This window comes from Moschus berezovskii, chromosome 10, assembly GCF_049115385.1.
Source record: "Moschus berezovskii isolate FMDL1 chromosome 10, NW_MosBer_1.0, whole genome shotgun sequence".
In the NCBI taxonomy this organism is placed as follows: domain Eukaryota; kingdom Metazoa; phylum Chordata; class Mammalia; order Artiodactyla; family Moschidae; genus Moschus; species Moschus berezovskii.
In genome coordinates, this window is record NC_142469.1 from 28,469,025 (window position 1) to 28,596,328 (window position 127,304).

The following is a 127,304-nucleotide window of genomic DNA, read 5'->3' on the forward strand; positions in this document are numbered from 1 at the left end:
AGGAAAAGCAACTGTGGACAGTTTCAGAGAAAGGGGGAAGTTGGGTGAGAGAGTTAGCAAGGGGGAACTGACGGTATAGAGGGGGTGTGGGTGGTATAGAAGGAAGGGGTTGATGGCATCGGAGCTAGAGTCTGGCCAGGGGGAGATGGGGAAAGAAACAAGCTGGTACTGAAAGATGAACCAAGGGAGCAGAGCATGAGGCTTTGGGAGACATTTTATCTTTTTAAAATTGTTTATCTCAGTTAATCTTAAAATCTTAATTAGTGGAAAGACAATTTAAGACTCTCAATAGTATTGGGAAGCCTTTACATACCAACTGAAGTAAGTGTTTCACTCAGTTCTGAAAAAGATTTTTTTTAATTTACTTGGCTTCATCCAGTCTTAGCTGTGGCACGTGTGAGGGATCTTTCACTGTGGTGCAGGCTTAGTTGCCCTGTGGCATGTAGGACCTTAGTTCCCCAACCGGGGATCAAACCTGAGTACCCTTCACTGCAAGGTAGATTCCAGCCACTGAACCACCAGCGAAGTCCCTGGAAATATTTAGGCAATTGTAGTGCAATTTGGTTTTAAGAAAATTGTTTAGATATTTCAAAAATTCCCCATAATGGTCAATGATATTTTTAATCATCCTTGGTCAGGTTGATCCATTTGGTTATAAATGCGCAAGAGGAGAGTCATTGTTTTTAAATATAAAATTGGCCAGAGTCCTGGGGAGAGGGGACACTCAGGTAACTGTGATACTATTTCTTGGATGTTTTTCTTTAGAGTGAAAGTAAGGTGGGAGGTAGATGGGCCCCAGGCCTGAGCAGCTGGGGTTTGTCAAGTGAAGTAAAGTGGAGTTTAATCTTCCCTAGACAGGCCAAGGACAAAGTTAATGGCAGAAGCTAAGCTCTGCTGGAATAGATAAGATGATCACAACTATTACTCTCGAGGTCAAGAAAACCGCTCTGACTGCACAGGCGCAGGAAGGCTCCTCAAGGGTGAAAAAGGGAAGGGGTGCTTTCCTATGGTAGATGTTGTCAAACCTCCCATTAGCCTCTGCACTGGAATCCATCTTGGCAAAAATATGCACACACATATCAGGTAGGGCCCTAAGTCAGGTCAGATGTAAGAAAGAAGCAATACAATTGGCCAGAGAAGAACAAACACCCAGAGGAACTGCCCCTTTTTAATTGATTTAATCTCCTCTTTACAGAGCTCCTCTTCACTAGGAAAGACACCCACACCCTTTCTCTCCAGGTGAGTATTCCCATTTTTCTTCTGTCTAAATAAACTGTTTCTCTGCTTTCCCACATGTTGTACTATGTATCTAGTAATAAAATTTCTACCTGGTTTTGCCCCCTTGAAACAGTCTTGTGTTCAAACAAGGGCAAGAGCCAGGGCAACTTTGCTCCTAGCCCCTAGTCCCTGGTGGTCTAGGCGTAGGATTCCTGGTTTTCCTCCAGACTACACAGGTTCAATTCCTGGGCAGGGAGTGAAGATCCAACTTCAAGACCACTTACTACTGTCCCGCCAAAATCAAGAGAACAATTTTCAAACAACTTGAATGGCTTGCAACTCAATTCAAGCAGCTTGCAAGTGTAATACCAGTCAATGCTAAACAAACAAGCAAAATAGCTTGGTCTCAGAAAAGCCAGGCCAAAAGCTTCTTCAGACAATTTCCAGAAAACAGTACCCTCCAAAGGAATAAGTCAAAGGCTAAAAAACCCATACAGTTTCAGTGACATGGCCTCTGTTCCCCCCAACCCCAAAATGCATTTTAGCCAGCTTCAGTTGAAACAGTCTAATCCCAGAATCAGACAAGTGCAGACAAGTGCCAAACAAGTGCTTGCATATAGAACAAGGACTTAACCAGAAAGACAAAACTTAAAATAGATCCCAAATAAAGCCAGTGTACAACATTCAGAAAACAAAGATCATGGCATCTGGTCCCATCACTTCATGGGAAATAGATGGAAAAACAGTGGGAACAGTGTCAGACTTTATTTTTTTGGGCTCCAAAATCACTGCGGATGCTGATTGCAGCCATGAAATTAAAAGACACTTACTCCTTGGAAGGAAAGTCATGACCAACCTAGATAGTATATTAAAAAGCAGAGACATTACTTTGCCAACCAAGGTACGTCTAGTTAAGGCTGTGGTTTTTCCCGTGGTCATGTATGGATGTGAGAGTTGGACTGTGAAGAAAGCTGATCGCCGAAGAATTGATGCTTTTGAACTGTGGTGCTGGAGAAGACTCTTGAGAGTCCCTTGGACTGCAAGGAGATCCAACCAGTCCATTCTAAAGGAGATCAATCCTGGGTGTTCATTGGAAGGACTGATGCTAAAGCTGAAACTCCAATACTTTGGCCACCTCATGCGACGAGTTGACTCACTGGAAAAGACTCTGATGCTGGGAAATGTTGGGGGAGGGAGGAGAAGGGCACGACAGAGAATGAGATGGCTGGATGGCATCACCGACTCGATGGACATGAGTTTGAGTGAACTCCGGGAGTTGGTGATGGACAGGGAGGCCTGGCGTGCTGTGATTCATGGGGTCGCAGAGAGTCGGACACGACTGAGCAACTGAACTGAACTGAACTGTGTGTGAGTTAACAGCAGCAGCAACAACAATGTATCTAGTCTATCTACAGCTTTAAATGAGCCTAGTAAATCTGACCCTTGATCCTTTCTCTTTTAGACAAATTAGCTGATTGATCCCACACAAAAGATGGTCTGTGGTCATGAATCTGAGGATCATCTATGTACCTCTGTGGACAGTTGATGGGCTGGTGAGTTTGATGTAACAATCAAACCTCAAATTGATGAACTTTCCTCAAAGAATCAATTCAGTATAGAATGTGAATTGTAGAAACAAATAAAGAAATGAAAACTATTGCTTTTATAAACATAAAAGAAACCCTTTGACCCAAATAGTGTGAATGTTTTGACATGATATTTTAAAAAGGTATTTTTTTAATTAATTTAAAAATTTTGAGTTAACGTATCCAATTTTGAAAATATCAGTTATAGAAAACTAGTAAACTCAACACGACTGAAGTGACTTAGCAACAGCAGCAGCAGCAGTAAACTCAAACCTTGCTTTAAATACATAGAACAGAAGAATTTGTAATACATTATCAAATAAAACTTTGTTAAAAAGAAAAAATCTAGATATATATTAAAATATTTTCAAGATATATCGAATCTTCAAATTTAGAATTCAAACTCATAAAAGTATAGCGTTTTACAAACGTTATGAATTTTTTTCATTTTCACTTATTGTGCTTTAGAATTCAATTAGTATTTTCAAATTCAACAATTGTTATCTATGGTTTAAAATCGTAAATTTACAACATAAATCCATTCTGTCTTATGAGAGGTTTTTAAAAAGAAGCATATTCTAGTTGCATATGAGACCAAGGGAGATTTCTGATTAAGTTTTACCATATTTCTAGACCTGTGAGTTTGCTTATATGTTAACAATAGTAATAATAGCTTTTCACTTATACAAACCTTAATTATTATCTCTCTGCAGCACTGTTCCTTGATGCAGTTGATTCTAGCATAATGGGAATATCATCTTATGATGTCAACTCTCTGCCAACATCCAAGGGTCAGATCAATTTTTGTTACAGTGTTTCTAGCTGTTATTCATCCTTTCCAGAAACAATGAAAAAATGGAATAAATTTTACCGGTTTGGGTTTTTTTTAGTGTTTTAATTAAGACTTTTAAAGAATAGTCAGGTAAATTTTAAATAATATTTAATCTAGTATTTTTATTTTTGCCTTGAACGGTATGTTCCTAAGGAATAAAGTTCTAATATAAAAATCTTTATTGTGATGGCAACAATATTAATATGAGTAAATTATTACATGACATGATATCTCATTAGCACCCACATTAACAATCTGATATTAAGACCATCTTATCCATTCTTTTCACACCAAATAAATTATATACAAAGCCTATAGAAATTATGGCTTCATAGCCTGGTGGGCTTCCATCTATGGGGTCACACAGAGTCGGACACGACTGAAGTGACTTAGCAGCAGCAGCAGCAGTGCATGTTCATCATATTTTCAGGTCAATTGAGCAACAACAATCTTGTAGCTCTGATGACCTCTTGAAGTGCTTACAGGCTGCACATGTCTCATCCTTGAGGGTTGCGTGTGAAAAATTTCACAATAGGTAAGAATGGATATAGAGTTGTTGTTTTTTTTAATCTTACACTATCTTTCCATCTTACATTATGTTTTTCACTGAAATCTTTTTCAATTTACTTATATATCAACCTTGGGAAGTATTATAACAAAGAGAAAACTGATAAGAAAAAATTTACTGGATAAAATTTAAAAGTATTTTATAAGTAGAAAGACTGCTAGATCAGGTGACACAGATAATATAGTTATAAACTTATTCACTATAAATTAAAATTTCTTTCTCAATAAGAAGAGAAAATAGAATGTAAGTTGGTATAACTACTATAGAAAAAAGCATGGAGAGTCCTCAAAAAATTATAAATAAGACTACTATATGATCCAGCAATTCTACTTCTGGGTATTTATCTGAAAAAGATAAAAACACTAATTTGAAAAAATATATACTCCCCCATGTTCATTACAGCATTATTTACAATAACCCATTATGCTAGTATTGGGCAGTAGAAATCCTTTCTAACAATATATCCATCTTTAAAAATATCTGTCTACCTTCATTTGACTGTACTGCCTATTCATTGTGGCATACAGGATCTTCAGTTGTGGCATGAGGGATCTAATTCTCTGACTAGGAATCAAACCCAGGCCCCCTGCATTGGAAGCGCAGAATCTTAGCCATTGGACCACCAGGGAAGTCCCTATCCATTTATTTTTGAACACTTTATTGCTTTCTGAAATTACAGCATATTTTAAATTCATTTTCCTTTTACCTGCTTCAACCCTAGAATTGGCCATTTCTCAAAGACATCCTTCTCCACTTATTGGAAAATGAGGTTTTGGTGTCAGGATCTGAGTGGTTGCTATGTTCATCATTTGGGGGATGTCCAAGCTCACAGACCCTCTTCATATACACATATGCCTACTTTTTCTTCATTTATAGTAGCAATTATTCGCTTCCCAGAAATAAGACTGTCTTACTAGACTGTCTATGGAAAACCTTGTAATCTGGCTCATTTTATATTGCAAAATTTCAAAATTATTGTCAACACCAGCACTGCAAAGCTGGTGTCTTGAGTAGTAACTGAAATGATTCTTTAAATATGTGCTGTTTTCTTACTGGTCTCATAAAATATATAAATGTGTGAATATAAATGCATTTCTTATTTTGATACTTTTTAAAAGATTACATTAAGCAAAAGAAAACTTCCTCGGTCGTTCTATAGAAGAAACCCTCATGTGGACTAAGAATGCTGTCTGCTATGTCAGTAAGCAAAGGATGTAACAGCCATTACTGATGGCAGTCACCCCTGAATGTTAGCCCTGAGGGAACTCAGGATGGAAACAAGGGATGTCTCCCCCCACCCCCACTCTGCCTGCATCTAGAAGTCTTCAGAGTGCAGCCACCTCCAACAGTGTAGCTTGAGGAAGCTCAGGATGAGAAAACACAGGATACTGTCCCAGATAGCTGAGGTGCATATCAGAGGAATGATTTCAGTGAGCCCAGACTCTTGCAGCTTCCCATGCGCTCGAGATATCTGGTTTTCTTTAATTAACTTTAATCTTTTGACATTCCAACTACCTGTCCTTTGTTGTGAGAACACCCATATATCCTGACTTCCCCCTTGCCTCCCCAGAAGTTTTCTCGGCATTATCTGGGTTGCTGTTTCCTAGGCTTGAAGTCCTAAGAATGTATGCCAAATAAAACATTGCTCACAGCTTTCAGGTTATGCATTTTTTTCAGTTGACAATTGCTAGGTGGTACTATGCATGTGTGCATTCTCAGTCACTTCAGTCATGTCCGACTGTGCGACTCCATGGACTGTAGCCTGACAGCCTCCACTGTCCATGGGATTCTCCAGGCAATGATTCTGGAGTGGGTTGCCATACCCTCCTCCAGGGAATCTTCCTGACCCAGGGATCAAACCTGCATCTCCTGCATCTCCTGCATTGCAGGTGGATTCTTTATAGCTGAGCCACCAAGGAAGCCCAGAGGTGGCACTGTACAACCTACTAACAATATATATATTTTTTGTGCTGTTCTCTGTTATCTACCCTCCTCACCCACCTGACAGCTTTTCTTGGTCTGCCTTTGCTTGCTGGGACAAAGTCAAAGCCTGTGTTCCTGGGGCACTAGTATTTGTGGAGTTATCTCTTTTTATTGGGAGCTATTTTGTCTTTTTAGCACTGTCTGTCTTCAGGCAATATTGAGGGTTTGGTTTTGTGTAGACGTTTCATAAATGGATAGTTATTTCACATCATTTGGGGTAGAAGATTTTGGCAGAGTGTTTACTGCACTGCCTCTGTTAGGACATGCTCTGTGTGCTTTTGGATTCAGTCAAAATTAAGTCATGGTTTCAACTCATCAAAGATGTTTTTACTGCTCCAACTATACAGTGCATCTTTGAGCACAGTTATTGCAACAATTGCTAATTTTTGTGGATGCCTAATTAAAAGACGCTTACTCCTTGGAAGGAAAGTTATGACCAACCTAGATAGCATATTAAAAAGCAGAGACATTACTTTGCCAACCAAGGTCCGTCTAGTCAAGGCTATGGTTTTTTCAGTGGTCATGTATGGATGTGAGAGTTGGACTGTGAAGAAAGCTGATCGCCGAAGAATTGATGCTTTTGAACTGTGGTGCTGGAGAAGACTCTTGAGAGTCCCTTGGACTGCAAGGAGATCCAACCAGTCCATTCTAAAGGAGATCAATCCTGGGTGTTCATTGGAAGGACTGATGCTAAAGCTGAAACTCCAATACTCTGGCCACCTCATGCAATGAGTTGACTCACTGGAAAAGACTCTGATGCTGGGAAGGATTGGGGGCGGGAGGAGAAGGGGATGACAGAGAATGAGATGGCTGGATGGCATCACCGACTCGATGGACATGAGTTTGGGTGAACTCCGGGAGTTGGTGATGGACAGGGAGGCCTGGCGTGCTGTGATTCATGGGGTCGCAGAGAGTCGGACACGACTGAGCGACTGAACTGAACTGAACTACACATTGGGAAGAGCCCTAGTCACTTTATGTTTTTACTGACTTCTGAAGATAATTCTGCAAGTAGGTTTTATAGTCTTGTTTTAACAATAACTAAACTGAGGCACGGAGGAAATTAGGAAAATTGCCCAAGTTCACCCTGGAAAACAATAGAGCTGAGATTTAAACTACCTTTTTACTCTGATGCCCATATTATTCAAACCAGTTTATCAAACTTCTTTTTCCAACAGTTAGTGGGTAGATTTAGTCTACAGATGAGTCCTGGTGATAGGGATAGAATAAAGAAACAAAGGGGGCTTCCCAGGTGGCACTAGTGGTAAAGAAACTGCCTGTCAATGCAGGAGACATAAGAGACACAGGTTTGATCTCTGGGTCAAGAAGGTCCCCTGGAGGAGGACATGACAATGCCATTGCAGTATTCTTGCCTGGAGAATCCCATGGACTGACAAGCTTTGGGGGGCTACAGTCCATAGGGTCACAAAGAGTCGGACATGACTGCAGAGACTTAGCACACACACATCCACAAAGGAATGGAATAAGTATTTAAATAGTTAATCACACTAGGGGATTCTAATTTAAGAAAAAGTGTGGGAGACTCCTGTTAAGTTAATGATCACTCGAGACAGCAGGTTTGCTTAGACAGGAAGCCAAGCAGGCTTGCTTAGCAACAAAACCATTCAATAGCTTCATGAGACATGCCCCAAAACATTCAAACAATGGTGGCCTGAGACCCATATCCTGTCCAGTGAGCCCTATAAGTTAATGAATTCTAGGACATGCTCCTTTGTATGCACTAAAAACAAAAATATAAGAAAAAGGTGGCATTTTGCTAAAACCTGAGATGATTTAACATTTTTAGCATATGTTACTGATCTTGGTGGCTTCCGCCTGCAGGGCCTTGATATGGGGCTTCAATTCCCCACCTGAGACTGAGGTCGAGTGATGGCAAGGAGAGTGCTGAATCCTAGCCACTAAATCGATGGTCAGTGACAAGACCCTGGCTCTTCGGCTTTGCAGAAAAATAATTTCCACAAAGATGAAAAGTAGTGAAACAAGTATTTATTCAGTTCAGTTCAGTTCGGTCACTCAGTCGTGTCCCACTCTTTGTGACCCCATAGACTGCAGCACGCCTGGCCTCCCTGTCCATCACCAAGTCCCGGAGCCTACCCAAACTCATGTCCATTGAGTCAGTGATGCCATCCAACCATCTCATCCTCTGTTGTCCCCTTCTCCTCCCTCCTTCAATCTTTCCCAGCATCAGGGTCTTTTCCAATGAGTCAGTTCTTCACATCAGGTGGCCAAAGTATTGGAGTTTCAGCTTCAGCATCAATCTTTCCAAAGAACACTCAGGACTGATCTCCTTTAGGATGGACTGGTTGGATCTTCTTGCAGTACAAGGGACTCTCAAAAGTCTTCTCCAACACTATAGTTCAAAAGCACCAATTCTTCGGCGCTCAGCTTTCTTTGTAATCCAATTCTCACACCCATACATGACTACTGGAAAAACCATAGTCTTGACTAGATGAACCTTTGTTGGCAAAGTAATGTCTCTGCTTTTTAATATGCTGTCTAGGTTGGTCATAACTTTCCTTTCAAGGAGCAAGCGTCTTTTAATTTCATGGCTACAGTCACCATCTGCAGTGATTTTGGAGCCCCTAAAATAAAGGCTGCCAATATTTCCACTATTTCCCCATCTATTTGAAGTGATGGGACCGGATGCCATGATCTTAGTTTTCTGAATGTTGAGCTTTAAGCCAACTTTTTCCACTCTCCTCTTTCACTTTTTTCAAGAGGCTCTTTAGTTCTTCACTTTCTGCCATAACGGTGGTATCATCTGCATATCTGAGGTTATTGATATTTCTCCTGGCAATCTTGATTCCAGCTTGTGCTTCTTCCAGCCCGGCATTCCTCATGATTTACTCATCATATAAGTTAAATAAGTAGGGTGACAATGTACAGCCTTGACACACTCCTTTTCCCATTTGGAACCAATCTGTTGTTCCATGTCCAGTTCTGACTGTTGCTTCCTGACCTACATTCAGATACCTCAAGAGGCAGGTCAGTGGTCTGGTATTCCCATCTTTTTCAGAATTTCCCACAGTTTGTTGTGATCCACACAGGCTTTGACATAGTCAATAAAGCAGAAATAGATGTTTTTCTGGAACTCTCTTGCTTTTTTGATGAGCCAACGGATGTTGGCAATTTGATCTCTGGTTCCTCTGCCTTTTCTAAATCCAGCTTGAACATCTGGAATTTCATAGTTCATGTATTGTTGAAGCCTGGCTTGGAGAATTTTGAGCATGACTTTACTAGGGTGTGAGATGAGTGCAATTGTGCGCTAGTTTGAGCATTCTTTGGCATTGCCTTTCTTTGGATTGGAATGAAAACTGACCTTTTTCCAGTCCTGTGGCCACTGCTGCGCTTTCCAAATTTGCTGGCATATTGAGTGCAGCACTTTCATAGCATCATCTTTTAGGATTTGAAACAGCTCAACTGGAATTCCATCACCTCCACTAGCTTTGTTAGTAGTGATGCTTCCTCAGGCCCACTTGGCTTCACATTCCAGGATGTCTGGCTCTAGGTGAGTGATCACACCTTTGTGATTATCTGCGTCGTGAAGACCTTTTTTGTATAGTTCTTCAGTGTTCTTGCCACCTCTTCCTAATATCTTCTGCTTCTGTTAGGTCCACACCATTTCTGTTCTTTATTGAGCCCATCTTTGCATGAAATTTTTCCTTGGTATCTCTAATTTTCTTAAAGAGAGTATTTATTAGGAGGAAAAAAGAGTACAGTACTCAGACTCAGAGAGTAGTGAATCACTTTCATGGGGCATTTCTTCCAGGTTTCCTTTGATGAATCACCTCGCTTATCTGGTTCTGTCTGTATTTGGTTTATATGAGGATCCTTTAATGGGTGCATGCTCATCTCTTAGCCAAAATGGATTCTAGTGAAGAGACCTATGGGTAGGTTGACATCACTTACTATGAGATAACACCCTTTTCCTTTTTGACCTCCAAGGAAACTTTCTGCTCATGTGTATGTCGGGAAGGTCTCCTTGACTTCAAGAATGAGGAATATGAGGTCTTTTATCTTTTATCTGTGCAAGACCCAGCCTCCTCCATCATCCTACTTTTATGGAGTTTCTGCCATTATGCAGTTTCTGTACACAAGAGAGAAACTCCTCAGCCTGGGGCCCATCTATCTTCTGCCTCATAGCCACCTTTTGCTCATTTCCACTGCACCATGACAGTACTGGCTTGACCACAGAGGGACAAGAAAACTCCCCCATCAGGCGTGGAGAAGGAACTGCTGGTGTTTACTCAAGAAGAAGGTGGTCTTCTCCTCCTCCCCACTTTTGTTTGATTATAAAACTGTAGCCCATTAAGTTCTTGGGGAGCAGCAACCCATTGCCCACATGCTCGCAGGCCTCCCAAGTTTCCTATTCTAATAAACCACTTCTTATCTACAACTTTGCCTCTCGCCAAATTCTTCCGCACTGAGACATAAAGAACCCGAGCTCCTTGGAGCCCCCCCAAACCAACCTACATTGTTTCTTCACTCTATCATTGGAAAACATTTGTTTTTAAATGACATATTCATGATTTTCTTTATTTACTTTTTTAAAGATTTTTGTGTTGACAGACACACACAGTTTTATTTATTTACTTACTTAATTCATGTATTTGTTTTTGGCTGTCCTGGGTCTTCGTTGCTGCCAGTGGGCTTTCTCCAGTCACAATGCATGGGCGTCTCATTGTGGTGGTTTCTCTTGTTGCAGAGCACAGGCTCTAGGTACACAGCTTCAGGAGTTGCAGCTTGCTGGCTCTCGGGCATGTGGGCTTCAGTAGTTGCAGCACAGGGACTCTAGAGAATGTGCTCAGTAGCCGTGGTGCACGGACTCAGTTGCTCCACAGCATGGGAAATCTTCCTGGACTAGGGATCAAACCCGTGTCCCATGTCTTGGCAAGTGGAATCCTATCCACTGGGAATAGGGAAGTCCTGGAAAACTTTGGATGAAAGCTTCATGCTCTAAAAGTCACCCCCACCTAGCCAGTGTTGTCTGTCTCCTCAGAGAGCAATCTTGACAACTTTGATCCTTAAGGATTTATTATCAAGTGTAGACCAAAGGAAGGGAAAATTGCCTAACTGCTGTAAACTTGTCATTAGTGAAAACACACACACAAAACCCTAACAAATTAATTCTATATTCTATTTGTCAGTTCTGTTTTATGAGTTTTAAACTTTGTCAGTATTTCAGTTTAAAATGTTCTGGACTTCAGTTATAAATCAGCAAGACATATTGGTCTAAATTTCATGATATTGGGTTACATAGGATAACAACAGAAGAATCATCCAAGTTCATTGTCTGTTTATTTATTTATCGGTGGTTTATGATAGCTTAATACAATCTTCTTTAGATCTTGAACATTTTAAGTATTAATAAATTCAAAAATCAAGAATTATTAATTGAGCAAAATAATCATAGCATTAATTTGAACTTGAAAATGGGAATGCATGGACAAAGCCCTAACACATGAGCATAAGTCAAAGACACCAGAAACAAGAAAACTGTATGATTGTGAAGTGTTAAATTTTGATATTACTATTGCTCAGCAAGTTAGAATTGTTCATTTTGATTCATTAATCATCCCAGAAATGTTGGATTAAAGATTGCAAGAACTAAGTCAAAAAACTGTAGAAGTAGCGTCTTTGCAGCCTGTGTCTTCATTAAAATTCTCCATATAGTTAAAGATAGTGAACCTGGAAAAGATATAAAATAATTACAAGTAAATTAAAATGTATACTCATTTGCTAAAATGTTTATTTTAAATAAAATTCTATGTATTTTGGATACAAATATATGTGTACATTACATGATAGTTATACACATAAATCTTTAAATTTGAAATTAATTAGATTTTCATAAAAAAATTAATAAGAAACATAACCAATTAAGCAGAAAACTGGAAAAAGAACACATATTCAAAAAGTTGTAAATTCATATAAGAGTGAAGTAGCACTTTCTACATTATACACAAATTTTAGAAATGGCTATATGATAGTAGTCTGGAGACAAAAGGAAACTCAATTCATTTATAACAAAAATGTAAACTCCTGAAAAAATTTTGAACACCATTTAGCAATATATGACCTATCAACTTGAATACATTTCCTTTATACATATTTTTTGGTAAAATAACAAATTATGGCAAGAAATGCATACATAAAGTGCCACTGTTATAGTATTTCCACAAGCTTATAAAAAAATAATGTCCATAGTTATGATGTATTCATTAACACTACATATAATTTAAACTGAATGGGTTAGATCGATCTGTCCTGATATTGCAAAAGCTCCACGTAGATTTTCCAGTAAAAAGTATGTGTAGAGCAGTGAGTATAATTTCATTTGTACTAGCAGCATGGGTTTTATTTATTCAATTATTTGCACTGTTTTAAGTATATTTCAAATTCTATAAATTTGCATCAAGGACTGATTTTTTAAAATTGGGTGGTGGACCAAGCATTCAGTTGAGTATATCTTTCCGTTTTTCCTTGTCTTTCACTTCTCTTCTTCCCTCAGCTATCTCTTCAGTCACCTCAGACAACCACTTTGCCTTCTTGCATTACTTTTTCTTTGGGATGATTTTGGTGACTGCCTCCTATACACGGTTACAAAGCTCAGTCCATAGTTCTTCAGGAACTTTGTCTACCGGATCTAATCCCTTGAATCTATTTGTCACCTCCACTGTATAATCTTAAGGGATGTGATTTAGGTCATACCTGAATGGCCTAGTGGTTTTCCCTATTTTCTCCAATTTAATGCTGAATTTTGCAATAAGGAGCTCATGATCTGAGCCACAGTCAGCTCCAGGTCTTATTTTTGCTGACTGTATAGAGCTTCTCCATCTTTGACTGCAAAGAACATAATCAATCCGATTTTGGTATTGATCATCTGGTGATGTCCTTGAGTAAAGTGATCTCTTGGTTTTTTGGAAAAAGGTGTTTGCTATGATCAGCATTTTCTCTTGACAAAACTCTGTTAACCTTCATTCTGCTTCATTTTGTACTCCAAGGCCAAACTTGCCTGTTACTCCAGTATAACAGATACTCCAGTTATCTCTTGACTTTGTACTTTTGCATTTCCAATCTCCAGTGATGAAAAGGACATCCTATTTTTTGTTTGTTTTTGTTTTAGTCCTAGAAGGTAGGTCTTCATAAAATCAGTAAACTTCAGCTTCTTGGGAATCAGTGATTGGGGCATAGATTTAGATTACTGTGATGGTGATTGATTTGCTTAGGGAATGAACTGAAAGCACTGTCATTTTTGAGGTTGGACCTGAGTACTGCATTTCTAGCAGTATGGTTGACCTCTATGGTTGACCATGAGGGCTATTCCATTTCTTCTAAAGGATTCTTACCCACAGTAGTATATATAATGGTCATCTGAATTAAATTCACCCATTCACATCCAGTTTAGTTCACTGATTCCTAAGACATCAATGTCCAATCTTGCCATCTCCTTTGACCACATACAATTTACCTTAATTCATGGACCTAACATTCCAGGTTCCTATGCAATATTGTTCTTTACAGTATCGTACTTTACTTTCACCACCAGACACATCCACAAATGAGTATCATCTCTGCTTTGACCCAACCACTTCATACTTTCTGGAGCTACTAATAATTGCCCTCTGCTCTTCCCCAGTAGCATATTGGACATCTTCCTACCTGGGGGACTCATCTTCCAGTGTCATATGTTTTTGCTTTTTCATGCTGTTCATAGAGCTCTCGTGGCAACAATATTTGAGTGAGTTGCCATTTCCGCCTCCAGTGGACCATGTTTTATCAGAACTCTTCACTATGACCCATCTTTCTTGGGTAGCCCTGCCTGACATGGCTCATAGCTTCACTGAATTATGCAAGCCCCTTCACCATGGCAAGGCTGTGATCCAAGAAGGGGAAAATATGTATAGGCATGGGTTAAAAGCTGATGCCATTGCAGATGGACAGGTGGTTGAGAATTTTACATAATTAAAAAAATTTTTAAACTATATGACAATTCTTAGAATTGATGACATTCTTCATCAGTGAAATGTTAAAGAGCTAATTGAAATTCTGAAAAGTCTGCTTTTACTTATTTATTCAGTGAATTTAACTCAGATTCCTTGTGAAGAGCATCATAAAGTGTCTCTGGAGACTAAAAGTTACTTAAATGATATTTTGAGAGGATTTTTGTGAATGGAAATATGTGTCTCTATTTAATTAATTTAAATGCTCATTTTTGAATATCACTATTTGTATTTTATGAATGCTTTGCTTTTAACATACCTGTTTTCCCTATTCTCTGCTTATTTGGAGATCCCATGGCCTTTGGTGCTTTTATTGAATTTTGACTGTCAGCGGCAATGTGAAGAGTGATTAGCCATGACAACAGTGGATAAATAATAGTAAATATCTTGTTATGTGATATCGAAACAATTATGCCGTCAAGGTTTGTTTTTTTAATCATTAGTTTTCCATATTTAATCTCCAATTTTTTTCTGGTGAAAGCAACTCAAAACCACATATTATATCCAAAGTTAAATTTTGGCAAAATCAAATCTGGTCAAAATATTGCAGTATAGGCCTTCCCAGCTTTCAAGGACCTTCAATTCTTGACTCAGTTCTTTGTCCTTTAATCTTAGTAGGGAAGAGACAGTTTATATGATCCAGGCCTGGAATAAAATTATGCTATGTGATAATTTGACAGAGATGGCTAGGCAGATCCTAAAACATATGCATCTCCTTTCATGGAGCAGATTTGTCTCACAAAACTGTTCTTAGGCAACAATTTAATTCCTTAGCCCCCTCTTGCATCCAAATATGGGATAATGTGACTAGGTCATACCAGTAGAGTATGAGATGAAGTGAAGGAAGTGTCAAGACTTTCTCCAACACAGTATCTTTCTGTTGGTGAGATGTGAATCATGTAGAGGTTGGGGGTTAGAAGAACTAGAGATGAAAGCATCTTCAGTCAGCATTGTGTGAAGGAAAGCTGCCACTGACTGAGAACATTACCCTGGAACCATTATTGGAGGAAGCAAGAAAAGACTTCAGTTGCAGAAGCCCCTAAAATGTTTGGGTTTGTTTTTCTACCTAATGCAAATGAGATTTCAGAAACATAATTTAATGTTTACTTTGCTTTTATATCCTTTAAATCGTTCAGATTCATTTTTTTGTTGTTGTTTTAAAAATACTAATATTTGGGGACTTGTGTGGCAGTCCAGTGGTTAAGACTTTGCCTTCCAATGAAGGGAGTATGCCTTTGATCCCCAGTCAGGGAGGTAGGATCCCACATGCCTCGTGGCCAAAAACCCAAAACATAAAATAGAAACAATATTATAACACATTCAATAAAGACTTTTAAAATGGTCTGCTCAAAAAAAGAAAAAAAGAAAGAAAAAAAAGCTTTAATTTATTTTTATTTTTAAAAAATACTAATATCTTAATTATGTTTTAAGTTTGGTACACTGCATAAATGCATGTCTGGAAATGTCAGGGATGATGTAGTAATCCAAACTTGCAATTACAGATTTCTTTTTTTCACTCTGCTAAGAAACTCTGCAATTCAGGGGCTGAAGCAGAGGTCTTCTGCCATGACTAGTAAGGCTGGTGGAGGGAACTCATGTCAGTTTGCTAGTTTTCTCATGGTAGGTTTTTCTTTTTTTCTAAATTTAAGAGTGATATTAAGGCTTTAAAAAAATACTGTAACAGCAAGAACAGAAAGAATTTATCTGGTAGATGAAAAAAGTACACGAGATAGTCTGGTAGCTTCATGGGTCAAAAAGGACCTGTATGGTCAGGGCCTGTAAGATGGATGCTCTCTTTCTGTCTGAGCATTGCTTGCCTGCTCCATGCTGCCTTACCCTTGCTTTACATGCATGATTGTCTCCCCTTCCTAAGCAGAAAGTTTAAACAGTAACTACATGTATGATCAGCCCAACCCTCAGTTAATGACTATTGTAGTCCTCGGACCAGAATGGCTCTGGTTTCTTTAAGAGTATGTGTTATGACAACATGTATCTCTGATCATCATTATTTTTTCCTTTCTCTATTCAACGCGATATTGATTAAAGGTATTGTTTATAAGCCTTTACCTGTTTTGCTATCCACTTCATGAAAAAGATTTAGACCAAGCAGGACTATGTTCTGAAGGTCAGTAAAGTCGCTGATGAAGGGAGCTGTGTCCCCATCCACAAGCACTCGTGGTGGCAGGGCCTTCTGGAACTCAGATACTGTACTAAAGATCGTGGGAAAGCCGGCTGCAGCTAGATAGTTCAAAGACACGCACCAATCTTTCCCAAAACCCGCTTCTGGTTTAGAATAATATTCTAACCTAAAAGACAAATGGAAACATGTACTTATCATTTGTCACTCAGAACGGCACCCTTGTCATTTTCTTAAAAAGATCACCTTCTGTCAACAAACTAAGAATGTAATTTTTAGTTTTAGAATGTGATGGCTTGAGTGCCTGCCTTGGATGATATAGGTAACTAATCCCCAAAGATTAAATATAATATTTAATAAGAAGACTGATATTAGGAAATAAAAAGGTATAAATAAGACCAAAAATTATTTGCCATATTAAATAGAGGTAACTTGGGATCCATGCTTACCTGTCTTCAAAAATTTTGTAACCATCTTTCAAGGCTGAGACATGTGCCTCCCACATGTACTTCAGTAAGTCCTCAAAGCTACTAGAAGGTGACTGCAAATGCTACAGTAGAGGGAAGAAATGTATTCATGTTTGTGCAACTAGAACAATTCTTCTCTCTATAATTTCACTTTGTCCATATTTCCAATCTAGCAATAGTCTGCATCACAGGAGAATTTTGTTTCTATGGATTAATTTGCACAAGCCATGAGTGACAAACAATCTGTAAAGACTATAATAATGATTAGGAGTAGATTAGGAACAGATTAGGAGTAATATTGCATGTATCTATAAGAGATTAACTGCACTTTTTCCCCCAAAGTCAGTATCATTTTTACTTTTTTATTGAAGGCCTTACAGAATTTTGTTGTTTTCTGTCAAACCCCAAGAGAACTTTATTTTTTATCAGCTGTTTTTCTGCTGCCATAGTTGAAATTACCACAAAAGTTTAAGAAAAGGTGGAAATTACAAGAATATATAACTTAATCAAATCTTTAAAAATGAACCAATAGTCTATAGAACTAGTAAATATGTCTTTTTGCATTGATTTTGGTCCATGACTGTGCTTAACCAATGTATTTTAGTTTGGTCATTGAATATGTGGTTTTGAGTGCCACATAACAGTTTGCTGCTGCTGCTGCTGCTAAGTCACTTCAGTCATGTCCATGTTTAGTTATACCTATTTGTGACCACTTATCAAATCATTTGAAAGAAGTTAACTAACTATTCTAAAACCAACCCCATAATCATATTTGTCCCAAGTGTTATTGCTCACTTGATCTGAAGGTTCAGTTTACCAGAATAATCTTTTCATTCAGTGTGTGTTCTCACATTTATGTATCGCTTGTTTAGAGTGAGATGAGTGGATAGATTTGCTATTAATGCTGTATTGCTGTTAATGCTGTATTGGGTCAGAGAATGTAAATGACATGTAATGCCTTGATGTCATGGAATGAAAATGAAAGAAAGTGAAAATGGTAGTTGCCCAGTTGTGTCCAACTCTTTGCAACGCCATAGACTGTAGCCTGCCAGGCTCCTCTGTCCATGGAATTCTTCAGGCAAGAATACTGGAGTGGGTAGCCATTCTCTTCTCCGGGGATCTTCCTGACCCAGGGACAGAACCCGTGTCTCTTGCATCGCAGGCAGATTCTTTACTGTGAGCCACAAGGGAAGCCCGTAAAGTAATGATATAAATATAACTTTCATAAAAACTTATATTTTTATACCACATAATACACACAAAAACCTAAACAAAACATTACACATATATGTGGAATCTAGAAAAATGGTACTGATGAACCTATTTACAAGGCAGGAATAGAGGTGCGGGTGTATAGCATGGACTTGTGAACACAGCAGAGGATGGAGAAAGGGGGACAGGTTGAGAGAACAGCACTGACATTATTCACTATCAGCTGTAAAAATGCATAGTGGGAACCGCCGCATAGCGCGAGGAGCTCAGCTCAGAGCTCTGTAATGAACTGGAAGAGTGGAATGGGGTAGGGGAGGCTGCAGAGGAAGAGGATGTATGCACAGCACGTGCGTGTGCATGAGTGCTCAGTCGTGTCCTGCTCTTTGTGACGCCATGGACTGCAGCCCGCCAGGCTGTGATAGAGGCTCCTCTGTCCATTGAATTCCCCAGGCAATAATACTGGAGAGGGTTGCCATTTCCTCCTCCAGGGGATCTTCCCAACCCAGGGATTGAACCCATGTCTCCTGTGTCTCCTGCACTGCAGGTAGATTCTTCACTCTTTGAGCCACCAGGGAAGCCCATGTATGTATATATGTATGTGTGCATATATGTGTGTGTGTGTGTGTGTGTGCATATAGCTGATTCACAATGTTGTACAGCAGAAACTAACAGAACATTATAAAGCAATTATATTCCAGTAAAAAAAGAAATTCTCTTACCACCTCCTGAGAGACTAAATAATAAAACTTGAAAAAGGCACCTTGTAAAAGGTATTCCACTTCCTCATCGTCGAAGGAAAGGAGGACTGACAACTAGAAACGCTAAGACAGAACTTTGTCTGGTCCTTGGGTGGTGGCAAAAGCAGCACTTGATCTGATGGTATCCCCATTAGGCCAGAATCCACCGCAGCAAGGAAGGGCAGTGCACACAGAAAGTAATTCATATCTGTAAAAGAAGATACCCATCATTACCACAAGCGCAAACAAGTATGATAGAGGATATTTTTAAGTAATCTGTAAGCCATTAAGCAAAAAGTCACAGATCCAGAAACATATGAAAAAAGTCACCACAAAAGATTGAAAATCTCCCCAAGGATCACATACATAACTCTATCGCAATTCTGTTCATAACCCTACAATTAGAAATTAATATGGGCTAAAATACTTGAGCGCTGCTGCTGCTGCTGCTCAGTGGTGTCTGACTCGCTGTGACCTTTTGGACTGTAGCCCGCCAGTCTCCTCTGTCCATGGGATTTCCCAGGCAAGAATCCTGGAGTGGGTTGCCATTTCCTTCTCCAGAGGATCTTGCCAACCCAGGGATCAAACCTGTGTCTCCTGTTGTCTCTTGCACTGCAGGCACACTGTTTACCCACTGAGCCATCAGGGAAGCAAACAGCTGTCTACAACATTTTAAAACACAAAAAGTAATTTTAATGAATTTGGTATCATTCATTTTTTCAAAGCATTATGTAAAAATGGAAGAAAGATATCTACTTGTGCATAGAATGATACACTTCTGAGGTTTTACCATGAAATGTGACTTTTTTCTAAATTATCTTAATATGCTTATAGTGTTAATATTTTGTATTTTATGTTTAATGTACAACCATGACATTGTGAAGTGCTTGTCTCACATTAAGTCTCTGAAGCAAAAATGTTGGCTAAGTGTTGGCAACAAATCTTTGGATGGTCCCATCACTTCATGGGAAATAGATGGAAAAACAGTGGAAACAGTGTCAGACTTTGTTTTTTGAGGTTCCAAAATCACTGCAGATGCCGATTGCAGCCATGAAATTAAAAGACGCTTACTCCTTGGAAGGAAAGTTATGACCAACCTTGATAGTATATTAAAAAGCAGAGACATTACTTTGCCAACAAAGGTCCGTCTAGTCAAGGCTATGGTTTTTCCCGTGGTCATGTATGCATGTGAGAGTTGGAGTGTGAAGAAAGCTGATCGCCGAAGAATTGATGCTTTTGAACTGTGGTGTTGGAGAAGACTCTTGAGAGTCCCTTGGACTGCAAGGAGATCCAACCAGTCCATTCTAAAGGAGATCAATCCTGGGTGTTCATTGGAAGGACTGATGCTAAAGCTGAAACTCCAATACTTTGGCCACCTCATGCGACGAGTTGACTCACTGGAAAATAGTCTGATGCTGGGAAAGGTTGGGGGTGGGAGGAGAAGGGGACAACAGAGAATGAGATGGCTGGATGGCATCACCGACTCTGTGGACATGAGTTTGAGTGAACTCCGGGAGTTGGTAATGGACAGGGAGGCCTGGCGTGCTGTGATTCATGGGGTCGCGGAGAGTCGGACACAACTGAGCGACTGAACTGAACTGAACTGAAGATTTTCAAATTGCTCTCTAAATAGAACCTATACCAGCAAATTTAGACATACTGATATAGTTGACTATAAAACTTGTTGTACTGATTACCACCGGTGATGCAGAACACTTTTCATCATAGACATGCATTTTGAATGCAGTCCTCCGCCCCAGGGTCGCAGGCTAATATTCCAAACTATTGGAGTCCATGTGAGAAAAAAGAAGCCTAAATTCTAGATCTGTGGCCATGACAATTTCTGAGTCTTTGAAAAGACTCAATTAGTATCATACAAGAGAAATAAGTAAAGATGTATGTATATGATGCGTGTCACTCTAAGAAAGTGAAATTAACTGTGACCTTGTTTCTAATTAGTGGGAAATATCTCAAAGAAATTGTGTGTAAATTAATTTCACCACTAACACACAAGATAAAATTAAAGAATTAGAAAATACCTTCTGATTATTTGACTATTAAATATCTGACAGAAGCCTTACATTACTAATTGATAGAATGATTTGTGATACATTAATCTCTGACATTTTTACAAGTTTCCTAGTTAAATACATTTGGTCTGAGCAAAATGAAAAAAGAGAAATGTATCATTTTCTTGTTCTCTCCTTTTTCATCCTTCCTGGTCCTGGAGACTTCTCTGATTAGCGGGACCTCCCATCTAACACCAGTGCTGGCCATTCAAAAAGCCATTGTCCTTTGCAGTTCCTTGTTTCAGCCTTGCCATGGTGAAGGGGCTTTCATAATTCAGTGAAGCTATGAGCCATGTCAGGCAGGGCTACCCAAGAAAGATGGGTCATAGTGAAGAGTTCTGATAAAACATGGTCCACTGGAGGCGGAAATTGTGGTCGTTAAATCCTAGAATGTGACATAAAGGCCACGAGATACATGATGAAGTGGATTCATTTTTACGGATCAATAGTGCTGTTTTTGTTTTGTCTCTGTCCCTAAGATTTTAACTTGAATATTTTCTTTGGGGGAAGGTTATTAACCTGTTTCGCTATTAAATGAACATACCAGCCCACCAACTGTCTACCGAGATGCACAAATGATCTCCAGATTCATAGCCACAGTCTGTCGTTCGGGTGGGATCAACCAATCTGCCTAGAAGAGAGAGGATGCACAGATTATTTACTATGCACATTTTGAAACTTGTTATAATCATCCCTTGCCTAATGCATTTTGTTTGCAAAGAAGCACAAACATTTATCTTCTCATGATTTGTGTTTCTCTTCCTATCACTCTTTACCTTCATTTCCCATCTCAGGACCAATTTCTTTTCCTTCATCTAACATCACAACAATATTCCACCTTAGAATTATCTGTTTCAAATATTATTTGCTTTTGTATTTATTCTTTTTTCTAACCTGATTGTTATTAAACAATGATCATTAAAGAACTTGCTAATGCTATTCACCTGCATGAATCTTAGAAGTGTGAATTTTCCTGATTGTTCCTCAGACTACAAAGGCACACACACACACACACTGCACCCAATCACATACACTTGTGCCATGCTATTGTTCTTTACCTTAATTTTCCATACTATTGAAATAAGAGTCGAATTTCTGCTGGTGGACCTAGGCATTGATATTTTTGAAAATTAGGTAGTTGTCTTCAATGTGCAATCACTCTTGAGAACCACTGTTTTTGTTCATATTTTTATTTCCTAGTAGATTTCATTTCTTTTTTCCCCAATGAAATTCTGTTCACATTTCAAATTTCAGTTCAGATCCATTTTTTTCTGATTACTCCATCTGACTCCACTGTGTCCCTTTGTTTTGCACTTTAACTTTTAACCAAGAGTTGTTATTTATTGTTCATTGTTTCATTTCTGATATCTTTTCTATTTTAATTGTGTTGTAAGGTCTTGGATGGCAAGGAAACTGTCTGAAATACTCCTACCCCACAGCTGCTTTTAGAAAATGCTGGAGACATAAGCCCATTATTAGGTAAGTTTAGTCAGGCTTGATCATAATATGTAAATGTAATGAAAGAATAAGAAAAACATTAATCTAGTAGCCCATTCAGCCTCCATCGACTGCTGGCCCCTAGGCCCCTGAGACTGGCATGCCTCCCATAGTGCTAATGATTTCTCCTAGATCTCCATTTTTTTGACTCTGGGAAAAGCCTGATAAAGAGCTGGTTTGAGTCTCAAGACATCACCTGACAAAGGTGGGTGAACAGCCAACTTCAGTAGCTCCTGCATGTGAGTCCTCCTTAGATCTCAGATAAGCTATAATCTTCTCCCTATATATATATTTTTCATCATAACAGAACAAATTTCCTTATTGGTAGTGTTATTGTATGGAGTGAAAGAAACACCACTCTCTTTCATAAGACTTTCTGACAGCCAAACATCTTATAATTTATGACTATTTGGCCCAAACATATCTGCCTATTAAACACTCAAATGTACTTTATTTTTGAAAGGAACTGATCTTTTGCAGAGAAACATCCTCATGAACAAGCTCCCTTTCTTGACTCTCTCCATCTCCATGTATAGGTAATCATAGTTAGAACTTCAAGAAATTCAAAGTAATTTGACATCATCTTCTGTTTTGAATGTACATCTTCTTGACTGTTTTGTTCATCACAGTGCTTAGAATTGAATCTGGCACCTAGTAGGAGCTCAAGTAGAATGTCCAACATGTTGGAAATGAAGTCTTTTTGGGTTTGGCACCTATACTATATGCCCCACTGCAGTCTCAAATCAAAACAGGCAACCCAGAAAGATTTATGGAGGAGAAGAAGTAGAAAACTAATGGTTATGAGGGGAAAAGAGGAAAAAGAAAGAAATCGCTTTTCAAAAATTGGTTTATACAGAGCTCCATTTCCCAATTACCACGTGGTTGGAAAATCATATGAGTAAAAACAAATCATTCTTACCTGTTGTATATTGCCAGCCATGCTGCAAAGGTAATCCCCATAAAAGATTTTGTTTGTTATCTGGTGCGAATTTTTCAAAATAACTGGCTGTCTTGTTCAGGAGGATTTTATACATGCCCATTCTCTTAGGGAATACCCAGGGATCAATAATGTACTTTCCATTCTCCACACTGTAGTCACTGAACTGACCAGGACTCTCATTCCACAGTGGGGGATACCGATCTGAGAGACTGAAAACTTCTGCTGAAGAAACAAAAATGCAACCAACTAGCACACAGGCCCAAGGAGCAAGGAGAGACATCATGCTACAGCTGGGGGTTGAGATTATGACAGGGCTTTTATTGGAAAGTGCAGGAAGAAGTCATGGTATTTGCTCATCAGAGCATATCATCTCTGTTCTTTTCCTTGAGATGGTAGGAAAGTCTTACCAAGGAAAATACGCTGCTTCCTCAGATATACAGAACAAACTAAACTCTTCTGGGGGGGGCGTTAAACTTGCATGAAATAAATAATCAGCAATATTACATAGCACAATTTATAAATACACATGCAAATATGGGCTTCCCCTGTGGCTCAGTGGTAAAGAATCCATTGGAAGTTCAAGAGCCCCAGGAGATGTGGGTTCAATCCCTGGGTTGGGTTAGCCCTCTTGCCTTGCATTCTTCCCCTTTCCCCATGTTTACACAGTTTCTAATCTTACCTTCTCCCAATGTCCTAAGTACAACAGTTTGTTGCCATACTATTCCCATATGCAGAGATTAGGGTTTCTCGTAAAGGAACAGGAAATGCTGTTTCTTAAAGGAACAGGAGAGAAGGGGCCAGAAGGAGTTTTGGCTCCCTCCTCCAGTAGCACTACTGCCCACACCTGCTTGCGTCATGGAAGAAATTTTCTCAAGACTCTCTGCGGTCTTCTCTGTAAGAAACAATATTATTTTTACTGATGTGCATGGCAGGTGAATGGAAAGAAGAACCTGAAAGGTGGCTCCCAGGTATTTGGCTTGGCCTGAGATACATGTGGGTACAGTCCCCAAGTCCACATTCATCCAGTCATGGAGGAAGGTTTAACTCTTTGAGACTCATCCTTGGAATGGCAGCCACCTCCCTCTTTCCTCTTGAACTTAAGTCTTTCTTCAGCTTCAGTGTCTTTTGCCTTGAGATAACTACAATAACTCAGAATTCAATGCAACTCATCTTTGCATAAAAGTGGATTCATACTTTTATTGTCATTATACTGTATATTGTCACACCGCTTATGATGTATGAGTACATCATACAAAATGCCAGGCTGGATGAAACATAAGCTGGAATCAAGGTTGCCGGGAGAAATATCAATAACCTCAGATATGCAGATGATACCACCCTAATGGCAGAAAGTGAAGAAGAACTAAAAAGTCTCTTGATGAATGTGAAAGAGGAGAGTGAAAAAGTTGGCTTAAAGCTCAACATTCAGAAAACTAAGATCATGGCATCCAGTCCCATCACTTCATGGCAAATAGATGGGGAAACAATGGAAACAGTGACAGACAATATATTTTCTTGGGCCCCAAAATCACTACAGATGGTGACTGCAGCCATGAAATTAAAAGATGCTTGCTCCTTGGAAGAAAAGCTATGACCAACCTAGCATATTAAAAAGCAGAGACATGACTTTGCCAACAAAGGTCCGTCTAGTCAAAGCTATGGTTTTTCCAGCAATCATGTATGGATATGAGAGTTGGACTATGAAGAAAACTGAGCACAGAAGAATTGATGCTTTTGAAATGTGATGCTGGAGAAGACTGTTGGACTACAAGGAGATCCAACCAGTCAATGCTAAAGAAAATCAGTCCTGAATATTCATTGGAAGAATTGAATTAATGTTGAAGCTGAAACTCCAATACTTTGGCCACCTGATGCGAAGAACTGACTCATTGGTAAAGTCCCTGATGCTGGGAAAGATTGAAGGCAGGAGAAGGGGACAATAAAGTTTGAGATGGTTGGATGACATCACCGACTCAATGGATATGAGTTTGAGTAAGCTCCAGGAGTTGGTGATGGACAGGGAAGCCTGGTTTGCTGCAGTCCATGGGGTCACAAAGAGTCGGAAATGACTGAGCAACTGAACTGAATACTTTTATTACTCCTTTCTGATACGTTGCCAGTTCTAAGTTGCCAGGTCATTGAATCGACTTATTTGTGTACAATGATTCTTAGACTGTTCTTTCTTTACTATCCAAGCAAAATTTTTTCAACATCCTTTTTTGATCACAATCTGCAGCTAGAGACGTGCAACTCTGTCAGAAAAATGGGGTTTGGAGTCAGGGGGAGGTGGGAATTCTATCAAATATTCTCAAGCACAAATCTTTTCAGTCAAAATACTTAAACCTAGACTCACCTTACTTCTGCTACACTGAATCTTCTTGGAGATTTTTCCATTGTGTCCTCTGATCAATTTTAAATAATCAACAGATATAATCCTCACTCCCTTCACAGACCTTTCCTCTATTTCCATCACTTTATCTTTCCTTGAAGACTTGTTTTCCATGGAGAATATTCCTGGGCATCCTTATTCACTAAGAGGCATACTCACCAAGATGGAAACTATGCCTCTGAACACTCTATTCACACTTTGCTAAAACATCATCATTTCTACTTACTTTCACTTCTTTTTCTCCTTTCTTTTGGTGATTGCTGGATTCTTAACAATAATTCTTCCCTCCGTTTCCATCACTTTATCTTTCCTTGAAGACTTGTTTTCCATGGAGAATATTCCTGGGCATCCTTATTCACTTACAGTTCATAAACTACAAGGCAAACTCACCAAGATGGAAACTATGCCACTGAACAGTCTATTCACACTTTCCTAAAACATCATCATTTCTATTTACTTTCACTTCTATTGGTGATTCTTTTGGTGATTGCTAGATTCTTATCAATAATTCTTCCTTATCTAAATTATCTCTTTAAAACCTTACCCCTGGAAACCATAATTGAAAAGACACATGTACCCCAATGTTCATTGTAGCAATATTCACAATAGTTAGGACATGGAAGCAACCTAAATATCCATCCATAGATGATTGGATAAAGTAGCTGTGGTACATATATACAGTAGAATGTTATTCACCCATAAAACGGAACAGATTTGAGTCAGTTCTAATGAGGTGGACGAAACTCGAGCCTATTTTACAGAATGAAGTAAGTCAGAGTGAGAGAACAAATATTGTATATCAATGCATGTATGTGGAATCTAGAAAGATGGCACTGATGACCTTATTCTCAGGGCAACAATGGGCTTCCCTGGTGGCTCAGACAGTAAAGAATCTGACTGCAATGCAGGAGAGCTGGGTTCGATCCCTGGGTTGGGAAGATCCCCTGGAGAAGGGAATGGCAACCCACTCCAGTATTCTTGCTTTGGAAACCCCATAGACAGAGAATTCTGGCAGACTATAGTTCTGGGGACACAAACAGTCAGAGAAGACTGAGCAACGGAGCATATATTCCCCAGTACCATAGACTCAAGAGGTTCAATCAGAAACATTTCAAGCCCTGTGTTGCTCTAAATCAGTGGTTCACAACTAGTGATTTGCAACTGGGGGACATTTGGCAATGTCTGGAAACACATTAGGTTGTCACACCTGGAAAAGAGCATGCTCCCGACATCTAGTGGGCAGAGTCCATACATGATGCTATGAATCCTAAAATACATAACGCCAGTCCCCTACAGTCAAGAATTACGGGGCTGGAAATGTCAATTAGCACTAAGGTTAGAAACCCTGATCTAGATGAAGGAAAGCCAACAGGTTCACAACTGCAGGCCTTGTTCCCATGCAGGGTAATTGAGAAGAGGTTCATCCTGTGGTTCAAACATGCCAACTGCCATCCCGAATGTCATCTCAGGAAACATGGCCTAGATTGGGCTATCATTTCTTCTAAGGAAAGTTATCATTTGGGATTGGTTAATAAAATTCTCTGGATTCCCTGGTGGCTCAGATGGTAAAGAATCCACCTGCAATGCAGGAGACCCGGATTCTATCCCTGGGTTGGGAAGATCCCTTGGAGAAGGGCACAGAAACCCACTCCAGTATTTTTACCTGGAGAATCCCATGGATAGAAGAGCTTGGTAGGCAATTGTCCATAGGGTTGCAAAGAGTCAGATATGACTGAAGCGACTTAGAGGACATGCATGCATATACAAATGTAGCCTTTATTTTATAATAAATTTAAATGGAGTAAGATCTATAAAAATGTTTAATCCCTGTGTTGTATACCCAAAACTAATATAATGTTGTAAGTCAACTGTACATCAATTTAAAAAAGGAAATGATGGAAAAATATGGTACTTCCCTTGTTTAATAGCATCATCAATCCGTTATTCACATGACAATTCAAAAAAGCTGTTGAAATTTTTAATGTTGAATGAGTAAATACTTCAAACACTTTTAGAAAACTATTTTATTTCCATTGTCTTTTAATGCCTATGAAGTAAAGTACACTCCTACACCTCTGTCTTGAACTTATTCATCGAGAAATATAAAGGTGTGGAAATTTACTTAAGTTGACATAGCAAACCTGAGATTGGTATAACTAGAAAAACCTGCTGGTAAGGTTGGTCTTTGACTGGCACCAATGTGCTTGGCTCTCAATTTGCCAAGTGACAAGGGTGCTTCATTGTGCACAGACTGTGCAAAGCATAAGGTTCGTGTGTGAAACAGCTGCTTCTTTGTAGAGTCTGGACTTTTCCTACATGACCAGCCTCCTATTAAACATTTTGGTCACCACATCTTTAACATGCATTCCTGGGTGGAAGCATCACAGGTATGTTGCTGCACATTTGTTGCTGTGGGGAGAGTGCGCTCTGTGTGATCTCTCATGGGACAGAGGGAACATATCAGGAAACCTACACATGCAATCCTCAAGACTCTGCCGGTGTCTTTTCCCCTAGGGTTCAGTTGCATGTCTTACTGCATCACTGTACAGAATCTTATCCATGAGTATAGCTACATGCTGAGTCCTGTGAGTACTTCTAGAGAATGTATGATCGTACCTCCCTGATAGAAAACCTTCACCAGTTTATCCTACACCAAAGACTAAGAAAAACTTTTCAAACATTTAGTTGGTATGTTTGTTGAATAGGAAAACTCCTAGTTTCCATACTGAATCGTGTATCTCTGGATTCCAGAGGGAAATACAAAGTCTAATAGGTTCTAATTTCACATGTGTAAGTTTCAACTCATATGAAAAAGAAATTCCTCATTATTACAATTTCATGATAAAGGAATGTGTGTGCTGTGTGTTAGTCACTCAGTCATGTCTGTCTGACTTGTTGCACCATAGCCCACCAGGCTCCTCTGTCCAGAGAATTCTCCAGGCAAGAATACTGGAGTGGGTTGCCATTCCCTTTTCTATGGGATCTTCCCAACCCAGGGATGGAACCCAGGTCTCCTGCCTTACAGGCATATTCTTTACCATCTGAGCCACCAGGGAAGCCCTGCCTTATAAGGGCTGGGTTTTCTCCATGCTGAAGCTATTCAACTAGTGTTTGGGGGTAATGTATATGAAAAACACATCACCAATGAGGAGGCTGAAACAAGATGGTGGAGGAATAGGACAGTGAGACCACTTTCTCCCATACAAATTCATCAAAAGAACATTTGAACACTGAGTAAAGTCCATAAAACAACTTCTGAATGCTGGCAGAGGACATCAGGCACCCAGAAAAGCAGCCCATTGTCTTCAAAAGAAGGTAGGAAAAAACATAAACGATAAAAAGAGAGACAAAAGAAGTAGGGACAGAGCTCCATCCTGGGAAGGGAGGCATAAAAAAAGAGAAGTTTCTGAAACCAGGAAACACTCTCACAGGCGAGTCTGTGGCGAGCCTTGGAACCTCAGAGGACAACACAACCGGGAGAAAAAGAAATAATTAAACCTCACAGCTTACTAGTCCAACGGTAACTCCCAGTGGAGAAGCAGAGCAGACGCCTGCATCCGCCATTAACAAGCAGGGCCTGGGCAGGGAGGAGCCAGCTGAACTGCTTAGAGAGAGGGCCGGGCCTGAATGCCGTGAGGGCAGTCTGGGGGAGCTGACTAGAGACAGCAGAGCAGACTGTGGGGTAGCTACCCCGCAAAAAGGCAAAAAGCCCTAACTTAAAACTGCCAGAACAAAAGACTGAGCAGAGCTAGCCAGCTGCAGACGGCCCATCCCCCGCCGAGACAGGCAGGGGAGGGCAGCCAGAGCCAGAAGGGGGCAATCGCGGTCCCAGAGAGGCATCCGATACCAATCTGTAGGCAGGCTTCAGTGTTAACCAAGACTTCTTGGGTTTCTGGCTGGTTAACATCTGCCTGAGAAGGTGTGCCGGTTGTATACACAGAAAACTGGGCAGGAGGGACCGGGGAGGGGATAAGTTGCAGCGACTGCACTCGCCAAACACCTGGTCACTTGAGCTGCTCAGTCCGGGAAAGGCACAAAACGCAGGCCCAAACAAGTCTGCGCCTTTGTGGAGTACCCGAGTACCTGAACCTGAGTGGCTTAGACCTGGGACATGCATGCAACCCAGCGCCGGCCTCAGACAGTTACCGGCAGAGCAACTTAGATCCTGTGAAGTGTAGACTGGGACAGCACACACGCCGTGAACGGGGGCAAACCCAGTGTGGCTGGGACACTGCAAGCACTCCCCACAGACGCCAGAGATATTTCTCTGCAGTGTTCCTCCCTTCCCAAAATAGAACTGAAAAAGTGAGCTCTAAAAAGTGTCCACCACCGCCCCCTAGTGTCAGGGTGGAAATTAGACACTGAAGAGACCAGCAAACAGAAGCTAAAACAGAGGGAACCACCTTGGAAGTGACTATACAGGTTGTCCAAAGTCACTCCAAACCTATTGACATCTCATAACTCGTTACTAGTCACTTCATTGCACTCCAGAGAGAAGAAATCCAGCCCCACCCATCAGAACACTGACACAAGCTTCCCTAACCAGGGAACCTTGACAAGCCACCAGTCCAACCTCACCCATAGCAAGGAAACTCCACAATAAAGAGAAATCCACAAACTGCCAGAAGACAGAAAGTCCACCCCAAACACAGCAATATAAGCAAGATGAAGAGGCAGAGAAATACCCAGGAAATAAAGGAACAGGATAAATGCCCACCAACCCAAACAAAAGAGGAAGAGATATGGAATCTACCTGATAAAGAATTCCAAATGATAGTGAAATTGATCCAAAATCTTGAAAGCAAATTGGAGTTACAGATAAATAATCTGGAGATGAGGATTGAGAAGATGCAAGAAAGGTTTAATAAGGATCTAGAAGAAATAAAAAAGAGTCAATATACAATGAATAATGCAATAGATGAGATCAAAAACACTCTGGAGGGAACCAACAGTAGAATAGCGGAGGCAGAAGATAGAATAAATGAGTTAGAAGATAGAATGGTAGTAATAAATGAAGCAGAGAGGAAAAAAGAAAAACTAATTAAAAGAAATGAGGACAATATCAGAGACCTCTGGGACAATTTTAAACGCCCCAACATCTGAATCATAGGAGTCCCAGAAGAAGAAGACAAGAAGAAAGACCATGAGAAAATACTTGAGGAGATAATAGTTGAAAATTTCCCTAAAATGGGGAAGGAAATAATCACCCAAGTCCAAGAATCCCAGAGAGTCCCAAACAGGATAAACCCAAGGCGAAATACCCCAAGGCACATATTAATCAAATTAACAAAGATCAAACACAAAGAACAAATATTAAAAGCAGCAAGGGAAAAGCAACAAATAACACACAAGGTGATCCCCATAAGGATAACAGCTGACCTTTCAATAGAAACTCTTCAGGCCAGGAGGGAATGGCAGGGCATACTTAAAGTGATGAAAGAAAATAACCTAGAGCCCGGATTACTGTACCCAGCAAGGACCTCATTCAAGTATGAAGGCGAAATCAAAAGCTTTACAGACAGGCAGAAGCTGAGAGAATTCAGCATTACCAAACCAGCTCTCCACAAATGCTAAAGGACCTTCTCTAGACAGGAAACACAGAATGAGCATATAAACTCGAACCCAAAACAATAAAGAAAATGGCAACAGGATCATACTTATCAATAATTACCTTAAATGTAAATGGGTTGAATGCCCCAACCAAAAGACAAAGGCTGGCTGAATGGATACAAAAACAAGACCCCCATATATGTTGTCTACAAGAGACCCACCTCAAATCGAGGGACACATACAGACTGAAAGTGAAGGGCTGGAAAAAGATATTCCACACAAACAGAAACCAAAAGAAACTAGGAGTAGCAATACTCATATCAGATAAAATAGACTTTAAAACAAAGGCTGTGAAAAGAGACAAAGAAGGAAACTACATAATGATCAAAGTATCAATTCAAGAAGAAGATATAACAATTATAAATATTTATGCACCCAACATAGGACCACTGCAATATGTAAGACAATTACTAACAACTATGAAACGGGAAATTAACAACAACACAGTAATAGTGGGAGACTTTAATACCCCACTCAGACCTATGGACAGATCAACTAAGCAGAAAATTAACAAGGAAACACAAACTTTAAATGATACAATAGACCAGTTAGACCTAATAGATATCTATAGGACGTTTCACCCCAAAACAATGAATTTCACCTTTTTCTCAAGCACAAACGGAACATTTTCCAGGATATATCACATCCTGGGCCATAAATCTAGCCTTGGTAAATTCAAAAAAATTGAAATCATTCCAAGCATCTTTTCTGACCACAATGCAGTAAGACTGGATCTCAATTATGGGAGAAAAACCATTAAAAATGTCAACATATGGAGGCTGAACAACACGCTGCTGAATAACGAACAAATCATAGAAGAAATCAAAAAATAAATCAAAATATGCATAGAAATGAATGAAAATGAAAACACAACAACCCAAAACCTGTGGGACACTGTAAAAGCAGTGCTAAGGGGAAGGTTCATAGCAATACAGGCACACCTCAAGAAACAAGAAAAAAGCCCACTAAATAACCTAACTCCACACCTAAAGCAACTAGAAAAGGAAGAAATGAAGAACCCTAGGGTCAGTAGAAGGAAAGAGATTTTAAAAATTAGGGCAGAAATAAATACAAAAGAAACAAAAGAGACCATAGCAAAAATCAACAAAGCCAAAAGCTGGTTCTTTGAGAAGGTAAATAAAATTGACAAACCACTAGCCAGACTCATCAAGAAACAAAGGGAGAAGAACCAAATCAATAAAATTAGAAATGAAAAGGGAGAGATCACAACAGACAACACAGAAATACAAAGGATCATAAGAGACTATTATCAGCAATTATATGCCACTAAAATGGTCAACTTGCAAGAAATAGACAAATTCTTAGATAAGTATAACTTTCCAAAACTGAACCAGGAAGATATAGAAAATCTTAACAGACCCATCACAAGCATGGAAATTGAAACTGTAATCAGAAATCTTCCAGCAAACAAAAGCCCAGGACCAGATGGCTTCACAGCTGAATTCTACCAAAAATTTAGAGAAGAGCTAACACCTATTCTACTCAAACTCTTCCAGAAAATTGCAGAGGAAGGTAAACTTCCTAACTCATTCTATGAGGCCACCATCACCCTAATACCAAAACCTGACAAAGATGCCACAAAAAAAAGAGAACTACAGGCCAATATCACTGATGAACATAGATGCAAAAATCCTTAACAAAATTCTAGCAATCAGAATCCAACACCACATTAAAAAGATCATACATCATGACCAAGTGGGCTTTATCCCAGGAATGCAAGGATTCTTCAATATCCACAAATCAATCAATGTAATACACCACATTAACAAATTGAAAAATAAAAACCATATGATTATTTCAATAGATGCAGAGAAAGCCTTTGACAAAATTCAACATCCATTTATGATCAAAACCCTCCAGAAAGCGGGAATAGAAGAACATTCCTCAATGTAATAAAAGCTATATATGACAAACCCACAGCAAACATTATCCTCAATGGTGAAAAATTGAAAGCATTTCCCCTAAAGTCAGGAACAAGACAAGGGTGCCCACTCTCACCATTACTATTCAACATAGTTTTGGAAGTTTTGGCCACAGCAATCAGAGCAGAAAAAGACATAAAAGGAATTCAAATAGGAAAAGAAGAAGTAAAACTCTCACTGTTTGCAGATGACATGATCCTCTATACAGAAAACCCTAAAGACTCTACCAGAAAATTACTAGGGCTAATCAATGAATACAGTAAAGTTGCAGGATATAAAATCAACACACAGAAATCTCTTGCATTCCTATACACTAATAATGAGAAAACAGAAAGAGAAATTAAGGAAACAATTCCATTCACCATTGCAACGAAAAGAATTAAATACTTAGGAATATATCTACCTAAAGAAACAAAAGACCTATATACAGAAAACTATAAAACATTCGTGAAAGAAATCAGAGAGGACACTAATAGATGGAGAAACATACCATGTTCATGGATTGGAAGGATAAATATTGTGAAAATGAATATATTACCTAAAGTAATTTATAAGTTTAATGCAATCCCTATCAAGCTACCAACGGTGTTTTTCACAGAGCTAGAACAAATAATTTCACAATTTGTATGGAAATACAAAAAGTCTCGCATAGCCAAAGCAATCTTGAGAAAGAAGAATGGAACTGGGGGAATCAACCTGCCGGACTTCAGGCTCTACTACAAAGCCACAGTCATCAAGACAGTATGGTACTGGCATAAAGACAGAAATATAGATCAATGGAACAAAATAGAAAGCCCAGAGATAAATCCATGCACCTATGGACACCTTATCTTTGACAAGGGAGGCAAGAATATTCAATGGAGAAAAGACAATCTCTTTAATAAGTGGTGCTGGGAAAACTGGTCAGCCATTTGTAAAAGGATGAAATTAGAACACTCCCTAACACCATACACAAAAATAAACTCAAAATGAATTAAAGATCTAAATGTAAGACCAGAAACTATAAAACTCCTAGAGGAGAACATAGGCAAAACACTCTCCGACATAAATCACAGCAGGATCCTCCATGACCCACCTCCCAGAATATTGGAAATAAAAGCAAAAATAAACAAATGGGACCTAATTAAAATCAAAAGCTTCTGCACAGGAAAGGAAACTATAAGCAAGGTGAAAAGACAGCCTTCAGAATGGGAGAAAATAATAGCAAATGAAGCAACTGATAAAGGATTAATCTCCAAAATATACAAGCAGCTCCTGCAGCTCAATCCCAGAAAAATAAACGACCCAATCAAAAAATGGGCCAAAGAACTAAACAGACATTTCTCCAAAGAAGACATACAGATGGCTAACAAACACATGAAAAAATGCTCAACATCCCTCATAATCAGAGAAATGCAAATCAAAACCATAATGAGGTACCATTTCACGCCAGTCAGAATGGCTGCTATCCAAAAGTCTACATGCAATAAATGCTGGAGAGGGTGTGGAGAAAAGGGACCCTCTTACACTGTTGGTGGGAATGCAAACTAGTACAGCCACTATGGAGAACAGTGTGGAGATTCCTTAAAAAACTGGAAATAGAACTGCCATATGACCCAGCAATCCCACTCCTGGACATACACACCGAGGAAACCAGAATTGAAAGAGACACATGTACCCCAATGTTCATCGCAGCACTGTTTATAATAGCCAGGACATGGAAGCAACCTAGATGTCCATCCACAGACGAATGGATAAGAAAGCTGTGGTACATTTACACAATGGAGTACTACTCAGCGATGAAAAAGAATACATTTGAATTAGTTCTAATGAGGTGGACGAAACTGGAGCCTATTATACAAAGTGAAGTAAGCCAGAAACAAAAACACCAATACAGTATATTAACACATATATATGGAATATATCAAGAGGATAATGATAACCCTGTATACGAGACAACAGCAGAGACTTGGATGCGTGGAGCAGTCTTTTGGACTCTGTGGAGAGGGCGAGGGTGGGATAATTTGGGAGAATGGATTGAAACATGTATATTATCATATGTGAAACTAATCTGACGTGGTTGGGGGCTCCCCACCTCAACACTCTGTGGATTTATTAGCCTGGGATAGAACCTGCACGCTGAATTTACTAATTAAGAAATGAGAAACCAGAACTATAAAGGTGGCATAGAAATAGAAGAAATTATTCTTAAGTAATCTTTTAAAACTTTGAACAGAGTTACAGATTTTGCCATTTGTTATAAATTGGTATATGTAATTTAACCAGAACCATGAGAAAGTTGGTATTGTGTGATTTCTGAGGCACTTTCGACATGTTGTAGGAGTGATGTGGACTTCCTTGAGTTTTACACATTCATAAGTGAATGGTCTGAATCTCGTGCCTTTGTTGGCTGTCTGTGAGCTGTAGTTTCTGGGAAGTGAGCAGCTCTCATTCCTGTAACTCTTGTAACCCAGTCATTCGTGTGCCCCCTTCATGAGGATTCAGTGCGGCTGTGGTGCTGTTATCCCTCTGATAGGAACTCTAACTCTGTGTAAAGCCCCAAAGAGCTGTTACTTATTTTTATTTTATATTGTACTATATTTTATTTACAGTGTTGTGTTTGTTTCAGGTGTATAGCAAAGTGATACAGTCATATATACATATATATATGAATTAACAAAAGCAGTTCCCGTCTTTTGATGGAGAGCTCATGGTTTATAATATAAATGGCATTATTTTGAGAGAGGGATAACTTAGGTATGGCATTGGGTATTTTTCCTTTTTGCAGCTTGAGGCAGTTGTAAAATAACTTAATGTAGCTTTTTGCAACTGTGTATTCTATAGTATTTTTTTTCATTTGGTGAAATTTTAACTGTTAATGTTTATGGCATTTTATCAAATTAAAAAAAAATACATCACCAATGATATTAGGGTGCTTCCTTCTCAAAAAAAGTTTTGATATACTGCACAGTAAATATGAATGTTGCTATTCTAGGATTTATGATAATGTGTAAAGATGTGCTGAGAGATACATGAATGATCTAGTTAAAAGAAATTTCTGCTACAGAGAGACGCTTGAAGTGTGCCTATGTATCCAATAAGCCAAGCCAGTCTGTTGGCAAAAATTCACAGCTAATTTCCAACTTTCCTTCTTCCTTAGAATTTCATTAGCTGGGAACACGCACATCCAGAACTAAGGCTACGTTTTCAGTGTCACTGACATAATAAGCACGTTATTAAGTGCCAGCCCCTGGAACGTAAATAGAAAGGTGTCCACATGTCCCTTAAAAGAAGAATTCATGCCACATTCTCTTCCCTTCCTCTGTGTTGGAGTTTAGATTCTGAAAGTGATGACTAAAATTCATTCTTGACCCTTCAGGACAATGATACTAACTTGGTAATGGTAGACTGCAAGCTGGAATTTCTGCAAATCCCAGAGAACTATGGAGTTATACTTTCATCCTTCTCCTATTCCCCACCTTTGGTCTAAGAGTAGAAAGATTTTGAGATTTTGTATGCAAGGCTAATGGTTTTATGTTCACACATGAAGAGTCCTAGTTATCCATGAAAAATTTTAAACTGTCCAGAACAGAATACATGGTCAGTGTTTCTAAAATAAGGTATGTAAATTCCAGTAGAAATTAATTTTAAAAATAAATAAATAAAATAATATATCCCTAAATATTTAACTGGTTTATGCTTAAGAGCATGTAAATTATTTTTGAGTTAATATTTTAATTACATATGATATATTTATACAAGTGGAACAGTATAGCAGAGAAGCTATATTTTTCCTGATTAAATATTCCTTAGATATATTTTTGGCCTAAAATTGGCTTTTATTATTTCATAGGTAAAATTGTCTTTGTTCCTGCCACTATGGCATGGAATAAAAAGGGGAAAAAGGCAAAAAACAAAACCAAAGTCAAAACAACACCCAGAATTAACCTTCATTGGAGCAAGGCCATGGATATATTTGAAAATTACACACTAGAAACACACTTAGAACAAAGAGGGACCCTAAACCCCTTGACCTCACTCACAGGTTAAACGTTACATTTTGTAAGATCTAGAGCCAGAAAAGGGGAAAGTCACTGGGCACACAGTTTGAAAGAAGAGATGTGTTGGTGACGGTAGTAGCTCTTTGCAACCCCGTGGACTGTAGCCCATCAGGCTCCTCTGTCCGTGGCATTCTCCAGGCAAGAATTCTGGAGTGGCATTGCCATTCCCTTCTCCAGGGAACCTTCCTGACCCAGGGATTGAACTTGGGTCTCCTGCATTGCAGGCAGATTCTTTCCTGTCTGAGCCACCAGGGGAGCCCCTTGAAAGGAGAGAAGATTAAAATAAATCCTATTGACACATGATTCTGATTATCTAACTCTTACCCTTGATAGGTGTCAATGTCCCTACAATCACCATCAGTTTTCTGTTTTCTACAAGTCTTATTGGTTATCTCTTTAAATTTTCACTTAAAAAAAAAAATCAGTATCCTTACCTGTTATTCCTGATGACTTAATTCTAAGAGGCATCACTCCATTCCTGAAATACTGCACAGTTAGAGTACTGATATCCCAAATTCTTGTTCCTCCTGATCTAATCTATCCTATGCACTGAATCCTGAATAAGATTTCAAGGCACTGTTTGGATCTTGTTATGACATCACTCAGAATATTATTATAAACCATTGCTGTTCACTTAACCAAGTCCAGACTACAATATTTTGATCACTGTCAGCTTTTCAACCATTTCCAACCATCTTCTGTTACAGAGAACTAACTCATCCACTGTCCCTTTGTATAGTCCATTTGCTGTTTTCATACTTTCTGTTTGATTGTAGTTTTCTCCTCATCTCCACTTTGCCCTATTGTACTGAAGAAGGAATTCATAGGGCCTGGACTCCATCTCAGGCCTGTTCACGCTGATCATGCTCAGCCACCTTTCCAATGGACTAAGACCCCCTCCAGACAGGAGAACCTTGAAGATCGTATCTGGGTTGCTCATTGCCTAAGAGAAAACATACACTGATCACCCCTTCCTCCAGACAGGCCATAAATTTTTCTGTATCTATCGGAGTGTAACCTTGGGCTTATTGATTGTTGGCTAACTGTTTGGCTGTTTGAGCATATGAGCACATAGCACGTGAATGATGGGGTTACTGGGGTTGTATTTTCCTTGGTTTATGTAAGTCTCAAGGAATTTGGAGTGGTGGGTTCAGACACGTACACATGGGGTATAAAAGATTTTCACAAATGTTGATCGGGGTCCTTGGCTAAGAGGAGACCCTGCCTTGGGCCCGCCGGTGTAATAAACTGCACTCTACTATCTGCATTGTCCTTCTGAGTGAGTTTGTTTCCCGGAACACGTGGCTACAACAGTACTATTTTTATCTGCTCAAGTTCTACTCTAACAAATCTGTGATTTAGCACATTGCTTTGCATACAATAGATACCCTGTTGGTGAGCTCAATTTCATTTGCTTTTAGCAAATGAGATGTGTCCTGAATGTATTCTGAATAGGCCAGTGTAAAACAGCTCACTCTGAAGAGTTGAGTACGCAGTGTTTCTTTTCTTCCTGGTGATACTTTCAGGAATTTTTGCTTTCACTTTGAATATAATATGCTAATTACTTTAAACATTTTTGTATCCTATTCGGTGTTTTCTGTTGTTGTTGTTGTTTTTTTTTTAGTTTGTATTTTTACTCATGTCATTAATTTTGGAAAATTCTGCATCATTAATCCTTTACATATTTCTTCTGCCCCATTCTTTTTTTCTTTTCTATTTTCCTCTATCTTTTGTTCACTTCAGTTTTGGTAATTTTTATTCACCTATTTTCAAGTTCACCATTTTTTTTGACCTCTACAGAGTATAGTAATGAGTATTTTGATGTGCCTGTCATAGACATTCTTCATCTGTTAGCATTTCCATTTCTAATTTATTATAGTTTCTATACCTTTGCTGAAATTGTATGCTGACTATCTCTTCCATTAGGTTCTTTAACATATTAATCTATGTATTTGAGTATGGTACTAAATTCTTTGCAGCTTGGGAGTACATCCATTTCCTTGACTTCATATGCTTCAAGAAGTGTTTTGAACATGGCAACATACCAAAAGGAAGAATAAATGTTAGTCTATTTTTCTACGAAGACACGCTGTGTTGAATTTGAAGCTCTAGTGTTGTAGCCACGCGTTCTGGGAAACAAACTCACTCAGAAGGACAATGCAGACGGTGGAGTGCAGTTTATTACACCGGTGGGCCCAAGGCAGAGTCTCCTCTTAGCCAAGGACCCCAACCATCATTTGTGAAAATCTTTTATACTCTATACTCTACGTCGAACCCACCACCCCCATTTCCTTGAGACTTACATAAAACAAAGGAAGGGTAAATACAATCACAATAATCCCATCATTCCTGTGTTAGGTGTTCAAGCAGTTAATAATCAATAAGCCTGTGACTAGACAGGGAAAGAGTTTATGACCTGTCTGGAGGCAGGGGTGATTAGAGTATGTTTTCTCTTAGGTGATGAGTAACCTGGATGTGATCTTCAAGATTCCCCTGTCCAGAGGGGGTCTTATTCTTCTATTGTAGTTTCCATAGGCACTAAGCACAAAGTTCAGAGTCCATTGGAGAGGTGGCTGAGCATGATCAGCATGAACAGGCCTAAGATGGAGTCCAGGCCCTATGAATTCCCTCTTCACTAGGAACTTAGGTCATTGTAAGGTTGGACCTCAGTGGCCATTGTTGAACTTCTCCTTCCCCTCTTCCCTCTCCTGCCAGCAGGAAAAAGCCCCGCTAGATTCTGAGTCTTGTGCTCTATTCTCTCATTCCCTCCCCCACTGCTGGAGTGTCCTTGAGGTGTCAGTTCCTGGTAGAGATCAACCCTCTCCTAACCTTCCCCTCCTAACCTCCTGTCCAGAAACAGCATTCTGCCCAGAAACAGCAAGAACTATTCAGCTGCATCAGCACAACCTTGAGCAGACCAGGCAACCAACCCAGTCTTGCCCCCCCTGGCTAATTGACCTATGAGAGACTACCACTCCAAATCTTGCCTCAAGTTATATAAGTTGCCTCTTGCCTTTGTTCGGTGGTGCGGACTTCCCCGCCCTCGCTCTGTTAGGTCCGGAAATCCCGCCTGGGGGCGCCTAGCCATTAAAGCCTGTTCAGTTAAGTTCAGTCGCTCAGTTATGTCCGACTCTTTGCGACCCCATGGATCACAGCACGCCAGGCCTCCCTGTCCATCACCAACTCCCGGAGTTCACTCAAACTCATGTCCATCAAGTCGGTGATGCCATCCAGCCATCTCATTCTCTGTCATCCCCGTCTCCTCCCACCCCCAATCCCTCCCAGCATCAGACTCTTTTCCAGTGAGTCAACTCTTCGCATGAGGTGGCCAAAGTACTGGAGTTTCAGCTTTAGCATCAGTCCTTCCAATGAACACCCAGGACTGATCTCCTTTAGAATGGACTGGTCGGATCTCCTTGCAGTCCAAGGGACTCTCAAGAGTCTTCTCCAGCACCATAGTTCAAAAGCATCAATTCTTCGGCGATCAGCTTTCTTCACAGTCCAACTTTCACATCCATACATGACCACGGGAAAAACCATAGCCTTGACTAGACAGACCTTGGTTGGCAAAGTAATGTCTCTGCTTTTTAATATGCTATCTAGGTTGGTCATAACTTTCCTTCCAAGGAGTAAACGTCTTTTAATTTCCTGGCTGCAGTCAGCATCCGCAGTGATTTTGGAGCCCCAAAAAATAAAGTCTGAAAAGCCTGTTACATTCTCTATTTGGCTTCTGGGTTCTTTTATTTAACATCATTGGGCCATGTCGAGCTTACAGTCATCTCCGTGCAAGAAAACATGGAAGCTGGAAAAAGACAAGTAGTCTTTGAGATGCACAGTTAAGTCATTTTTTGCTTGGACTTGGCAACTCCTTCCTTGTCTTAAAACTTTAGTACTGGGGATTGTGTTCATCTGGTTGAACAGAATGTGATATCTGCTTTATTGCTTTATCACACTCAGTGAACCAGAGATTTTAAGTTCCTCTAACGATATCTTGTGTTTTATATTGGGGGTTAGTTTCCTAGAGATTTAAAAAAATATATATCTGCCCAACTTTAGTTTTAGAGTTTCCCTTTCTGCTCTGCTGTGCTTCTCGGAGGGTCTGTCTCTTAGTTTTCCCAGAGTATTTCACACTGTTCTTTCCTTGATACTTGTTGGTCTGCTGGATGCTAGGGAAGTGGATATCCTTTTCTGATTAAGCCTCCAAGTTAGAAAGGCACCAATCAGGGATGGGCTGGTACCAGCGCCATTTACCCTCCTCTTGTTCTGGTTTTGAGCCTGTGAAATGAAGGTGTCTTCTGCGTATTTATAAACAAGAAATTCCACACCCATCAGTGATTTCTGACGTCCAAATGTGAATGAGGGCTCCCCAAACTGTAATCTAACAGATGCTGCCACCTCCCACGGTGATTGCTGAGGGGGGGGGCGGGGGGGGGACTCAGGAAGCAAGGCGGCAAGGTGAACAAGAAAAGGCGATTGGCCCCAGGTAGCTGAGGTGCATTTGAAAGCAATGAATTCAGTGAGCCCAGAGGCTTTCATCTTCGCAGACAAAGAACGCTAAATTCCTTAACTTGATACCTAACCTTTGATGTTCAGACCAACTGCTACCTTTGTTGCAAACTTGCATAGAGCTTGACTTCCCCTCTAGCCTCCTTGGAGCAGTTTTCTCGGATCTACTGAGATACTGTCTCCTGGGCTCAGAGCGCTCAACATTCCCACCAAAGAGAACTCTCTCCTTGCAGGTTGTGACTGTATTTTTCAGTCCATAGCCCTCTTGCCTTGCATTCTTGCCCTTTCCCATGTTCACAGTTTCTAATTTACCTTCTCCCAGTGTCCTAAGAATATCAGTTTGTTACCATATTATTCCCATATGCAGAGATTAGGCCTTTTCATAAAGGAACAGGCAATGGCACCCCACTCCAGTACTCTTGCTTGGAAAATCCCATGGACGGAGGAGCCTGGTAGGCTGCAGTCCATGGGGTTGCTGTAAGAATGGGTTAGCATAAGAACTGCCATCTTAGAGGCTGGAAAAACCATTTTTACTGAGTACATGACTGGAGGGAAGAAGAACTAGATAAGACCTGGAAGACAAGTTAATCTTAAGTACAAGGAAAACAAGTTAATCTTAAGTACCAAGAATGTGGGTGGCTGTGACACTGAAAATTAGATAAACAGGTCTGATAACTCGACACTGAAAATTAGGTAAACAGGTCTGATAAGCTTATCTCGTTAAGACACCAGGATAGAGATATGCACAGCTGTGTGTGTGTGTGTGTGTGTGTAAAATTACTGTGAGTTAGGTATTTTGAAAATATCATGATTTGAAAATGCTATATAACCCCTTGGCTCTGAGTGCTCGGGGTCCCTGTTGAAACCCGCTGCATTGGGCAGATACTTGGACCCCAGCTAGCTGGAAATAAACCTCGCTGTGTGACTTGCATTATCGCGGGCGTCCTCTGTCAATTTGAGGAGTGGTTGACTCCCGACCCTAACATTTGGGGGCTCGTCCGGGATGTGAAGACCCCTCCTCAGGAAGACAGATGACCTCCGATATCAAGGTTTATACAGAAGCTGCGGCAGGATGTTTGGCCACCTCCAAGAGGTGAGGACTGAAACAGGCCTCTGCCCGGTCCCAATTGAGAATTCTCGTGGAAGGGAAGGAGCGGGTTACGACCCTGGAGGCTCCATTACTGGAAGTCGTGGGAGACGTCCCCGATGAAGGGGTGCCTGAACGACGTCCACAGTCGATGCCGTTTGGAACCCTAGGTAAGGGTCCTGGGTGTTGTGTGAATGAGACGGCGCCTGTGAATGTGGTGTGGCGGACCGGCCGGTGGGTGTTGAAAAGCTCGGTTCAAATTTGTGTGTTCGCTGGCATTGTATCCCTTGTCTTTTTCTGGCTTCTTTTTGTAACAATAATGGGACAGGCTCAGGTAACATCTAAGACCCTGCTCCTGAACCACTTCCCTGAAATCCGCGCCATGGCTCGCAATTATGGCGGTGTGGAAGTGAAAAAAAAGGTAAGTTTGGTACCCTCTGCTTGGCAGAATGGCCTACTTTTAACGTGGGCTGGCCACCCCAGGGGACCTTTTCCCTGGACATTATTAAGAAGGTCCGAGACGTAATCAACTGGCCTGGATTGCAGGGCCACCCAGACCAATATCCCTATATTTTGATATGGCAGACTTTGGCAGAAAATCCTCCCTCCTGGCTGAAACATTGGCAAAATTGGCAATAGAGACTGGCGTGGACTGGGTGATTCTCCTTCCTTATGCCCTTTTATTGTTTATGGGGCCCCTCTGCCAACCCCCTATAGAATAGGTCCAACTGTTTTTATAAACTAGTAAATTTTATATTGTAATATCTAATTCATGACTAAAAACTCACACTGTGTCTGTCTAAAGATGTCTTGGTATGTCTTTGTCTCTGAGTAATATTTTTGAAGTTAATTTGTAAATGAGCTCTACTTAATTGGCTTAAAAAAAAGGTAAGTGCTTACAAATCAAATAATTCTAAATTAAATAATAGATTCCAGAAGAGATTTGAGACTATAAATGAATAATGTTTGATGCCATCCTGAGAGTTTCACTAAATTTTTTTTAAGTTATCACTGGTATTTATGTTCACCAATCTATAGAATGCTAATATAAAGGTCAATTCTTGGTTGCTTAAGGGAAGTAAGATGTGTGTGTTCAGTAAAGAAGGTATGAAGAATTAAGTTACACTTTATGAAGGAAAAAGGTAGTAGGTCTGACTTACAGTTGGCTGTTCCAGGATGGGAGAACAAATGGGTAGAGAAAGTGATAAAAAGGTTTTGTGGAAAATGGACCCCAAGGAAAGAGTTTTGTGTATAAATAAACATTTTCTTGAGATGTTAAACTGCATTTGACAATAGATTTAAGTTTATTTGCCTCTTAAATGGTCTGTTCTATATTTGCCTCTGAAATCCTATATTGTTACTATACTTCAGAGGGCCCCTGAAACATCCCAAAGGGAGATATTACACTAATTGGGTTCAACTTCCATGTTAAATTACATGGGAAGTATTGTCAAGTGAATAATAAGTCCCTGCTATGAAGAAAGCTGATCGCTGAAAAATTGATGCTTTTGAACTGTGGTGCTGGAGAAGACTCTTGAGAGTCCCTTGGACTGCAAAGAGATCCAACCAGTCCATTCTAAAGGAGATCAATCCTGGGTGTTCATTGGAAGGACTGATGCTAAAGCTGAAACTCCAATACTTTGGCCACCTCATGCGACGAGTTGACTCACTGGAAAAGACTCTGATGCTGGGAAAGGTTGGGGGCGGGAGGAGAAGGGGACGACAGAGAATGAGATGGCTGGATGGCATCACCGACTCTGTGGACATGAGTTTGAGTGAACTCCGGGAGTTGGTGATGGACAGGGAGGCCTGGCGTGCTGTGATTCATGGGGTCGCGGAGAGTCGGACACGACTGAGCGACTGAACTGAACTGAACTGAACTGATATTGTATGGTAAATGTTACTAATACAGATATCCTAGAAACAATTTATGTATAAATTCTGATATATTCAGGTAAAATGTTGCCATAATTCTGATTACTATCTTAAAGTGTTGTCACAACACTAACCAAGTTTCTTGTGAAAATGCTTCCTCTTCCAGAAGATTTATAAAAAGGACTTTTGGATAAATACAAGTTTCTGAACTGGGTAAGAAATTAAAAGATTCTAGTGGGAAACCTGATGACTGTACAAAGGTTAACAAAAGGGCCGAATGAACTGGCAAATATGCTTATAACTTTTATGGTTTCTGAAAAATTACTGGTTTGAATCTGTGTTTTCCAGATCTTAGGAAACCTTCCCCTAAAACTAATTATGATTTAACAGTAATTTGGTAAAATGGTATTTAATAAACAAATTGAAGCATTTAACATTTTTATCTGACCCCTTCAGAGACTGGAAACTCTTAGGCTTCCAGTAACTTCATCAGATAAAGTAGAAAGGTTATCTCACCAACAGGTACAAAAATCTCAGTTTTGGAGACCTTAAGAAAGGGAGGATTTCACTTAGATCTGTTAGGCGAAATCTGTGATAAGCCTTTGGGATGACTCCTAGCCCTGAAAGGTTTTATTTTAAAGTTAAGTTTGAGACTCTATAAGTTTCAGCAAAGCAAAGCAAAAAAAAAGAAAAGTCTATGGTTATATAAATGTAATTAGGTCAAGTTTGTTGAGAACAGATCTATTTTGTAAACAAGTCTTAATTTGGTAATATTTGATAAAAATGAGAATAATTTTAGGGAAAAAAGAATGTTTCAATGAGTGTTAAATCCCAGTTTGTTAATGGAAGTCTGTATCTACTAAGACTCATTTCCTGAATGCATCTTTGCTGTTATGTGATATTAATATAGGATTTGGTTGAGTTCTTGAAGAGCACCCTAGGTTTGTTTCTGAAGCTTGTCTCAGTGATCTATCTTTGGATGAAGATCAGATGCCTCATGACCTGCAACCAAGACTAGAAAAAGACATAATTTAAGGGACTATCTCCAACTTGGATGGAAGGACTTTTTTGAGAAGAAACTACACTACACCAGGTTGAGAAGACGACGATATCAGAGGTAGATAGCTTGCCCAAGATGCTGGACTTGATTCGTATGATCATTTATAATGTTTTCTTGACTTCTTAGCCCTCTGCATATAAATCAAATGCTTTTCTGTCATGGGCCTGATCCCACGCTAGTTTTAAAAATTAATCCAATTGTCTGGTTTGTAGACATGTAAAAGCTCATTCTGCTTATACAAAAACTCTGTTAGACTTGTGCCATCCTAATGTCCTTAAACCATGGCAACAGTCTGCTTCTAAATTGGAAAATTAAAAACAATAGCTGGAAATCAGAGTCAGGGCTATGGGAAATCCAAGATGGCTGCTTGGCTTTTCCCAGATCCCTGACAAACCTCATCTTTTATTTGATGGGTTAAAGCCTTCCTGGCTACAGGGTTAATGCCTCCATAATGAAAAATCATGGAAAATTAAGTTTTGTAAATTGTTAAATTAAGTTTCTAGTTTTGTTAATTAAGGTCTAGTGTTTACTAAGACTCACTGCTAAGACAGTTCCTTGTTACGTGATACTACTAAAAGATTTAATTAAGTTATTAAAAAGGACACTCTAGGTTTGTTTCTAAGGCTTATCTCAGTAACCAATCTTCAGATAAAGGTCAGATGCTCCATAATGTACAACCAGGAGATTAACACCAGGCTATAGTCATTTAACAAATGAAGTCAGGTGATTTGGGGTATACCAGGCTTTATCTAATAAATGTTCTTGACTTATAATTCTTACTTTACTAATAACTGCTAGCTATGATCCTGGATGTTCATTGGAGGGACTGATGCTAAAGCTGAAACTGCAATACTTTGGCCACCTCATGCGACGAGTTGACTCACTGGAAAAGACTCTGATGCTGGGAAAGGTTGGGGGCAGGAGGAGAAGGGGACGACGGAGAATGAGATGGCTGGATGGCATCACCGACTCTGTGGACATGAGTTTGAGTGTACTCCGGGAGTTGATGATAGACAGGGAGGCCTGGCGTGCTGTGATTCATGGGGTCGCGGAGAGTCGGACACGACTGAGTGACTGAACTGAACTGAACTGAACTGATGGCTATATTATTTTCTATGTCACTTGTTTCACTGAACCTGTGATATAATGCTGATATGCAGTTCCATATGAGATCAATAATTGTAATAATATGACTCTGGGTATGGGAAAAAGCAACAAGAGGGAATATTTTCCTGGACCAGGAGGCTAGTAAGACAGTGGTCCAGAGACTTTTGCTACTTGCTAGGCCTGGTCCAATTTTAGCACACTGAGTGGCCCATCGCTTCCCTAGACCTGGGAATGAGCCTTCCCAGCACCACAGGACACAATGGCCATAAAATGGTGTCACATGGTCGGATATGTGGCGATGAAGGGACCCTGATGACTGGAAGTTGGTAATTGCCAGCTGCCTCTACAAAGATTACATCATGACCATTGCGAGCTGCTGACCTTCAACACCCCCTGAAAGAAGTTCAGGGTGAAATCAGGAATGAGGCACTCTGTGCTCTGGAAAAAAAAAAAAAACCGGCAGAACAGGCCTTCAGATAGTTAGATCTTTTCAGAAAAATGTTTTATGAGTTCCAATTCTTGCATCTTCTCATACCTAGAAAAACACTGACGTCATTAATGGTGACATCTGCTTTGGCTTAAAAAAAAAAAAAAATTACAATTAAAAGTCAAAATAGAGTAGCTATGGTTCAGACATCCTGGGAAATAACTATTTCCCAGATATCCTGAAAAATGATATTATGGGTGTGATTTCAGATTAGACGCTATAACCTTAATGCTCCTATAATGCATTTTTGCTTCTGTACTTTGCTTGCTGCTTGCTGCTCGTAGAACCAAAGTTACTCCATTTTAGATAAGGTTGTTTTTAAGGAAAGATTCCTAAAATTGTTTTTTAGTAAGGCTGTATAAAGATCCCTGGATCAAACTCTACCCACAGAGGAAGATTGCTCCGTTTGAACAACAGAAAACGGGGGAATGTAAGAATGGGTTAGCATAAGAATGGCCATCTTAGAGGCCAGAAAAACCATTTTTACTGAGTACATGACTTGAGGGAAGAAGAACTAGATAAGACCTGGAAGACAAGTTAATCTTAAGTACCAAGAATGTGGGCGGCTGCAACACTGAAAATTAAGTAAACAGGTCTGATAAGCTTATCTCGTTAAGACACCAGGATAGAGATATGCACAGCTGTGTATGTGTGTGCTGAAAACTACTGTGAGTTAGGTATTTAGAGCAGATGACACCACCCTTATGGCAGAAAGTGAAGAGGAACTCAAAGGCCTCTTGATGAAAGTGAAAGAGGAGAGTGAAAAGTTTGGCTTGAAGCTCAACACTCAGAAAACGAAGATCCTGGCATCTGGTCCCATCACTTCATGGGAAATAGATGGGGAAACAGTGTAAACAGTGTCAAGCTTAAATTTTTTGGGCTCCAAAATCACTGCAGATGCTGACTGCAGCCATGAAATTAAAAGACGCTTACTCCTTGGAAGAAAAATTATGACCAACCGCAGTTCAGTTCAGTTGCTCAGTCGTGTCCGACTCTTTGCGACCCCATGAACCACAGCATGCCAGGCCTCCCTGTCCATCACCAACTCCCAGAGTTCACTCAAACTCATGTCCATCGAGACGGTGATGCCATCCAGCCATCTCATTCTCTGCCGTCCCCGTCTCCTCCCACCCCCAATCCCTCCCAGCATCAGACTCTTTTCCAGTGAGTCAACTCATTGCATGATGTGGCCAAAGTATTGCAGTTTCAGCTTTAGCATAAGTCCTTCCAGTGAACACCCAGGATTGATCTCCTTTAGAATGGACTGGTTGGATCTCCTTGCAATCCAAGGGACTCTCAAGAGTCTTCTCCAGCACCACAGTTCAAAAGCATCAATTCTTTGGTGCTCAGTCCAACTCTCACATCCATACATGACCATGGGAAAAACCATAGCCTTGCCTAGACAGACCTTGGTTGGCAAAGTAATGTCTTTGCTTTTTAATATGCTTTCTAGGCTGGTCATAACTTTCCTTCCAAGGAGTGTCTTTTAATTTCATGGCTGCAATCAGCATCCGAAGTGATTTTGGAGCCCCAAAAAATAAAGTCTGACACTGTTTCCACTGTTTCCCCATCTATTTCCCATGAAGTGATGGGACCAGATGCCATGATCTTCGTTTTCTGAATGTTGAACTTCAAGCCAACCTTTTCACTCTTCTCTTTCACTTTCATCAAGAGGCTTTTGAGTTCCTCTTCACTTTCTGCCATAAGGGTGGTGTCCTCTGCATATCTGAGGTTATTGATATTTCTCCCAGCAGTCTTGATTCCAGCTTGTGCTTCTTCCAGCCCAGCGTTCCTCATGATGTACTCTGCATATAAGTTAAATAAGCAGGGTGACAATATACAGCCTTGACGTACTCCTTTTCCTATTTGGATCCAGTCTGTTGTTCCATGTCCAGTTCTAACTGTTGCTTCGTGACCTGCATACAGGTTTCTCAAGAGGCTGGTCAGGTGGTCTGGGATTCCCATCTCTTTCAGAATGTTTCACAGTTTATTATGATCGACACAGTCAAAGGCTTTGGCATAGTCAATGAAGCAGAAATAGATGTTTTTCTGGAACTCTCTTGCTTTCTCCATGATCCAGCAGATGTTGGCAATTTGATCTCTGGTGCCTCTGCCTTTTCTGAAACCTGCTTGAACATCTGGAAGTTGAGAGGAGCTGTCCCACGTCCAAGAGGTGGTGGCTGCACGGGCACAGGAGGGCTGAGAGGAGCTACTCCACATTCAAGGTCAGGAGGGGCGGCCTTGAGGAGATAGCCCTCGTCCAAGGTAAGGTACAGCGGCTGCACTTGGCTGGAGCAGCTGTGAAGAGATACTCCACGACCAAGGTAAGTGAAACCCAAATAAGACGGTAGGTATTGGGAGGGGGCATTAGAGGGCAGACACACTGAAATCATAATCACAAAAAACCAGTTGATCTGATCATATGGACCACAGCCCTGTCTAACTCAATGAAACTAAGTCATGCCGTGTGGGGCCACCCAAGACGGACGGGTCATGGTGGAGAGGTCTGACGGAATGTGGTCCACTGGAGAAGGGACTGGCAAACCACTTCAGTATACTTGCCTTGAGAACCCCATGAACAGTATCAAAGGCAAAATGATAGGATACTGAATGAGGAATTCCCTAGGTCGGTAGTTGCCCAGTATGCTACTGGAGATCAGTGGAGAAATAACTCCAGAAAGAATGAAGGGATGGAGCCAAAGCAAAACAAATACCCAGCTGTGGATGTGACTGGTGATAGAAGCAAGGTCCGATGCTGTAAAGAGCAATATTGCATAGGAACCTGGAATGTTAGGGCCATGAACCAAGGCAAATTGGAAGTGCTCAAACAGGAGATGGCAAGAGTGAATGTCGACAGTCTAGGAATCAGTGAACTAAAATGGACTGGAATGGGTGAATTTAACTCAGATGACCATTATATCTACTACTGTGGGCAGGAATCCCTTAGAAGAAATGGACTAGCCATCATGGTCAACAAAAGAGTCCTAAATGCAGTACTTGGATGCAATCTTAAAAACGACAGAATGATTTCTGTTTGTTTCCAAGGCAAACCATTCGATATTACAGTAATCCAAGTCTATACCCCAACCAGTAATGCTGAAGAAGCTGAAGTTGAACAGTTCTATGAAGACCTACAAGACCTTTTAGAACTAACACCCAAAAAAGATGTCCTTTTCATCATAGGGGACTGGAATGTAAAAGTAGAAAGTCAAGAAACACCTGGAGTAACAGGCAAATTTGGCCTTGGAGCACGGAATGAAGCAGGGCAAAGGCTAATAGAGTTTTGCCAAGAGAACGCACTGGTCATAGCAAACACCTTCTTCCAACAACACAAGAGAAGACTCTACACATGGACATCACCAGATGGTCATCACCGAAATCAGATTGATTATATTCTTTGCAGCCAAAGATGGAGAAACTCTATACTGTTAGCAAAAACAAGACCAGGAGCTGACTGTGGCTCAGATCATGAACTCCTTATTGCCAAATTCAGACTTAAATTGAAGAAAGTAGGGAAAACCATTAGACCATTCAGATATGACCTAAATCAAATCCCTTATGATTATACAGTGGAAGTAAGAAATAGATTTAAGGGTCTAGCTCTGATAGGTAGAGTGCCTGATGAACTCTGGACGGAGGTTCGTGACATTATACAGGAGACAGGGACCAAGACCATCCCCATGGAAAAGAAATGCAAAAAAGCAAAATGGCTGTCTGAGGAGGCCTTACAAATAGCTGTGAAAAGAAGAGACGTGAAAAGCAAAGGAGGAAAGGAAAGATATAAGCATCTGAATGCAGAGTTCCAAAGAATAGCAAGGAGAGATAAGAAAGCCTTCCTCAGCGATCAATGCAAAGAAATAGAGGAAAACAACAGAATAGGAATAACAAGAGATATTTTCAAGAAAATTAGAGATACCAAGGGAACATTTCATGCAAAGATGGGCTCGATAAAGGACAGAAATGGTATGGACCTAACAGAAGCGGAAGATATTAAGAAGAGGTGACAAGAATACACAGAACTGTACAAAAAAGATCTTCACGACGAAGATAATCACGATGGCGTGATCACTCACCTGGAACCAGACATCTTGGAATGTGAAGTCAAGTGGGCCTTAGAGAGCATCACTATGAACAAAGCTAGTGAAGGTGATGGAATTCCAATTGAGCTATTTCAAATCCTGAAAGATGATGCTGTGAAAGTGCTGGACTCAATATGCCAGCAAATTTGGAAAACTCAGCAATGGCCACAGGACTGGAAAAGGTCAGTCTTCATTCCAATCCCAAAGAAAGGGAATGCCAAAGAATGCTCAAACTACCCCACAATTGCAGTCATCTCACACGCTAGTAAAGTCATGCTCAAAATTCTCCAAGCTAGGCTTCAGCAATATGACCAACCTAGATAGCATATTAAAAAGCAGAGACATTACTTTGCCAACCAAGGTCCGTCTAGTCAAGGCTATGGTTTTTCCCGTGGTCATGTATGGATGTGAGAGTTGGACTGTGAAGAAAGCTGAGCGCCGAAGAATTGATACTTTTGAACTGTGGTGCTGGAGAAGACTCACCATCACTCATCACCGGTGATGCTGGATGGCATCACCATCTCGATGGACATGAGTTTGAGTGAATTCCGGGAGTTGGTGATGGACAGGGAGGCCTGGCATGCTGTGATTCATGGGGTCGCGAAGAGTCGGACAAGACTGAGCAACTGAACTGAACTGAACTGAGGTATTTTGAAAATATCATGATTTGAAAATGCTATATAACCCCTTGGCTCTGAGTGCTCGGGGTCCCTGTTGAAACCCGCTGCATCAGGCAGATACTTGGACCCCAACCAGCTTTAAATAAACCTCGCTGTGTGACTTGCATTATTGTGGGTGTCCTCTGTCAACTTGAGGAGTGGTCGACTCCCGACCCTAACAGTCGTGAAGAATGGGACACGACTGAGCAACTTCACTTTCACTTTTCACTTTCATGCACTGGAGAAGGAAATGGCAACCCACTCCAGTGTTCTTGCCTGGAGAATCCCAGGGACGGGGGAGCCTGGTGGGCCGCTGTCTACGGGGCCGCACAGAGTAGGACACGACTGAAGCGACTCAGAAGCAGCAGCAGCAAAGGAACAGGAGAGAAGGGGCCAGAAAGAGTTTTGGCTCCCTCCTCCAGTAGCACTACTGCCCACACCTGCTTGCATCATGGAAGAAATTTTCTCAAGACTCTCTGCGGTCTTCTCTATAAGAAACAATATTAATATCATGTTTGCTGATGTGCATGGCAAGTGAATGGAAAGAAGAACCTGAAAGGTGGCTCCCAGGTATTTGGCTTGGCCTGAGATACATGTGGGTACAGTCCCCAAGTCCACATTCATCCAGTCATGGAGGAAGGTTTAACTCTTTGAGACTCATCTTTAGAATGGCAGCCACCTCCCCCTTTCCTGTTGAACGTAAGTCTTTTTCCAGCTTCAGTGTCTTTTGCCTTGAGATAACGACAATAACTCAGAATTCAATGCAACTCATCTTTGCATAAAGGTGGATTCATACTTTTATTGTTATTATATGTGTATTGTCACACTGCTTATTTAACTTATATGCAGAACACATCATGAAAAATGCCAGGCTGGATGAAACATAAGCTGGAATCAAGGTTGCCAGGAGAAATATCAATAACCTCAGATATGCAGATGACACCACCCTTATGGCAGAAAGCAAAGAAGAACTAAAGAGCCTCTTGCTGAAAGTGAAAGAGAAGAGTGAAAAAGTTGTCTTAAAACTCAACATTCAGAAAACTAAGATCATGGTATCCAGTCCTGTCAGGCGAGTGTATACTCCTCGGTTCTGTCTCATCACAACCAAGATTTGGAGTGACGGACATTAAAGCCCTCAGCATGTCACTGCTCTCGGGTCTTGGACAGACCATGCTATAGCTCTCAGGTCTCAAACAGACTGTGTTATAGCTCTTAGACAAATCAGTATTACAGCTCCATGTTATAGCTCTATTTTATTTAGAAAATAGCAGGAAAATCCATCTTCAAGGTGTGAGGGCATGCCGACCCAAAGACGTGAAGAGAAGAATGCCCCAGCGTGCAGGAGAGAGAGAGACATCCCAGCCCTTTGGTTCCTCTTTTTGTATGTTTTTTCCTTCCCCCGGGCCTGCCCTATATAAACTTGGCTAGCCAGGAGTGTTGTTTGTTCTACCTGAGGTCCTCCCTATGGTCCTCGGACCTTCCTTTGTTCTATTTTCATGGGCTTTTCTCTTCCTTGTCTTTTAGCCACCACCATTCTGGATTCCTGTTTCCTATTCTAACTACCTAACAGTCCCATTCGTTCATGGAAACAGATGGGGAAACAATGGAAACAGTGATGGACAATATATTTTCTTGGGCTCCAAAATCACTGCAGATGGTGATTGCAGCCATGAAATTAAAAGACGCTTGCTCCTTGGAAGAAAAGCTATGACCAACTTAGACAACATATTGAAGAGCAGAGACATGACTTTGCCAACAAACGTCTGTCTAGTCAAAGCTATGGTTTTTCCAGTAGTCATGTATGGATATAAGAGTTGGACTATGAAGAAAGCTGAGCACTGAAGAATTGATGCCTTTGAACTGTGGTGTTGGAGAAGACTCTTGAGAGTCCCTTGGACTGCATGGAGATCCAACCAGTCACTCCTAAAATAAATCAGTCCTGAATATTCATTTGAAGGACTGATGTTGAAGCTGAAACTCCAATACTTCGGCCACTTGATACGAAGAACTGACTGATTTGAGAAGACCCTGATGCTGGGAAAAAGTGAAGGCTGGAGGAGTAGGGGATGACAGAGGTTGGATGGCATCACTGACTCAATGGGCATGAGATTGGGTAAACTCCGGGAGTTGGCGGTACAGTGGGGCCTGGTGTGCTATAGTCCAAGGGGTCATACAGATTCGGACACGACTGAGTGAATGAACTGAGCTGAACTGACTGAACAAGCTGGAGTAACAGGTCTGTTTTTACCTGAGGGAAGGATAGAATTGTTGTAGTCAGGCGTTCGGGAAACAAGCTCACTCAGAATGACAATGTAGACAGTGGAGTGCAGTTTATTCACATGGGCGGGCCCAAGTCAGAGTCTCCTGTTAGCCAAGGACCCCGACAAGTTTTGTCCAAAGCTTACAGGACTGGAAAAGGTCAGTCTTCATTCCAATCCCAAAGAAAGGCAGTGCCAAAGAATGCTCAAACTACCGCACAATTGCACTCATCTCACACGCTAGTAAAGTCATGCTCAAAATTCTCCAAGCTGGGCTTCAGCAATATGTGAACCATGAACTCCCAGATGTTCAGCAGATTTTAGAAAAGGAAGAGGCACCAGAGATCAAATTGCCAACATCTGCTGGATCATGGAGAAAGCAAGAGAGTTCCAGAAAAACATCTATTTCTGCTTCATTGACTATGCCAAAGCCTTTGACTGTGTGGATCACAATAAACTGTGGAAAATTCTGAAAGAGATGGGAATACCAGACCACCTGACCTGCTTCTTGAGAAACCTGTATGCAGGTCAGGAAGCGACAGTCAGAACTGTACATGGAACAACAGACTGGATTCAAATAGGAAAAGGAGTACGTCAAGGCTGTATATTGTCACCCTGCTTATTTAACTTCTATGCAGAGTACATCATGAGGAACGCTGGGCTGGAAGAAGCACAAGCTGGAATCAAGACTGCTGGGAGAAATATCAATAACCTCAGATATGCAGATGACACTACCCTTATGGCAGAAAGTGAAGAGGAACTCAAAACCCTTTTGATGAAAGTGAAAGAGGAGAGTGAAAAGGTTGGCTTGAAGCTCAACATTCAGAAAACAAAGATCATGGCATCTGGTCCCATCACTTCATGGGAAATAGATGGGGAAACAGTGGAAACAGTGTCAGACTTTATTTTTTGGGGCTCCAAAATCACTTCGGATGCTGATTGCAGCCATGAAATTAAAAGACACTTACTCCTTGGAAGGAAAGTTATGACCAACCTTGACAGCATATTAAAAAGCAGAGACATTACTTTGCCAACCAAGGTCCGTCTAGTCAAGGCTATGGTTTTTCCCGTGGTCATGTATGGATGTGAGAGTTGGACTGTGAAGAAGGCTGATCGCCGAAGAATTGATGCTTTTGAACTGTGGTGCTGGAGAAGACTCTTGAGAGTCCCTTGGACTGAAAGGAGATCCAACCAGTCCATTCTAAAGCAGATCAATCCTGGGTGTTCATTGGAAGGACTGATGCTAAAGGTGAAACTCCAATACTTTGGCCACCTCATGCAAGAGCTGACTCACTGGAAAAGACTCTGATGCTGGGAGGGATTGGGTGGGGAGCGACAGAGAATGAGATGGCTGGATGGCATCACCGACATGATGGACATGAGTTTGAGTGAACTCCGGGAGTTGGTGATGGACAGGGAGGCCTGGTGTGCTGTGATTCATGGGGTCGCAGAGAGTCGGACACGACTGAGCAACTGAACTATATACCCTAAGTGTAGGTGTCCAAACTCACCTCCCCACATTTCCTGAAACTAGTCTGAAAAAAGGAAAAGAAAGATACAATCTAAGTTAACCCGTGATTCATATGCCTTAAGCCTAGGTAGTTCAGTTCAGTTCAGTTGCTCAGTTGTGTCCGACTCTCGCGACCCCATGAATCACAGCACGCCAGACCTCCCTGTCCATCACCAACTCCCGGAGTTCACTCAAACTCATGTCCACAGAGTCGGTGATGCCATCCAGCCATCTCATTCTCTGTCGTCCCCTTCTCCTCCCGCCCCCAACCTTTCACAGCATCAGAGTCTTTTCCAGTGAGTCAACTCATTGTATGAGGTGGCCAAAGTATTGGAGTTTCAGCTTTAGCATCAGTCCTTCCAATGAACACCCAGGATTGATCTCCTTTAGAATGGACTGGTTGGATCTCCTTGCAGTCCAAGGGACTCTCAAGAGTCTTCTCCAACACCACAGTTCAAAAGCATCGGTAGTTAACAGTGGACAATTATCAATAGGCCTGTGGTCATACCCCAAGAAGCATAATAGAATTTATGATTCTATTTGGTTACACAGGTAATTAGGATATTCTTTTAGGTGATGGAGAGTCTAGGTATGAGCCCTGGGTCTCTTCCTTCTGGGAGGGGGTCTGGTTTTCCAGTTGGTATGTCATTTTCGTAGATACTGGGCATATAGCTCAAAGTCCACAGTCTGGCCCAAGATGAAGTCCCGCTTTAAAAATGGAGCCTGTTCTGTCTGCTTCCTCCTTCAGAATATTTCCATATATCATGAAATCTAGTTGCCTGAAGGGAAGAAAATATCATATTCAGGTGAGCTATTTTCTCAGGATTTCTTTTCTTTTCCCCTTGTGCAGTGAACACATACACACTAAAATCTTCTGAAAGGAAAGATGGGTGTCTAATGTTTAACCACCAGGGGGCTATAAATTACAAGGTCTACAGAAGAGAAAAATAAAACATTTTTGGGCTAGGATTTAGTTTTCTAGCAATCTTGAGTTGACAGGTAGGATATCTGCCTTATTTCCCCTCCCAGGACCCAGTGGATCAGGATAGCAATATATAAATAGTGAGGTATAAATATAAATACTTGAGATGGGTGAGTTTTAAACTTTAGAACAGGAAGAAACATGAAAAAATCATATAATCCAAAACACTCATTTTATTGGGCAAAAAAACTGAGGTCCAGTCCAGTGACATTGACTTGTCCCAAATCACACATTGCATCAAGAATAGAAATAGCCCTTTCTGCAGGGGAGGAATGGAGCCCCAGATGTGTGTCACATCTTCATATCAAGATTTGAATGACCTCATCAAGTAACTGGGGGGTCATAAATATTAGCCTGATTCCCGTGTAATAGAGCATGGTATGGTGAATTCTCTAAAGATATGTAAAATTTCTTCTTACACACCTAGTGCTCCAGGGACAAATTTATTGATTACCTGCACCATGAAATATCATTTCTGTAATAGAAGTTTAAGTCTATATTTAAAAAATTATCAAACAATGCTGAATTAAATATAATCTTAAAATAGTCAAGAGGTCAGTATTTTTGTGTAAGTTTTCCCTTTCCTAGAAATTTTACTGTAGTATGTAGAAATAATAAATGTTAGAATCATCCTGTTGTAAGTTTCACGTTTATAAAAGACAGCAGCATGACTGATTGTATCAAAATAGTTGGTGGCACCAGAGTGGTCACAAAGAGTGGACACGATGTGGCCGCTGAACAAGACGATATTCAATAGGTTATAAAGCGCCATCTCGTGGTCATCTGGAGAATTTAACATTCAGGACCAAGCTGTCCAACCAGCTCTGTCCCCTGCGTGCGGCTCCCTCTTTCCTATCTTCGCAGCAAACTGTAGACCAACACCTATTCCGTCCTTTCGGGATAAGCAAGTTCATCTCAAGAAAGGCCCCTAAGACTTGTATATACCTTTTACTTAATTCATAGTAGCAACTATTTGTTTTCCAGAAACAAGACTGTCTCCTGCAAACCTTGAAGTCTGACTCTTTTTATATTGCATTTGAGAATAAATGGCTATTTTCCACAAGAGGATTTATTCCAGGTTTTTTTTTTTTTTTTTTTCAATTCAAAGTTATTGTCAGCATCAGCACTAAGAAACTGGTCTAGTAAATATTAGTTGAAATGACTCTTTAGATGTGCACTGTTTTATGACTGGGCCCATAAAATACTCAGATTTCTTAATGTAAATCTATGTTTTTGGCTTATGATACCTTATTAAAAATAGACAAAACTTCCTCAGTTATTAATATCATAGTGAAATGTGAATAAAATTAAATTCTCTAGATGACCACTAGATGGTGCCATATAACCTATTGACTATCTTCTTGTGAGCCCCCTCCCCGCCCCGCCCCGCCCCCCGCCCCCCGCGGACTGCAGCATTCCAGGCCTCCCTGTCCCTCACCATCTTCCAAAGTTTGCCCAAGTTCATTTCCACTGAATTGGTGAGGCCATCCAATCATCTTATCCTCTTTTGCCCTCTTCTGCCTTCAATCTTTCCCAGCATCAGGGTCTTTTCCAGTGAGTGGGCTCTTCGCATCAGGTGGCCAAAGGATTGGAACTTCAGCTTCAGCATCAGTCTTTCCAATGAATACTCAGGGTTGATGTCCTTTAGGATTGACTGGCTTGATCTCCTTGCTGTCCAAGGGACTCTCAAGAGTCTTCTCCAGCACCACAATTTGAATACCATCTACCATCCTGTTTTTACTGCCTTCTGTTTCAGGTTTATTCCAGATGACTTTTTAATGATTGCAGGTCCAATTTGAATTAATATTTATTAATGATGTGTATAGATACTGATCAAATAGTATTGCTATTAGTTGAATGATCTGGGAAAAGTCAGTTAACCTCCTTGTGCCTCAGTTTCCTCATCTATGAAATGAGCAGAAGACTCCTTGCTCATGTAGGACCCCACGACATGGTCTCTTGGCCTTGGCAGAATATACCAAGGATGAGCCTGTGACCTAAAAGCAGTGACTCTGAATCCTTCTCTGGACTTTTTTCAAAATAGAATTGGGAAAGCCAGCCAGGGCCTCCCTGAAGTGGGAGGATCACAATGTGGGATGCAGGTACCAGGGAAGCAGGGTGGGAACTGGCCTGGAGTAGGAAAAACTGACATTGAAAACCAGAGACACGGAGACAAGAGGCTGAGAGAGTCCTGCAGTGCTCACGTCCCAAGGGTTGATGAGTCCAGTTGTTTTCTCACATTTGGCAACAGGATGTCCCTCCAATAAATACTCTTTTGCACCCCAGTTAATTTGACTTGGGTTATCGTCACTTTAACCAAAAGAATTCTAACTAATCCAGGGACTCACTCATTCTGTTCATTCAAAAATATAGCCAAGCAATTTAAGTCTTTACCCCATAATCCCTTCAAGTCTAACTCCCTTTGTATTTGATAATACCAAAAGAGGAAAAAGCACAAAGACAGCAAAAGATAAAATAAGGGGAAACAGTTTCAAGCTTGTGACTCATTAGAAGTAAGTTGCACCTTGAAAGGAAGTGCCTCCTCAGAAATCCTAAGCACTTTATAAATGGTTGTTACTTCTTAAAACCATCCCTTCAGTTCTAAAAATCTGGATGGCTCAGCGTTCCTAAACATTCTCCTGCCGGGCAGTTCATTATTTTTTGGATGGTAAGTAAGTGGCATAACTTTATTCTGGTCTTGATTCTACTCTTTAAAACTAATGGGATAAACATATATTTCCCAGTACTTCTATTCTCAGAAACTCAAGACTAAAGGAAACAGTAGAAGGTAGTACAGTTCCAGTGCAGAATCTCAAGGCAGTAAACCACTGGAGATCTTGACCTCTCTTTCTCCCTCTCCCTTTTTCTCTGGCTCTCTCTGTCTCAGTAGAAACATGCAGGATCTTGAGTTCTGTTATGCCATGTGCTGCCTACGAAAGCAGAATCCTAAAATGGGCACACTGCTAGGGGATAGGACCATAGAGAATCTGGTGACCCCTCTATTGTTTCATGGCTGTTTTAGATCCAGCAGGAACACACTCTAAATTAACCTGGAGCAGTAGAGAATCACTCCTCTTCTGATGAGTATGCAGGTCAAATACAGCTGTCTGATGTGTGGGGGAGCAGTATAAAACATAAAAACATGATTTATAGTCTTTTATGACTATAAAAAAGTTCATTTTCATTCATCCTCTACATCATTGCAACAAAGTGCATTATGGGAGCAGAATGATTTTTTAAAAAAAATCTCAATAAAGCATTACTCTTCCCCCATAATACCAGTGTCATCTCTGCCAAAACTTCCCACCTTCTTTCTTGTCAAAAGTGGCCCACCGGTTTCCAGCTCTCTAAGATCACAGTATTATTCGAAATATCTGTGAAATGCCACTTCTCTCCACCCACGGTAGTTAATTCAGCCAATTCACATTTGTCCCTTGGGAATTCATTACTTTTCCTCCATCACTGTAACTGGTTTTCCCGATGCAAACAGCCAACTCATTTGAAAAGTGCCTGATGCTGGGAAAGATTGAAGGCAGAAAGAGAAGAGGGCATCAGAGGATGAGATGGTTGGATGGCATCACCGATGAAATGGACATGAACTTGAGCCAACTTCAGAGATGCTGACGGACAGGGAGGCCTGGGGTGCTGCAGTCCATGGGGTCACAAAGAGTCGGACACGACTGGGTGACTGAACAACAGCTCAACTATTTTCCTAAACCGGATTCCAATGATCTCAGATTGGATTAGACAAATCCGTGTTTTACTTTCTTTGTCTTCCTTGGATTTATCCTTTCTGACCATGGGCAACCTCTCTCTACTTTCTTCTGCAAGTATCCTTAATGTGTCTCTGTTGCTTTTTCGATCAAAGCAAAACTCTTTGTTTTGACATCTGAAATCTTCATGGATACTTATTTACTTACATGTTTATTTTTTGTTTTATCTATTCAAACAAGTGAAAACATTTTTGAGTGCTTATGAAGGTCTTTTGTCCTGAGCTACAGAAGTGAAAAAAATGAAAGTTCTACCATCTTGGAGATTCTAGAGTGGGGAAGCAGACAAGAAAAATTCAATTAATGTAGAGTATGTTAAGTGGAGATAAGTGCTAAGAAGGCGCAAAAAAGTATGATAAGGAGGGTAGAAATTGCTGACTGAGGCACAAGCTTGTATAAAGAAATCAGAATATTGGGACAGTCAAAGAAGGTGACGTTTGAAAAAAGACGAGAGGAGGTGTGGAGGTGCGTGAGGCAAATGGCAATCTTAGGGAGGAGAGTACTTAGCAGAAGGGAAATAATGCTTCAAAAACCCTGAGTCCTGAGTGTGCATGTAGCATTTGAGGAAAAAGCAAGACCAGGGTGTAAGGCTAGAGCAAGGTTGAGACGGCAAGGGAGCCCCCGTGAACCATATGCGAACCAATGGCTTTGCCCTGGGAGAGCTGGCAAGCTGCTTTAAGGGTTGAGCAGAAGAGCAACATGTTCTGACTTGAAACTATCACTCTGGCCACCATGTGGACATTACTACATAGGAGAGAGAGGAAGGGTAGACGCGGGGTGATCCTCTCGGGGAAGTGGTCATTTTCCTTTGGGCCGTGTGTTAGTCTCTCAGTTGTGTCTGCCTCTCTGCGATGCTATGGGCTGTAGCCTGCCAGGCTCCTCTGTCCATAGGATTCTCCAGGCAAGAATACTGGAGTGGGTTACCATTCCCTTCTCCAGGGCATCTCCCAACCCAGGGATGGAACCCGGGTCTCCTGCATTGCAGGTGGATTCTTTACCATCTGAGCCACCAGGGAAGCCCTTGGACTGTGGCAGTGTCAGGGAAAGTAGTGAGAAATGAATCTATTTGGAAATTATTTTGTATTCACAGCTGATAAGACAACCCGAATGCTTAAGGATGTGTGTAGGAGAAAGAAAGGAGTGAAGAATTTTGACTAACTAAGCAGAAAGTTGGAGTTATTAGTAACTGGTACTGGAAAACTACTGAAGATACCCAAGTACTCGTTAACAGAAAGATTCTACATCTTTCACTTCAAACTCTTAGTGACCCCATGGACTGTAGTCCACCAGGCTCCTGTGTCCATGGGATTTTCCAGGCAAGAATACTGCAGTGGATTGCCATTCCCTTCTCCAGGGGATCTCCGACCCAGGGATCCAACACAGGTCTCCTGGGTCTCCTTCATTGCAGGCAGATTCTTTACCCACTGAGCCACTGAGGAAGCCTTTCCTTGCCTTAGGCTATAGCTTTCATTTCCTTTGCTTAAATCCCTCTTCTCTTTTGCAATACCCTCATTCAATTGAGAATATTTATGAAGTGCTTATAATTTGCAAAACCCTGTCTTAAAAACTGGGAAGGATATGAAATAAGTAAGATATGCCCCCACATATCCCAAACAATCTATATGAGAAAAATATTTACAGTATACTAACGCATATATATGGAATTTAGAAAGATGCAAATGATAACCCTGTATAAGAGACAGCAAAAGAGACACAGATGTATAGAACAGTCTTTGGGACTCTGTGGGAGAGGGTGAGGGTGGGATGATTTGGGAGAATGGCATTGAAACACGTATGTTGTCATATGTGAAACAAATCACCAGTTCAGGGTCAATGCATGTTATAGGATGCTCGGGGCTGGAGTGCAAGGATGACCCAGAGGGAGGATAAAGGGAGGAGGGAGGTGGGAGGGGGGTTCAGGAGGGGGAACTTATGTAAACTGGGGCGAATTCATGTCAATGTATGCAAAACCAACCAATATAATATTGTAAAATAATTTGCCTCCAATAAAAAATAAATTACTTAAAAAAAAAGAATATTACATGCGTTTGTGACAATAAAGCAATATAATTCCAATATGCATAATTTATGGTTAAATAATCATTTGTGACCAAAGAATAGCGAATAGGTACAGAAAGAGTGGAAAGGTAACTGAACAAGACATGGCCCCTGTTCTTTATATGCTAAAAGTTCAGTGAAAGTTCAGTGAGATAAAAAGAAAAGAATGACACAGAATTAAGGCAGAAATAGATCACTGTCACCCAGGGGGATTCAATAAATGGGTCAAACCTGTAATTTTTTTAAGGCCAGCTTGAATTTTATCCTTCCACGAGACTTTCCCTAACTAAATTACCCTCTGGTAAGTTTCCTTAACACCTACCTAAAATCAGCACTCGGATTTTTGCTTAGGTTTATATTTTCTCAAAGGTATCCATTAGTTATACTATAGAACATAAACATGAGAGCAGAACTTCATCTTATTTAGTTTCCTTTAAACTTTAAAAACACTAAATATTGTAAAAAAAATTAGAAAATATACAAATTATTAATACTATAAAAAATCTCATATTACTGCAAAATGCTTTTGGCAAAAGAGTGTGGAAGGGCAGGAGAGTCTTCCCGAAAGTCCCGAACTTCCTTTTTTGAATGTGTGTGTGTGTGTGTATTGCATCCCAAATAGGAATATATTAAATGTTGAAAGAATTAGTCAAATGCTTGTCCCCTAATTTTCGTTTGGAGACTTTACATCGGGCAACTGTACTATTTCCACATATTTTGTACAATTGCTGTCAATCATGATGCGTGATTTTCCTTTTATCAGGCAGTGCATGTTACTTTAATTTCCTTTTTAATATTTCTGATTTAAAGCACTATCAGTTCAGTTCAGTTCAGTTCAGTCGCTCAGTCGTGTCCAACTCTCCGCGACCCCATGAATTACAGCACGCCAGGCCTCCCTGTCCATCACCAACTCCCGGAGTTCACTCAAACTCATGTCCACAGAGTCGGTGATGCCATCCAGCCATCTCATTCTCGGTCATCCCCTTCTCCTCCCAACCCCAACCTTTCCCAGCATCAGAGTCTTTTCCAGTGAGTCAACTCGTCACATGAGGTGGCCAAAGTATTGCAGTTTCAGCTTTAGCATCAGTCCTTCCAATGAACACCCAGGATTGATCTCCTTTAGAATGGACTGGTTGGATCTCCTTGCAGTATAAGGGACTCTCAAGAGTCTTCTCCAACACCACAGTTCAAAAGCATTGATTCTTCAGCGATCAGCTTTCTTCACAGTCCAACTCTCACATCCATACATGACCACAGGAAAAACCATTGCCTTGACTAGACGGACCTTGGTTGGCAAAGTAATGTCTCTGCTTTTTAATATACTATCAAGGTTGGTCATAACTTTCCTTCCAAGGAGCAAGCGTCTTTTAATTTCATGGCTGCAATCAGCATCTGCAGTGATTTTGGAGCCCCCAAAAATAAAGTCTGACACTTTTTCCACTGTTTTTCCATCTATTTCCCATGAAGTGATGGGACCAGATGCCATGATCTTTGTTTTCTGAATGTTGAGCTTCAAGCCAACCTTTTCACTCTCCTCTTTCACTTTCATCAAGAGGCTTTTGAGTTCCTCTTCACTTTCTGCCATAAGGGTAGTGTCATCTGCATATCTGAGGTTATTGATATTTCTCCCAGCAATCTTGATTCCAGCTTGTGCTTCTTCCAGCCCAGCATTCCTCATGATGTATTCCGCATATAAGTTAAATAAGCAAGGTGACAATATACAACCTTGACATACACCTTTTCCTATTTGGAACCAGTCTGTTGTTCCATGTCCAGTTCTAACTGTTGCTTCCTGACCTGCATACAGGTTTCTCAAGAGGCAGGTCAGGTGGTCTGGTATTCCCATCTCTTTCAGAATGTTCCACAGTTTATTGTGATCGACACAGTCAAAGGCTTTGGCATAGTCAATGAAGCAGAAATAGATGTTTTTCTGAAACTCTCTTGCTTTCTCCATGATCCAGCGGATGTTGGCAATTTGATCTCTGGTGCCTCTGCCTTTTCTAAAACCTGCTTGAACATCTGGGAGTTCACGGTTTACATACTGCTGAAGCCTGGCTTGGAGAATTTTGAGCATGACTTCACTCACGTGTGAGATGAGTGCAATTGTGCGGTAGTTTGAGCATTCTTTGGCATTGCCTTTCTTTGGGATTGGAATGAAGACTGACCTTTTCCAGTACTGTGGCCACTGCTGAGTTTTCCAAATCTGCTGGCATATTGAGTGCAGCACTTTCACAGCATCATCTTTCAAGACTTGAAATAGCTCAACTGGAATTCCATCACCTCCACTAGCTTTGTTAGTAGTGATGCTTTCTAAGGCTCACTTGACTTCACATTCCAAGATGTCTGGCTCTAGGTCAGTGATCACATTATCGTGACTATCTTGCTCGTGAAGATCTTTTTTGTACAGTTCTTCTGTGTATTCCTGCCACCTCTTCTTAATATCTTCTGCTTCTGTTAGGTCCACACCATTGTCCTTTATTGAGCCCATCTTTGCATGAAATGCTCCCTTGGAATCTCTAATTTTCTTGAAGAGATCTATTGTTTTTCCTATTCTGTAGTTTTCCTCTATTTCTTTGCATTGATCACTGAGGAAGGCTTTCTTATCTCTCCTTGCTATTCTTTGGAACTCTGCATTCAGATGCTTATATCTTTCCTTTTCTCCTTTGCTTTTCGCCTCTCTTCTTTTCACAGCTATTTGTAAGGCCTCCTCAGAGAGCCATTTCGCTCTTCTGCATTTCTTTTCCTTCGGGATGGTCTTGGTCCCTGTCTCCTGTACAATGTCATGAACCTCCGTCCAAAGTTCATCAGGCACTCTATCAATCAGATCTAGTCCCTTAAATCTATTTCTCACTTCCACTGTATAATCATAAGGGATTTGATTGAGGTCATATCTGAATGGTCTAGTGGTTTTCCCTACTTTCTTCAATTTGTGATAAAGATTAAAAGAAACAATGTGTGGAAATACTATCAAGTTTGAAACATTCTGTAAAGGTAGCTTGTTTTTCTAAACTTCTAAAATCTGCTTTTATGCTAGTTCTGTCCATTCTTGACAAGATGATTTTGGTCAAAATGGGGAATTTCATATAGAGTGGCTGACACTAGTTTGTTGTTCTGCTAACCTTTTTTCACATTTCAGAGGTATATGCTAATGTGTGTGTGTTCTTTAAACAAAACACTCTTTAGGTTGTCTCAGCTCCTCGGTGACATTCATAGTATGACATTTTTGCCATTTAAAAGTGCTGAAGTTGATAAAACACAGTGAAAGAAGGCACTGCTCGATGCTATTTTCACTTTGTCAGGCACTCTGTAGTGGCTTAAGCAAGATTTGAAATTTTCATAGTAATGTAAATAGGCATATCATTTTTTTTCTTAGACTTTTTTATGTGAAAGAAAAAGCGAAAAAAAAAAAAAAATACCAGCCAGGGATGAATCATTGAAGTGAAGAAACTTGGTTTGCACACATAGCCTAGCTCAAAATCCATAAAATGTAGTGACTGTAATGGATAGTTTCAGGGAATGTTTTTTCACTTGTGTAACAATTTTATGTTCTTCATTTCTAAAAGAAATTCAAAAGGCTTTCATAGTCTTCATTTCTATAAAAAAAGAAAAATAGAGAATGAAAAACAATGAATATTTACAATATCATTCAGCTCCATGGCAGAGACAAAAATCAACTAATTATAGTTTTCATACATAGCAACAAATAATTGAAAATACAGTTGAGAGATATACTGCTTACAATTGAAACAAATATTTTGGAATACCTGAAAATAAGGCCAAAACATAAGTGCAAGATTATAACCACAACACAAAAGAAACATTGTTAAAGAACATTTAAAATAATTCAAATGAATGGGTAGATTACGTTCCCAGGCAAAAATACTCTAATATTACAAAGATATGAATTTTCCAAAGTAGATGTATAAAGTATAAAGGCAATGGCAAGCCCCTCCAGTACTCTTGCCTAGAAAATCCCATGGACGGGGGAGCCTGGTAGGCTGCAGTCCGTGGGGTCGCTAAGGGTCGGACACAACTGAGCGACTTCACTTTCACACATTGGAGAAGGAAATGGCAACCCACTCCAGTGTTCTTGCCTGGAGAATCCCAGGGACGGGGGACCCTGGTGGACTTCTGTCTATGGGGTCACACAGAGTCGGACACGACTGAAGTGACTTAGCAGCAGCAGATGTATAAAGTTAGATAATCACTGCAGGATTTTCAGAAAGCTTGATAAACTAAAGTTCCCATGAGAGAAAAAACAGACATAAGGAAACAGAAAAGATTTAAATGCATAAAAGGGGACATTCCCTATCAGATGTCAATGTGGTCTACGAAATTTTTAAAATTAAGGTAGCATATGTCAGCATAGGAATAGATCAATGAAAAGAGTGGGTAATGAAGAAAAGATGCCATTATTATTGGAACCATATGATAATTAAGAGCATGTGCTCTGGAGCTAGCATGGCTTGGTTCAAGTCTGAGTCTGACACTAAATTGTCACTTTGGGAAAATTATTTACTGTCACTGAACTCTGATAACCTAATGTATAAAGTGGAGATAAAAATAGTACCTACCTATTTTTAGGATTAAATTTTTAAATAACATAAATACTTGAAAAGTTGGGCTGGCTTCCCAGGTGGCTGAGTGGGTAAAGAATCCACCTACAATTCAGGAGACACCAGAGATGAGGGTCCGATCCCCAGGTCAGGAAGATTCCCTGGAGAAGGGAATGGTAACTCACTCCAGTATTCTTGCCTCAAGAATCCCAGGGACAGAGGAGCCTGTTGGGCTACAGTCCATGGAGTCACAAAGGGTCGGACACAACTGCAGCATCCTCATCAGCAATCAAAAGATATTATTTATAATTATCATCATCTCAGTAAGACAAAGAACAACTACTACTTTTAATTTTAAGCCAGTGGAGAAAGGATAACTGGTTACCTGCTGAAGCCAGACTTAAATTACTATAGCACATCATTCACAAAAGTAATTTCCAGATTTATTCAAAGCAGCTAATTTTTAAATTTCTAAAAATTATATTTGAATTAAAACTATGCATGAAAACATATTATAACTTTGTAATGGGAAGACCTTTCTAAGACAAAGTCTGCTGAAGCTAAGTCGCTTCAGTCGTGTCCGACTCTGTGCGACCCCATAGATGGCAGCCCATCAGGCTCCCCTGTCCCTGGAATTCTCCAGGCAAGAATACTGGAGTGGGTTGCCATTTCCTCCTCCAATGCATAAAAGTGAAAAGTGAAAGTGAAGTCGCTCAGTCGTGTCTGACTCTTCAAGATCCCATGGACTGCAGCCCACCAGGCTCCTCCGTCCATGGGATTTTCCAGGCAAGAGTACTGGAGTGGGGTGCCATTACTTCCCTGAAGCCAAAATCTAACAGTTATAAATATAATTATTGAAAAATATATATGTGCTTTCCGCACCACCAAGACAGGAGCTCATACAGCATTGTTCTGGATTCCCACCATAAATTAAAGGGAAACTTTCACAATGTCCAGAGTCCTTGAAAGAGGATGTCCTCAAATTCCTTGCCACAGGAACCCACTTAGGTGGCCCCAAGCTTGACTTCCAGATGGAATGGTACATCTGCCAAAGGAAAGCTCATGGCATGTACATCATAAGTATGAAGAGAAGCTGGGAGGAGCTTCTGTTGGCAGCGTGTCATTGGTGCCACTGAAAACCCAACTGATGTCCGTGTCACATTCTCCAGGAATACCGGCCAGTCAGCGGTGCTGGAGTCCACTGCTGCCACTGGAGCCAGTCCTATTGCTGGCCGCTTTACTTATGGAAACTTCACTAATCAGATCCAGGCAGCCTTCCGGGGGCCAAGACTTCTGATGGTTACTGATCCCAGGGCTGACCACTGGCCTCTTACAGAAGCCTCTTCCATTAACTCATTTACCATTGCTCTGTGTAACACAGACTCTCCCCTGTACTGTGTGGACATCACCATTCTGTGCAACAAGGGAGCTCACTCAGTAGGTCTGATGTAGTGGAAGTTCTGCACGTGCGTGGCACCGTCTCCTGTGAACACCCATTGAAGGTCACATCTGATCTCTGCTTCTACAAAAATCCTGAAGAGACTGACAAAAAGAAAAGCAGGAGGCAGCTGAGAAGGCTGTGACCGGGGAGGAATTCCCATGTGTCTGGACTGCTCTAGCTCCAAAGTTCACTGCTTCCTAAGCTAAGGTGATGGCCTGGTCTGAAGGTGTGCAGGTGCTTTCTGCGTCTGTTCAGCTGTTCCCCACTCAAATCTATCAATGAAGACGGGTCTGCAGCTCCCACTGCTCGGATCGCTGAATGGGTAGGAACAACCACGCATAGTCTTAAGTTGTTCTTCCACAAACTCAAAATGGAAATAGCTTGACAGAAAATAAAGCTTCTTCTAAAAAAAAAGAAAGAAAGAATAAGAAAAATATAGCCACATATCAATTAAGAATTTTGTGCAAAACACTACAAAATCAGAGGGCAAAAGACATTCTGGAGAAAATATTTACAAACAGAATATAGAAAAAGCTGCTCTAAGGTTTCACAGTAAATTACTTTAGGATGCCTACTATACTCACATTGAAGTAAAGTAAAGTGAAGTCGCTCATTGTGTCTGACTCTTTGCGACTCCATGGACTATAGCCTACAATGCTCCTCTGTCCATGGAATTTTCCAGGCAAGAGTACTGCAGTGGGTTGCCATTTCCTTCTCCAGGGGATCTTCCCAGCCCAGGGATCGAACCTGGGTCTCCTACACTGCAGGCAAATGCTTTACCATCTGAGCCACCAGGGATGAAGAAGGATTTAAGGTAAGAAGATAAAAATTTCTTAAAGCACTGATACATAAAAATTGACAATTCTGAGCTGTTAAACTAGTAAGTTTAGGGAAAATTTAATAACTTAATTCAATTTATGTATATGGAATGTATATAGAATTTAAATGTGTATAGAATCTTAAATGTATATAGAATTTATGTAATAACTACTAGACTTGAGATGCTTGATAATATTTTGGCTATAATGAGTGGCTGGACATTGAATTATCAAGAGTTGATATTCATGAACATTTATGGAAGTAGTACAACAGAAGTTTGGTATGCAATACGCAATTGCAAACTTACACAACAGCAAAAAACAAGAGTAAATAAAATACCTGTGGTAGAGTAGCAATTTCTGCCATTCGCAAATAGCAGCCTTATCCAGTATATGAATTAACCATCAGTTTTTGGTCCTAATGTTAAGTTATAACGTGTTCACTTGGTCCAGGAGATTGTAGAACAGACCTTATTGAGATGACTGAAATTAGGCTAAACCAAAGTATCATGTGGTTTGTAACCTACTTAGAGATTAAAAAGATAAATCATGATGTTTACAACCCACAGAGTCTATGATTCATAAACTATTATCCAAAATGTAACTCAGATAACGTGTTTTTACAGCATACATATGTCAGTAGTGGTCAAGACAATGGCACATATTCAAGTTAAATTATTTTCAAAAAAAAAAATGGATGGATCTGAAAACACCAGCTTTTCTCTGTCACTAGCAAATAAAATAGCAAGCCAGATAAATTTCCAATTCAAAAGTTCTTTTTATGGCACATTCACATGAGTAAAGAAGCATCTTAAACACTGCTTGCACTTAATCTTTATTATTAGCTTTAAACCATGAATTGCATAATACTATATTATAAAATGACATGTTTAAGCACATTGGCTGTTTGCTTTAAGATGCATGATAATCAATTCTTGATTTTTATTAGATGTTTTTAACGTTACTAACTGCATTGAAATAAATAATATCGACTAAGGAAAAACTGAAATATAGATACCTGAACAGAGTACAAATTCTTAAAGAAGCAGAATGAGGCAGATTTTGTGTCCACAGACTATGTTTATAATATCATTATTTGATTTGTAAAGATTAATCTGAAAAATGCTTTTATCCATTTTAAATTAATCTTAGTATTTCTTAAGGAAATTAAGCAAATTCCAAGTAAATTGTGATTACATTTTATCTTGCTGTTTTCCCTTTATTTTTGGTATGTTAGTCAAAGTCTGAACTATTCATAGTAGGTGTCATAGACATCCAATTTCCACCTTCCAAAAGTATTTAAAGGATTATATGGAAATCATCCCATTTCTCATCAACATGCTTGAGCCTACCCAAACAGTAACTATTTCTTGACTTTCCTTTGCATACCCAGCACCTTGGACAGTGCCGAGCATAAAACAAGCATTGATCTATTTTGGAGCAGATGAACACATGAATGATTCTGTCCTGATGCTGTGTTTGTCTTATATATGGCTGGAGATACTAATCACCAGGACTTGAGCATCTTTACGTTTCACTGTAATGATACTGTTTGTATGCAAACCACTCCTAAAATGTGTTATTTCATTTTTAATGCAAGGTGTTACACTTGGAAAATAAAATGTTACACTAAAATTCACGTCAATATAAAAATTATTATTTCCAGATATTGATCCTCTTTTACATGCAAAATCAGAATATTAATGGAAGAGAAATTCAAAATAAAAATACTCTGTAAAGCAGCGCTTATTTTCATTCTCATCTTCAAGTTCACCAAGGAATTCTTAAAGGTAAGAAAGAAAACTTCCTACTTCCCTCCACCCACTTCACCCCACCAAAACAAACAAACAAAAAAAAAAAAAGAAAAAGAGAATTTTGCAGTCTTATTTTTAAATACTGTTAACTGTGGAGCAGTATGAATTATTGTGCATCGTCAAGGCATATATTCAGGAGTCCCCACCTCCCTTTAAACTCGTATCTTATAGTAAATACACTCTTGATGATTCTTGTTACCCACATGCACTACTATGAAGATTACGGGCCACGGTAATTGCTCCTTGTGTTCACAGTGGACACTGGAACTTAATAAAGGAGAGAAGAAAATGGAGCAAACGCAAACCCGTCTGTAAGGGATCGCTGCAAACCGGTTTTTACTCGGTTTGTGCTAAACGAGTCGAGGCGTGACAAGAACCCTTTGTCTGTGGGACGACGTGTCTGGCGACCATTATCTCCGCGTGGAGACGACGTCTGAAGACTCCGCCCGGACTGGGGGTGGGGAGGGTGCACCGCGTGGAGAGCTCAACCGAGAATTAAAGTGAGCGAACAAAGAGACCTCCCAGCTGCCGCCCGCCAGCGCCGCGCAGCTGCATCGAGACGCCGATCACACCCGGAAGGCTCTTCGAATCCGCCTCCCCGAGACCAGAGCTCAAGTAAATAATTGATGGCGATTGATCCGGCCCAGAACAGAGCTCTGCGGAAAACCAGCGCATCCGATTCCGAGCGGCTTTGGAAGCTTCTGCCAAGGAAGGGATATGCCAGTGCAGCGGGACCTGTGAGCGCAGCTCCGGGTCTTCCATCTCGGGCGTGGCTCCGGCCCTTTTTTTGTCTGCCTGCCACCCGCCCCTCCGCGTCCGCCCCCGCCTTCGCTTCCCTTTTGAAATAGCCTCTCTTTGGTTACTTCTGCCCTGTCCTCCCTTGCAATCCCGCCCCCTCCCCTGCCCAGGCCGGTGAGGTCAGCTCATGAATATCAGTGCACTTCCCAGGGAGCGTCTGGCACGGCGTGGTACCTCGCGGGTTCGCGGGCTCCGAGCCGCAGCTCCAGCCCGGCCGCGGTCGCCGAAGGAGTCATTCGCCCTCCCGGCCGCTGAGTCTCCGCGTTCACGCCATTGTTTGGAGAAGGCGAGTGGGTGTGGAACTGGTGAGAACCGGCCCAGAGTTAAAGTGCTCAGCCAGACGGTCGCATATAAAATACTGCGAAGTGAAACTTTCCTCGTCTCCTGAAGATACAACAATAAATCCTGACGTCCCAGGAAGATCAGAAGGAAAGAGCTGTCGATTGACTTCAAAAAGCATCGCCTCTGCTAAGAAGTGAGCAGTTCTGGATTTTCTAAAGGGATGGGGTTGAAATATGGGTGGGTGGGTCAGTGGGCAGATAAAGCTTGAGAGTAAAAGTGTTGGTCTAGGCCGTTGCTGGGGTGCTTGCTTGGCGATTTTCGTAAGGAAAGCCTCTAAGAGAGACAGCATCTTGTCACTTTGTGAGAACCACGTGACAGCAGCCAGGTACCTTTGATTGTGGGAGTCGAGTTCCTGGAACTCGAGCTTCCTAACCTGGGTTAGAACTATATGGGGGTGAATTAAGCGTTCTCTGGTGGCTTTCAGCTTCAGAGTGGTTATGCCTAATTCAAAATAAAAATAAGTTTGCGTTGGCAGTATAACTTATCTGGGTGATCCACTTTAGTGTGACCTGCCAAATAGCTAGACCAGGTATTCAGATATTCTGGGAGGACGTTGCTCTGGGAGAAGATGTGGAAAATAAGCTGATGGACGACTCTTCCTTCACCCTCCCACCATCTCTTCTTTGTTCAGTATTATTTTCCAAACTGAGTTGGAAGGAGATTCCTGAAAGAGAATGGGAGATGGAGGAGCCTTCCCAGTAATATTTCTTTATAAATTGAGGTATTACTACACATTGACTAAGTTACGGTACCTACACAATATCAGGAATAATGCTAGTACAGTAACTAGCAAATATGTTCTCTCATAATAGGAGCTTGTTTTTTTTTGTTTTTAAAGCAGAACTTTCTGCCGAGTCATGCCTTTTTCAGTGCTTTAGAGAGAAATTATATTTCTAAGGAAAAGGCACCTAACTGAATAGCTGAGTAAGCTGAATCAATAGGGAAAAGAACCCAGGAGGCAATGGGTTTTGAGTTGCTGTTTTCCAGATTTTAAAAGCCAGTAATGGATTTATCTTGGAAAAAAGAAAATACACAGTAGGAATTAATCGTACCACAGTAAGGATGCACCAGGCTCCTTGGGTGTAGGGTCATTCTGTCTTAATTTGACCTCATGGAAAGGACTGGGCACTTTAAAAGTATAACTTTGCCTGTTAGGTGCTGTCTGAGAAGATGCTTAATAATGAAAATGCTTTCTATCTAGCAATTACCCTTAAAACTAAAATGATTCACAAAAACAATGAAATTTGGATAGGTGTAGAGAAGTTACCAGTTGTAATTTAAGAAATTTTGCACATTCACAATAAATTATTCCAAAAGTATTTTTAATTTATTTCTCAAAGCTGAAAAATAAAGAAATTAAAAGAAAAAATCCCTTTAGGGTTGCTAATAATGAAAGCATATAGATGATTTTAATGCCATATTTTCTTGAAACTGAATTTGATTTGAAGCCATTCGTTATTTCTATTTTCTTTTAGTTCTAGTCTAAAGGAAGGAAAATGAGTGCATTTCTCTAATTAAAAGCAACAATAAGGGTTAGATCGGTTTGAGAAGAGTATCATTTCTCCATAACAAATTTTCTCTGGGAAAAACCCTTTTCATCTAATTGACATTTGAGAATATTAATTAAAACTTTCTCCACAAAACTAGGATTTGAAATGCAGATATGATAGTGAAGAAACCAAAGTTAGAAAATCAGGGTATTGACAATTCTAGCATATAGACATCTTTTCCTTCTGAAACTTCTTCTTGACCTTATCTTCTTAAAAAAGAAGAAGAAGAAGAAACAAAAAAACTTCCTTCCCATCAATTCCTTTCGACTCCATGCTTGACATAACCTGCTACCGTGAGAATGTTAGGTTCAGCAGCTTTCAGATCTTCGTTTTACAGCGGGAGAGTGGGGTGGTGATAGCGCCTCCCCAGGCGAAATGAGAATTGACAATTCTGCATCCTATTTTTAAAGTCAAGGCTTCTATAAAGCGCCTTCCAAATCTCATTTTCTAGGGCTTCTCCTGTTGAGGGGAATCAGCCTTTGCTCTGTAACAACGCAGACATGCTGTGTGCTTTCCTTCTTTTGTTTCCGTCTCAGATTAGAAAGGAAGGTTGGTGGCAGTGAAGAGGGAAGCGAATGATCTGGTGATGGACTATTGTAAATCACGTCCCTTAGATTCTCCCTAGACCGCCATGAGTCAGCCACCGACGGGGGGCGCTGCCCCTGTCACAGCCGCGGCTCCTGCCGCCACCGGTGCCACTGAGGCTCGCTCGCACCCGGAGGGCAGCAGCAGAAAGCAGCAGCGTGCTCAGTCACCCGCTAGACTGAGGGACAATTCGGTCCGACAGGCAACCGCGACCACCCGGGCCCCAGTAGGGGCTGGCACTAAACTCAATTCTAGTCGACAGCAGCAGCTGCAGCAGCAGCAGGGCAACAAGACCGGGAGCCGCTCAGCGCCTCCGGCCAGCGCCCGGGGAAGCGGAGGCGGAGCGGAGAAGGCCGCGCCCCCGGCGCCCAAGGGGGCGGCCTCGGGAGCTGTCCAGCCTGTAGCTGGTGCTGAAGCAGCCCTAGTGGCATCCGGGGCCCCGGTGGGTGTCAGGAGGCCTGGCCTGTCGGAGGAGCCGCTCCGGGAGCTAGAGCCCGCGTCCTCTAAACTCGGGGAACCCCCTCCGCTAGGAGAAGGAGGAGGAGGGGGTGGGGAAGGAGGAGGAGCCGGCAGTGGCTCCGGGGAAAGGGAGGGGGGCGCTCCGCTGCCACCGCCGCCGCCCAGGGGCTGGCGAGGGAAAAGCGTCCGCGCTCAGCAGAGGGGCGGCAGCGGCGGGGAGGGGGCCTCCCCTTCGCCATCCTCCTCCTCTGCGGGCAAAACCCCAGGCCCCGGCAGCAGAAATTCCGGGCTTGGCGTGGTGGCGGGTGGCGGCGGTGCTGGAGGGAGCTACTGGAAGGAAGGATGTCTGCAGTCTGAGCTCATCCAATTCCATCTGAAGAAAGAGCGGGCAGCGGCGGCGGCCGCGGCTCAGATGCACGCTAAGAACGGCGGCGGCGGCAGCAGCAGCCACCGCAGCTCTCCGGTCGCCGGCGCCCCTGCCGTTTGTGAGCCCCTGGCGGTCCCTCCCGCCTCCCCAATGGCGGCGGCGGCAGAGGGCCCCCAACAGAGCGCAGAGGGCAGCGCGAGCGGCGGGGGCATGCAGGCGGCGGCGCCCCCTTCGTCGCAGCCGCACCCGCAGCAGCTCCAGGAGCAGGAGGAAATGCAGGAGGAGATGGAGAAGCTGAGGGAGGAGAACGAGACTCTCAAGGTGAGTGGGGTGGGGGGGGGCGGTTGGGGGAGGGGAGGCGTGGGCCTCGGAGGATTAGGGCGTGTCCTGGCAAAGTGAGAGGCGGCTAACCCTCTCTCACTTAAAGAAGGGGGGAAGGGGGACAGGAAATGAGAGGAGGGGGTTCCTAGCCCCCTTCCGGATCTCAGAGGGCTCGAGATCAGTAGCATTAGGTTTTTATTTGACTCCAAATCCGGGCCTTCGTTTCTCTGGTTATTATGGTTTGTCTCACTTTTTCATGGAGAGCGCTTGAGTTAGGAGAGCGAGGGAAGGCCAAGGGCCCGTTTCCTTAGTTTCTCATCGTTCGTTCAGCTCCGTGTCATCCCTGTCCCATGGAGAGGGACCGCTAAAGCTGAGCATTTGGAGTTGGAATGGGGTGAACATGCTGTGTGTCCGAGGGGTGGGGTGGGGAGGTGGGGCGAGGCCAGTTTTGATCCGCGGCCTGTCCCCGCCTCAGAACGAGATCGATGAGCTGAGGACCGAGATGGACGAAATGAGGGACACTTTCTTCGAGGAGGACGCATGTCAACTGCAGGAAATGCGCCACGAGTTGGAGAGAGCCAACAAAAACTGCCGGATCCTGCAGTACCGCCTCCGCAAAGCCGAGCGCAAGCGGCTCCGCTACGCGCAGACCGGCGAGATCGACGGGGAGCTGCTGCGCAGCCTGGAGCAAGACCTCAAGGTCTGCGGCGGGCGTGGGGGACGGGGCGGGGGTGGGGACGCGGATCCAGGGCTCTTTGCGTCGAAAGGCCTTCAGTGGGGAGAGGCCAAGAGCTTTAGGGACGCGGGAGTTTTCGCAGCGCCTATGACAGCAATTCAAGGTCCGGGAAGGGGAGGAGGAGAAACAGACAGGTGGGTGTGATAGTCCTGTGTGTACAGAAGGTCTTTCGGAGGGCGAGCTCCGGGAACTCTTCTGGGAAGGAACCGTGACTCTTACCGAGGTGGGAGGAGGGCGCCTCCCTCCCCAGCGGAACATGGGTGTGGCAGAGCGCCGGCTCCGGCCTGGATCTGGCTTGCAGAGAGTCTCCTCCAAGTGCAGGCCGAGTGGATGGATTCAGGCACTCAGGAGTTGTGCGGTGAAGACTCCTCCGGGGGGAGTTGAAGCCCAGAATAGGGACAGCTCTGGGGAAGACACTAGAGTTGAGATTTCTCTCTGAAAGCCGCCACCCCACCCCCCGCATCCCCGCCTTCTTCCAGAAGTCCTTTTTGTATTTAACCATTTCAACCACTCCCAGAAAGGAACGCTGTCTCGTGTGTGGTTCCTTTAGGAAAAGTAATGGGCGAGTGAGCTAAATGAAAGAACCTTGTTCTTAGTGAAGCAGCTCCTTCAGAAGCTCTGCCAGTGAAGAAATTTCAGCTTGGGAACGCCAGTTTGGGGCAGGTGCGGTCTGTTCATTGGGTTTGACTGTAGGCAGATTCATGGACAATGCAAATCAGATGTTATCTTGACTGTCTTGGACAACAAATGACATGCAATTTCAGTTGTATTAATTTCATCAAGATATCAAAACTGAGTGTAATTATCTTTTTTTAAGCTATGGGAAAACATTTTATGCAAGTTGTATTATTTCTTTTTCCTTTTTCTGACATTTGTGGAATGTCGGTCGTGCACCAGGCATTATGGCAAACCTTGTTCCCTATATTATTATTTCACTTAGTTCTCAAGGGGGAAAAAAAACTGTAAGGTAGAGATTATTAATAACATCGTTTCACAGGTGATAAGATGACCCTTTTACAGAAGTTAAGCGCCCAGCTCCTAGCCCTGGAACTTGGCTAGTAAGTGGTCAGCCTGGCTCCCTACCTAGTCCAGATTCACTGTCTGTGTCCTAAGCCACTGAACCAAACTACTTCACTTTTGTTCCAAACCCTAAAATTTCTGAGGTAATCTTAAAACAGGAGGCAAAAATGCACACACTAATTTTTTTAACTTAATTTCTCAAAGATTAAAATGTTTCATAAAACTAAGCACCTTAGAATGATAGGGTCAAAATTCAAGCCCCAGACTCTGCTTGGAAAAATTTTACTTTCAAGTGTTTTAAAATAAGTGATAATGGGGGCACCCGGAATGAGAGGAGATTTGTGAAATTTCTCTACACATGGTAAAACATGATTGAACATTTATAACCATGATATCATGTAGACATTAAGGGAACAGAGTTCCCTTAAGAACATTAAGAACCAGACTACCTGGCTGCTTGTTAGCTCTGTTACCTTGAGTATATTACTTTACCTTGATGAGCCTCAGTTTTCCTCATCTATAAAATAGGAATAATACTCAAACCTATTTTGTGGGATTGTTGTAGTGGTTAAATGGTTTATATGTGTGAATGGTTTATATGTAAAGCGTCTGGAAGGATGCCTGTCATATGGTAGATACTATATCCATATTGGCTCTAATACTTTTAATGTAAGTATCCCATTTGTTGTATTGTCTTTAATTATATTTTCCTGGTAAAAACACTTTAGGTTGCAAAGGATGTATCAGTGAGACTTCACCATGAATTGGAAAATGTGGAAGAAAAGCGAACAACAACGGAAGATGAAAATGAGAAACTGAGGCAACAGCTTATAGAAGTTGAGATAGCAAAGCAAGCATTACAGAATGAACTGGAAAAAATGAAGGAGGTTAGTCATTGTCTCATGGCATGTTGTGTATATTCAGCTCTTCATAGAGAGTGCCAAACACTAATATGACTGTTAAAGTAATTCCATTTTTATGATTGTAGGACAGTTTGTTGTTCTCACCCAATATAGTAACAGATACAAGCTTTCATCCTAATAAATAAGTAGCAAAGAAGTAATTCTGAACTCTGCCCTGCTTCTGACTTGACATATATGAACTGTGACTGATGCTTTGTGTGTGTCATCTAAATGGATGTTAGTGAAACAAATTACACAGTTATGCCAAACAAAGGGTATCACAAGTATGAAGGACTGAGCCTTCAGTTAGTTGAGGGGAAGTGCTAATCCTGTGAGATTTCTACAGAGTTCATAGAACCACAGACTTTTAGGATGAAAAAGACCATCACGGCCATTCAATCTGGTCTAATTGTTGCTTGACTCCTCCTTCTAACACAACCCCCAAATGGTCTAATGCTTAGAGGATCACCAGCACCTAACCCTTAAGATCTTCTCTGGTGGCTTAGTTGCTAAGTCGTGTCCAACTCTTGCAACCCCATAGACTGTAGCCTGCTAGGCAACTCTGTCCAAGGGATTCTCCAGGCAGGAATACTGGAGTGGGTTGCCATTTCCTAATTTTATCACAGCATAACTCTGTTTAAGATTTTCTTTCGAGTTGAAATTTATTTACTAGTAAGTTTAATACATTCATCTTAGTCCTACTCGTTCAAGTAGAAGAGTCAGCGTTCTCTTCCACATTAGCTACTAGAAGATTCCTAGCAAGTTTCCCCTGAATATTCTCAAAGAACAAAATCAGTAATAAGAAAATAACTAGAGAGTAAAACAAACAGAAAAGATGTATCAAGAAATAATTAGCTTTGTGGTAAGTAACAATTTGAAATAAAATAGTATTCTTCCTTGAAAACTGCCTGAAAACATACGGTGCAACTTGTGAAAAGCATTTGAAAATTAGCAAATACACGCGTGGTTCTCTGACCATGTAAATGAAAATCCTGATCTTTCCATAGACTAATTGAGATATTGCATTGCTGTGCTTATCTCGAAGTGGTATAAAAATGTAACTACACCCAGGTAAGTGTGTTATTTGCTAGGTTGGGTCTGGCTCTTTGTGACCCTGTGGATGGTGGCCCATCGGGCTCCTCTGTCTGTGGAATTCTCCAGGTGGAAATGCTGAAGTGGGTGGTCATTCCTTCTCCAGGCAGTCTTCCTGACCCAGGGATAGAATCTGGGTCTCCCTCATTGCAGGCAGATTCTTTACCATCTGAGCCACCAGGGAAGCCCCGAGGGACCCAGAGTGAAGGAAAAACTGACATTCTTTTAACAATGTACAGCTCATTCCCTGGATGTTTACAGTGAAATTCCTTTGGAATGTACATGGTGTGTAGTATCTTCCCAATAAAACTTCTCATTCAGCTTTTACTAGGATTTCTTTTAGAAACAGAGGATGGATGGTAAAGGTTAAATAACATAGAACCTCCTTTCCAAATAAAACCAAGACTTTAAGAAAAGCCCAAGTTTGTTTCGGGATTAAAGCCCTTAAATTTTTCCTGCTCTGATATCATTCAAAGTGAGTTTTATTGGTAAGTGAATAGCTTCCATGAGGCAACTATTTTCCATGCCAACTCTGTTTCCTTCGCAGTGACCTCAACTTGACTCCAAATTTAACTGTACATGTCTAACCTCAAGGGCAGCTTCTCCAGCAAAACCCAGGTTGTCCTTATTTTGCTTTCTAAAGCAATGTGTGTATTGTACCTGGTTCATGATGATGGTGTTTATTATGTTAATAAAGCTACTGTTCCCTGGGGGAAATAAATGCAACTACAACGTAACAATGAAAATATCAGTAGTCAAGAATATGTGGCAGGAATTTGTAGAAAACAGTTTTAGTGGGATAAACTATTTTATGGTCAAAGTTTCTGCTTATTTTACATTATCATGTAAACACTTTTAACATAACAAATTATAGCAAAATCATTGTACTGATATGTGATTTTTAGCTAATGCCCGAGGGTGGCTGTGTGCTGCAATAGAGAAACTGGGAGCCACAGGGCTGTCTTCACCAATAACTAATTGCGTGACTTAAAAGTTCTCCAACTTCTATTTGCCTCAGTGTATTCAGTTGTAAAATGTTACTTTCAGTGATTTCAGTGAGTCTGAGCACCTTCTGCAGCGATCATTTCATATTGTGAAATCTGGGACATTGCCATTTAAGATTTTTTTTCTAAATTTGAGAGATCAGATATTAACATAGGTATAAAGATGTTTCTTTGATAATAATATACAGTTGAAGTTTGTGAAAAATGGAAAGTTTGATTGCCAGGAAAATGGGAAGTTTGGATTCCTTCCTTTTTTAATTAAGGAAGTAGCTGGGGCTGTCATAACAGAATACTACAGAGTGGCTTAAATATAGGCATTTATTTTCTAAATAAATAGGTTCAAAAATCAAGGTGTTGGCAGGGCTGGTTTCTTCTGAGGGCTGTGAAGGAAGGATCTATTCCAGGCCTCTCTCCTTGGCTCATAAATTGGATCTTCATGTAGACATGGCCTTCACATTGTGATCAAATTTCCCTTTCTTATAAGACACCAGTCAAAGTAGATTAGGACCTACTATAATGACTTTTTTAAGGCTTGATTGTCTCAGTAAAGACCCTCTCCAAATAATGTTGCATTCTGAGATACTTGCTTGGGGAAGGATTTCAACATGTAAATTGGGGCAAGGGGTACAATCCAGCCCATAAGAGTAGCTATTAAATACCTTCTTCAGTTCAGTTCAGTTCAGTTCAGTCGCTCAGTCGTGTCCAACTCTTAGCGACCCCATGAACCACAGCACGCCAGGCCTCCCTGTCCATCACCAACTCCCGGAGTTCACTCACATTCATGTCCATTGAGTCGGTGATGCCATCCAGCCACCTTAGGGACAAGCAAAAAGAAAGCTTGTTGTCACATACATAAGGCTTCATTCCTTATTCAGACCTCACTTGCATTCTTCCATATTCTTTGTCTAGGCAATTGAAAATTTTCAAGTCAAAACAAACTTCACTAATTACAAGGGATGAAAAAGAAATGCCTTGTGATTAGGTATTATATGAATGTTTTTCAAGTGACTATCTGAAAAGTTGGGTTTAAGAATGGCATAAGAGCTTTCTGATTTTCATCCTGTGTCTGGGAAAGGGGAAGATTCCTGTAAACTGACGGGCCATTTGCCAGAGAGATGGGACCTCTTCTGTCTTAAAAGTCAAATTAATCTTACTGCCAACAAAAAAAAATGACAGAAACCTGGGGATATCCTCATTGTAAAAATGCATTTCATTGATTCTGTTTCCTATACTTTTTTCTTATAACCATTTCCTCCTTCAGGGTTCTGAGTTGGGAAAATACTCTTGTTGCATTAGGCAGTGTGGGTGTAGTTCACACCAAAAAGGAAATTCTCATGTACCTGGGAGAAATAAAAAGCCAAACCCAACCTGGGTTTGATCCCTGGGTTGGGAAGATCCCCTGGAGAAGAGAATGGCAACCCACACCAGTATTCTTGCCTGGAGAATCCCATGGACAGAGAAGCCTGGCAGGCTACAGTCCATGAGGTCGCAAAAAGTTGGGCACAACCAAGCAAGTAACACTTTCACTTTCATCAGGACATCAACTTTTAAAGTACCCTTTTATTTTTAAAATGGGCTTGAAAATAGCATTCAGTTTGGGAATTTGAGTGGTGGTGGGGGAAAAAATGGAAATAAAGAGGAAGGGAGAGAAAGAAAAAGATCTGAAGGATTCTAAATGTTGTTCTAAAGGGAAAATGAAAAATATTCTGGCAGGAAAGTTTTGTAGTCATGTGAATGTCAGTTGAGGTTGACTTTATTTCAAAAATAGAAAAAGTAGTTTTAAAATATGTTTAGAAATCAGAAATGTTTCATTAAAGTAAGATTTTTGTAATGGTGATTTTGTTAGCTTCTAAAAATATAAATATAAAAACTAAGGTGCAATCATAACTGGCTTACTTTGTGCTGTAGAGGTCATGAGTTTGGAGCTGACTTGTCCCCCATCTGATTGCAACAACTTCAATTAATTATCTGCTTTTTTGGGTGTAAAACAGAAACATTTTTCAAGTCCTTGGTGAGTGTTAATCACACAATTGTTATCCCTTTGTGGTGTCCTACCAGTGGAGTAAATAGAACCAGGCCAAGCTTTCTATTATGAAGAAAATTTACTAGTTATGGAGTAAAATCATAAAATGTCAAACAGAATATACTAGAGAGAAGCAGTCTTCCAACTCACAGAGTTTGGTTTCTTGTATGGAGTCATATAGATGTTGAACAGCACAGCTGGGACCAATAGGCCATCTGCCAGAGTTTGCGAACCGTTCACTGAGAGTTTAACTGGCTTCGAGGGTGTTGGCCAATTCCTCTCAGAGTTGCTGGCTGTAAAGGTCCCATGCACCTGCTCACATCCATCTGCTTATCTTCTCCCCCTGAGAGCGCAGAGTAGGCACCAGGGGTTAAGAAGAGTTGAGCAGAGGCAGGATGGAGGTAATTAGCTGATTCTGCTGCTACTCGTTGCCTGTATTGAAACAGCTGATGTTCTGCCAACTGCAAACAAGGGGGACCTCTCAGGATGCTGGCTTGAAATCTTAATTGCATTCTCATCGCAATTGTAAAACATTGATAGCGACTGGCAGCAGAAAAATGCCTTTACCTTTATGTAACTTAGTAAAACTGATTTTCTGTCTTTCGGCATCACAGTCTGTGAGATAGAGGTTTTTTATTAAAGTTATTTTATGGAACCAACAATCGACCTTTGGAATTCCGGGTTGGGTTACTGCACCTATAGCACCAAGGGAGAATACAGAGGGGTCAGGGACTTCCCTGGTGGTCCAGTGGTTGAGACTCTGTGTTTCTGATGCAGGGGGTGCTGGTTCCATCCCTGGGCGGGGAAGTAAGATCCCATATGCCAGGCATTGTGGCAGGACAAGAAAAAAAAAAGAATATAGAGGAGGCTATTTACAGTATGGAGAAGGCTCTGTGAGGGGTGAGTTTCTGCTACAGTTAAGTGAAGGTCACTGCCCTTCATGAAGTCTTACTTCTGTAGAAACCACCTTTATTTTCAAAGCTTTGAAAACCCTGTGCTCTTCAGAATGAAGGGGTCCTCTCATGTCACCTCTAAAGTCTGGAATTTGGAGAAGCATTGGTGACAGATATTTGCGAAATGAATGAACCAATAGAAGTTCTTTAAGGACCTTTTATCTTTAAAGATAAAAAAGGAGAAAAAGAGTAAATAAGATGATGATGTTGAGAATGTTTATTAGATCTTTTTAATTTCAGAATTTGTACTCTTTGTATTGTCTCATCCCCAATCCCAATCCAAAAATCTTAAAATAAGTTAATTTTCTTAAGTTTTTCTGGCTGTTGCTCTAGGGAGCTCTTAACTGGCCTATTGCAATAACACCATCTATCTTGGGACTTTTATTTTCTGTGCACTTGGTTAATATATCCTATCTATTGCTGTGAACATTCATTCTAGAACACAACAATAATTAGTACTATAAATTTCAACAGTAGTGTCGTTTTAAAATTTTTATAGGGTACATAGAGATTATAGCTGTTTACTCAGACTCTCTGTACAGACAGAACACTTAATAAACAAATGCTCTTCCTGCATGTTTACAGTTACCTACTTATTTTCTTATATAAGATGAAGAGCTGATGGTAACCATGCTTGGTTTTGATTGGGCATGTTTAAGTTATAAGGTACAACAAGAAATTCTGAGTGATAAATCACCAAAGAAACAGCCCTAAAGACATTTAAGTGGGGAATTTCTTTGGTCTCCAAGTTATTTCCCCCTGGTCCTGGTAGTTAACTTATGATCTGAAAAATACAATAGTAGTCATTGATCTTTATGGTGAAATTACCATAAATATTTTGAAATGCATCAGTTATATACTATGACTGTAGTCACATCTTCTCAGAGGCCTTAGTTTGTTGAGTAACATAGGCAGGAATAAAAGAAACTAAAGTAAAAGCAAAGCATAACGTGGCACCTAAGCATAGGAAAGCTTGTCTTTAAGGTTACCAATCGTTGGATTTGTAAAGATGTATTAATTTATGAATTGTAAGCTTTGTTGGAGTTTTAAAAAATGAAATCACATTTGCAGTTATATGCACTTTGAAGTGATTCCCAAGGCTCATTTGGGTAAATGGCCTTTTTCTTTTACCCACATGCCAAGCTCTCAGTATAAGCAAAGTGGTTCACAGATCAGCACATGCCTATTGGTGAAACGTACTGATTTTTTATTATACATTTCAAATTTATGTTTTTCTCCATGTCAGCAGTACACATCCTATATAATGGATCAGATTACAGTTCCTTTCTTGGCTGGAATTTCGAACTTTATATTCTTGAAACAGTAGGCACTGAACAGATGAGGAATTCTTACAATAATGGACTAAGCCTCTGCCCCTTGAGTACATATGCCATTCCCAAGGCTTCGTAGGAATTGTTCAATAAATGTGTGTTGAAATATTTATCGAAATGTTCAATAAATGTATGTTCCATTTGCTGATGAACCGTATCTGTGGGAACTAAATCTCTACTCTGGACTCTGCCAGGTTAACAGAGGCTCTAGGGCTTCCCTCACAGCTCAGTAAGGAGGAATCCACCTGCAGTGCAGGAGACCCTGGTTCGATTCCTGGGTGGGGGAAGATCCGCTGGAGAAGGGACAGGCTACCCACTCCAGTATTCTTGGGCTTCCCTTGTGGCTTAGCTGGAAAAGAATCCACCTGCAGTGTTGGAGACCTGGGTTCGATCCCTGGGTTGGGAAGATCCCCGGAAAAGGAAAAGGCTACGCACTCCAATATTCTGGCCTGGAGAATTCCATGGACTGTACAGTCCATGGGGTTGCAAAGTCAGACATGACTGAGTGACTTTTGCTGGGGCTCTAGACTGAACTTTGAGTGGCCTGAGCAGCTGACCTGTGTTTCAGTGCATTCATGGAAGCATGTTACCCACATAGTTAGTAAAGAGTAGCTTGCTTCCCTGACTTCTGTATCTTACCTACCTTAAAAAGAGATTTGAATGGTTCTCAGTCAATTGAGTGACACTATTATTGCTAAAGTTCAGGGCTGCTCATTGAAATAAAGAGTTTAAAAATTTGGTCACAGAAGAATTCTAGGACCGTGAAGGAAAACTTAATGCATGGATGTACACTATTAATCCAAGTTCAGTAGCAGTCAAGGCATGGAGAGAAATATTGGAAGAAATTCTAACCTAGCTGTGATCAGATATAAAGGCAACCCCAGGCTTCATGTGAGGTCTCTAGACCAACCTTGAAGAAAATCGATTCTAAACAGAGTTTATGTGTTGATGGATGGCAGCCAATGGATGGGTGAGCCTTTGTTACAATTGTCAGTTCTCATCTATACAATCAATAAATTAGGAATTTAAATTTTGCTGAAAATAAAGTTAAGACATTTTGTCATTAGCTGTGAATTTTAGGGTGATTTATTTAAAAAAACCTCATATGTCATGGAGTCCAGAAACTGGCTTTGCCTCATCTCTCATTTCCTATGTTGCTGGTAAGTCACTTCAGTCGTGTCCGACTCTGTGCGACCCCATAGATGGCAGCCCACCAGGCTCCCCTGTCTGTGGGATTCTCCAGGCAAGAACATTGGAGTGGGTTGCCATTTCCTTCTCCAACTCATTCCCTATAATGTTGAATACTAATTTGAAAGGTGTAGGCCTTAGTTTCTTTACTCATAAATGTAGAAATTAAACTGAATACTCTCAAGAAAAGTGTCATTTTCTCCTTGATAAAGTTATCCGTCTCTATGTTCCCTGAAAATTCTATTTGTAGTCAGGATGCCGTTTCATTTCACTACTGTTATTTTATTACTGTAATTATTTTTTCATTTATACAATCAACAATATTTACTGAATAGTAATTTAGCACCTGCTATAATGTGGCCCTGGGTTCAATCCCTGGGTTGGGAAGATCCCCTGGAGGAGGGCATGGCAACCCACTCCAGTATTCTTGCCTGGAGAATCCCCATGGACAGAGGAGCCTGGCAGGCTACCGTCCATGGGGTTGTAAAGAGTCAGACATGATTGAGCAACTAAGCACAGCACAGCACATAATGTGGCCATATGAATGCCCCTGGAGAAGGAAATGGCAACCCAATCCAGTATTCTTGCCTGGAGAACTCCATGGACAGAGGCTCCCCTGTCTACAGGCTACAGTACATGGGGTTGCAAAGAGTTGGACACGACTGAGCGACTAACACACTACACTTTATGGATGCCACAGAGGCTCCAGAGATGCAAATATCAGAATGTTGCATTGAACTGAGAGAGTGCACTCACTGAGGGCTCTGCTGGAGGGTTTTAACCACAGAGATCTACAATGCTGTCTCTGGTTGTTGCTACTATTCAGCATCTAAGGAGCTGGTTTACTGTGGAAATCAGAACTGAAGATGCTATGTGAGGGGCTAAGAACAAGTGAAGCTTTCTGAATAATCTGTTGTTCAGTCGCTCAGTCATGTCCGACTCTGCGATCCCATGAACTGCAGCACACCAGGCTTTCCTGTCCTTCGCCATCTCCCAGCGTTGGCTCAAACTCGTGTGCATTGAGTCAATGATGCCATCCAACCTTCTCATCCTCTGTCACCCCTTTCTCCTCCTGCCCTCAGTCTTTCCCAGCATCAAGATCTTTTCCAATGAGTTGGCTCCTCACATCAGCTGGCCAAGGTATTGGAGCTTCAGCTTCAGCATCAGTCCTTCAAGTGAATATTCAGGGTTGATTTCCTTTAGGACTAACTGGTTTGATCTCCTTGCTGAGCTCAGAGTATTCAGTAGTTTTAGTGCACCAGTGGCCTCAGGAGGCCACTAAGATGCCATGGTAACTAAAGAATTCACGATCTTTTCCAGTTACTAATAAACCACAGTATTGAATGATAGCATCTAGATAGTCTAAGTTTTTAACTGCAATTCTCTGCAGTGAAATCTGCCCTGGAAGGCTGCCTGGTTCTCACCCTAGGGTGTGTGGCATGAGTTAATGAGTGCTGGTCATTAGTTAAACATCCAAATGTTTGTTTTAAGCTATTATTGAAATAATATGAGACTTCTCTGATGCTTTTTTTTCTATTTATTTTTTTATTGAAGGATGATTGCTTTACAGAATTTTGTTGTTTTCTATCGAACCTCAACATGAATCAGCCATAGATGTATACATACATCCCCTCCCTTTTGAACCTCCCTCCCATCTCCCTCCCCTTCCCACCCCTCTAGGTTGATACAGAGCCCCTGTTTGAGTTTCCTGAGCCATACAGCAAATTCCGGTTGGCTATCTATTTACATATGGTGATGTAAGTTTCCATGTCACTCTCTCCATACATCCCACCCTCTCCTCCCCTCTCCCTATGTCCATAAGTCTATTCTCTATGTCTGTTTCTCCACTGCTGCCCTGTAAGTAAATTCTTCGGTACCATTTTTCTAGGTTCCAAGTATGTGCATTAGAATATGATATTTATCTTTCTCTTTCTGATTCTCTTCACTCTGTGCAATAGGTTCTAGGTTCATCCACCTCATCAGAACTGACTCAAATGCGTTCCTTTTAATGGCTGAGTAATATTCCACTGTGTATATGCACCACAACTTCTTTACCGCTCATCTGTTGATGGACATCTAGGTTGCTTCCATGTTCGAGCTGTTGTAAGCAGTGCAGCAATGAGCAATGGGATACATGTGTCTCTTTCAGTTTTGGCTTCCTCAGGGTAGATGCCTAGGAGTGGGATTACTGGGTTGTATGGTGGTTTTATTCCTAGTTTTTTAAGGAATCTCCATACTGTCTTCCATAGTGGCTGTGTCCATTTACATTCCCACCAACAGTGCAAGAGCATTCCCTTTTCTCCACACCCTCTCCAGCATTTATTGTTTGTAGACTTTTTGATGATGGCCATTCTGACTGATGTGAGGTGATATCTCATTGTAATTTTGATTTGCATTTCTCTAATAATGAGTGAGGTTGAGCATCTTTTCATGTGTTTGCTAGCCATCTGTATGTCTTCTTTGGAGAAATGTCTGTTTAGGTCTTTTTCCCACTTTTTGATTGGATCGTTTGTTTTTCTGGTCTTGAGTTGTATGAGCTGCTTGTATATTTTGGAAATTAATCCTTTGTAAGTTGTTTCATTTGGGTTTATTTTTTCCTGTTCTTAGGGTTGTCTTTTCATCTTGCTTATAGTTTCCTTTGCTGTGTTCTTTGATGTTTTTTAAAGGCGAAAGTCTTTATGTTTCCAAGTGTGAAACAATTATTTTGAGATGGCTTGGCTTGTGTGTGTGTGTGTGTTTGTGTGTGACAGACAAAACTCACATGTAGAACCAGACCTCATTTAACAGTCTAGTCCATTCCTTACTCAGGGGTGTAGCTGTACCTGACATGTGGGATCTAAATTACCGACACTGTTCTCTACCACTGCTCTCTACCCATGGCCACTCTTGGCTGCCTGAGAATGGCCCTGCCTCTAGCAGTGGCATAAAATGCTTCTGTTCTCTGTCTCAGCTTTTTCCTTGAGCCTAGAATCCCCAAACTTTGATCTGACTTTAATTTAGCAAGTATTTTTAAACATTTACTGAGTGTGTACATATAGTGTGTATAAGGGAATAACAGTTAATGTCACCATGAGACTAGTCCCTGGGCTCAAGTTAATTACTTTCTGATGGAAAAGATGGTCTTGTGAAGGTTTTATTTGACAGCAAAGTATTTGCATTCCTGTACCGAATACTTTTGGGCTTCCCAGGTGATGCTAGTGGTAAAGAACCCACTTTCTGATGCAGGAGACATAAGAGATGTGGGCTAACCCCTGGGTGGGGAAGATCCCCTGGAAGAGGGCACGGCAACCCACTCCAGTGTTCTTGCCTGGAGAATCCCATGGACAGAGGAGTCTGGCAGGCTACAGTCGATAGGGTCACAAAGAGTTGGACTCGGCTAAAGCGACTCAGCATGCATGCTGGGTTCTTTGTCTCAGTGTGGTGAGCACTGTGAGGACAGGGCCCCACCTGTTGTGATTGCTGTCACACTCCATCCCGCTCAATGCCTGGCTTGTAGTCAGACTCTGTGCTTCTGTAATATTGTAACAACTGATATTTCCTGTTTCCCTTGTCTGTAACTTTTTCCGGCACTAGAGTGTAAATTCCCTGAGGGTAAGGACTGAGTCTGTCTTATTCACCATTGTATCCACAACAACTGGAAGTTGTTGACAACATTTGACAAGTAAATAATTTTTAATGAGAGGATGAATGGAAATTAGGAAAGGTGTTTCAGACCCTCTTTTGCAAAGAGGACAGAAAACTAACTCAGAATCAAGGCTGTTTCTATGGTTGCTGAGATTGTACAAACAAGATGAGAAGGAAGTAGATGACTAACTCCAGCGCCACCCCACTTCCAGTATTAGAAGTCTCTTGAGACTTTCCTGCCTCCTAGAATTTCCAGGCTTCTACCTTGTTTCCTGAAAACCTCAATTATTCCCCAGAAGCAGCAGGTCTTCCCTGAAACAAGATTTCATTGGTTTCTTGGAAGGGGAGATGAGGGTGCGAGTTCAAACACAAGAGTCTGACACTGACATCCTGGGCATCGAATCTGCAGTTGAACTTGCATGTTCTTTGGTGAGAAAGTGTGAACTTCAGGTTTAGAGAATGGAAGAAGACTGCAGATCCTTTCACTCTCAAAGACTATCTAAATTTACTTTAAATGGTCAATGTTTGGGACAGTCAGTTCAGCAGTTAATTTGGCTTGGGAGATGTGGAAAATCACCCCAGGGCTGCAGTTGTTCAATAGACATCAATGTTGAATGCTAATTATAAGCCAGTTACTTTATGTATCATTGTGTTAATAGTTTCATTTTAGAGATGAACACTTAATGCTCAGAAAACAGGCCAGGTCCACATCAGTCCATCTACCTCCAAAGCCATGTCTCCACTGGCCAGCTTGGCCTCACTGCAGAGTCTCAGGCTGCCGCTTCCATCTTTTTCCTGACCCCACAAATGACCTGTCCTCTATAGACACCTCAGTACTTCTGGAATCTTCAAGGTCTGCATCTCCAGCACGCATTTAGGGAATGCTCTGAACAAGCATTGAGAGAATACTTTCAAGATGTCTATAAGAAAAATCTCTTTTATTTCACAAAAAAGGGAATCTTTGGAGAAAAAGAACAACTAAGAACATAAAGCTAGAAAAATGTTTTCAGGTCTGTTGATCTTGCCTGTTCTTTTTACAGACTTAATACCTGTGTTCTTTCAGATAGATTTGTTAATGGCTGACTCTTGTTTAGTCTCTAAGTCATGTCTGTTTTGCGACCCCATAGTCTTTAGCCCACCAAGCTCTTCTGTCCATGGGATTTCCCAGGCAAGAAGACTGGAGTGGGTTGCCGTTTCCTTCTCTCTTCTGAACCAGGCATCAAACCTGCTTCTCCTGAATTGGCAGGCAGATTCTTTACCACTGAGCTACCAGGAGAGCCTGACTCTCAGTTTAATCACTTTTTAAAGGAAAATAAGTATGTTCCCTGTCCAATCTGTTCACAAGGATAACAGGAGATAACGTGTGAAAGTGCTTGAAAAACTGTCAGGTATGATGTAGACATCAGATTTTTCTTGTTGTTAATATAATAATATCACATAGCTCTAGATTAGCCGATTAAGACAACTCCTAGGAAGAATTTTTAAGTCCATGTAGTTGAAATTTTAGGTCTTTCTAGGACTCCAGTTCTTTTGTGTAGTCCTTTGAAACTCTTTTGCTTTATCTTTTCCCATGAATGTCTGCTACTTTCTGAAGCTCCCTATGACATCTAACTTCACTATAAAACCATTCTGTCTGCCCCGAGGCAGGAAGCAGAGGTATGTCCTTAGTCCTTGCTGCTTTGTCATCCATTAGCTCACATTTGCAAAGGTTTGAGGGGGACCCGCTTACAGTGAGGTTGCCCTGTCTGCCCCTGCAACCATCAACAGGGCTGACAGTGCTCATCTGTCTGGATAAATGTTTCTGTCCTACCTCTGCTGCTCAATGAACATTATTCTTAAAGAGAAACATCTTAGCAGAGAGAAGAGGGCTCTTGTATTCAAGCACAAGATACTTTTGATCATTTTGTAGCTTTTATTGACTCCACAGCTAAATTCTATGCTCTCTGAATTCAAGAACCATGTTTCATTTAACTCACACACACACTGTTAACCATGCAAAAACTATCAATAAATGCACAGACAAGGGAAGACGAGTTTAAGAAGACGTTGACTGCTGTCCGAGGAGCCCAGCTTTAGCTCCTAAAATTAGAATTTATTCGGTTCCTTTGTTTTCCAGTACTTGTGTTACATTTGAGTAAATATAACATGCAAATTCACTGTATATTAGGAAATGTTTTCCAAATTGAAAATTCAGTCATATCTTGAATATTTTATACTTGATTGCATTTTAATGGAAATGCAGCCACTTATTTGATGTCTGTTCTAATTCTATTTTTACACTTCAGGGTCAGTTAAACTGATCTTTATCCAGATGGTAAACGACATTTGAAGATGACATTTAAAGATGTCATTTAGCTGCTCTCCTGACATTTTCCATTTTATACTTAAATATTTCACTTAATAAGGCCGTTTATATTCAGCGTGATTCAACTCAGAAGTGCTTAAAATTAAAAATTCAACTGTTCTATATTCATTGTCTGGCTAGCTCAGTTATTTCTAATTTGTCTAGCCAGTTAATCATAGTGGTAAATAAAATTAACTACATTATTTTTTCTTTCCTTCACAAAGTAAGCATTCTTCAATTGGCCAAGAGCCTTGACTAATAGTAGAAATAATTAGACAGCCCAACTGATTATTGCATTCAAGTGCATAATGAGTGTCTAATATGTTGGTATGTGATTATATCCACTGCCTCTTTACACATGGAAGAAAGCATTTTCATAGAACTTCATGAAATGGTAGCTGTCTGCTTGTATTTAGGAGAATCTGTTTTATGGAAAGTATTGTCCTTCAAGGGTAAAATGCAATGATTGAATTCATTTACTTACAGATATGGCTAAATTAGAATAATTATGTTCTATAATGATTCAGAAGATAACTTTTAAAAAATATACTTTAAAGATATTTTTAAAGATTTTAATTTCTGCTAGTGTTTTCTTTTCCTTTTATATCTGAATATACATTTTCTTTTTAATACATGTACAAGTTTCAGTTTTCACTGTTACCAAAATCAAGAATGGAACACAGAATTAAGAATTCTTTTACTTAGTCCAGTCCCTTGGATTATTTTCTGTGCTGTGCTTAGTCACTCAGTCATGTCCAACTCTTTGTGACCCCATGGACTATAGCCCACCAGGGTCCTCTGACCATGGGGATTCTCCAGGCAAGAATACTGGAGTGGGTTGCCGTGTCCTCCTCCAGGGGATCTTCCCTACCCAGGGATTGAACCAGGGTTTCTCCTATTGCAAGAGGATTCTTTACCATCTGAGCTACCTACTGTCTCGTATTTGTTAATTTAAAATGGGATTATAGAATGAGATTGTTACTGTTATTCATTGTTGCAGTATCAAGTTTCAATGTAAAGAATATCTTTGCTTCCTGTGTAATTATATAGTCACAGAAACAATTCTGTATATTCAATTTCAGTACTTATTGTCAATGATTTTAAACCACAACTTCTATGTTTCTGAGACCTCAATTGTAAATCACCTTAAGTTGATTAGATAATGTTCTTTGCTTTTTTTTTTTCAAGGAAAGTTTGTATGTATTTTCTGAGACTTTGCACTTCTGAAAATAGCATTTGCTCGACTTCACATAGAAATGGCAGAATGAAATTTTTAAGTCAAAAATTTTTTTCCATGTTATGTGTGAATTTTTTTCACATTCTTATTACATATTTTGTTCCATTAGCTTCTGTCATTTGTCTTGCAGTGGAGAAGTGTGAGATTGATCTTGATTTTGATTCCTTTATGTATCAAATTACTTTCTCTCTGCATGTTTCTGGGTATTTTTTTCTTTACCCTTTGTATCAATCAGTGTGCTTCAGTAGGAAATAAAATTTGCCCTAGATGGCGCAAATGAATAGGATTACTCACAGTGGTGTGGGTAGGATTGAGGGAACATACTCTTAATTTGGGGCTTCCCCAATGGCTCAGTGGGTAAAGAATCCACCTGCAGTGTAGGAGATGCAAGAGACACGGGTGGGGAAGATCCCCTGGAGGAGGAAATGGCAACCCAGTCCAGTATTCTTATCTGGAGAGAAGCCTGGCAGGCTAGTCCTTGGGGTTGCAAAGAGACCAACACTGCTGAGTGACTGAGCATGCACGCATTCTCAATTTAAGCTGGCTAGGCATTCAGAGAAGACAGCAGCAGTTGGAAACCATCAACACCTCTAGAGATAGCCTCATCAATGGGAGAGGGTTCCAATTTAACATCATCCTCACCAACATTTATTTTCTATCTTTTTTATTATAGCTATTTTATTAAACATTGAACATGAGATTTAGGTGTCTAAATTCATCTTTTTGCAAGTGGAGTTCCAATTGCACCAGCCCTGTTCATGGGAAAAACTATCCTCTACCTTCATCCCATATACTTTCATCTCTTTTACTAATTTTTGTTTCTTTTTTAAAAAATGTTATCACTGAATATCAAATTTTATATTATATTCCGTCATGGCTCAAGACACTGTGTAACTTTTCCTTAGTCCCTCTCACTGCCAGTACTCAGATCCAAAGCTGCAGTGCAACTTGATACACATGACTCCAACCCAATTTCTGGCAGCTAGTAGACACTTCATTATTACACAGAGTGGCCAGTATGAGAGTAAAGTAAGTGTAAACGTCAGTTGCTCGGTCATGTCTGACTCTTTGCAACCCCCTGGACTGCAGTCCACCACTCTCCCTGTCCATGGAATTCTCAAGGAAAGAATACTGGAGTGGGTGGGTAGACATCCCCTTCATGAGAGGATCTTCCCTGGTGGCTTAGTGGTAAGGAATCCGCCTGCAATGCAGGAACTGCAGTAGACATGGGTTCGATCCTTGGGATGGATCTTGGAAAGATCCTCTGGAGGAGGTCATGGCAACCCATTTGAGTATTCTTACCTGGAGAATCCCATGGACAGAGGAGCCTGGTGGGTTACAGTCTATAGGATCTTAAAGAGCTGGACACAACTGAAGTGACTTAGCATGCACAGTAGACATTCATCTTTTTGGCCTATTCCAAAAGAATATAAGAAATATAAATATTTTCACATCATTTCAACTGCATCTCTAGTAAATATCTATTATACTCAAATAAAAGAATATGCAGGCAGAACCCTCTTGTAGCTATCAAGAAAAATACAGGTAAGGAAAGAATAAAAAATTGTTAATATCCTAGAGTAATAAACCCAAATTAATAATGAAACAATATGAATAAATGTGATCTTACCATTTGATTTTTTTAAATTTCTACAAATACAAAAAAGAGAAATATATTCATAGCTAGTTACACAAAGAAAAGTTTAGGGAGTTAAGTTGACCATAAAGTAGACTTGAAATCATGTCATATGATGAAGAACTGGACAGTATATGGGGCTTCCCTGGTGGTGCAGGCAGTAAAGAATCTGCCTGTAGTGCAGGAGATCTGGATTTGATCCCTGGGTTGGGAGGATTCCCTGGAGAAGGTAATGGCAACCCACTCCAGTATTCTTGCCTGGAGAATCCCATGGACAGAGGAGTCTGGCAGGCTGCAATCCATAGGGTTGCAAAGAGTCGGACACAACCAAGCAACTAACACACTTTGGGCAGTATATGGCTTCCCAGGTGGCGCTAGTGGTAGAGAACTCATCTGCTGGAGATATAAGAGACATGGGTTCGATCCTGGGTCAGAAAGATTCCCTAGAAGAGGGCACGGCAACCCACTCCAGTATTCTTGCCTGGAGAATCCCGTGGACACAGGAGCCTGATAGGCTACAGTCAAAGAGTCAGACACGACTGAAGTGACTTAGCATGTGCGCATGAGCAGTATATACATCCTGGAGAAGAAAACACTTGAGATGTGATCACTTTCTTCTAAGTGAAAGGATTTAGTTTAGAAGATAAGGTGGATTTATTTTTTGAATTGCATTAAGTGATTTCTACTTTAAGTAGATTTGAGATAAAAATAAAGATATTTTATCCATTAGAGTCATTTGTGAAGGGACTGTATTGCCTTCTGTAGAAGCAAACTACTAGAAAAGTACAGGCAGGGTCGAAGTTGAGTTTCTTGGGCTCCTTCCACATATGTGACCTTAGCATTCCAGGGCAGACTTTGAACTTTTCTCTGTTACTAGGGGTCAAAAAGGTTATATGAATGAGTGAAGTTGTCTGTGTTAAGAGTGATGGGACTAATTGGATATTGTGTGAATGTCTCAATATTTGGTTCCAGCCCATGGTTGCCCCTCCATAATCAAGGCCCAACTTTACCAGGTCTTGTAATTTTTCAACTGAAACTGGAAATCTTCATTTTTAAAATGGAAACTGTCCACATTTTAAAATTTAGCAACTAATTCCAAAGTTTTTAAAGCGCAATTGTGGGCTATCACTTTTTTAATCTCATCCAGGAATTATCCTAGAACCTTGTTTCTACTCCCCTGAAGTACATTTTGGGAATTACTGAATACTCTGACCTTTGAAGTGCTTCCCTGGTGGCTCAGACAGTAAAGACTTTGCCTGCAATGCAGGAGACCTGGGTTCGATCCCTGGGTCAGTAAGATCCCCTGGAGAAAGGAATGGCAACCCATTCCAGTATTATTGCCTGGAGAAGTCCATGGACAGAAGAGCCTGGCTGGCTATATAGTCCATGCGGTTGCAAAGAGTGGGACATGACTGAGTGACTAAACACAACACACACGCTGACCTCTGAAATTCTATCATGAAATATCTAAATGTGTGATTGTATAAAGAACAATTTTAAGCACCTATGCAATACCACCCTTAGCATCCTGTCATCTTAATGGTACTTCAAGCATGTTTCTTACAAGACTCTGAAGTTGATACAAAATGATGTTAAAATCAAATTACATTAAGTAGAAGCTGGTTGATACATAATATAAAAACTGGAAAAATCATTATTTTATTTTACAAATGCTGGTTGAAATTTTTTTCTCTGCCCTATTAGAGAGAAAAGCCATAAGAAACTGCTTTCACTGCCCAGCCATAGTTTTCTAAATGAATTTTAATTGCTAAATGCAGTGGTGCTTAGAACTCAATTCAATAACGAGAGCAATTTAGAAAGGAATATAAATCTCTGCATTTGCTGGTGACTTTCATAACTTAGTAATCATACATTTACAGTGGATCAAGTATCTAGGACATAAAATAATTTTTTAATGATTATTATTTCAAACGTCATTAACCAGGCTTTCAGGTTTGAAAAAAAGTCTCAAATGAGAACGCTTCCAGTCCTGTATCTGTTTGATTGTGTGGGACTTTCTTAGGCCTTTTTAAGGTATACCTGTCCATGTAATATGGGATATGTGTATCAGAGAATAATAATCAACACTATTATCGTGTTGACTTTGCTTTTTTAATGCAAGGTGATCTTGCTTTACCATCAGTTTATTGCTGTATTAATAACTTGCAAGACCCTCTAAGAACCTATACCCTGCATCAAAAGAGGATTTCTTCAATGATGCATGAGATTTTAGTACCAGAAAATCTCTCACCAGTAGCCTTGAGCCCCTTGAATGTCCTTAAGTAGCTTAGAGAATATAGACACTAATTCCCCCTAAGGATCCGGGAGATAGTTTGATCATATGATAGAAAGCACAATACAATGGAAGGCAGGCAATTACTGAGTCCAAACTTAACTTTTTAAAGGGATGTTTTTCACAGAGGTTTTATAAGCCCCCACTATTACAGTAACATCTCAAGTTTCCTCCCAATTTCGTTTCCTCTAGTTCTGTAGTGAAAGTGAAGTCACTCAGTCGTGTCCGACTCTTTGCGACCCCGTGGACTGTAGCCCACCAGGCTCCTCCGTCCATGGGATTCTTCAGGCAAGAATACTGGAGTGGGTTGCCATTTCTTTCTCCAGGGGATCTTCCCAACCCAGGGATCAAACCCAGGTCTCCCGCATTGTAAGCAGACGCTTTACCATCTGAGCTACCAGAGAAGTTCTGTAGTAAGCACATATCATTAATAAGAGAAACATTTGTTTTTCTTTTTTTCCCCTTCTGATAGTCCATGGTCCTTCAGATCTTCTGAATTTTCTGGAATTGAGTTCAGTATTTTGCTTAGTTTCTGGCTTACCTAAATTTCACTGTGCTAATTATGGAAAGTGGGTTCCAATCTAAAAACATTTAAGCACTAATAACAAGCAATATGCTAGGAAGGGAGCAGAAGAGATCTAAAGTGATGATGATTGGCAACAAAGAATGACTTTTATCAAAGGAAAGACGCTATGCAAATCTAGAGTCATTCAAAGCCATGTGGCCCTGAGGAGATAACCCTGATTCCCATATAGGCAAAGGTTCAAATGTTTTCCCTTTCATTGGTGGTCCGGTTTGATAGCATGTTCTACAAAGCTCATGCATTGATGTTCCTTGGCAATAAAGAATTTTTACTCCTCTACAGCCAATCTGACCTCCGCTGTAGATATCTACAGCAGCACAAAGGGAGAAGGATGAAGGAGCCAAGGAAAGGAAAATTCATTGGATTATTTTATTATAAAAAACAAACAATAGATAACTAATAGATAGCTATTGAGAACCTACTGCATAGCACAGGGAACTCTGCTCAGTGCTCTCTGGTGACCTCAATAGGAAGCAAATCTCAAAAAGAGGGGATACATGTATGCATATATGGATATATGCATAACTGATTCACGTTTCTATACAACAAAAACTAACACAACATTGTAAAGCAACTATACTCCAATAAAATGTTTAAAAATTACAAGAAAACCTTAAAATAGCAAAGAACATGCATGATCCCATGATCCTAGCTATTTCAGTTTGGCTTTGGTTTGAAGTAGTTAGAACAGAAAGCTAACATTTCCAGCTTTTAAAAGTGTTTATTTAGGCATTCACTGGAGGTAAGGAAAAAATAAGTTTGGAAGCCTCAAAACTCAGAAGATAGGAATGGGGTTTGGGCTTATGGGACAGAAGAAAATAAGTAACCTTCTGACAGAAGGGGTGATCCATTCTTGCAGATGTGGGGCTCCGCCTCTATGATACACACTTCTGTATGCCAGATACACCTCTCCAATGTGACATGTACCTCTGTGATAATATTCAGATCACCGTGTTCCCCAAGAATGAAAAATTCCGTTTTTTATTTATTGTTTTTTCTGGGAACAAATCTCAGATTTAAATTATTGATTAGCTTTCTTTCCCAAATTTTCCAAAGTTTTTTCTCAGAATTTATTAATTCCTTTTTCTCTCTTCTCTATTCTTTTCTTTCCTAAACTCTGGCCTTTGAAGATAGCAAGCAGTAGAAGTTTGGGAAATCTAGTCCTTAAAATACAATTGAGAATTTTCTCAGTACAGCTTTCTTTGAATTTTTTATGTTTCAACTCTGTATATTGACTTAATTAGGATGTCTTGCAAGATTTCTTTTCTTGCCTTGCCTAAGAAGACTATAGAAACAAAAGGACAAATAAAATTGGCAGATATAAATTAGAAACCTGGATCCAGGGAAGCACTGTAAGGATATATACATCATTTCTTTAAAAAGAAGAATAAAAAAATATGCTGAGCCAGACCCTGTATTAAGCTTGACTGTTAGGATGAACTTTATTAGCATTTAACTTGTATCACACCTTTGGTGCTAATTAAACACCTTCTTTTATGAAAAGAAGCATCTTAAGAGAAGTATCTGCATTTTAAAACTAGAAGGTGAGCTTTTATGATAACTTATTTAAAGCTCAGTTTTATTAAAAAAATATTTTATGGAATCAGAATACTGACACAAGGGGAAGGTCAGAACAAAGAAAGTATATTGAGTTTTATTTTTTCCTATGTTTTTCGACCCTCCATTCGACATTTTTTCCTGGCTTCTTACATATGTCTTTTGCTTTTCTGGGGTTTGAATAAAGGATTTTTTTTTTTTTTAACTTAACTGAATCGTTTTTCAATCTCAAAGGTGAAAAATGTTTGGTAAGTGAAATAGCTTTTTATATTTAACAATCACAAAACTTAGTGGCATTAAACAACTATCATTTATTTACCTAATTATTTTGCTCTGTGTATAGATTACTCTGGTCTCAGTTGGGTTTCCGAACATACCTGTGGTCAGCTGCCAGTCAGTTGGGAGGCTCTGCTTCTGAGAGTTGGCTGGATATTAACTAGGACCATGGAAAATAACCAGGCCATGTGACTCTTTCCATCTAGCACATTATCCCAGACTGTCATATGGAACAGCATGAGACCAACAGAAAATGAGCAGAAATGAGCAAGATCTCTTGAGGATAGAGTCAGAATTAGCTTGTCATCTTTTCTACCACATTTTACTCCTACCATATTTTATTGGTCAAAGCAGGTCACAAGGCCAACCTGGTTTGAACAGGTACAGAAAAAGGCTCTGCCTCTTAATGGGGACACATTGCAAATGGGCTGTCTACTGGGAGGGGAAAAATACAGTCAGCTTTGTAAACATTTTTACTGTGGAAAGCCTTCATCACTAGTAAAGTCTTAGATCTGATGTATAAGAGACATTGGTTGGAGCCCAAAGGTAGGTTCCTTTATGCCCATCATTTCCAGGTTATGTTTTGTAAAACCCTGGTGAATTATATTACATGGAAACCAACTTAGTTCACATCAGAATTACCACATTGCTGTTTCCCCAAGGCTTGGGCAAGTGAAAGAGTCAGGAGAGTCATTAACTTGGTTCCTTGCATGACTGAGGGCAAAGGTCATTTAAGAAAACAATTTGGGGACTTCCCTGGTCATCCAGGGGTTAAGACTCCATCTTTCCACTGCAGGGGCGTGCAGATTGGATCCCTGGTCTGGAACAAAGATCCTGCAGGGCATGCCACATGGCCAAAAAAAAAAAAAAAGAATGGAATTTGGAGAAGAGTGTCAAGACTCTAGGGACTTCCAGGGCTAGGGATAGAAGAGAAATTGTTGAAAAGGTGGTAATAAGTAGAAGCCATAAAGGCAGATAGGCCTTAAAAGAGTGTTGGGACCAAATAATCTTTCCAAAATGATTTCAAGACCTAGAATCTTAATTTATCACTCTGGAAAAATGAATTGGTAAAAAAAAAAAAAAATTCTTTTTAGAAGTATTAGAACAGAGCAAAGGTGTATCATATGTCCCATTTTAAATACTTTTCAGTTCATACATATTTTTGCTCTTCAGTCTTTTGTTGAAAAAGTAGAGACATTTTGTTTTTCTAAGCTTTGTTGCTTTTCTTTTTTGATTATTTATTTTTTGGCTGTGCTGGGTCTTCGGTTCTGCTTGGGCTTTTCTCTAGTTGCAGTGTGTGGGCCTCTCACTGTGATGGCTTCTCCTGTTGTGGAGCACAGGCTCTAGGGCTTCAATATTTGGGGCACGTGGGCTCAATAGTTGAGATTCCTGGGCTCTAGTGCACAGGCTCAATAGTTGTGGCACACGGGCTTAATTGCTCCGAACATATGGGATCTTCCTGGACCAGGAATCAAACCCATGTCTCCTAGATTGATAGCTTCTTTATCAGTGAGCGACCAGGGAAGCCCTGCTAAGCTTTAAATGGAATTTTTAAAGTGAACTTTTATTTATTATTTTGTTTTAACCTACCAACTTCTTGGTAGTGTGCGTGCATGCTCAGTATCTGACTCTTTGCGACCCCATGGACTGTAGCCCGCCAGGCTCCTCTATCCATGGGATTTCCCAGGCAAGAATACTGGAGTGGGTAGCCCTTCCCTTCTCCAGGGGATCTTCCTGACCCAGGGACTGAACCCAAGTCTCCTCCGTTACAGGTGGGTTCTTTACCGCTGAGCCACCAGGGAAGCCCCAGAAAGCTTAGGACTCTGCCTCATTTGTTTAGGGGAGACAGCGGAGGATGTGGTCCTGAGCAAGATCTCTGGGTACTCTCACCTGCCTCTCCTCTGCCGGGTGTCAAGGATGCAATACAAGGGAGGGAGGAGGACTTCTCGTGACCTGAACCACACCTGTTTCCCTCCAAAATGGGTTGCTGTGACAAAATACCACAGCCTGGTTAGCTTATAAAAAGCAGACATTTATTTCTCACAGTCTGGGATGCTGGAAGTCCAAGCTCAGGGTGGCAGCACGGCCGGGTAAGAACCCTCTTCCAGGTCACAAACCAGTATACTCACATGACTGAAGAAGCTCGAAAGCTCTGTGGGGTCTCTTTTCTGTCTGCATTTATCCTTGAACATGCTCAATCACGTCCAGCCCTTTTGCGACCCCACGGACTGCAGCCCGTCACGCTCCTCTGTCCGTGGAATTCTCCAGGCAAGAACACTGGAGTTGGTTGCCGTTTCCTTCTCCAGGGGATCTTCCCAACGCAGGGATCGAACCCGGGTCTCTTGCCTCTCCTGGATTGGCAGGTGGATTCTTTACCACTGAACTACCTGGGAAGCCTGAAGTCTTTTTAATAAGGGCACTCTTGAAGGCTCCACCTTCATGATCTGGGCACCTTCCAAAGGCCCCACCTCCTGTCACCACCATCTTAGGCTTTAGGATTTCAAGATAGAAATTTTGAGGAGACACAAATATTCAGAATGTAGCAGAGCCAGACTTCCTGCCACTTTCAGTTTTCCTCTAGATTTTAGTCAAATCCTCGTGCCTCACTTCCAATGTTGCCTTGAAGTCACAAGCATTTACAGGATGACTGTGAGAACCAATGGGTGTATATGTCACTTCTGCTGACTCCTATGTTGAAAAGAGAAAAATACATTGCTTCTGTGTAATCTCTGTAGACCAATGCCCCAAACCCCCATGCAGCTGCAGCCATGGTGTAATAGCATGCAGAAGGATATGCCCAGAAATAATGTAACTCTGTACTTTAATTCTTTTGGAGTAGCAGTGGGATATAGTGTATTTGTTCAGAGCAAGAGTTGTGAGCTGGATAACGTACATCCTGGCTGTAACACAAGCTGAGATATTTATCTCTTGTTTGCTTCAGATGATGGTGGCAAATTCCTACGACTGGTATGATTAAATGAGTGGGAACATATCAAGTATTTGGAGAAGTATGTGGCACACATTTAGTGCTCCATAAATCCTATACTGGGTTTCCCTTGTGGCTCAGATGGTAAAGAATCTGCCTGCAATGCAAAAGACCTGGGTTCAATCCCTGGGATAGGAAGATCCCCTGGAGAAGGGAATGACAACCCACTCTGGTATTCCTGCCTGGAAAATTACATGGACAGAGGAGCCTGGGCAGCCCTCCCAGAGGTGGGTAGCAGTCCATGGGGTTGCAAAGAGTAGGACACCATTGAGTGACTAACACACACAAATCCTATATTAATACACTTATAGTTTCCTTCTTAATTTAATTGCTATACAAATGGACCTCTCTTTAATTTTATTAAAAAACACAGGAGATTTTTATACATATAACATGTATAAAAATAGAATTTTAGACAGGTTCTTCTCTGTTGTTTAATATCCAAAAAACACAAAGATGCCACATATTAAGAAATTACCCAAATTTTAATCACTGAAAGAAGTCAGTCTCAAAACATTTTAGAACACAAGTCCAAATTATATAATTGCTATGCAAACAATTTTTGGTAAAACTCTCTAATTCTTGGCCTTGACATGGATAAAAAGAATTTCAGTCTCTTTTGGATAGCTGAGGATGGGAATGCAAAGAATTATGGTGTGGAGAAGACATGATTTCAGTATATTTCTCTAGAGAGTCACCTCAAGTGCCTACTTTGAGGACCAAGATGCAAATATGAGTTTAGCTCTAGCTTCCTAAACTGGTCCCCTTATAGAGGTTCTTAGATTTAGTACATGAAGATGGGACAGGATGATGGTGGGTGGAGGGAGGTGACAAAATGTTATCCTCATGGGAAAGAGACTGTTTAGACTTAACTTATTTCTCCAGCTTTCTCTACCCAAGTGAATCTCTTGTCTTTGTTTCACTGGAGTCAGAAAGTTAATAAAAACTTACTGGAATATGAAAAGATGGTCAAATATTTATTGACAGTTTAAATGTGCTACTTAAAGGTATGTGTGGCCTTAGACGTGCCTTAAAGGCAATATATTTTTATTCAGGGGGAAACCTTTACTTAGAACTTTATTTGAGTTTGACATCCCACTTGAGTGATATTTAAATAAAAGTAAAATAGAAAATGCCTCTTAGGAAAAGATGGCCTAGTTTCAGCATTTCTCCTATATTAATTCAGAGGGCTCATTTTAACTTTGCCCACAGGATGAAGTGTAAATTTCTTACCTCCACATGCTGACCTCAATCCCTGAAGCATTGTATACGTCAGCTCTACAGTGTCTCTAGCTCCATCACGTCTTTTCAGAAGCAGCAAATCTATAAAGCACATTCATTTCTTCACGTCTTTGCCCTTGTTGCTCCGCTGTTTTTATTTCTGTTGAAATGTCATGTATCCTTCAAATATCAGCCCTCGTGGATGATTTTCTCTGATTTCCCCAGATCTGGAGTCATAGGGAATTCCCTGGTGGTCCAGTGGCCAAGGCTCTGTGCTTTTACTCCTGAGGGCCTAGGTTCAATCCCTGGCTGGGAACTAAGATCCTACAAGCTGAGCTGTGCTTAGTTGCTCAGTTGTGTCTGACTTTTTGTGACTCCATGGACTGTAGCCTGCCAGGCTCTTCTGTCCATTGGATTCTCCAGGCAAGAATACTGGGGTGGGTGCCATGCCTTCCTCCAGGGGATCTTCCCAACCCAGGTCTCCCACATTGCAGGTGGATTCTTTACCATCTGAGCCACCAGGGAAGCCATACAAGCTGAGGGACACAGCCAAAAACAGGAAAAAAAAGAGAATCATAGCTGTTTTTTGTCATCTCTCCATCTTTTATTTGTTCTTCATTAGTAAATAGAGTTAATTCTGTCTACTGACTTAGTTAATCATCTGCATTCTTTTTACCATCATAAATAGTTAGCCCTTTGGTGGGAGAGTGAAATAGTTCCCAATCCTATTAGTATAACCATATAGTACCATATATATGCTGTGCCTGCATGCTCAGTCGCTTAGTTGTGTCCAGCTCTTTGCGACCCCATGGGCTATAGCCTGCCAGGCTCCTCTGTCCGTGGGATTTTCTAGACAAGAATACTGGAGTGGATTGCCATTTCCTTCTCCAGTATATTAGGCTAGAAGTCAACAAATATTATATCTATGTAATGAATAAAAAACGAAGACCTCCCCACTCCCCCCACCAAAAGTTCTCAGAACTAGAGCATACTTTCCCTCATTTCCCTTGCATGTCGTTCCCTTACTTCACGGTCATTTGGAATGCTTCCTTTGTGTCTTTGTATTTCTTCTATGACAGTCTGATTATGGACACGCCTTTAAAAAATTAATAACTTGATTTAATTAATAACAATTAAATTCAATTAACCTAATAATGAATTTAATCATTAATAATTATTCTAATTTAATGTAATAAATTAATAATTAGACCTCTTAATTGTCCTAATTGACCTCAGGACAATAGTTTGACCTTCCTGAAATAAAATTGAAGCTTTGTTCAATGTCCTTCAAAATCTGATAGTAAATCCCACGTCACCCTCTCCTCACACTTTGTTCCAGCCACCCCAAATATCTTTGTCCCAGCAATGGTCTTTCTACATGGAATGCTTTGTTCTTTCCCCTCCTCTCCATCTTTGGCTGTGTTACTCCTCATCTACAAGGTCAAGATAGATCCTACTTCTTTCTGGAAATCATCTCTAGCTCCCCATTTCATCTTCAGCCCTAGGCTGGATTAAGCCTTTCTTCTTTGTGATCTGGTGGCTCAGAGGTTAAAGCGTCTGCCTCCAATGTGGGAGACCCGGGTTCGATCCCTGGGTCGGGAAGATCCCCTGGAGCAGGAAATGGTAACCCACTCCAGTATTCTTGCCTGGAGAATCCCATGGACGGAGAAGCCTGGTAGGGTACCGTCCACGGGGTCGCAAAGAGTCGGACACGACTGAGCGACTGAACGGAACGGAACGGAAATAATAAAGATCAGAATCAAGCTTGCTGGAGTCAAGGTTTAAGGGAGAAACATCAACAACCTCAGATAATGCAGAGGACACCACTCTTATAGCCAAAAGTGAAGAGGAACTAGAGTGCCTCTTGATGACAGTGAAAGAGGAGAGTGAAAAAGCTGGCTTAAAACTCAACATTCAGAAAACTAAGATCATGGCATCTGGTCCCATCACTCCATGATGAACAGAAGGGGAAAAAGTGGAAGCAGTGACAGATTTTATTTTCTTGGGCTCCAAAATCACCATGGACGGTGACCACAGCCATGAAATTAAAAGATGCTAGCTCCTTGGAAGGAAAGCTATGACAGCATATTAAAAAAGCAAAGACATCACTTTGCCAACAAAGGTCCGTATAGTCAAACCTATGGTTTTTCTAGTAGTCATGTATGAAGGTGAGAGTTAGACCATAAAGAAGGCTGAGCACCAAAGAACTGATGCTTTTGAATTATAGTACTGGAGAAGACTCTTCAGAGTCCCCTGGACTGCAAGGAGGTCAAACCAGTCAATCCCAAAGGAAATCATCCCTGAATATTCATTGGAAGGACGGATGCTGAAGCTGCAGCTCTAATACCTTGGCCACCTGATTCAAAGAGTTGACTCATTGGAAAGGACCTTGATGCTAGGAAAGACTGAAGCAAAAGGAGAAGGGGCAACAGAGGATGAAATGGTTAGATGGCATCACCAACTCAATGGACATGAGTCTGAGCAAACTCCAGGAGTTGGTGAAGGACAGGGAAGCCTGGCGTGCTGCAGGTCACGGAGTCACAAAGAGTTGGACATGACTTGGGGACTGAACAACAGCAGCAACGAAAGATCAGAAAGACTTGGGTCAAGGCCTGATTTTGCTGCTTATCAAGCAGTGACCTTAGACTACTGCTTCTCAAACTTGATCATGCATCAGAATCACCTGGAGAGCTGGCTAAACCATGGCTCACTGGTCCCCATCTCTAGACTTTCTGATTCAGTAGCTCGGGGATGGGTCCTGAGAATTTACACTTACACAGCAAGTTTCCATGGAGAAGGCAATGGCAACCCACTCCAGTGTTCTTGCATGGAGAATCCCAGGTATGGGGGAGCCTGGTGGGCTTCCATCTATGGGGTCACAGAGAGTTAGTTGGACACGACTGAAGTGACTTAGCAGTAGTAGCAGCAGCAAGTTTCCAAGTGGCACTGATGATGTTACTGTGGGGACCAAACTTGGAGAACCACTGCTTTAAATAATCTAGTTAACTTCTCTCGGCTTTATTTTTACCATCTATGTTCATGCTAAGATGCTTCAGTTGTGCAACGACTCTGGGTTGTACGGCTCTGCAACCCTATGAACTGTAGCCTGCCAGGCTCCTCTGTCCAGGGATTCTCCAGGAAAGAATACTGGAGTGGGTTGCTCTCCAGGGGATCTTCTCAACCCAGGGATTGAACCCATATATGTTAGTCTCATGTATTGCCAGGCGAGTTCTTTACCACTAGTGCCACCTGGGAAGCCCCTTATCATTTACAAAGTGAACTTAAAAAAATTGTGTTTGATATCAATAGTACTCAATGCCAGTTAATATTGCTTCTGCATTATCACTGCTTTCACCACATTTGTTAAATTGCAGGCTGAACAGACCATTTGTCAAGTAAATCAGGAAACTCATAATGAGCAGAGACTGTGTTAGTGTTATTATTGTACCTTACGAAGTACATTAGTAAGCACTAGATAAACATATAATGGAATAAGTTGAAAGTAAGAGCATTCCATAAATATTTAATAAAATGAACTTAGGCATGTCTTCATAGATAGCCCCTGTACAGATGGTTCCACGAGTCCCTAGAGATGGCTCACTGTATTCCTGGTTTTCTTGAGATAGTTTTTGCTGCTTCATTCCTAAATCACTTTTGGTTATGGTGAATCAGTCCCCACAGCTTCTAAGAAAATTATACAAGCAACATGGAGAATTTCTGTAAAAGAGAGATAAGTAACCACAAAGATTATTCATTTGGCTCTGTAGTTACCGTTTTATACTGAATGAAAGCAGTTGCAGCCTGAACGTATGCCTGTGTTTAACACTGGAAATGGGTTAGAAATTAGCATGTGAGGAATTTAATTTGCAGTTCTTGGCAAACTCATGAAGCCCGTTCTGAGAAACCGAGCCTGCCTTTACTGTCAGCCTGTACCACCATCTTCCTCTTTGACCTCAGAATCTCATATTTCACATTCACTCATTAGTTCAGCGAATATTTCAACATCTGCTGTGTGGCAACCATTATTCTCATGGTGGAGATGCCACACGGAGACAAAGTCCCTTCTTCACAGAACCTAAAGCATGGCGTTTGCCAACTTGTACTAAATCGTTTGCATCTGTATCTCTGTCTTCCTTGCCAGGTTGTGAACTTACTGATGGTGGGTACATTATTTGTTTGATCCTTGTGTGTCCAGCTCAATATTTGGTACGTGATAGATATTCATACATATGGATTATTACTCATACAGAACGACTTTATTTTACTGGTGGTGAGAAATGGAACCGAGCACCAGAGATCAAACACTGCTGTCTCAGAGGATGTGGCACTCAATGTGTATTTTTTTGACCTGCAAAGTGTTGTTTGTTTAGTTGGACATGACTGAAGCGACTTAGCAGCAGCAGCAGCAGTGAAACGTGGAAGATTTTATGTAACTATCCAAATCTCCAGCTTCTTTTGAAAAAGCCTACGTTTCTGATCCCTTCTTATCATCCTGCTCCTTTAGAAAAAGCATGACGCCTCCATTTCACTGTAACCCCTACCACTCCCTACTGTACTACACATGAGTAAGTGTGTATATGAACATGTGTATCATGTTTGTTTACATGGGTGGGTGATTAGGAAAGAGTGAGATTCTTCAAATTCTGCATAAATCCACTGAGAGTTGGTCTTGATAATCTTATAACAACCTTAAGTCCAACCAGATAATAATACCTTCTTTTTTTTTCTTTAATGATGAAGAATGGTAACAAGGATTTGCTTTCATTTGCAATAAAAGTATATTGAGTTATTGATCTAAATTTTCTTCAAGTTTCTATTCTGCATTTTTACAGTAGGTTTCCTTTATTTCTCAGATCAACATGATAATTGCCAGCTATTCTTCTGTTGTGATATATATTCCTATCCAAAGTAAAATATATCTGGTTTGGGTTTTTTTCCTCTCTTATGATTATTGAACTAGCACTTTTTATTTGGCTTGGTTTTTTTTTTAATCATAGGAAATTAGAACTCTTAAAACTAAAATCGAATTTAAATTGTAGTTTATCAAACTAAACCTAATCATGCTTTGTTTCAGCTATCTTTAAAGAGAAGAGGAAGCAAAGATTTGCCAAAATCTGAAAAAAAGGCTCAGCAGACTCCCACAGAGGTATGTGGAAATAAAATTTCAACTAGTACATCAAACACCTCTAAATGTACATAATGGTAAGCTACATCTATATGTAGACATAATAACCAGACTCACTTGTGTAAAACAGAATTACATTATGTGTATCCATTATGTAGCTGTAAACGCAGGAGGCAATATAGAACATTCAGTCAGTTCAGTCGTGTCTGACTCTCCGCGACCCCATGAATCACAGCATGCCAGGCCTCCCTGTCCATCACCAACTCCTGGAGTTCACTCAAACTCATGTCCACAGAGTCGGTGATGCCATCCAGCCATCTCATTCTCTGTCATCCCCTTCTCCTCGCGCCCCCAACCTTTCCTAGCATCAGAGTTTTTTCCAGTGAGTCAACTCGTCGCATGAGGTGGCCAAAGGATTGGAGTTTCAGCTTTAGCATCAGTCCTTCCAGTGAACACCCAGGATTAATCTCTGCTAGAATGGACTGGTTGGACCTCCTTGCAGTCCAAGGGACTTTCAAGAATCTTCTCCAACACCACAGTTCAAAAGCATCAATTCTTCGGCGACCAGCTTTCTTCACAGTCCAACTTTTCCCTACTTTCTTCAATTTAAGTCTGAATTTGGCAATAAGGAGTTCATGATCTGAGCCACAGTCAGCTCCTGGTCTTGTTTTTGCTAACTGTATATAGCTTCTCCATCTTTGGCTGCAAAGAATATAATCAATCTGATTTCGGTGTTGACCATCTGGTGACGTCCATGTGTAGAGTCTTCTCTTGTGTTGTTGGAAGAGGGTGTTTGCTATGACCGGTGCGTTCTCTTGACAAAACTCTATTAGCCTTTGCCCTGCTTCATTCCGTGCTCCAAGGCCAAATTTGCCTGTTACTCCAGGTGTTTTTTGACTTCCTACTTTTGCATTTCAGTCCCCTATAATGAAAAGGACATCTTTTTTGGGTGTTAGTTCTAAAAGGTCTTGTAGGTCTTCATAGAACCGTTCAACTTCGGCTTCTTCAGCATTACTTGTTGGGGCATAGGCCTGAATTACTGTAATATTGAATGGTTTACCTTGGAAACGGACAGAAATCATTCTGTCGTTTTTAAGATTGCATCCAAGTACTGCATTTCGGACTCTTTTGTTGACCATGATGGCTACTCCATTTCTTCTAACATTCAGTATCTCTGCTTAAAAAGCTAGCACTAACATCCCTGTTACTATTGCTTTTGTATTGTAATCACATAGCAAAATGTCATTAGTACTTTATGCGTTGCTGCGTTTAAGAACTGTACCCATGGTGCTAATCTTGTTCACCCATATTTAATAAGGAAAATAGAATAGCTGTTCCTATAGTATCAGGAGAGGAGAAAGAAAGGAATATTGTAGGAAAGATGGCAGAGGGAAAAGAGATGGTTTTGAAGAGTCCCAGAATGAAGTAATTCTCTCTACCATGATTGGGGGAGCCAAAAAAAGAAGTGAAGGAATAAAAACTTAAAACATGTCCTCAACATGGAACCTTAGAAATACAGTCACAGTAAAGTCTAGCTTTTATAGTCAGCAGAGGTGCTGGTGGATGTAATAAAAGATTTTAAAACAGAAGAGATATTTAGGGGCAGCTATGACATTATGGCTCGCTAAAAATATTGGCTAAATATTTATTTTTAAAGGTGTAGACTGGGATCTATAATACTATATCTTATGTACTTTTTTTTTCATTCTTACAAGGTGTTTTTTCATTTGGTAAGAATTTTAACTAAATGTTTAAATATTCAAAATTGGAAAAAGTTGATCTCACTCTTTTTTAAAAGCATAACACAGTAATTGTTAAGTTTCCTGTTCTCTCTCTCCCCACTCTGTTCATTTCCCCCTTTGTATTAACATGAACATTTATAGGCCTCAGCAGTTCTAGAATCCCAGAGTCTCCTACCAAAGTCATCTCCCTCTTGTAACTGTCTTGTGTGTGCATGCTAAGTTGCTTAAGTCGTATCCAACTCTTTGCAAACCCATGGATGATAGCCAGCCAGGCTACTCTGTCCATGGGATTTCCTGGCAGGAATACTTGAGTAGGTAGCCATTCCCTTCTCCAGGGGATTTTTCCCACCCAGGGATCAAACCCAGGTCTCCTGCATTGCAGGTGCATTCTTTACAATCTGTACCTGTCTCATCCTCCCTTAATAAATTCATATATGCTCTGTCACCACAGCTTTCTCACTCTGTCTTGCCATAATTTTATCCATTAGTTTTCTTCCCCGACCTCATTTAGGGAGAAGGTGCTTTATACTCCCTGCTTTAAAGTCTTAAGTCAGCTTTAACCAACAGTTTATTTTTTTTTTTAACTTAAGTTTGTCCTATTCTTATACTTCCCATGTTAAAGTTTATTTATTCTTTTCACCCATATTCTCTAATCCAGGAATCCTTAAGTGCTTGTTCCTGGCTCTGTGGACCCTCACACCATGTGCATGTAGGCGCTTTTCTCCAAAAGACACATGCAGCTTTCATCAGCTTTTCAGTGGGACCTGGGGCCTGCATTACAGGCAGGTTCTTTACCCTCTGAGCCACCAGGGAAGCCCCCATACTAGCCAGGGGCCATCTTATTTAGCTTGTGCTCATCGGTGTCTCGTGTCTGGCACTGTGGAGTAGGATCAGTACACACTTTAGAATACTTCCATGTACCCATTTTCTAGATAAGCCATATGAAATTGCCAACATGCTGTTGATTCTGACCTACACAAATGGCAATTTCCTATGGTTCAACCTGCTACTATTGGATAGCTTTGTATTTCATTTTATTCACTTTCTTCTATGTATTCCCCACATATTCTTCCAGCGGCACAGTGACTATATACTGAGAAATAGTCTTGCAGAGCAGTTAAAAACAGTAACTTTAGGACCAGCTTGCCTACATGGAAATCTCTGCCACATACCAGCTGCATGACCTTAGCTGCTGCTGCTGCATGACCTTAGACAAGTTACTTATTCTTTCTGTGCCTCTTTTCTCATCCTTAAAATGGGGTCATAATAGAGAGTTGTTGCACGGATTAAATGAGTTGTTGTTCAATCATTCAGTCGTGTCTGACTCTTTGCAACCCCATGGACTATACAGCACACCAGGCTTCCCTGTCCTTCATTATCTCCGGGAGTTTGCTCAAACTCATGTCCATTGAGTTAGTGATGCCATCCAACTGTCTCATCCTCTGTCGTCCCCTTCTCCTCATGCCCTCAGTCTTTCCCAGCATCAAGGTCTTTTCCAATGAGTTAATACATGTAATTTATTAGAGTGCAGTTTAGCTCTAGAAATGGCTAAGTTAAAGCTAAACTCAGCTCTCTTCTTTGGGCCTTCATCATCTTAATGTTCCCCTTCCTCTTATGGTTCTTAAGAGTGAATCTTTACCGTACCAAAACAAAAGGGAGCGGGGATAACTTGCTTTGCATCTCAAAGCATTGTAATGTTTCTTGACTGCCATTAGCTGTGGAAAATAGAAGCAAGCATTTCTGACCAGTTACATTTCAACCAGGCACTTTCCATACAATCTCTGATTTAATGATTTCACATTTACATATGGGATTTCCCTGCCCAGTTCCAAATGGTGCCTACAATACTTGGGTTACAGGATGAGGATGCAAAGCACCTTGACATACTGGTTTCTGACATACAGGATGCAAGGCACATTGACATACAGGAGTAATGACTTTGCTACATGCAATACGTGTCCAACTCTTAAAATACTTTTAATGTTTTCATTCCTTTGGACAGGAGAGCTTACATATACACAAATCAGATATCCTCCTCTTTTATATTTGCTTGTCATTCTATTCCAATCTATGACTTATATATTAAACTTGGTTGCTGTTTTAGTTTGATTCAAACTGCAGTATTATGTGAACATTGTTTTTTACTAGCAACTAAAGGCCTTCCTCGCACTCAAAGACTTCATGGAGCCTAGCTGGTTTCCCCATCTCACCTACTGTTAACTTCCTGACAGAACCTAGTCTAGATAAAAGCATATTTGGCATGCATATTGTTGGTCACCTTTCTATTCCAGCATTATTTCTAATTCTTGGCTTTAATGACTTTGTCCTGCTCCGGGCTGCAACTTTTGATCATTTCTTTTCAGTCTCGCTTTCTTTTCTTCTCCCCTTTGATTGCCTCTGAAGTCATTGCAGTAGCCTCAGCCATCACCTCTGTGCATCTCATCCTCATGTCCTTCTCTCTGGGCCCAAGCTGTCTCCAGGTCCAGAGCTGTAATCTTGCTAATCGTGGGCCTGAGATTCCCACTGATAGATGTTTCTATTGGGTATCCCTCTGCAGACACACCTCAAAGGCAACATTTTAATATACTTAAACCCATATTCTTCCCCTAAAAGTTGATCCTCTTTGTTCAGTCTCTGTCCCTGTTACTGGCAACACAATCCATCAAGACACCTAAGCTCAAAAACATCAGGTTTATCTTTGACTCTTCTCCTGATGTGATATTAGACACTGTATATTACTGTCCTTAGGCTTGTCCTCAGATGGTAAAGAGTCCATCTGCAATGCAGAAGACCTGAGTTCAACCCCTGGGTTTGAAAGATCCCCTGGAGGAGGGCATGGCAATCCACTTCAATATTCTTGCCTGGAGAATCTCATGGACAGAGAAACCTGGTGGGCTAGGTCCATGGGGTCGCAGAGGGTCGGACATGATTGAGTGACTAACACATAGGATATGTCCTTGGTTTCATTCTCACTGAATTAGTCCAGCCCCCTGCCGCATGCATAGTCTCTTGCAAGGCAGCTTCTTTCTTGCCTTTCTTGCCATGGATTCGCACATCTAATCTTCCTGTGACATATATGCTTAACCCCTTTCTCTCACTGTGCTCCTGGGGTTCTCTCATCTCTCTGGGCTTCTCTCCTTTCTTGTGAACCCCTTCTAGAGGAAAGCATACAAGCCAACACATCTGGTTTTGTTATTTTTACTCATTGGCCTACTTTTGTCCTCTTGTGCATCATTTCTAGAGGCATCATGTGCAGTGGAAAACATGATTTTGAGAATCAGTCTGAATACAGATGTGCTCTGTCATGTGAACTTGGGCTCTTCCGTGAAGCTGCCTTATCTGTAAAGTGGACATTGTATATTACCTTCCTCGTGGGGCTAGTGTGAAGATGTAATGATATAAAGAATGTGACATTAAGGCTCTGCACACTCAGCAGCTCTCAGACCTTCATACTAATTCTCATTAGTGGACTGGAGAATAAGAGCCCTGTGCCCTGCTCTCCACCTCTTCCATCTGGAAAGCTCTGGGCTGTATTTACTGAGCATCCCTGGCAGAAGCTCATTATTCTCCTCACCTTCACTTTCCATGGTTGCTACATTTTTACCAGAATTCATCTCAAACACAGCTGACTCAGTGGTGGAAAATAAAGGCATTTTTATTCCCAGTTTTTGAAATGAAGAAACCAAAGTCCGCCGAAGTCACGTGAAATGCCCAAAGTGCCTGCTTAAAAGAGAATTTTGGGAAATCGTCCTTGGGAAATATGTCCTTGAACATTATAATGTGCTTTTATATTAGCTCTCAGAGAAAGAGTTGATTTACATTTTTCTGTTTGTAATTTTCCATTTAGTTAATGATTAGGGTTTGAAGGGTGTCTATGAATGTATGAGAAGAACTTCTGTAGCAGCAGTCCCCAACCTTCTTGGCAGCAGGGACCAGTTTTCATGAAAGGTGAAAGTGAAAGTTGCTCAGTCGTGTCTGACTCTTTGCGACCCCATGGACTATACAGTCCATGGAATTCTCCAGGTCAGAATACTGCAGTGGGTAGCCTTTCCCTTCTCCAGGGGATCTTCCCAACCCAGGGGTTGAACCCAGGTCTCCCACATTGCAGGTGGATTCTTTACCATCTGAGCCACAAGGGAAGCCCAAGAATACTGGAGTGGGTAGCCTATCCCTTCTCCAGTGGATCTTCCTGACCCAGGAATCGAACCAGGGTCTCCTGCATTGCAGGCAGATTCTTTACTAACTGAGCTATCAGGGAAACCAGTTTTCATGGAAGACAGTTTTTTTCACAGACAAGGGCATAGTGGGTGAGGATGGTTTTAGGATGATTCAAGTGCATAACATTTATGTACTTTATTTTTATTATTATTACATCATTTCCACCTCAGATAGTCAAGCATTAGATCCCAGAAGTTGGGGACCCCTGTTCTGTAGGATCTACTCCATCATTCTTTCATCAGGCAGAACCAGCTCCAGCCATTTCAGATTGATGGGAATACATCCCAATTTAAAAGTGATCTAGGTGGAACCAGTTTCTTCTTGGATGGACCATTCCTGTGTTAAACTTTACCTATTTTAAAGGCTTTAAAAACAATTCTCCTCTGAATAAAGATGGAGGCTAGATTATTTTCTGTATGGCTCCGTGATCATGTGCCTAACTGAGCCTTAGTGTCAGAACTGAATTCAAATTTCACCTTGGTCCTCTGCCATTTAATAGCCGTGTAACCTTGAACAATTCGTTGAACGTCTTTAAACCAGTTGTGTAATACCTACTCCTAAATTTACTGTATACATTAAATTAAGTCATATATGTTGAGAACTTTATAGACTCTGGCCAAAGTCAGAGCTCAATAAATGGCAGGGAGTGCCCATCTTCCTTCCAGGGAATGTTTCTCATATTTACTACAGTCCGGGGAATTCAACCCACAAGAAAAACAAAACAAAGTGAACACTGTTGAAAATGACAGTCAAAACCAGTTGTATGCATTGGAAACGTATAATTTTCTTAACATTGATGACCACAGTTTTTCTCTTCTTATATTCCCTTCTCTTTTTGTTTTCAGGATATAATGTCCTGATCTTTTATTTGCCAATGAATTTAAATGATTTGGAGAAAACATACAGCATCTATGTCTCTGTCTCTCCCTCTGTCTCATTAAATCTTAAATTACAAGGAAAGGGAATGATTTCCGCAGGTGTCCATTTTCGGTTGTTTTCTTTACATAAAAAATGAGCTCCTATCCCCTTCCTTTTCTTTTTCCCAATTGAGGAGGACAATGAAGATCTGAAATGCCAGCTGCAGTTCGTGAAGGAAGAAGCCGCTCTGATGAGAAAGAAAATGGCCAAGATAGACAAAGAAAAGGACAGATTCGAACATGAGCTCCAGAAGTACCGATCCTTTTACGGGGATCTGGACAGCCCTTTGCCCAAAGGAGAAGCCGGGGGCCCGCCCAGCACCAGAGAAGCTGAGCTCAAGCTGCGGCTGAGGCTGGTGGAGGAAGAAGCCAACATCCTGGGCAGAAAGATCGTCGAACTGGAAGTGGAGAACCGAGGCCTGAAGGCGGAGCTGGACGACCTGCGGGGCGACGACTTCAACGGCTCGGCCAACCCCCTGATGAGGGAGCAGAGCGAATCCCTGTCGGAGCTGCGGCAGCACCTGCAGCTGGTGGAGGACGAGACGGAGCTGCTGCGCAGGAACGTGGCCGACCTGGAGGAGCAGAACAAGCGCATCACGGCGGAGCTCAACAAGTACAAATACAAGTCGGGGGGCCACGAGAGCGCGCGGCACCACGACAGCGCCAAGACCGAGGCCCTGCAGGAGGAGCTGAAGGCGGCGCGCCTGCAGATCAACGAGCTCAGCGGCAAGGTCATGCAGCTGCAGTACGAGAACCGCGTGCTCATGTCCAACATGCAGCGCTACGACCTGGCCTCGCACCTGGGCATCCGCGGCAGCCCGCGTGACAGCGACGCCGAGAGCGACGCGGGCAAGAAGGAGAGTGACGACGACTCACGGCCGCCGCATCGCAAGCGAGAGGGGCCCATCGGCGGCGAGAGCGACTCGGAGGAGGTGCGCAACATCCGCTGCCTCACGCCCACCCGCTCCTTCTACCCCGCACCGCCGCCGGCGCCCTGGCCCAAGAGCTTCTCCGACCGGCAGCAGATGAAGGACATCCGCTCGGAGGCCGAGCGCCTGGGCAAGACCATCGACCGCCTCATCGCCGACACCAGCACCATCATCACCGAGGCGCGCATCTACGTGGCCAACGGGGACCTGTTCGGACTCATGGACGAGGAGGACGACGGCAGCCGCATCCGCGAGCACGAGCTGCTCTACCGCATCAACGCGCAGATGAAGGCCTTCCGCAAGGAGCTGCAGACCTTCATTGACCGCCTCGAGGTGCCCAAGTCCGCCGACGACCCCGGCGCCGAGGAGCCCATATCCGTGAGTCAGGTACAGCTCTGCCTATTGCGAGCCACGGCGCTGGCGAGGCCGGTCCGCGGAGCCGCGGTCCCCGGAGGGGCGACTCCGCGCACCCACCTCCACGCCCCGCTTTAGGGAAAGCCCAGCCCAGAGCCTCTCTGGGCATGGAAGCTCCACGGCGCACTTGTTCTTTCACTTGTTCCTTCTTCAGACCTGAGGTTTTCGTCATCCAATCACTTACTAAGTTAATTGTTCCCTCTCTGATCTATTTCAGAGAGAGCTATACCCACCTCTCCCTTCCCCCTGTTTTTGTGTAAAGATGGAAGGATTTCTAAGATTATTATTGTAGGTCGACATTTTCAGTATTAACTCTACTAATTCCAACAGATTTTGCCGCAGGAAGATCCTGAATAGAAATCTTCTATTGCTGGTCTGTGGTTTTTGAGCTGAGATTCAAGTTAAACTTAACCTATTTTAAACTCAGTAAATGATCAGAATTGATGCATAACTACTGGCGGTGGTTGTTGTATAGTTGCTCAGTCGTGTCCGACTCTATGGGACCCCAAGGACTGTAGCCTGCCTGGCTCCTCTGTCCATGGGATTTCCCAGGCAAGGGTACTGGAGTGGGGAGCCATTTCTTTCTCCAGGGGATCTTCCCAATCCAGGGATCAAACCTGTGTCTCTTGCATTGGCAGGCGGATTCTTTACCGCTGAGCCACCAGGGAGCCAGCGGTAAAGACAGATGGTTTTGTTTCCGGAGCTCTCCCTACAAGAGAAGCAAATAGAAGCCTCTGTTGTACCTACCACCAGTCAAAGTAACATGATGTTTATTTCTAGAGAAAATCACTGTCCGTTCTATAGCGAAGACCCTCAGGCTGGGGAAGGAGTGTTATACTTTAGCCTTAAGGCAACACTAATTCAGAGAAATAGTAATAACTATTCCCGAACAGGGAAAACCAGCACTTTTCCTTCATCCTAATTGTAGAGGCACATCTGATGAATTGGACTGATCTCCTCTAGCCAGGTATGGTGGCCAAAAACCAATGCATTTTGTCAGAGTTAACCACATAAGAGAGAGTTTACAAAACAAACAGGCAGTACTACCCTTCTGGCAAGCCTGGTATCTTATATCCATTGGAGACCTCACAGAAGAGCAACAGCATGCATGGCTTTTAAGGCATGCAAGAGGTTTAAATCTAAAAATCAGTTTATACACAGAAGCATGATATTAGATTAACTGCCTGTTAGTCACAACTAGAAAAATCCCAACCCTATCGCTTATTTATCTTGCATGCTGCTTTGCTTTGCTATTTAAAAAAATAAAAAGTTTTATGATAAAACTTGTTGAATTTTGAAATGTTAATGATTTTTTCTCTATGTATTATATCAAATAGTTGGTTTTTAATTTCCTTGTTGCAGATTTTGAATACTTTGAACATGTGTTTTTTCAGTTATACTCTCAGAAAGAAATAGCAATCAGAGTAAGAGAAAGTATGTATATAACAGTAGGCTTTCAGACTTTGTAAGTATATATGAGGGAGGGGTCTTTAAGTTGAATGGATATGTAGATTAGTTGATATAAACAAGTTTTAAAAATTATTATTAATTAATTCTTCTTTTTGTCTTTGCATTTACCTTCCCAGATGTTCCAGCCTATCATTTTACTTATTCTCATTCTTGTATTATTTTCATCACTTTCTTACACAACAATATTTAAACTTGTCTTCCTTTTTACACTGTTTTTTGTACTGTAAACCTTCCCTCATTTACCATTCATTGTAGTATTTCAGTTTGTTTGTTTTGTTCACCCTTCAAGACAAGAAGTAAAAGAAGTATAATTTCTGTAGTAACCAATGCTATAAAAACACTGAAGACTGCTTATTTCTTTAAAGAGACGCATCTTCCCACTACCAAATTCAGTAAGAAGCCTGAGCATTAAATATTTCAGGTAAGGGTGTAAGTATGACTTCTCTTTTTATAAATAATTTTCATTTTTGCTACTTTCTTTTATATTTTGATTTGTACTCTTCTTAAATCACTTTTAAGAAACATTTCCCAAGTCTCTCAATTATTTCTCAGTATTTGACTATTATGGTAATTCAAAACCTGGACATTCACAAGTTGGTCACATCTTAGAAAATGTATAGATTTATAAGGTGCTTTTGCTAAATTGCATCAGATTAACAAAATAATTTTGATAACCAGTACGTATCAGCAAAAATTATGGTGAAGAAATAAAATGTGACCATCACGGAAACTAAACAAGTCATTGTGATGCTGATGGTGTTTTGTCTACGTGTTTGGAAGCATGAGAGTGGTTATGCCTTAGTTCATTGAGAAAGGAATTATCTTTGTCCTCTGCATTTGACCAGTTTCAACCATTCAGACCAAACCAACCATATCTGTGTTTCCTTATTGTGTGCCTGCGTGCTCAGTCACTTCAGTCGTGTCCAACTCTTTGCAACTGCTGGGACTATAGCCCGTCAGGCTCCTCTATCCATGGGATTCTCCAAGCAAGCACACTGGAGTGGGTTGCCATGCTGTCCTCCAGGGGATATTCCCAACCTAGGGATCGAACCCACATGTCCTGAATCTCCTGCATCGAAGGTGGATTCATTATTGCTGAGCTCCCAGGGAAACCTTTTTACCTGTTATACTTGGAGCCATATGTTGCTAATCAGGTTTGTTGCCTGGCATCCTGTCCTCTGTAATAGATTACCATGCAGAACTGCTTCTGGAGCAGGAAATATGCTAGAAATAAAGTATATGAATTATTTTGAGTAGGGGAAAAATAGTTATTCTGTAGAATCTCATTAAATCATAGTCCAAAGCCAGTAGCATAGTTCCAGTGGGAGTTGCTCTGTAGACAAACTTACTTTGGTGAATCTCAGCACTGCCCTTTCTCCTCCTACCTAAAGTGGTCTGGATAGGTTTCCTGTAGCCAAAAGGTCCTATGCTGTCCACCTCACTGGCAATTTACAGAGTAGAAAACTGGACTCAGTCATGCTGAGTCATGCTGATTGAGTGATTGAGAGCACTCACTGAAGTCACCTACTTAGAAATACTGGCGAGTTGGTGGATAGATATGAAAATCTGTAATAAAAGGAAGTAACTTGCCCCCAGCATAAAGAATGATATATGGAAAATCTTTGCTCCAGTACAGAAGTTGGTGCAGGCTACAGTCTTTTGAGTCCTTATCCGTCAGCATGTAAATTTCCCTTTCAGTGTTAATTTAATAAAAAGAAAAACTACATAATAATTAAAAATTGAGTTTATAATGTGCTTAGTTGCTCAGTTGTGTCTGACTCTTTGTGACCCCATGAACTGTAGCCCCCCAGGCTCCTCTGTCCATGGAATTCTCTAGGCAAGAATACTGGAGTGGATTGCCATGTCCTCCTGCAGGGGATCTTCCCAACCCAGGGATCGAACCCAGGTCTCCTGCATTGCAGGGGGATTCTTTACTGTCTGAACCACCAGAGATACCTACTCTTAATGTATCTGATTTTTAATTTGGTTTTAGTTTTTGTTTTGTTTTGGGGAAAAAAGAGACTGGGAGTGAGGAGTGGTTAGCCAACAGTTAGAATCTGTCAGTACATACTTCCCAGCTTTTCATCTTAAGATTTCAAGTGGTTAGATAAAGCTTCATGACAAGAACAAATGAAATAGCATAAATGCTATATTTAATCAGTTATACAAATGTTACTTTAAAAAGTATTTCATCTCAAGGAAAGCAACCACTTTTAAAATAAAAAATTAATTAAAGATCAGAATTTTACTGTTAGAACCTTGATTAGACCCCAGATTGCCGTCTTGGGGGTTCCCAGGTGGCTCAGATGGTAAAGAATCTGCATGCAATGCAGGAGACCCCAGATTGGGAAGATCCAATCCCCAGATTGGGAAGACCCAATCCCCAGATCGGGAACATCCCCTGGAGAAGGGAATGGCTACCCACTGGAGTACTTTTGCCTGGAGAATTCCAGGGACAGAGGAGCCTGTGAGTTACAATCCATGGGGTCTTAGTACTGAGCAACTTTCACTTTTGCTGTCTCGGAGGAATCGTTTTGGCAATGAAAGTGGAACTGAAAGTAGATGTTTGAGGCGGAAATTTATATGAAATGCTTATTGCCTTTGGGCTGGAATACAGCCAGTAAGCAATGACTCTCTCATCTACCTGTGAAGCATTTGGTAGTTTGTGGAGGTGTTTCAGGTTCCAGTCACCGTGACTGAAAGCTCTACTGGCATTTAGAGGAGAAGGGCCAGAACTTCAAATACGTGTCGTTCCCAGATTCCTAGCTTTGTCCCTATGAGAAAGTATGGTGTGCAGTGTACTTGTTCACTTCAGAAATGTCGTAGATATTCAGTATCCTGTGTGGCTTTAAGAAACTGGCTTTGGAATGGAAATTATCTTTACCACAAGGAGAACCAAAAACTAAATATTTACATTAGTGGTTTTCAATCCTAGCTGCACATCAGAATTCCTGGCTTGTTTTTAGAATTGACATGCTACTTCACATTAATTGAAATCTAATATATGAATCCAAGCAGATATATATATTTTTTTAACTCCCAAGAACCACTGCTTTAGATGTTTGAATTATTAAAATATGTATATAATGTACATACAGCATATTTACCAATGTCACAGCAAACTGTGTGATACTAGCTGTATAGAATCATCGGTTGTCTAGATTTTAGTAGACCTTAAAATTCCAAGCATTCAGTGAACATCTGTATCGTCTTTATAGAACATGTCTACCTTTGTCATATGGCCTTTGCCAGAAGACCTGTAATGACAAAGCAACTCTGTTTCCATACTGGTAATAGTGTTAGAAAATTCCCCCTTTCATTCAAACAGGTTTTTGAAAGAAACAAAGCTAGAGAAGACAAATCGGAATAATACGTGTCAGAAAGGAGAACCATGATGAATATTGTGTGTGTCGGGGTCACACACACACCAAGAGATAATGGTGCACGTGAACGCTGAATTAAAACCTCAAGATAATCCCCCCCCAACACATCATAACAAACCACCACTTTGTCATTACACAATCATCTCTGCCACAAAACTTCCCCATGTGATCCACAGAGGATATGGTGTCCCACAAGTCCACCAGGGATAACGGATGCCAACTGACTCTACCCTCCAAACACAAAACAGAAAGCATACATAAGAGATGTGAGAATGGAGCAAAAAGATAGAGCATGAATCCTTTGTTTATTTAACACACATTTTGAAGTATTGGCTATGTTAGGTATAGAGGAAATTGATGTTCAGTTTCTATGTTTTCACAGCTTTCAACTGGCTAATTGACAAGGACAGAGATGTAGACAGCTAACTCTGACTTGTATTCTTACCGAAGTGCAAAAAAAAGATTTGTGGTTGCAATTTATTCTTTATTGCATACCTGATAGCATGTTAGATTTCCCTAAGAGAGGACAGTAAAACTCCTAGGCATTCTTGGATGGAAGAATACAGAAATCAATGTAGGGGTCGGCTTCCCACGTGGCGCTAGTGGTAAAGAACCCACCTGCCAATGCAGGAGACTCAAGGGATGTGGGTTTGATCCCTGGGTTGGGAAGATCCCCTGGAGGAGGGCACGGCAACCCACTCCAGTATTCTTGCCTGGAGAATCCCATGGACAGAGGAGCCTGGTGGGCTACAGTCCATAGGGTCGCACAGAGTCGGACACGACTGAAGCGAGTTAGCATGTGGGCAGTACAGATATCAACAATATCTTGTGACCTGAACAAGAAAGGTGAGGCTAACCAAGGGAGGTCCAGGCTATCCAAAACATCAGCCTTGTTCTCAGATCTCTTGTGAAGCATTAAAGTCTTCCTGGCAACAGTGTTATTAACCTTACCTGTGGATCCCAAAGCCATTGACTTTATAGAAGAATTTCATGAGAAATTTGAACTCCATCCAGGGTCTTTGTATATGAACCCCAGTAAGAAAAAGATGAGGGGAGACAGGACTGACTTGGAGGCTCTTTCCGCCTCTGCCCCACCCACTGCGGAACTGATTACCTATTTTGTGCCTCTGTGTGCACCCGCATCTTTATACACTGTGATATACAATGGGAAATGCATCCAGTGTCAGGGAATTCAGGCCTGACTCTATCTCAGGGCGCTGATGGGGGCCAGTAATTGGAAGGTGGTCTCAGCGAATTGTCAGCAGATGGAAATTAACCTGTCCCTTGCCTTCTTCTCCTTGGAACATGAGGCTGTTCTCTGAGCACCCAGGATCTGGGGTGACTGTCTTCCTTTAACTGCAGGACATAGTCACGGGAAGAAAAGCTGACAGAGATGACTCCCAAGGCCTCAGAAAGGAAGTCTCTAGTATCTCCCTTCCCCTCCCCTTTGATTCTGTTCTTTGCATGGTCTTTGTCGTATGAAGCCAGTTCTAAGAGAGGAACATCCAGGCTCCTTCGTTCATGAAGCAAACACAACCCTCCAATTATTGAAACAGGGACTCTTCTCCTATTTGCACCTTTGAGAACTGTGCTATTTAAACATCACCCTGAAAATAAATTCAAACAAACAAAAATTCCATTGCTTGCACATTCTTGGGCGTAGGAAGGAGTGTCTTTGGCAATTTGGCTGAGATTTAAGAAAAAAAGAATTCAGTTGGCTATTTTTAAGCAGAACAGGCTCAAACTCAAAACAAGGGAAAATTCAGTGCTGAGCCTGGAATGTGTATTGGCCTGCATTCCCCAGCCTTCATTTCTTTCTGTGTGGTAGAGTGGGATACGATTATTTCGTCAGCTGCCAGTGAACTTTGGAATGTCAACTTGGTTGCTAAGCCTTAGCTCCAAATATTCATGTGGTGTTGGTAGCTATATTCTTATAGAACCGCAGCTCATTTTCATCTGTCAGTCATGCTTCAGGTCAGATGCTCTAATGTAAAGTCAGGATTGAAAGTGAGAAAAGTTGACACGTTTAGGGACCATTTTCAAGTAGAGCGCTGTTACAACCAGAGAATAGGAGCAGCAAAGGCAACACTCAACTCTTAAAAACAAGGAAGAATCTCCACCTTTCACTTCCCACTGTCAAACCAGGTGTTGTTGTCTCAAAGGACCTATTTTTATGTTATACTTCAGATGTTTATGTTTAATAAGCTTAAATATGTTGACATTTCCTGATTATTTCATTGTTACAGTTATAAAAGGTTTTCTTAGTTCACACTTGTATGAGTTTCTCTATAGCTAAATAGGGTACCATCCACATCCAGCATCTGAAAATAAAATTGTAAGATTTTACAAATTCACAAAATTTACTCTGCATGTGTGCTAAGTCACTTCAGTTGTGTCTGGCTCTCCGGGACGCTGTGGACTGTAGCCCACCAGGCTCCTCTGTCCATGGGATTCTCCATGAAAGAATACCGGAGTGGGTTGCTGTGCCCTCCGAGAGGGGATCTTCCCAGCCCAGGGATCGAACCCACATCTCTTATATCTCCTCTGTTGGCAGCCAGGTTCTTTATCACCAGTGCCACCTGAGAAGCCCTAAAATTTACTATACACGTATATAATCAATGGTGTTTAGCAGTTTTTCATCCTTTCAGAAAATATTCATGTAACGTTTTTGACTTGAGGATGAGACTATTTCTTTGAATGTTGTTGAAATCAGATTTTCTGTTGAGGGTTTTTCAAGTTCAGTTCATAATATTTTACTTGTTTTGATTGTTTTTCTTTTAAATTATCAATGCATTTTTAGATATATTAAATAATCTTAAGTTTTATTTTGTACTGAAATAAATGTCTTGTACCATGGTAAAGGATCTGAAACATGCCTGCGGGCCTCCCTTTCTGAACCCTCATCTCCAGATCCTTTAGCGTGGCCTCCTCAAGTCATGATGCCACAGTTTCTTTGCACCTGGGTATCAAGACCTCTCACATTAGCCCCTCAAAATCTAGCACCACTCATTCAGTTCCACTTTCTGATCTGTCTGTCTCTCTCTCTGCTCTACAGCCCACAAAGGAAACAGCTTCATTTCCCAGGCTCTGATCAAAGCTTACCTATACCGACTCTTCCAGCCCTTTCTGTGGGTTAGCTGTTCTCCTTTTCCTTTAGACGGGTTTGTAATCATGGCAATTGAGTTATCTGTTTTCCATTGGTGCCTCTTTACAGTTTCTAGTTCCTTGTTACAGTGCTCTGCGCTTGTTAATCCTCTTTCTTAAATCCTTTAGCATTTTTGTTACCTCCTTTTTGAACTTGGAGTCAAGTTGACTAGAGAGATGGGTTGTTCTTTTTGGAGGATTTCCCGTGTTCTTTTAATGGGTTCTCCTTTTCTGAGCAAAGTTGTGACTAGCTAGTAATCGCTTCCTCTGTTAATGGCATTTTATCAGACAGTTACTTAAAATATAATGCTGTCACTTAATGGTCATAAATCTAACATTTCTGGTAGAAGATAAAGGTGGGGTGGAAACACCCTGGGGTGGGGCAGGGTGGGGAGAATACAAATTAATTCCTGTGTCCTTCAAGTTATTACACCCTCTCAATGGCCTCTCAGCCCTGCTCTATTGCTGGAACTTCCTAACAGAAGTGTCTCAGGGTGGCCCTCTTGTGGTGGACAGGCATTCCCAAGGCCCTTTTCTGGAATGAAATGAGAGGTAGTCCCAGAAGAGTCCCTGTGTCACTTAGCTTTTATTGTCATCACTATCAACATTTCCCAAGTCAAGAATCTTGAAATAATATAGTGAGACAAAAACAAATAATAGTATAATAACAAAAAAATTTAATATAGTGAGACGCCAGAAACAAATTGGAAAATCATCAGCAAGATCTGTCTCTAGTTCTAAATAACTAAACATGTTTTAAAAATGTTTTGTTTCTTCAAAATATAGACCAGTACTTAAAAAAATAAAGCAGATAGTTTGAAACTCTTCCCTTTGAATATTTCTGTCATCTGGAAATGCCTGTTCATAAGCCCCATGACAGATTTGCTTGGCTAATATATTTGACATGTCGCCATCCCTCAGAGTAGAGGAGACAGCCAGCATCCCGTGATTTTAAGGGAAAAACATCCAGCACTGGGAAAATAGCACATTAGCTGGAACATGAAAATCTAAACATGTAACTCCATGAAAAATAAATCACCCCAGACAGATTCTAGTAAGTATCGACATCATATTTCTTTTACTAACAGAAGAGTCCAGACACTGTCATTCTACAACTCATATAACATAGGACCAAACTTGACAGAATCAGCTGTAGAATATTATAAACATTAAGAAGCCTGGGCCTCATCACTGGATGGTCTGGTTCAGAAAGTCTCTGGAGGAGAATTTTTTAAATAATTCTTTGAGTGATTGCAGTGTACAGCTAGGTCTGAGAGTAACACTGAATGGTGCTCCCAATGGCAGAATGCTATGGGGACTGCCAAGAGGGGTGCTCCATATTTGTTCATTTGTTTCAAGGAATATTCAAGAAGTGGGTAGTTACGCTGCAGTTGAGGCGATGGAGCTGGTTGAGGACACAGATTTGCTTTATTCTTCCAGTCCTCAGAATCCAACCCTACACCTGGTCCAGAGTTGGTGTGCACAAATATTCATCACGTGGAATGTTAATTGGAGTACCCAAGACCTCTCCTTAAGGATGGAAGATTCAAGATTCAAAAGAGTTCTACTAAACAACTGAGATGTTTCATGAAGCATTTTATTTTTATTAAATAGATATAATTTATTAAAATTTATAACTTTCAAATTAGCAGACTTTTTAAGCAGTTTTGGTTACAGAAAAATGAGCAGAAAGTCCCGAGAGTTCCCACATAAAGCACTTAAAAAATTTCAAAGGGTAGATACTATACTGCAAGGAAGGATTATTTAATATTTGCCACCTGTAATAGTTTCTAATTTTTAATATGCTATGAGTTGAGTTTTTCAAAGTCATCCCTTCCAATTTTTTCCATCTCTTTACAATAAAAATAGAAAAACAGTACCTCTTTAGCTGGCAAATATGTTTAAAGAGTAAATGAAGAAGGGCCTGAAAAACTATACAAGCAAGAAATCAGAAGCCACCCAATCTAATATATGGCCAGAGCTGTTATAGCATAAAGAGATGAAATAAATAACCATTTGTGGTGCTTCAAAATCATTCTTCAGACAGAGAACTGTAAATGAAATGTGCAATGTGTGCTAAAGACAAAGTCGGTGCTTTTATCCCCAGGTTTTTTACGATCACTCAGTTAAAATTCTTTTGTCTTCATGTTCTGACCAAGGACTTATATTATTGAATGATACAAACTTTTCAAGATAAATAGCTATAAAGATAAAT

General features: G+C 41.0%; 2 protein-coding genes and 1 pseudogene across 2 annotated transcripts; 2 read left to right on the forward strand and 1 right to left on the reverse strand.

Moving 5' to 3' along the window:
• Positions 1 to 11,780: 11,780 nt before the first annotated feature.
• On the reverse strand, positions 11,781 to 23,553 carry LOC129560768 (protein LEG1 homolog). Its single transcript, XM_088840556.1, has 6 exons — positions 23,250 to 23,553; positions 21,378 to 21,464; positions 18,788 to 18,972; positions 16,798 to 16,898; positions 16,279 to 16,517; positions 11,781 to 11,896 (listed from the first exon to the last, which is right to left on the reverse strand). The coding sequence occupies exons 1-6, from the start codon at positions 23,551 to 23,553 to the stop codon at positions 11,781 to 11,783; spliced, it is 1,032 nt and encodes a 343-aa protein (XP_088696682.1).
• Positions 23,554 to 43,164: 19,611 nt separating this feature from the next.
• Positions 43,165 to 69,072, forward strand: LOC129560769 (small ribosomal subunit protein uS2 pseudogene; annotated as a pseudogene).
• Positions 69,073 to 74,640: 5,568 nt separating this feature from the next.
• On the forward strand, positions 74,641 to 118,789 carry MTCL3 (MTCL family member 3). Its single transcript, XM_055432942.2, has 6 exons — positions 74,641 to 75,741; positions 76,217 to 76,441; positions 78,226 to 78,384; positions 108,822 to 108,893; positions 115,884 to 117,065; positions 118,679 to 118,789. Exons 1-6 carry the CDS (start codon positions 74,641 to 74,643, stop codon positions 118,787 to 118,789), a joined length of 2,850 nt encoding a protein of 949 aa, XP_055288917.1.
• Positions 118,790 to 127,304: the final 8,515 nt, after the last annotated feature.

Excerpts from the sequence above, each read along its gene's own strand:
- LOC129560768 (XM_088840556.1), bottom strand. The coding sequence starts at position 23,553 with ATGATGTCTCTCCTTGCTCCTTGGGCCTGTGTGCTAGTTGGTTGCATT. Across the intron at positions 21,465-23,249 it reads TGGCTGGCAATATACAACAG|GCAGATTGGTTGATCCCACC; the intron begins GTAAGAATGATT and ends TCTCTCTTCTAG. Across the intron at positions 16,899-18,787 it reads AGTGGAATACCTTTTACAAG|CATTTGCAGTCACCTTCTAG; the intron begins GTGCCTTTTTCA and ends CCTCTACTGTAG.
- MTCL3 (XM_055432942.2), top strand. The coding sequence starts at position 74,641 with ATGAGTCAGCCACCGACGGGGGGCGCTGCCCCTGTCACAGCCGCGGCT. Across the intron at positions 78,385-108,821 it reads AACTGGAAAAAATGAAGGAG|CTATCTTTAAAGAGAAGAGG; the intron begins GTTAGTCATTGT and ends GCTTTGTTTCAG. Across the intron at positions 117,066-118,678 it reads AGCCCATATCCGTGAGTCAG|ATGTTCCAGCCTATCATTTT; the intron begins GTACAGCTCTGC and ends TTACCTTCCCAG.